The sequence below is a fragment of the Gavia stellata genome, chromosome Z (assembly GCF_030936135.1).
Source record: "Gavia stellata isolate bGavSte3 chromosome Z, bGavSte3.hap2, whole genome shotgun sequence".
NCBI lineage: Eukaryota > Metazoa > Chordata > Aves > Gaviiformes > Gaviidae > Gavia > Gavia stellata.
Genome location: NC_082637.1, coordinates 44,352,627 through 44,496,805, shown reverse-complemented (window position 1 = coordinate 44,496,805; position 144,179 = coordinate 44,352,627). Strand labels below are relative to the sequence as shown.

Below are 144,179 nucleotides of genomic sequence, written 5' to 3'. Positions count from 1 at the left end.
TTGGTGAAACGTTGTACATTCGGTTTTATACACAAGATCTGATAATTGTACTGCAGCTGCTCATTGTGAATACATTAATCTATTGTACTTTTCTTTCACCACATTTTTAAGTTCTGTTTTCTTGAGCCTGCCTGCCACAGAATACTAAGTGGATTTCAAAGTGGGATTAATTTGTAAGTTTAGTACCCAAATCTGTAGCAATCACCAATAATTCTTTCTCTACTGTGAACCACAAGGGTGGGGAACTTGTGACCCAGAGGTTGGATACAGCCCATGACTGTTATTTCCTCAGGCCCATTGCCATCTCGTTTTATGCACATTTATTGGCTATTACTAGAGCACGTGCTAGAGACTGTAAAATATTTTTGAAAGGCTTGCTTGGCCTTGAGCAGGGAGAGGGTTCCACCAACACCCCACCCACCCCACCCACCCCCCGGTAGTATAAAAATTAGTATCAAAGATTAAATGAGCAATTGAAAAAAAAAGAATTCAATGAGTGTAGGAGAATAATATTACAGTGAACTTCCCTCCTGGGTTCACTGCCCATAGTAATGACTTTATTTGGAACAAAATTATTGAAAAGTACCACTTTAAAATACGCCCTGTGTCTATTTCCATGTCAAGTTGAAGCAGATGCTTTGTGGAATGATGGGATGGTTGGAGTGGATGTATTTGAGAGTCAGAGATCTGTTTTTAAGATGAGCCTTGAGTGTTCTTATGAACTGTAAAATTTAACCAGTAAGGCAGCTTCCAGTCTGTTTGAACACATTCTAGAGTCTTACAACCTATTTTCAGGAGAAGCAGCAATCTCTCAGAGGGATGATACAGTCTGAGCCTCACCCAGACACTGTCTCTGAGGTGGGAAGCCAGGTATACTTTACAACCACTGCAAGCAACTTCACAGAGATGCTTCCTGTACCTACATGATTCTTTCCTACATGAACCTTTCTGTTTTCTTCTTAAAAGAAACCTGGTCTGCCAGCTGGGTTCCTCAGAACAATTTTGGCAATAAATCACGACTAGTGTGTGAGCGCTTTCCTTCACTAGTAGAACTACTTTGTGAGGCAAATACAACGCAAGTAGGCTGGCTGCAGATAAAGTTTGTGTTTTATTGCGAGAATTCTTTGAAATATCAATAAAATTATCTGTAAAAGACCACAGGCTGGCCTTCTTCCAGGCAGCATTTTGATCTAGTATAGAGCAAGCGAAATTTAAGAAAAGAAAAGAGAAATTCAGGCTTTTGTTATTTGCCTGGGCATCTAAGGAAGACTGGCCCCTTTTCCATCAGTCCTGTTAAAGGGTCACATCAATCTTTCCTACTTGCTCCTGGTTACTGATTTGTATCTGCTCCCTTGTGAAAATGTTAATAAATATCCATAATACAATAAAAGAAAAAGACATTAACCTCATAATTCCAAGAAAGACATGTACATTCCCCTTGATTTTTTTTTTAACATAGAAAAAACCAGAAGATAGTAGGGTGGATTATTTTTCTCTCAATTCCCCTGGAGTGCCTACATATCTAGTCTTGCATTAGAAAATGTGTAGTGAAATAAATTAATACTTGATTTTTACCCAGCATATAAAATAGACAGGTCTTCACTTCCACATAAATATTCCATGGAAACACTGAAAACAACCTGCATAATTCAGTGTTTGGTTGAGTCTTTACCATTTTCTTAATTTGTCTGCATGCTGGTTTACTAGCCAATGATCCTGAGAGAGACAAGAAAGGCTTAAGCCGTCTTTAACTTTTGTTTTTGGAAAGATCATAAAGATCAGTCAGATAATTGCTTGTCTGGAGTATAATTCATTGAGTTCAATTAAAAACAAGATTAAAAACAAGATTAAAAACTGTAAGAAAGAAGTGCAGTGCCATTTTTAATTATGTATCTCACTTGTGTGTATCTTTTCAGGAGTTTACAAATCTGAGATGAGATCTCTCTGCTGTGAGTCCCATTGTGTACATCAATTCAGAATAATAACCTTGGGTTGCACCAGGCCTTGGGCATTTAGAAAAATTAATAGACAGTTTGATAACTCTCTGCTTGAACATGCAGGTCCTAAAATTTAGCACACTTATTCCAGTAGGTCTACTAATGGTTCCTCTTCCATTATCCCACTGGGGACAATGGTCATATGGGTTTTTTCTGCTTTATTTCTGGATATTGCTAAGAATATGTTGCACCTCCTGAATGGACTCAAAGCTCTAACTTTAGCCCCAGTCACACTGTGATAAAGCCAAATTAAGTAGCGTTGTCAGATTTGGGGGACTGCCTTGTAGCATTAAGTTACAAGTGAGCTCTAAACCAGTGACAGCACTAACAGTCTGGCTAGAACAAAACATCACTCACAACAGGCAAATTGACTTACTTATCAAAGAAGTCGCCTTTGCTGTACTTAGCACTGAGACTTGAAAAATGCAACCAAGCTCTCATTTGTTAGCTGCTCTGTGGTAACTGTTTGCACACAGACAGTCCTTTGCAGCTGCAGAATAATTCAGTTCAGCTTGATTGGGCTAAATCAGCTTAGACCATGTCTTATTTGCATAGGCTGAGAGCAGGCAGAAAGGTGGCTGCCATGGCTTGGCTGACATGAGCTACACATTGTCTCACCCCTCAGTTATCAAAATATACTGAACGTTGCTGTATTTTTATGTGTTTTTCTATAGCTAGATTTTTTCCCCTACTATCTTTTTGAGTTGTATAAAGATATCTTCTAAAATAACTGCCTTGATGTAGCACTGCGCAAGATTTGACTAATTAAAATGCAATTACCAATTTTCTCACCTTGATGAGTGCATTCAGTTTTGATTAACTAATTGGAAAAAATGTACTGGAAAAATACAAAAGAGAAGATAAAAACATCGAGAGGAGAGGTACAGTGGAAGTAGAAATTTAAATAATTTTTTGTTGTTGTTTTAATTTGGAAATTAAACTTGTTAGTAAGAAAGACATTCAGATATGTTAAGTAGGATAAAGGAGATGAAGAGAACATCAATACAGGAACGATATTTTATTTTATCTAAATACAAAACTGAAGCACTTTCAGTAAATTAAAATGCGAACTATATATATATATAGTAGTATATTTTTAGGTGATACCTTTATATTCTATGGAACTCATTGCCACAGGAAGTTACTTATGCAAATAAGTATTTTCAGAAATGTGCATTGGATTTAGACTAGCTTTGACAAAATTACAGCAATTATTGTCTTAATGCTTTAAATCAGAATCTGAGCACCTCACCTCTGGAAAAAACTTCTTTCTGCGTTACACTACTGCAAAACTAGTTATCTTTTGTTACTGCATACCTTCCCCGCAGATATTTGTAATTAGTTTGAGACAACCAGATCACATGAACCACTGTTTTTTTAAGGTTGTTGGCAGATTCATTGTTCCTAAACTATTTAAATAACAAAGTCAGAGACAGCTAATGCTATGGGCCATGACAGCCAGTAAAATAATTGATTAAAATATTTAATAAGCTTGTGTGCAAGATGAAACTCTAGATGGAGCAGTTCCCTTTATTTGAACTTGCTTTGCTAGGCTGATAATGATTTCACTAAGCTATTAACCATTAGGCAAATCACTGGCAGAAATATGATAGCATAATTCTGTTGAAACATTCAAACTTAGATTGGATTTCCTAAATAAGAAGCTTAAAACCTGTAGTGAGTGTTCACCTTCCAAAATTTATTATTTGAAATAATGGCAAAAGGTATTGTATGAAATAACAAGATTGTATAGCGCAGCAAAAATTAATTCAATATTTCTCATCAACTTTCTTGAATATATGATTTGCTCTAATGGCAAAATAACATTTAGAAAAAAGAAATATGGAAGAGGTCTAGCTAAACACTAGAGTTATGGGAACTAAACTTGTGTGTCATGTGCCAGTGGTATATGTGTTACCAGGTTCATTTAAAGTGCCTCTTTAAGGCAACAAGCTCTGCTTGTTGCACTGTTTAGAGGGAAGCTACACGTGGTCAACTTTCAGTCACATTTTATGGGAGAAAGTTAGAGGGTTGCCAGTGGCCAGGCTTTCCCTTCTAAGTCCTTGTTCACAATCAAGATGGCCAGGAAAATATAACCAGTTATCTCAGAGCATTCTGCTCTGGCTTCTGGAACCACCATGAGGAGCATGCTTAGCTGCTTAGCACCATAAATACTACCTGTGTTCCCTCATCTGCACTTCTCTTTAGCTTTCTGGAACAATACACCTCCCTAGCATACTTCCAGAGAAGCAGTCCCATTCATTTAGTTTTCCTTCCCCCCCAATATTTGCAACAGTCAAATCACTGCAAAATTACAGATGCAAACTTCAAAAAACCAAGAGGAGTAACTTCCTTTGGTCTGATTGCCTCTGTTCTGCAAAGAAGTGAAAGAGTAGATTCCGCTTAAGTTCCTTTTCATAATAAAACTCCCCTCCCGGAAAATTAGACACAAAAGAAATGGCCTTTCATATCTGATCTCCCAAAACCAGAGTGGATGCTTGAAGTAAAGCTGTACACATTAGCTTAATTCTCCTTCCCTTCAGAATGAGACTTCAAGGAAAGCAGGCCTTGGTGTCCTCTCTTTTGTTAATGGCCACTCCTCCTTTTGAAACTAGCCTCAAGCTATGTGAGAAAAATAATATCTGATATGCACAAAGACTACATGATATGAAGTTAAAATAATTTGTTCCACAAGATATAAAATTCTTTGTACATATAGAATAATAAACACTACAAAAAGGAAGGTTTTTATGCCAATATGTAAATACCTGCAACTGAGAGAATGGCAATGGCAAGTTCTTTTCATTTTCTTCTCTGTCCTCAGCCCTTTACACTGTCAGTATCATGGGCCAAGCTTCATTAATGGAGGCTAAAAAAAGATTACTAAATTACAGGACTATATTTATGCATTTTTTAAACCTGTTTTAATAGTGACTTTCTGTACTCTCCCTAGATCTTCATCATCTACTACTAACAAAGTATTGTAAGGTTCTAATAAACCTGGAAGCAACTTCATGACTCACATATGCTATCAGAATTGTTTTCAATATTTCTCATGAAGCGCTGTAAATGGATATCTAATATAGCATTGACTTACTTCAACAAAAATGCCTCCCAACTTCTCAAGAAAAATATTTAATGTATTCCATCTTATATGCATTTTGCCTGCTATTTTTTCCCATATTTAACAGTTTCCCCTTTCCCTCTGTCCCATTCCATCCTGCCAATCAGATGATATATATTCTCTATATTCTGCCTTCTTCAGAATTTGTTTACACAAAAAATTACTTAAAAAGATGACTGTTTAAAAGGGAATAAAAACTTTCCAATGTGTTAAATGAGAAGGTACTCTAGGGTGAGGATTAATGACCTATTAATATTCCTCTTTGATGGTTTAAGCCAATTGGCTTTCATTCCATCCTGCCTGACAGCATACTACAGGCACGTATTCATAGCCTGTTAATAAATCCCCCTCCAAGACTGGAAGCCTTCAGTAAAGTACATATTCAGGGAAAGAATAGGACTTGCTGGGCCTCTGGCAAAAAAATGCCACATTAAATTTGGAGAGACAAGATGCTGAGCCACATTGCTAAATGTGATGCTTTGACAGAAACCAATCCATGGGATACTTCTGTTTGCCAGCGGTCGGAGGTCTGAGTCAACAGAAATATTCTCTACCTCTCTCCTGATCTAGATGAGTTGTGTCGTTAGAGATGAATAAATTATATGACCTGGCTTTATGATTTCAGCACATTAGTCACTCCACATTCATATGCAAGATAAAATAAAGTGGGACACACATTTTCTAATTGGGAATTTCTAAATCAATATTCATTCTACAAAAGGAGCTATGTTAACAAATTAATATGGGTGGTTGGCAGAAAGCAAAATTATGCCTGAAAGAGCTTACAAATCGCAAAGGAAAGCAATCACTTAATTTCTGTTGAGCGAGTAGCACGTAGGAAGACAAACACCACACTGTACCAATTTAGATGTGATCAGAACAAGACAAAAGATGAGAAAGATACATGTGGTTTAATGAAAGGTTATGAAATACTGGAACATTAACTCTAGGGTAAATAAATGGTGGATTTTTCTCAGAACACAGTACCTAACATCAGACCAATCACAATACATAGAGTAAAATTATTGGCCAGTTCCTTTGGAAATAAATCAGTCGCAGTTTTGCCATTAATTTCCATGGCAGTGAGAAGGGTGTCTTTACTGAATTTAAGTATACTGCACACTGTAGATTCAAATCCACAGCCATAAAGATCAGTCTAACTCTGCTAAATAAATTAAATCCAGTGAGGATCTAATCTGAGAGGTGACTGAAAATGTTGGTTCACAGACACAGATGTCTCTTGCACAGTTCGTACAGACAGAGCAGCCCATATTGAAGAATTAAATCTCCATTAATTGTCAAATTAACTATGAGCTGAAGTTTCAGAACTTCCACAGCTCTTTGTTGTAAAGCAATGTCTGTTGCCAAAGATACTTATTTGTTCCCTACACTCACACAGATACTCATTTGTACACATGGACTAATATAACTTTTCTTAATTCTGTAAGGTTTTTAACTAAAAGAGAAGTTACAAAAAGGAACACCTCACAATAGGATCAGGGTCCCAGAGCTGGGAAGAAAAACACATTTTCAGAACATGTCTAAATCGTGTTTAAGTATTGATTTAAGGTTTAGAATATTATTGTTATTTCACTGGAACAATATCCAGTTTTCTAGTGATGATCCCAATTTCACATTAAGTCATTGAGATTTAAAAAAATTTCCTGAAAAAGAATCTAGTTTCTGTCAATTCATTTCAGGGCTCCCAGAATCCTCTAAATAACTACTTCATGTAACACACTGTAGTACTCTTTAAAAATGAGGCCTGCCTCTTAAAAATAGGCTTATTTTTGTTGCAGTGGTGTTTCTGTGTGTCTTTATCTCTTACAGCAACAAAGTGTGTATAAGATTTCTCAAGGACAAATGATGTAAAGAACAGCAGCATTTTTAGTTTGAGGGTTATGGATAAGGATTCCTAAATTCAGGCAACCATCTAAAAGACCTCTCAGTCATTCTCTCACAAAATACTTTCAACACACAGAATATACTCTAAAAAAACCCTCTGAGCATTTAAGGCCATATTACAGTAGAAACAGAGTCTAGAAGTTTTCTCTAAGCAAGAGCAGGCATAGTTCAAAGCAAGAAGGTAAAACGCATCATACACAAGCCTCAGTTTTCATGCCTTCCTGAATCTGAATCGCTGATGAACAACTCCCTGTACTTTCAAGCTGTGGTGTTATAAAGGAAAGTGAAGTGATCTGGCTTTTGTGTTTCTCCTTTTACAGCAATAAAGGAATCTCACTCAGACAGATTTCTCATAAGGTAAGTGCACGAGCTATCCCATCAAAGCTATTCTATCTAATTGCATGTCCCAAAGCAAGGACTATGTCTACATAACTTTGCATAAGAATATGCACACTTGTCAACATATCAGTAGATATCTGAAGTCTCTCCTGAGACTTTTAAGCCCTACTTTCCTGTGTTGAACAGATTCTTCCATTGTCCCTCTTAAGAAATGTGACTGAAGGAAAAAATATGACATGGCAGTGGTCCTTACTTGACAGGAACTTATATGGAGAAATGGTGTAGCCCTATGATTTCTGCTAGCTTGAGCACTGATTATTTCCAAGCACTTACCTGGTTTTGGTCACATAACCCTAGTTTCTGCACAAGGAGAAGAAGAAACAGTTGGGTGCTACTGACAGCTGAGTAGTTAGTCTTTTCTCTGCTAGATGTCAGCAATGGTTGCTATCTGATCACTGCAAGCAATGTTTTCCAAACAGTAGGCAAAATCCTGCCTCTGCAGATTTCAATGGCAAAGCTCAGCTGACTTCACTGGGCTCAGGATTTCATTTAGTGCCTCTGTATTTTAAAACTCAGAATTTGCCAGAGGCATACAGTCCTTCAGAGATAAATAATTCTTAAAAAACAGAACAAGAGATAAAACCCCATTGCTTTCCTAGCAGCTAAAAATCTTTCATTGCAATGAGTACAAAAGCAAATAATCTTTCTCACTGTATCTTAGGGGGATTTATAGTGTATATGAAGTGTAATCTCTCATTGGATCACAACAACCTGTTTGTTGCATCCAGGCAAGAGCTGTTATTCTTATGTATGCAGCTGGGTGATCTGTAGTAAGTGTTGTCTTGGAGTTTGATGCTGCTGATAGCTCCACTTCCCACCAGTGAAGCTTCACCTAATCAGGGAGATGAAGGTTTTGTTTTGCTCTTAGAGAAAGTGCATTTGCCTTTAGTTAATATCTCCAATTTATCTACAAAAAGTATTAAAATAACCAATAATGATGTAAGAATAAATAAACCAGTTAAAAAATGCACCATGAAGTTTAACAGCTCATTGTGTAAATTCAATCCCACTGTCACTAACCCCATGTATTTGAGACCCAAGACACTGACAATCTCTAGCAAGTCCTATGGTGGTTCTTTAGACAGGTTATAGATCCTGCTAGTCTGGAGAAGGGAGTATGAACCTACATCCCAGCAAAATTTTTACTTTCAGATGATGCATAAAGGGTTGGCCAGCTGGACCTTTAGTGTCATTCTTCAATATTCATTTCTGGTATGCATATACAGTTCATTCAAAAGAAGACTAAATATTTCCTCCTCATTCATCTTGAAATATCAATATAACATCTGAAAAAAGCAAGGGGAAAGGGACCTCATTCTTCTAAAGATTCAAACTTCTTTGATAAAGATCAAAAGTACAGAATCAGATGAACTATATTACTCGTAAAGCCACTTCTGTCATGTATATATATACATATATACACACATTCATGTCTAATCAGAAAGTGTCTCTCTACAGCCCCATGACTTGTATGTATGTAAAAAGTGTCTGACTGTATATCTGGAGTGACAGAATTTGAATAGACAAAGGGTTGTACAAATTGGCAACATTGCTTAAATGCACGTGTATGTACATGCTGTATGAAGGGGAAAGAAGTGGAGCAGTCGCATCCCTTTCCTACTTTTTAATCTGTGATTAAAACAAGTTGATCCTGCAGCCCTCAAGTGGTTTTTATATTAATGACATAATGTCATTCATTACTTAGTTTTAAAATGTTCAATATACTTTATAACAGGTTAGAGTCTAAAACCAGCTCAGGTTATTACATCTTTTATCTACCAGGTTCTGCCTCTAAGGCAGAAAAAAACGTTAAAGTTTTTTCATTACTGTATGTTGGCTGTATTTTACATCATAGCTTTTGAGCCCACAGCAAGGTAAATACAATCAACTTGGCATGAAAACCATACTGTTTTCTGCAATACTGTGTCTTTTAATAGCCCAGTGTTGTCTTTGGCAAATAGTTTCATGCAAAGTGAGATGGGGAAGACAGAAAAAAATACATTTTGTTGCCCCCTTTGAACATGGTAGCATAGATTTTCCTTGATTTTTTAAAATAATTCTTATTTTCATGCAGTAAATATGAATTTGTCACTTGAAATGGTGTTGACTTTTAATTGTTTCCAAATTACTCTTTACTGTCATGCATAAAAATTCATCATTTAAAAAAAAATACAAAGAACAGTACATGTAAAAAACCTGTCAATTTTCACATGAATATTTCTGTTTCATTTCATGTTAAAATCTTCATGGCCTGCATGTATACTTATAGGCACATAACACAATAGGTTTCCTAACTAACTTTACACTGTATGTTGAGATGCGAGTCTTCTTTGTAGGAATTACAAGCCCTGCCCTTAACATTACTTGGTTCATTATTTTCCTCTCAAGAATTTCTGTTTATTCTAATTTCTGAGTTTATTTTATCAAAGAAAACTAGAAATAAACAAATGCATTCAATTTTTTTTTACGTGATGTACTATGATTCAACAAGTCAAAACAAAACAAAACAAAAAAGAAGGAAAATCTTCATCATTAAAAGACAGGGGAAAAAATGGAATCATATACATGGCTTTGGGTGAATATAACAGATGTTAGTTCCTCCAACCATAATCCACAACATCAACTAGTCCTTAAAGACTCTGTGAGGAAGTGGTTTCCAAAATGCCTGGATTGTCATGATACTGCGTTTGAATTCTAACTATTACTTATTTCAGTTAGGCTCAGTTTCAGGAAATCTGAGAAGCTTTGAAACATATGTGCCTACATTGCTAACTGTCTCCCCCTCTCCCCCCTGCAGCCCCCCGCCTCTTCCTTTCATTATCTTCTCCCCACAACCTTTTCTTCATTTCCCTTGACTTCATTCAGCTTTTTCATGCTGGCATCCATAATGAATAAATTCACTGGTACAGCTAGGAATATATTACTGTTGAATATTCCCTGCGGCAAAGTTCCATCAAAATTGCTTATCAGTGACAGATGCCCACTCAGAGATGCAAAACTGCCTAACTCAGTCCTCCCTTTCTTACTCAGTTTTGCGATATGTGAATGAAAGTGGAAGTGGGAGGATGACAACCTTTGCCTCTAAGCTACAAACCTTTCAAGTGTCCTAATTATTCTGATTCCCATCCAGGCTGCTGGAAGTTTACCTATTCCATGTGCACTGGAATCCACCAGCCAGCAAAAGTAAGGCCAGCTTGAATAACCTCATTGTTTGAACTGCTTTCCAAAATCAATACTCTCGGAACATTCTTTCAGAAAAAGGAAGGACATGGGAAATAACACTTTCAACGTGTATTAATAGTTCCTGGTTCACTCATGTTCACACACACACATGGTGCCATGCCAGCACTTTCTCTAATGATGTATTCGGTTCTTTGCCTCCTCTAGCTTTTCCTGTAAGACAGGAAAGTTCTCCTGTTTTAACACCACTAAATTACCTTATGAAAAATTTGGCCATCAATTCCACAGACACAGTGCTTCAAGAGTGATACTAATGTTAATAGACCTGTTGCCATTAACAGATAGCAAGGCACCTGGGATATGTACTAGTGAAGGCTTGCAAACGACTTCTGCCTCTGAGAAGGAAAGAGGGTGGAGGAACCTTTGTATTCTCGGCTCTTTTATGACTGCTGTTTGTGCTAGGATTTCTGCATTAGGCGTACAGGACATTCACCAAGTGAGCAGCAAACATGACTAGGATGGACTTCTTAACCAGTTCCTCATCCTAAAACACCCAATGACTGGAAAGAGTTTCAGGCACCAGCTTCCCAGTGTGCATCTACTAACGTAAGGCCTTTGACACAGTCCCCTACAACATCCTTCTCTCTAAATTGGAGAGATACAGATTTGATAGATGGACTGTTCAGTGGATGAAGAATTGGTTGGATGGTTGCATCCAGAGGGTGGTAGTCAAGGGCTCAATGTCCAGATGGTGATCAGTGACGAGTAGTGTCCCAGAAGGGTCGTATTGGGACCAGTACCATTTAGTATCTTCATCAATGACATAGACAGTGGGATCGAGTGCACCCTCAGCAGGTTTGCAGATGCCAGCAAGCTGAGTGCTGTGGTTGATATGCCTGAGGGACAGGATGCCCTCCTCAACAGGCTTGAAGAGTGGGCCTGTGTGAAGCTCATGAAGTTCAACAAGGCCAAGTGCAAGGTGCTCCACCTGGTTTGGGGAAAGCCCTGTTATCAATACAGGCTGGGGGATGAAGGGATTGAGAGCAACCATGCCAAGAAGGACCTGGGGGTACTGGTGGATGAAAAGCTGGAATGACCCAACAATGTGCTCCCACAGCCCACAAAGCCATTCGTATCCTGGGCTGCATCAAAAGAAGCATCACCAGCAGGTTGAGGGAGGTGATTCTGCCCCTCTACTCCACTCTGGTGAGACCCCACCTGGAGTACTGCCTCCAGCTCTGGAGTCCTCAGTACAGGAAAGACATGGACCTGTAGGAGCGGGTCCAGAGGAGGCCCACAAAAATGATCAGAGGGATGGAACACCTGTCTTGTGACAAAGGACTGAGAGAGTTGGGGTTGTTCAGCCTGGAGAAGAGAAGGCTCCGGGGAGGCCTTCTTGCAGCCTTTCAGTACTTAAAGGGGGCTTATGAGAAAGAGGGGGACAGACTTTTTAGTAGGGCCTGTTGCAATAGGACAAGGGGTAATGGTTTTAAACTAAAAGAGGGTAGATTCAGACTAGATATAAGGAAGATATTTTTTATGATGAGGGTGGTGAAACACTGGAACATGGAACCATGGAGAGGTGGTAGATGCCCCATCCCTGGAAACATTCAAGGTCAGGTTGGAGAGGGCTCTGAGCAACCTGATCACCTGGAAGATGTCCCTGCTTATTGCAGGGGGGTTGGACTAGGTGAACTTTGAAGGTCCCTTCCAACCCAAACTATTCTATGATTCTATGATTCTATATGTCATGGAAGGGCATAGCACATGCCTTATGCAAGGCACAACGTAGGCCCTGCTTAGAAATGGAGATAGAGGTATGAAAGCCTGGTTTATCAAAACTCACTGAAAGACATGCTCAAGCCTCCAAGTCTATCAATCAAATCTGTGCCACTACTTATAAAATCTGAGCTGCTTTGTATTTGTTGGGAGGGAGGGTAACAAAATGAGAAGTTTTGTCTGTTTTTGCTGTGCACAAACCACATGAAATCTGGTCATTTTTGATCCTCTTTTTTTCAGATATGAAAAGCAGCCACATACTTTATTATGTGTTTATTATATTATTTTATATCAAGACAGCAGAGCAAAGAGGCAATCTCCAGAGAAAGCGAAGTGCCAGTATGTCTTTCACTGTGCTACAGAGACTGTGTCGTAATAGAAAGAAGTATCCTCTTGCACTGAAGTAGCGCCTGCCTCTTTAATGAGGCATTTCCGGGAAAGTAGACAAGACTGCTGAAACATCTATACATGTCCACTGCAGAAGAGTTCCCCCCCCTTTTTTTTTTATTTTCCGATTTTACTCTCTATTCAAAGTCAAATATGGGCTGTAAACTGAAACAAAAAAAGCTATGTGTATTCTGCATACATCTTGTGGAAAGCTCTGCATTCTGCGCACTCATAATACTGTTGGTTGCAACATGCTACATACCTGGGTTCAAAGTGAAATTTGTGCCTTTGTTCTCTTGCCAGTATTTTTTCTGTATTCCAGAAGACTACTGCACCATTCTTTGCCACTGTAGATCTCCAGCATGCTTTGTAAATTTAAGCTCGGCAAAAATATATTTTAACACAAATACGGCAAAAGAAAGGAAGAGATTTTAAAGAGAATCGTTCTAGGCTTACAGTACTGAGGAGACAAAGAAAGTAATACATGAGCTTTTGTACTGGTTATAGTAAAGACAGTCTAAAATACAGTTCCCTAGACCGACTTTCTGCAAGCAGGAAATGTTGAAAGCTACTGAAAACAGCTTTCCTTTTCCCGCTCCATTTTTCTCCTTCTTCCCCCCTGCACCCTTATGACATTAATTCAACTCAAAGATATTTTGCACAGGTGTTTATGTAACTCTGATACACTGGGAAAATTCCAACTCAGATTGATTCAGCTCAAAGATCTCCTAACCACACTTCCATCAGCACAGTGGGGTGGTCTAGATCCATAGTAAATGGCCAGTTCAAGAAATTCTGCAGGCTTTCTCTAACCTCCGAAACCAGGCTCCTTTGCACTGGTGTGTATCAATGAATCCATTGCTAGGAATGAATTTCCTGTTAGGAAAAATATTGCACTCCTGATGCAAGCAGGACAAAAGTTTAAGTGACTGTCTTGCTTTTTCTTTTCCCTGTGGTTTGTGTGGAAAACACATCTCCAATTGTTTTACCATAGACTAAGTTGGTTCAACCAGTTCCCACTAGATAATTTAAAAGTGGTTGAGGAGATATTGAAGTCCCAGCTATTCCAAAACATTACCCTGCGAGGCTGCAAAAACCAGTGTTAAGAACTAAAACTAGCTTGTGTAGTAAAGGTATTTATTTAGCATTATAAAAGCTAAATGCTGAATCATTTTTTGATGCAAAATAAAAAATTATTTGGGGAAATTGCTCTCTTGGCAAAGTTACATACATTCATTTGAAACAAAGGATCATTTAAAAGCAAAATAAAGGAATCTGCAGTGCACATAGTCATTGAGAGTCTTTGGTTGTAAATTCTCCTCCCTTTTCTCTGTGGAAGCACATGTCTTCGCCTGCTGTTCATCAGCCTTGATTTTGATGGGGTGATTTTTAGTCAGCTGTCTCTATCATTTTGGCACAGACAAAAATCCTTTAAAAAATGTTACACTTCATCAAAGTGTATCATGAGACTTCACGGTCATTATCTCAATGGCCGCTCTGATGTGCTACAATTGGCAGGGCCACAGACGGTGGGGGGTGTATTAGAAGAAAGCCAGTGTTTCATGTGGAAAGCTGGCAAGCCTCTCCAAGCTTCTGTCAACAACTCAGCGGTCTGATCCGATGCACTGAGTGCTGATTATGCTCTTGTTTCTGTAGGAAGTAAACAAGAAAATGAATTCCACAGCACAACACAGCCTCTTTGTATCTTCAAAATGGTGTGGCTGGAAGCCGGCCAGCCTCATCGAAAGTTTGGCCATTTGTGTCATCAGGGCCCTGGTACTGATGGAGGCTTTGATTACAGCTTGGATCCAGCATGGAGACCTTTCATGGACAACCACTCAGCAAATAAAGGCATCGATAGGTTGTTGGGTCAATTTAACCATAAGGGTGCAGAGCAAGGTCCTTTTGAAAAGACTAATGGATTAGCTACACAACCAGTCCCACTGTAGGGCCTTATTTCTCAAGTAACTTCATGACTGCTTTCCAGCTTGGCAGGGACTCTCTTCCTCTAAAGCTAGTTCCAGCTCGTTCTTGTTATCAATAGTGCAGCTCAAAGGATGAGACACAAAGAGCTTTATAATTTAATGAAAACAGCTGTTGAAACAACAATTAAGGCAAACAATAGTTTGCATGAAAAACTATTAATTATGCAAAGTTATGCAGAAAGTAGAATACTCTTTTATTCATAACCACCTTATGTGACTGACAGGAAGTTAGACACCTTCTCCACTGTTGATTTAAAGGTGTCAGCAAGTGGTGTTGCTTATAATAATATTCACCATTTTTTGTTTTGTTAACATTTGTGCAGCTAGTGGTTTAAAGCCTGTGAATTCTCTGTGGTATGGCTGCAGCAGGAACAAGTAAAACAGTAATCTAATGAGCTAATATTTCATGTCGAGACAGTGCTGAGCTCTGAAGTTTACTGCGCTACTTCACTACGAACAATGCTTTACACCAGCAGTACGCCATATCGCTATTTAAATGTATTCTACCCTTTTTTACCTCCCCCCTTTATACAGTGTCTTCCATCATGTGCCTTTGTGGTGATGCCTTAAAGGCAGGCACTTGGCCAAATCACTCGCCACAGGTTGCTTCAACAGTATCCACTTGACGTCCCCTTCTCCTTTCATTGAATTGTTAGCCCCCTACCTTCTTGTCTCCCTTCTCACTGACTCTCAGAAATTCATTGCTTCTGTATTTGCAGTCTCCGTCCTTGACTAGCAGCGCCGAGAATTGACTTATGGTCTTTTGAATACAGTATGTTCCACATTTTGCCTCCTTACAGCACCTTGAGCCACCATACCAAGAAGTCCCATTTAAAATGTTATTAACTTTGCAGATATAAACACTGTCTTATGCCTCCAACCACTGTTTATTTCAGGCTGCCAGTTAATTGGCATGCTCTAACACCCTTATTAAGCCAACTTGAAAATATTGCTTCAGAATGCCTTGGGAATTTAACTAATTTCATGCTAGAACTTAATAAGTAGGATCTGACACTCTTTCATATCTTCAGTAATCCATTAAGTGACTGTAACTCCTCTCAGTGACTGGATGAAAGCTTTATTAGTCATAGGGTCTCTACTCTAAACATGTCACCAGGATTTAGTACAGTATCAGCACTAAAATGCAATTGACTTTCTGACTAAATAGACTTTCAATGATGTCCCAGAATGTAGTTTTGGATATCCACTTTAAAAGCTTTCTGCTAAACAGGATTATAATTTTATTCAAACATTCATTTTTGTTTCCTTGAGCAACTTTAATTTAGCAACAAATAAATAGTAGTGACATAAAATAAAGCAAAAGAAAATAAAATAACAAATCCATACAGGATCAGCTCCTCAAATGATGCGAACGGAGTTTTGCCAAATTGTGTTATTTAAGAATCTTACCCGATATTTAAATCAATGTCCTGTAAAGCTGCTTCTTTCTAAAGTCCACTGCATAAACTTGCCTCCCTCCCCCACTTCATCTGTTAAATATCATCCTTTTTCCTTCTTTTTTTTCACTCAGTTTCATAAAGTGAAGAGTTGTTTTATCCATGCTGGTTGATGGTTTAAGATTGGATCTTCTGTCAGTGTGACTCTAGCAGCCTGTGGAAGTTCATTAGCACATTTGCTGGCAATAACCCACTTAATGTATATTTGTTTAAAATCTCAAAAATAATTTTGTTATGAGAAAATGCAAACTCATTTTCCAATGCTAAGGTAGATCGAAAGCAAATGTCCTATACAGCAAGTTGCAATTTATATTTTTCACTAGAGACTTCTAAATAGCATCTGAAATTTGAAAGCAATTACGCCAGTTATCCAGATGTGATTTTTCAATCATTGTGGGTTATTTTAAATTTTTTTTTTTTTTTAGCAGTTCTTATTCAGTGGTACTTCTCATAGCTGTCACGCTGGCACAGCGCTCCCATCTCTTCATTAGTCATTCAGCTCATGGAGTTTAATTGGACAAGGCTAGAGCGAATTTGACAAACATCACAGCAGCAGAAAAAGCAATCACTCTTTCAAGATGAAAATTTGTTTGATGTCTTACTGTGTAACTCATTTACTCTCCTTGGGCATCATATGACCTGAATGTTAATCAGCCATTGATTGGCTTCTCTCCTTGGACAGTCACATGGCAAGAATATTAATGGGCTGGGACCAGTAGCAGCACTGGTAGGCAACCTTTGGATTGGCTGCCAGGTTGAGATAGGGAGATAAGTGGGTGCTTGATGAACACTTGACAGAACTTCACAGAAAATTAAGGCCCTAAAATAGCATGAGAAAGTCTTGTCAAATCAAGCATGATTATCATTGAATGCTTAAGGAATTCATCATCTGCATGAAATTGATACACTTCAGCACCAGCAAGCCCTGCAGTCAGCAGGGACTCATCAGACTTTTATTTATATGTGTTCACCAAATCACATTAATTCTGAGAACTAAAACATGCTAAGGATGAAGGTTATTTTCTGTTCAATCTAATTTATCTATGACAATAATCATCGCTAATAATATGTCAAATTACATTGCAGTCATTTTATGCATGCATGCTGATTTGGAAAATAGTGTTAAACTATCTCATAGTAATTAACAATTGGTAAAGGTGTGCAGGGCCTGAAGTCATCAGCCTATCTAGATGAAAAATTACATTTTAAAGAAGGGATTTATAGATATGTATCCTTATCTAACTCTGAATATAAATTATAACCTGTAAAAGCAGATGTACTTTTTTTTATTATGCTATTAGAGCTAATAATAATTGAAGGAAGTGTGTCCCTCTCTCCAAATTATTTTGAGCCAAATTCTGCTTCTCTAGAAATGGAAAGGAGTTATACCATAGCTTCAGAAGAAGCAACAATAGATTCTTTGTTCTTTGTATTTTCCTCTTTTTTCTTCTGTGGGTTAACTTTCTAATCATTTACCGACAGCTTCTAGCTTTTAGTACAGATTTAGCAAGGTTCTGTAAGTACTTCTACACACATCTATTCAATGTACAAGCATTAAAAGCAGCAGTGGCATTGTAATTACATGTATTATAACAATACACATTCCGTAACATCTGCCAGTGTTATTAATTTAATACATTCAGATCTTGATGCAATGTTGGTGGGTGGGAGGGGTTTTTTTTTGTTGTTTTTGGGTTTTGCTCTCATTTTTTCTTTTAGATGAAAGAAAGATTGGAAATTGTGCAGATTAACCCACCCAGAATCCCCTATTCTTAGGGAATCATTAAAGCAAAAACTGCTTCTGCTGAAACACTCTTAATAGGAGTTCTTTTTTTCACAGCAGGTATTTCATGGTACTTATTGCTTTAGTAATACTTTTACAGTCTCTTGATTTATAAAGTATTACTGTATTACAAAATACTTGGTTTTAAACTATCTGCTTGGTAATGAAGTTTTAAGGGACCGTTCTTATCCTTTTTGGCTGGTTTGGTTACAAAAATTTGCACACACAGACACACAGAGAAAATCATGCTTTGTCTTACAGAATTACATTTTTAAAATAAAAGGAAAATAATCTGTTGTTTCTTATTTTCCCTACTCTAATCTCTCGTGATCCTGGTACTGCTTCTCTCTCTCTTTGGAGGCCCTTTTTATTGATTAAATGAATCTGCTCGAAAGGCTGGTTCCCAGGCTCTTTGATCTAATCCGATCTGATCTTATCCGATCGCTTCAGCAGGACATTGGGGAATTAACAATAAGCAGCTTTACCACAAGTGTTTAATAACTCAACACAATCTCCTTATGGCTCCGAGCTGCTCATGTTCTCATCCAGTCAACAGCTCACGGTGTAACAGATTGGACATCCCTCTGAACCTGAGGAATTTTCATGCACTGTGAAACTAATCGCTTCAAGTTCCTTCATAAATCACACAAAGCAGATTTCAGCATCTTAACAAATTGAAAAAAAAAAAAAAAGAGGAATGGGCGGAGGAATTCATCCACTGAGCTAAAGACCGGGAAGGGGCACAAGGAGGGGAGGAGGTATAATCTAAATTCTGTCATCTTATTTAATGTATTTCTCATCTGCTTAACTTTCACAAGCATAAAATAATTCAGGCAGACTAAAGCTTTACAACCCTTCAAGCTCACACTGACCTTATTTTTTCCCTGTATGATAGAAAACATGTGGTTTCTACAGCAGTCATGTTATTTTTGTCCCTGTAACAGCCCTTGAGTTTGCTGGCGGCATGCAATTAGGCAGGTAACATGACATGGAGTGGCAAGGTATTTTAACTTCCCATTGCATGTACCTACTAACAGTGAATGAGCAGATGGGATGTCTTGATGCTGACAGGAGAATCCAGGTTATTTTTTTGGAATTTGAGAGCAGTAGCCTCTTCAGAATGGATCCAGTGTGAGATTTATTAAATTCTTAGACCTTTCCATGTCACAGCCCTCCAGAGAAATTGAGTTTATTCCCACTTTTCAAGCATCAGAAGATGAATCAAAGACGTTGACATTTAGGCTCTGTCTGATGATCCTGTCCAAACAACCAAACAGGTATCTGAGTAAGGAAAGAAAAGGGATGATTCAACAGAGAACATCACCCTTGAGAAAAGGTTCACTAAATGTTAGAGATGGGAGCCAGGCTTTTTAGACTCATGAGGAAGGCATTACAAAACCTGGTAGTTTTGCTGTATAGCCAGCTCATGTGGCCAATGCCTTTGGGATTCAACTGAACAAGTTTAAAATGTATCTAACATCTCAAAATTAAATTTACTCAGTCCTTTTACACAGTTGTGAAGACTCCTAGAGTGTCAAGAAATAGTATCCACAATGCAGATGTACCTATCAACATAGGTTCATCCAAAATATTTGCGAACCTGATTTTAACAAAGATTTGTTAGAGTTTTAAGGAAACATGAAAGATGTTTGATTATTGATTTTGCTGCCAACAAATTTGTCAAACTGTGAAGCCTGGCTTTGTAATATACGTTCTAAATAAATCAATTCTACATCTAGCTATTAATTTAGTGCTTGATTTGGAAAGCAGTTATCTGCTATCAGAAAGTTCCTCCTGGATTCCTTATACTCAGAAGTTACTCTATGGTGTGGCTTGTAACTGAGAATGGATGCCTAGCCAAGGTACTGTAAAGGTATATCATCTTGCTCAGATCTCAGATCAATGGGAACTTCTAAAATTATTGAAGTTGCAGTTCCTTTTCAAATACATTTTTGAAATTCAATTTTTAAATTCAAATACAGTTATGAAAATCAAATACAATTCAACGATTCTCTTACTACTCCTATATAAAGACTACTGAAAGTATCTCCATAAAGGATTTAAGGTCAATAGCAAATTCTTTTGATCTATAGTTCAATCAAGAAGCATTAAGAAAGTCTTGAAGGTTAGCTTGAAGGCTATGTATGTGTTGTTGAAGTTACCTGAATCTTTAAAACAATGGCAAGAAATGGCCAAATCTCCTGTAAATTGAGTCTTCTTCCACACCTAGGTTTGCTTTCCAATTATGAACAATGCTTTTTGCCTGGTTCATGTTATGGGGCCACCATGCAAGGGACCTTTAACTGCTCTTTCTTGATCAGTAGTTATCACCAGCCACCAGAGACTTCTTTATTCTGTATTTACTTGACTTTGATATTAACCAGTGATGATGGCAAAGCCATGGAAAACTTTGCTGAGAGTTATGATGTGTTGATCATTTGAAAACCAACCACAGAAACTCAAAAATATTGTGTGGTCATGGTGGATGATTACTAGAAACCAGTCCGAGCAAGACATTAAAGACAACATACCTTCTTAAATTAATTTAGCTGGAGATATTTTCCTAAGAATGAAGCAATATTTAGAGAATTGATATACTATGCAGATGCTCCAACAGGGGGATTAATTCTGTTGCTGTTGTGCTTGGAGTCCACTGGAATTTAATGTTGATTTATAGCATTTACACCTAAACATTTTCCAGAAATGTTCCATTTGGTGACTGCATTTTTTAAAAGTCACCAAATTAACAGGACTGACTTGTGTAAGTGGACATAAGAAAAACTTTTTTCACTATCCCTCCTTATCCAAATAGCCACAAAAAAGCCACTAAGCTTGGAAAACAATTCTGGAAAATATTGTTGTGTGACTGACAGTTTGGGGCTTTCATGACACTGGCTGAGAATTTTCCAACAAAACAGTTTTTTCAGAGCACTTATTTGGCTTTGTTGTGTCACAGGAGGTGCAAAAGTTCATTTTTATGAACTTTTGATGAAATACAATCAGCATTCCTTTGGAAAGCTATTTCTTCTCCTGACATCTCACCTGTTGTTGTCCTACCTGTTGTACAATATGCCCCTAAGGCGCTGGACTGTGGCTCCAGACAGCTTGATTTGTGAACCTCATAGCATTGTGAAACCAGAGTCTGGAAGCCTGAGAAAACACACCAGCTCAGCAGGAAGCTTGGAGACCTCAAGAATGAGGGCTTGAGCTGATGTTCACATGATTTCCATGCTTCCTCACAGAGCCGAACACCAAACCTCTTCTGCTTTCATGTTTTCTGCATGTAATATTTTGATTAATTCAGAACTAGTATAATTTTTATGGGTATCCATGTTTTGTTTTTTTTTAAACTTCTATTTAACACTCCAAAAATTTAACTCTGGGTGGTTGTTTTTTGGGGTTTAGTTTTTGGTTTTCCAAATTTTCCAGCAAAATAGAAACACTGATTTTTGACATTATGCTTATAGCTGTTGGATCCAGCATGACAGAATGATTATGTCATTTTGACGTCTTTCAGAATCATAGCACTCAGATCTTGTGTGGTATTCCCATGCAAGACAATAATGGGAATGGATGCTTGCCTATAGCTGGTTTCTCTCTTAGCTTATTACAAATGGGATAAAGGAAGATCCAGAATTTTGCCTTAGTGTGAGGGCCAGATGTCACTTGGAGCCTTCTACTTTGAAACTACAGCACGGCTAAAGATTTCTGTCTCTGGGGAAATCTGTCCTATAAAGCAAGCTGTACCAGTTTCCTTAGCTGCACAGGCTGACATAAAGATAACAAAAACACTGTACTCATAAAGCTGGTTTATCAGAGAATGTGGAGATAAGGTAAAGGTTTAGACCTTTATATTCATCATGCTCATTGCTCAGTCCCACTGTATCTAAAAGACATATGCCAGGATAAAGACCATGACTGACAGCCAGTACCTCTGGACCAATGCAACTTTAAAGCCTGTTAGTCATTATAGAAATGCTTTTTGTATGAAGTAGTGTAAGAATATGAAAGGAAACTAAAGGTCTTCACAATTTTTACCATTTTCTACTCCTGTTTCCAAGAACAAGTGCTTTGATTGCACTAACACAGCACATATTTATATGGGTATAGCAAAAATAAATAGAATCCTAACAAAATGAAGGACTGCATTTTGTATATAAGACAAAGGGTAAGAGCAAATCACATATGGCAGATATTGGTCACGGTTGTTTAATGACCAGCTGAAGGCAATTCAGGTATCTAAGGATGAGAAAGCTAGAAGAACTAAGTGCAGAAGTGTTAGGTCATTTATCCAGCTATACTGACTTTATCCAGAAGCTACATTTCTGCTCTTCACCTATGGCTGCACACTGGTGTATTGCAATGGGTAGGGCAAATCATATTTCATAGAAGTCTAATAATGACGTAGGTAATGAACATGCTTTCTTAGTGATGTACTGATTGAGTGGGCCTGCAAAGTACAAAGTGGTGACATGCAGAGATATTATAGCTGAAACAGAATTGAAGCAGTGCAGCCACTTCCTTGAAGCACAGCCTGTGGCTATGCAAGTATCTTGCAAGGTACCACATTGCGCTATGTTGGCACAACACATCTTTGGATACAGCACGGGTTCTCCTTGCATTCTTTACTGTTTAAGGATCGCAAGATACCAGAGAGTTTTTGCCTGAAAAGTATAAAACCAGTACTTATTTTTCTGTTTTTCTCTATACTTTACGTGTTTACGTTCCAATCACTGACATTTTGAGACTTCCTGTGAACTATACTGACTATTGTGTCTGAACTGCATACTTATCAAAGTTTTAACGGATAAATTACAAGGCAGGACATCTGATTCTTCCTCTTTCCTGTAAGTCTCCATATGAAAGTAATATGGTATAAAATCCAATAATGATTTCATGTTATGTAGTAGTAAAAATATATTTTTTTAACATAAAGTATCCTGAAAGCTTTGGAAAACAGCCTCTCTCTTCAAAACAGAATACCAGGCTTTGTCAATTGTTTTAGCTTTAAAAATACAGCACTAGCATTGTAAGAAACTTCCTCCTTTCAAGGTCACCAAATAGGCAGTTTCAAAGAGCACACATGGTAATTATGCAATGAGTAACTAAAACCTAAATTCAAAGCAAGCACCTCTGTTTATATCAGAAATGGTAGTGAGTTGTACTCAGGACTTAAAGCTGAGCAATTGAGAAAACCGTGAACTATGCTACTGTTTTTCAAGTATTTTTCTCCAGGTCAACCTTGAACACCCTGAGTTAGGTTAGGTTATATTTTCTTCTTTATTAACTATATTTCTGTTACTGAGGTCAATAAGCTCCAACGTTCCAAATTGAGGCACTTAAGTGATCAGTAAGTCCTAAGTTCTTTCGACTTTGCCAGGGCAGGAATCATGGTGCTTGGGTGCTAGATTAATGCCTGTGCAGTTATCTAAGCAAGTTCCTTGGGAGCTGTAGGCCAGTCTTTTTTAAAGGCATCTATATGTCTAAAAATATGATAGAAATAAAATAAATCTATATGGATCCTGCAGTCTTTGAAAATGAAACTAGATGGGATTACTCTGTCCAAATAGACAAGTCTACATATAAGCTAGTTTTCTGGGCTTTTCTTATAGTCAGCACAGAAAGGCAATTCTAGGTTGTCATTCCTCTCACCCTAAGGCAATTTTTTTGCAATAACTTAGATGAATCGTGTTCTAGAAGTGCCCATATTGCTCCATTGACCCTCAGAGGTTCCTGGCTAAGACATAGATGTAAGCCATCTAGGTGAACTGCATCTCACCCTTGGTGCCTGCTTGCATCTCTCAATGTAAAAGAAAATCTACAAATCACCCCACTGTGTTTACAGATTCTTAAATTCTGACTCTTCATGTACTTAGAAAAAATTGTTGCTACCCTCCATCTTCCCCAGTTAGATTACTATCTGAATCAGTACAGTGATATTCAAGGTTTAAAAATTATTACAGCAACATGTAAACACATTCTTTCCTAGCAGGCAGCTGCCATTCATATCTAAAAGGGCATACTGTGTTATTAAAAAAAATATTTCCCAAATGAAAGCCACAATTTGGAAAAGAAGCCTATAAAATAAAAGTGCATCATGTTTTGTCTGTTTTTGAAATATGGCCAGACTAAACCATTAAATGGGGATATTGTTGCACAAAGTCTGCAGAATTCAACCACGAAGCCACTACACCAAGAATATTGTGCCAAACAAAACATATCAAGACTAGTTATGCTCAATAAAATCTCTAAATCAAATGAATGTTCTTCATGCTTAGAATACTTCCTGATGTCAGGGTTTGAGATTGCTCAGATATGAGGAAATCTTTTGGTGTTGATCTATTCATTAAATAAAAAAAGTCCAAATTCAAGATAGAAAAAAAGAAAGGCCAGGTAATTCTTTATCCAGCTTAGTAGATTTTTAGTGGGTAAATCTGCATCAGCCAAGGTCCGCATGGGATTAAGGGTTACTGTAGTGGGCCCAGATTCTTCTTTGTTTCTGCTGAAACTTGGAAGCAGGGATGTAGGCATTATGAGCAATACGACTGAATAGTTTGTATGAATATACATATATATACATATATGTGTAAGGTTTGGGGAGAAGCCATATAGGCTCAGACTTGAGAAAGGAGTCAGGTATCACGTGCTATGACCTATAACAGAAGTACGTTGTATGTTTCCAAAAGACAAGCATTTGCTATTTCCCCAATACAAACACATGCAACTGAGAGTGCTAGAAAACTATATTATAGGTATAACATTGTAGTAGGTTGACCCTGGCCATCAGCCAAGCACCCACACAGTTGCTTGCTCACTCCCCCATGCCCAGCAGGACAGGGGAGACAACATGAAAAGCAAAAGCAAGAAAACTCATGGTTCGAGAAAAAGACAGTTTAGTAAAAGAAGGAAAGATAAAAAACTAGTGATGCAAAGGCAATCAATCACCACCTCCCACAAGCAGACTGATACTCAGCGAGTCTCTGAGCCACAGCCACCCTGGAAAACATAAACACCTCAAACAACACTTTCTCCTGCCACACCAGCTTTTTTGCTAAGCATGAATTTACATGGTATGGAATATCCCTTTAGCAAATTTAGGTCAGCCGTCGTGGCTGTGTTCCTTTCCAATTTCTTGCCTGACCTCAGCCTACTCACTGGAGGGGTGGACAGAGTGGGAAAAAGAGAAACCCTTGACACTGTGCAAGGACCATTTAGTGACAGACAAACCACTGGTGTGTATCAACACTATTTTAGTCACAAATCCAAAATACAGCACAATACTGCCCACTAAGAAGAAAGTTAGCTCCATCCCAGCCAGACCCAGCACAAACATTGAAACTGTTAAATGGCAGAATGTGTAATGCAGCCAAATAATTTCTCTCTACAATAATTGTATCCAGTTGCATTGATTTTATCAGCAATCATTACTATGTTTCATACAATATGCTTCACTCAAAAGGATCCTGTTTTTCTTTAGTGCATTCATGTTTCTCTACAGCTTCAATCCTAGAAAAAACTTACTCAAAATATTGCTTTGTGATACACAAGCCTTTATCAGTCTGGTTAAAGGACTTCTGTCAATTACCTAAACTATAATGAATAAAAAAAATGTATTACATTAAGTGCTGTATCCGTCTTTCCTTGATCTGCTTCAGAAACACATTAAGACAGTAACTTTGTCCTCATTTGGAGAGGAAACAGATCTCATTATTCACCCCTTTGTAAAATTCCTGTTCCCAGCAATCAGATATCTGACCTTCCTACCTAAGCAAGGTGTTAAAATGGTTAGCAGATTTGTTGAAAGTGACTGGTAACAGAGAGCCTATGCTTAATGTAATCCTCTTCAGAAACTTATTTGCTGTTCTAGTCACAGTAATCAAGGTTGTCATGTCAAATTAGGTTCTTGATTATCTTTGCATAGTTTTATGCATCATCACAGATCCAATAACAAACTGATGATAAAATAGCTTTGTTAAACAAAATTAATTTTATTAGACATTTCATGCTTCCCCCAACCCAACACACACATACTGTCTTTTTCTGTACTGACTTAACCATTTAGAAATCACAGACTTTGTGGGTGATTACATTTTTATTTTGGGGAAGAAATAATTAAAGACTGACCATACTTTTTAAATCATTGTGCTTGATTCTATAATCAGCCCTTTTAAACTTCTTCCCATAGGAGTATTCTTACTGAACCCAGTAAGCTTTCACAGGCAACGATTTGGAAGACCAGGCTTTACTAGGTGAATCGTGTTTACATGCACAGTACAAAGATGTATTAGCAATACTTAAAAATCTTCAAAGAGTTAGTGGTCAAAACGTACCAATTTTTACAAGCACCTATGAAATAAAGACTATTACCCTATTTTATGGATGAAACTGCTGACAAGCAAAGAGAACAAGCTGGTTTGGTTAAGATAAATTTAATGGTATGGTGAACCTTTTACCATCCCCAGCCAGACTATTATGAAAAAAAGCTGGTATAGCATTCTTGCATATGAAAACATGAAGAAATGTAATAGTCAATCCAAGGAACATCTCTCAAGTCTTTCTCAAGAAAAGTGATGAAAAGGCTTGTGGAGAATATTATAATTTCTGCATGATGCTGGGAAAAAATTCCCACAAGTATTTTAAAGTTTTGACTTTTTTTGCCTTCATTTTGGAATGAAAAAATAGAAATTATGTAACATTTATGAGCCAAAAATTTAAAGAAAAAAGATTAGGATCTGATGTGTTAAAACTTTCAAATTAGACTCTATTTCTCTGGTTATCTGTCCACGTGTTTATGTGTGTTGTATTTACAATGGTTTCTCATCAAATAGTCATTTTGACCTGAAAATCAGAATATTTTCTGAGGAAACCTGTGGTCAAGTTTGTATGAAAAATCTTCAGATTCAAAATCAAAATGATACATTGAGGGGGGAAAATCCTCTATTTTAATGTAAATCCGATTTTGTCCATCAGAGATTTGCAATGGACATTTCAACAATGGCATGATGAAGGCTGCTCCATTTCACCTGTATCTGCCTGCAACAAATTATTTTCTGTGAGCATAGATTATAAAAGTTCTTCAGCGTTTGGTAAAACGCATAAAGTTGTAGGCATATCTTATTATATCTGCACACCCCATAAATAAAACTGTTCTCTTGCAAGCACAGCTTCTGGGATTCATGAACTTAGTCATACACACAGTTTGCACAAGACACACAGAACCTTCACATAAACTAATGCAGCATATTTTAAAAATATGTTAAAATAGAGAAATTTAATTTGAAAATAATTTCTGTAAGCATACAATGCACAGTTAAGTAATGAAGTATATCAGATAATAGTTCTTCAGGGAAGATTCATGAGAAAAACTGATGGACATAACTGTCTTGAATGTCTCTGTTTCCAGAACATTACAAACTACAAACTTCCATAACTAGTTACTAATTCTATAAACAAGAGTCTATTTTAGATTGTCCATGTCAAATACTGGTTTGCTTTAATCCACAGAAAATATCATAGCTGAAGTTAAGGATTCATTTTGCAGTTGCCATTTTGAGAAAAAAAAATTATTCAGAAAGCAACAAGAATTAATGTTTTCCCTATGATCCTGAATTTATATTCTGGCATCTTAAGTTTGTCCTTGCCTCTACTCGCATTCAACCAAAGGAAAAAAATAGTCTGGAAAAGTTATTTCATTTTATTTGCTGCTTCTCAAAAAACAGGAGAGGTAAAGCAATATTGGTAATAAATTAATTTTTCCTGAAGTATACACATGCATTTAGTGGTTCTCATGTGGTCCTAGAAAACTAGAAAACCAGCAGAAACACTTGGACCTGTTGTTATCTCCCTTTTGTATGTGGAGGGGAAATGATTCAAAATACTTCCAGCAGGAAGGATTGCTCGCACATTTTCCTGCAAACTTCCATCACTCTGTATGAGGTGGTATTTTGATCTAATTCATCATCTGGTCATAACTTCACCATCTCTTGCCACCATATTCCAAACTTTAAATGGCTGCAATACTTCTTTTGATTCCTGAGTGAAGGCTATTTTGTGTAAATCATCCCTCTAAGGCATCCATAGACATTGCAGTGTTTTAAAACCCAGTTGTTGTCCCATTATTCCAAGGCAATAACTTCCCTACTGTTGCTTCAAACATTGTAAATAATTTCAGTTCTTTTATAGTAATTGGAAACATATGCAATCTTGTGGCTTAATATTGCATATGTAAATATAGGTTAATTGAAATTGCCAACTAATAAATGTTTCTAATATAATATTCATAAACCCAGGATATTTCATACAAATATTTGGTTGCATATGAGACATCTGAATTAAATTTTTCTTTGAATTAAATAAAAAAATAAAGGTGCTTTCATTTTATTGCATTAGGCTTAAAATGTCATACTAGACATTGGAAAAGTGAATGAATTTGCTCAGCAAGATTAAGGTAACTATGAATATCAGAACATGCATAATCATATTGCTCTTCTTCAGTCTTATTAACAATTTCTACTATTAAAAAAAAAATCTCTGGATAAGAAACTGCAGTGGTTGGTAGTTAGAGGCAAAACACAATCATGTTTTTCCTGCCAACATTCCTAATAAATGTCTCCATTTCAGTGTATATCTGCTCTGTTGAAAATTATGTCCTCAGCTTGCTCATGGTATATTGCTGCTTACAGCTTCTAAAAGGCAGCAGGTGTGACATGAGACTAGTAAATTTGCTAGTCAAAAAATAAGAATTATTTTAAAATAAGAATATAACCTCATGAAAATGTAAGCCCCCTGCACTCTTTTTTATGCTGTATGCTTTGTAAGAAACAATGTTGCACGACAACTATGAGGTAGCTTTACCACTGAGCTAAAAAAGCCACCAACAGTCTAAACACTAAATAGGCACTAACGCTTCAGGCAGCCTTTTCACCATTGCCTGCAGGCTGTGTCGTGGGTAACTGCCTGTGTCCTTCTTGGCACTGACGGCCGCAGGTGATGGAGCTCAGACAGACTTTACCCAAAAGTACTAGCTGAAACATCTGGACTAATAAGACATTAACCAGACTGCTGAAATGGTGAATTGGAGGGGGAGAGGAAAAAAAAAAAAAAGAAAAAAATGTATAAAGCGTATTAATATTTTGTCAATAGGGTGCTAACTCTAAAGCAGAATGACAGCTGTGATGTAGCTTTAGGTATTGTTCCCCCACTGTCGCTCACATCACAGTAGCCTGCTAATGTATAAAAGGGTGATGGAGTTTGTACAGTATTAATGTAATTATGAAAAAAAGTGAAAATTAGCTGCTACTGATCTTGAAAGTACACAGACATCTGTGAACCAAGAGCTCTTGGTTTTATAAAAACTCTTGGTGTCCTGTGAATGGGTCACAGCATTTGGTGGGTAGGTACTTTTGAGGAACTAGCCTTTGGTGTCCGCACTGGTAGGTGCAATGCGGTTTGTCTGTGAGTTTGCAATGGCACAATACTTCTTCTAGCCGTACACCCACCAGTGTTTCCTGTACATAGCCATCAACAAAGTGGCAAAGAAGTTGTATGTGATTTCTCTTTTCTTTGAGACACTTTCCATGACTGAATTCTCTGGATTCGAAACACTACTGGCTCTCAGGCCACAGAGAAAATTAGCCTTACATCTGTACAGACATGAGGGTTGTGTCTGCGTACACAAACCTTTTTCAAGTTCATCTTCCCAAATAGTCTGACTTTTTTCTTAATGCACATGGCTTTGAGATGTCAGCAATCTGCCAAAAGCTGATGACTTGGCCAGGGCAACTTTGGTTAGCAAATTGGTCAGCATGTGTTTCCAATATGTATTCTATTGGCTTAATTAGGTTTAATTAACAAGTGTTTATGTCTGTTGCAGGGGACAATGGCTATCTAGTGAAGACTTATTTATTGGCAACATATGGCATTCTGGTGAATGATTGCCAGAATAACTGTAATGAAGCATTTAAAAGAACTTGTTCAGTTTAGACTTTTGGAATACTGAAAATGTTTTTCAGATGTCTGCATAGTCCAGGAGGTGCCTCTTAGATCAGTTCTTTGAAAATGATGCTCCTTTCAGCACCTAATGACCTAAGGGAATGGGAGGTGGGAAGAAACTCTCAGAGTATTAAATGAATTAAGCAAAAATTTGCATATAAAACAAGAGAGCTGCCAGAAAGTGTAACTAATAGTATTATTTTTAAAAATTACTGGAATTCCTTCTCTATATTCTAACATGCCCTAGACTTACAGTGATAACCAAAAAAGTAGGATCTTCTTATCAAATGACCCTGAAATTTAGGGTTAACTTTAAGTAACTTGTAAAGTAAGTCACAATTAGAAATGTATACTGCTCATGAACTCATACAACCACAGATACTAACTCTAGTTAAAAAGATTTGCCTCTAAAACTGATCTTAGAAAAAAAAAATAGGCACATCCCACATAATAACAGATGTTGATTTAAGCAAATACAGATTTTGTAATATAATGCTTTTTAATGGGATTGGCCAGTAAAAGCACTGAATTCAGAACAATAGTTTCCCGTTAAAGTTAATCTTCTGATCCAGGGTCGATGCTGACTGCATTTCTATCTGAATTTTAGCTAGGAGCTCGTCGGCAGTTCAACTGCCTCAGAATAAAAATCTTTATTATTTCATGGAATTATCTTGAATTTTGCAGGAAACAATGAGGGTGCTAGCCTTCAGCAAAGCTTTTTTTATTATTATTACATCGTTGAATTTTTGCTCTGAGGCCTGTACTTGCAAACTAGCAATGGAAAAAGAGTCACACCAGTTCTGGCACCCCTGTGGCATAAAGTGGCATGCAAACTGAATTTACAGGCTTCTGAGGAGGTTGCCTTATAAATGGAAATTTCCAGGAGCAATTCTTCATTCTGGCTTAGTCTTCTCACTATCAGCCATATCCCTGATATTACTGAGAGGAATCTACACCATGGCCTTTCCCACCCCTCACAGAAAGAGAGATATATCTCTTGTCCACAGGCAGCTGCCACAGCTCCTCTCTCCCTGGGTTGGCAAAGTATGTGGTCTGTCTCCGTGGCTCTCAGGCAGAGGCAGATTTTTGCATGCAGTCCATAGGGTCAGGACCTTTGCCCACCCATGCACTACACAGCTAAATTTACTTGCCCTCCTTTTCACAAACTTCTGCAAGCTTTAGCTTGGCCACAGCTTAGGTAAGGGGCCAGCATCTTTCTCTCTTAAAGATTAAAACTTCCATATATCCTGTTTCCCTAAGGCCATGTTGGCAGTTCTGCACCTCAGCAGAAAGTATCATACTTCTGACCTTACTCCTAAGGGGTTTAGAGGGAATCTGACCTCATCCTCATGTGCACACCCAGCTTGTTTCATGCTGGTTGTGCTTTCAACTCTATCACCAAGGCTATTCTTATCTCTAATTTGAACAAGATTTAATGTGATGGTGCTAAATGAAACTGTAACTTCAGATTATATTTTACTATTGATTCACTCTCCTATACTTACAGTTTTTTCTTGTTTGTCCCCTTGAACAGTTCTTTTGGAGTTACTCTTTGACTTTGCTTCACAAATACAGAATTTTGCATTCATCTTTCCTAGAAATAAAGTCTTCAAGAAGTTCTTTAACAGAAAAATCTTTGCCCTTCATTGAGTCAACGCCATTTTACACATAAAAAGATGCAAGTGGCATAAACACTTGTCAGAATTTAAGAAAGTAGATACTTACAAAGACAGTTTTTGGTTGTAAGAGGAAGGAGGATGATTATTGCTGTTTTACCAGGTTAGCAATCAGATTCACTTCCCAGCTGTATTCATACAGTTGCCTATAATTTTTTCCTCTCAGATCAACATTGGTGTTCCCATATGTTTTCTACTTAATTACATTGGGCAGCTCCTATATACAAAAAGCAGCCTGTAACTGTGGAGTTTAACAAAGATACTGGAGTATAAAATAATAACACATATGATGAAGCACTTCAGATAGATAACCAGCAAGTATCCCTAGAAGGCAATTAATAAATACAAACTGGGGGGGGGGGGGAGTGCTATATTCTTAAATTGTAATCTCTTTCCTTTCTTTTTACAGAACATAGTAAGTGACAATCCTAAACTAGATGAACCTAGTACCAGGGTCTACTTCAAAGTGGATACTTATTATTTTTTTCTGCCCCCTCTTTACGTTTTTCTACTTCACAGATAATCCAACTAAAACTAGAGCAACTATTTAAAAATAATAGCTTCATTCAAGACAAAGGGAAACTAACTCAGTATATTTAATTATAGTCTACCATACTGTTACGCCATTGCCAAGAGCTAAACGTTATCAAATACTCTAATGTATTTACAAGTGACAAATAAGACATCTGAATTCTAAGGGACTGCATGGTTCAGGGGCTTGGCAGTAGGACACGTACACCACCAGTTTAAAGATCGCTGGTTCAAGTGCGGACAAAGATGGTCATGGGATCAGAAGATCTATGTGATTACTTCTGTGAAAGTATTTTATCAGTATATCATTTATAAAGAGATGTCACAAAACCTCTAAATCATTGAAATTTAGCCAAGACTGGCTAAAAACAGATGGCATTTCAGTTTCTTGTTCTGAGAAAAGACTATAAAATACTCAGAGGGGGTAAAAGCTCACAAAACTGTTTTTTATAACGCTGGCAATATGCTTTCAAGAGGAAAAGGGAGGAACTATTTTCCACTAATTGAAATGCTATTACTCATATGTAGTATGTAGGACAGAGTTGATTTTAAAACTATCACAGTCCTTCAGTGCCTTAGGAGCTAATGATTCATGTGAAGTTTACATATTCAGGGCAAATGCAGCGCTAATACAACCCCACAGAATTCAGTGACATTATACCTCTTACACCAGGTTTGATTTTAGTGTGTACCTGATTATTTTAATAAGTTGACCTGCTGCTTGATTGATACTACAGTAATAAAATAATAAAGAAGCACATTAAGAAAGTTAAAGGATTTTTTTTTAAGGAGAATATTTTTGTCATTACCTTTGTAATTGGGCCTCCACAGTTATTATTACTGAAATATGGGAAGGCTTGAGGCACCATTTTGTACCCAGAAAATGTGGACATTAGACAGGTTTCCTCATCAAAGTTTTATCTGGAGGCTCATAAAAAAATGCATTTTCAAAATAACTAGTAATGCGGTAGACAGGAACAGTTCAGCAGTTTTGTTACACCAGTTTGTTTGTTTGGTCAGATGCTATGCGAACTAGAAAAGTCCTCTGAAATATATACTTATTTGTGGAAGGGTAAGAGACATCTTCTGAGAAATGCTGTTGTGAAATAGTATTTCATCAGAAGATGCAGAAATACTTTGGGATGTTGAACTATAACTGGGATTTTTTTTTAATCCACTCCAAGGAAGGCAAGGTAAAATAAGATATGTATAAAAATTGTACTTGAAAGCAACATTATAGCAACATTAAAGTGGAAATTCTGGTTGTCCAAAGTCCAGAACTCCAAGCCAGGTTTTTCGTTGTAAGCCCAATGGTGTTCCTCATCACTTCTGAAGTTTGTGACTGTTTTCATTATTTATAATTGTCTAATATACACACTGAGTGAATTCTCATAACTTAACAGTTGACAAGGAAAAGAATGTGCTCCTTCCTAACCTATAACTTGCTGAACAATGTGTCACACAGGCCTTTTAGGTATGCTGGAGCAAAGTCAGAAAAAATGAAAGTATCCTCACACGAGAATGGCTTTGAATTCTTCACACTGAACCCTTTCCCAGGGGAGTACTCTGATGGCTGGTGCTCAACTGAAAACAGGGTGCTATGCTGGAAAAAAGGGATTGACATTTCCCTCTTTCTCTCTCCCCTCTGTTCCTTCAATGAGCTTAAGAGACCCTGCCTTGCCCAACTGTTAAAAGAAAAGACTAATGCCCTAGGCTGTGGGTGTAGGTGCTCCGTGTGAGAAATATTCCCCCATCATCCCAACCCTAAGCAATGGACTGAGATAGAAATTATGACATTGACTGTTCTGGCAGCTCTGTTTTCTATCCAGTGCTTTCATGGGACCTCGCCTTTCACATGCGTTGTACCAGTAGCCTGAATGCGTAACACGAAATGGTGCATTCACCATAGAATACGAGGGACAAGTGCCTAAAACCAAGGGGTGTCTAAAGCCCTAAATCCCCACATGGACCAGGGCCTCAGCTCATGGCCTGACCATGTCCCTACCCAAGTCAACAGAGGATCAAGCTGCACTACAAATAAGGGACCAGTTTTATTCAAAATGGGGGAAAGTGTAACTAAAAAATATTGGAATAATTTTTTAACTCAGAAGGCTCTTTCAATCATTCTCCTTCCTACATTCTTCAAAATCCCTATGATTGTGGCCTTCATCTTAATACCAAGCACAACATTGCACAGAACGAAGATCAGCCTTGTCCTAGTGAAAAATAACCATCTGGCAGTCCTCATACAGTGTAACAGTGTACTAGTTTGAAAAGAAACAGCTCATTTTAATTATGAACAATTAGTCTCATATGTAATACTGTTACTGTGTTTAAAAAGAACTTTAATTGTTGTCACTTTCCCTAGGAGGATCAATGACATTTTTCTATGACAAAGTGGGTGGTGACAAAGTTGGAGGCTTGTGTGCAATAAAATTTAAATTTTGTCCCTCTGTTCAAAAGTCTCCTTGCCTGCAGAAAATTATAAAAAATATCTAGTATCTGCCAGAAATTCAATCCCAGGTGTCAGCTTTCTGCCTCAGAGCAGTATTTCCATTTGCCACTCCTCTTCTGAACATGTCACGCAGCTAGGCAAGGACTCTTGCTGACATGACCCTGATAGGCTGACATACAAACAGAAATGAAAATTATGATGATGTTCTGTCTCCTGCTCATTGCCTGAATGCCCCTATAAAGATACTATCCAAAATGAGTGTTTACTATTGAAAGTGGATGTTTGCTCTGTATGCCTTGCATAAGACTACCATCACATTTTCCTTAATGTAAAGGAAGTTTCGAAAATTGTTTTAAACCCTGAAGAAGCAGGATTTAAATTAGGAAACTACTTCCCTTCTATATGTTGACTCAAATCAAAACTAAACAGAAGAAAAATCTCCTCAGCAGTCTTCAACTAGTTCTTGTAGGCCAAACAATGCAAGAGCATACCTATGCAGATAAAAAGGAGTGATAGAAATAACAACTTAGGATATTTTTCATTAGATAGTATACTATTCATCAGATGTTTGACTGTATAGGCCTTGAACTTCTGACACAGCATCTGCCACTGTAAAAGCTGCTGTTAAAAAGCAACAACCTTGAGATGGGCAAAGCTTTAGTCTCCATGCAGTAGCTGACCAACTTTGTAAAACCAGCAAAAGGCAAAGTCAGAACAGACATAAGAATAATTCAGAAGTGCTTTTCCTCTCCTACTTTTTTCCCATCTAGAAATAATTCTGCTCCTCCGTACGCTGGATTTCATAATATTGATTCATCTGGACATTAATTGTGTTGTCAATTCAGTTAAAGAACTTACTCAGCATTTATTCATTACGTGTATTTCTGAATTGTCCATGACAGCTGGATGCAGAACTTTGGCATTCATTTGTTTTGTGCAGTTCATCGCAAGACACTTAAGGAGAGCCCACCTTTCCCTTTTCTCTTCCTGCATTGTGTCTTTCATGATGACTCAGTCTGCAAAGAAGGTAGATCGGATTTTGTTTACCTGTTAGGAGAGAAAACATCTTCCAGGAGGGATGAATGTAAAGTGTAATCTCAGATTGTGAGTCTCTGAGGCAGGAAGTGTCTTGTATTTCCTTTGTGTTGTGTGTATCACAAAGGGATCCCAAGCCTCACCTGGGGTCACCACAATAAGGAGGCATTAATGATTTTCTGTGAAAGGCTCATAGAAGCACAATCATATGAGCATAGATTTTGCAGCATAAAATGTCTATCATCCATGTAAGAATGCATTTTTTACAGCATTAAGCAATTTCTATTTTTAGAAAACAACAAGAGACGCCAATAGTCCAGGAACATAGTAATGCCTAAAAAATTTTCACAACTTCTGTTATTAATTAATTAAAATATGAATAATTCCAGTATAAATTAATATAGGCAATTGCAAACCCATGAAAAATGGTTTCCATGTAATGGAAATGACAAATGTGATGTGTTAGTAATTATCTCCAAACAAAAGCCAAAACTGAGTTGCAATATTTTTAAAAGAAGTATTTAAAAGAATATAATTAGGAAAAATATTTAAGGTAAATACAAGGCTCATAAGAAATTTTTTAGTTATTAAATTTTTATTCTAAATTGAATCATCTTCCAGTCTCAAAGACCTTCTTTTTCTTTAAGTAAATTGAACTTACTTTAAGGACCACTCAAAACTCAATTGTAATATAGCATAGTGAAGTCCCGTACTAGAAGAATGATATTCAGAACTGAAAGATATATGTGGGCATTTTTGTTTGTTTAACTATTAAATACAGAATTCTCAAGACAGACAGTTTATTCTTACGAATCATGCAAGGATATTTTTATGATGTAGCACATGTGGAAACAGGGAACTGGACTCGATGATCCAGGTAGTCCTTTTCTGCCATATTCACTTACCAAACTCTTCCCCAACCTTCCCTCCCTTCCCTTCTCCTCCCCTCTCCCCTCACCCTTTCCACCCCTCTCCTTTGGGGTGAGTCTCAGCACAGTTGTTTTAGTGGTGGAGAGCACAGACAGAGAACAAACTTGCCCTTTTTCTTTTGTTCTGGCAGTCTGGTTACTAGCCTGCCAGACAGTCATACTTTAGGGAAATGTCATTAGCCACCTGCTTTCACAAACTCCAGAATATATATCTATATCTGTATTTTTCAGAAGCAAAAAGGTAACATAGATGCAAAGAATATAAACAGGGACGTGTTATTACTAATAAAAGGCTTTGAGCAGTAAGGAAGTTAATTCACTTTCTACAAAGGCGGGGTTTTTGAAAAACAGTGTTTACTCATACAAATGGATTACTGGAAAGGAGAGACAGGTAATTGTTTCTTTCAGTGGTAAACATGAATTACTACTTTGTTTCCAAAGGAGTTTCACATGCCCTCTAAAAGCTGAACAGCATGTAAGGTGAAATCCAAGATTGGAAAGATAGAAAAGTTCGTTGTTGATTTTAAGCTTAGTGGAGAAGACAAAGAGACAGTGGAGCCACGTGTTGGCATCAGACATGCACGACACAGGAACATTAGTCATGTAAACAAGGGAAACTGAGAGGATTAATAAGATAAATTATACCCTAGTTATCACTACCTGAAAATCTGAAAGAAAATACTCTATTTAAACAGTAAGCTACATGTTCCACAAATAAAGGATAAAAGGTGATAGTCTAACTAATAAAACAGATTATTACAGCTAAGTTACAGGTTAAAAAGGAATGGAGTCCATGCTCCTGGTTTTGCAGTGGCATACATCTGCCTGCTTGCCTACTGGTGTACATTTCTCTTTTAAGTGCAATATAATCACTTTCCTTGCAGTAACCAAGAATTTGGGCCAGAATTTTCAGGCACTAAACCTCCAAAGAAGCTATTTCGCAATTTAAACTCACCATGATATGATTTATTAATTGTTGAAATCAGTTGAATGAGGCTATCAGGAATTTGTAGTTGCTTTCTTATCAATCAAACTAGCACTGATATATAATATGGAATGTGTTAACATTAGTCCATAATATATACAATTAAAGTTTAATCTTTTTCATCTAAATAGCTTGTCTGTCAGTGTTTGAATACTACCTTACATGTACTGTATCTGCTTCAACCTATTGAAGGCCTGATTCCTCATCACTTCCTTAACACAATATTTTGTCATTAACTGTGGAAGGTATGGGATTAATCCATACAGGAAAATGGATAGGTTTTCTTTCCATGGAGATACCTACAAAAGCAGACCCTGAAAGAAGAAATTCCACTGGAAGCCTTTTGCAGAGGTTTTGTTAATCATTGACTGAGAGCCATCAATATTGCATAGAACATAAATCTTGTTCTCACATTTCTTTGTGTGTTTTAGGAAGTATTTTGTGGAATATTTTGGCACAAAGCATGCAACACACTTTTGTTTCAAGGGAAAGATGCACCTTAAGCTCCACAGATCAAGGCATCTTAGCCACAAAATGAAAATCCTGCTTTTCACCTAGCTTGAACCTCTGCATAACATTTTGCCCCGCCCAGTAGTAATCCTGAACTACCTGCCTTCCTGGTATGCACTCAGCCTTACAATAGAGGCAACAAGTTCTCACAGAATTTTTTATTTTGCAGAATCAGCATTTTGAGATGAAATACTGTTCCACTGGAAGATTTCTAGTGAGCTCTAAAGGCAGTAGTTCTAATCTCGCAGATCTACCACAAGAAACCAAAGCTATTTGTCTGCTGGCCATGTGCCTAAGCACAGGCTCTATGGCTTTATGCTGCTCCTAAATATTCCCCAGAAGTATGAGCAGTCTCTCCATTACTTTTTATTTTTATGTTGGACCAGAAATTTTCCTGTTGCATTTCTGCTTTTTGAGATCTGCCCACACAGTCTGTCTTTGGGACTTGCCTGCCCCCTCTGCACAAACCCTTCTAAGGCTTCTTAAGGGGCTGCTTCCAACTAACAGGCAAGGCCTACAGAAGTAGAAGCCACGTGCTTCACCTTGCCCAGTCATCAACCAAATACCTATGGATTTTCAGAATGCATTTTATTTTGCATACCCCCCTTTCTTGACAGCCTCTGCTTTGAAATTCTTACAGCGGTCTGCCTCCTAGGGGGCTGAGACAGGGAAGCACACTTACTCAAGAGTTCTGCAGACTGGGATCTGCAGAAGTAGAATCCTGCATAGGAGCACACAGATGTTGCTCTAGGTTCTCTATGGGTGAATAGTTTTACAGCATTTTTTATGGTCTTCTGGAATCCTATACATATTCGTTCTTTACAGGCAAAAACAACTGTTACAGAAAGAGACATAACACTATGGTAAAGTCCCTACTCCAGTGACTAGAGTCTAGACAGTCTACCAGTACAACACAAGATACATCTGGTGACATACTGGAACAAATTGGTATTTTCCACTTGCCAAAGTTATAAAACTCACCTTTAAATTTATAAAGAGTCCCAAGGGCATCTGTCATTCTCTGAGTCAGACTGCATACAGCGTGCTACAAAAGAAACATGGTGTGCTATCTTGTAAATAACTTACTTTACTCTTTCTTTTGTTGCTTCTTAATGCTTCACTCCTCTCATAATAATAATAAAAAAGACTTATTTTCAAGTTTAAAGCAAGTGGGTCTTCTTTTCAACTGGAAATCTTCAACAGTGGCAAAAAATCCTTCAAAGAGATATGGAAGATACGGAAATAACCAATGTTTCCAAACAAAATATTTTTTTCCAGAAGACGTAGCCCATGAAAAGCTATAGATCTTTCAACAGTTAATGCCCTTCTTGGGCTACTGCACACAAAAAGTTGTGACTTTTCAGTGCTGGTAAGTCCTTCCTGGGTATTTCTACATATTGATGTGTAGCAATGATGCTTGCACACAACAAACAGCAAATGACTCAAGGGAACATCAAAATTTCTGAAAAGTTTGCCAGATCATTTTAATAAAAAATTATTTCCTTTAGGAAAAGTGGTGTTCTTAAATATAACTTTTAAATTGTAAGTGCTTCCAACCCCATAACGTGCAACTCTGCTGATAGGTATAGTGGGGATACATTATCAAGAAGCATTGACATTACATTACAAGATGCAGAAATTGAATGTCTCTTCTTTCAAGAAATTTGGATGCACCCGCATTTCTATAACAAGCCATTGTTTTTTTATGAAAAGCACCAAAATAGTTGATTTCTGAAGGACAAACAAGTAAATTTAAGGTAATAGCAATAATATGCCAGGAAGTGCAGTCAAGGTCATTGAATACTGAAAGCTGTGACCATTTGTTGATTGATCTACTAATTCCATCTGAGAGTACTATGAAAATGTAGGTCTCAGTCCTGAGGAACTATCATCCATGATTGACAAAGAGGTATTTTTTCCCTTTAGAAAGAGTCAGACTTTCTTGGGGACAGACTAGCTCTTTGCTTTCCCTGACTATGCTGGATTTCAGATGTGAGAATCCAAACTAAGAAGGATGCCTTGTAGAGGTTCGAAACAGTGTCTTGGTAGACAGAGAACTGTAGAATTGAAACATAATTGAGTTTGACTTCTACTACATAATAGCAACTCACAGCCATGAGGTTTCTTTCTTATTTAAGCAAGGCTTATCAGTTCCCACTGAGCTTCATTCACAGGTTTGAGGAACCTGAGTCAATGCTTGTAAAATGGATAATATGAAAAAAAATATTCCAGAAGTTCCCTTTGTTAAATAATGCAGGACCTGAACAACAGCATAAAGAGAATCATACTCATATTAAATGAGCTTTATTATTTCAAACATACATAAAAACATGTAGGAATGCCTGTGACTTGCTGTTTATGAGCAAGTTCAACATATATTTGATTTTGTACTTTCCATAATTTTTAACATTTAAGTATACTTAGAAGAGAGCTTTTTAGTATAGATAAACCAAACCATGCACTCTGTATAGAAATGTCTGCTTACATTCCCCAAATTGCCATGACTTCCTACCAAAGATTTTTTTTAAATTTCTTTTTGGCTAAAGTTTGGGAGAAAATCCACTAGAAAGAGAACATGGCTTAAGACCACAGATTATCAATGCAGCATGGGGTTGCTAGCATGAAATCTGTGTGTCTGCTGATGTGGTTCCTTCCCTTTGCAGTTACTGCAGCTTTATAAGATCTAGACATATAAAATCACAAAGCTGTCATCCATGATGCCCGGAGTTCTTTCTTCTCATATTGGCTTTGTTGCTGTGTCTCTGGGTTCATCAGCTGTCTTTCAATATTTCTTCAGTTGCATCTTTTTTCAATCTTGAATTTCTGTCTAAAATGTCAAAACAAATATTTGATGAAAACAAACAAACAAATAAAAACCAAAAGGAAAAGAAGTGAGATAACGTTGTGATCGTACCTGACTATGCACCCAAAATTTTTCAAGAAAGAGAAGGAAATTGTGGCAGTACAGAGGGACCTGCACAGGACCTTTCCAAATCAGAAAGCACTGTTATGCAGCTATCAAGTTCAAGTATCTGATAATAGCACCCTCCATGACACATGGAGAAGGGAACCACCTGAAGTGTTCCTTGAAAAGGAACGTAAATGCTACTCTGTTTTGAAAAAGCAAGCTTCTCCTCTTGCTGTTATACCTGCTGGCTATTCTGATACTCTGTGGAAAGTAAGACAGGGTCCATGATGGCTGCTGTGGATCCTCTCTCATGTTGGCACATTATCATGTTGTGCTGGTGTCATTCCGGTAGTTTGCATTAATCAGTAAAGTAGGGTTGCTCTTTCTCTATGTCAGCAACTATCAATGCCAAACAAAAAAAATCAATGCTTCAACTGTTGGTTTTTCAAGTGGAGGCCTGAGTGTAATTTTTGGAAATTATTTTAATACATAACATTAGCACCTAGTCACATTTCTTCAGTTCTTCAAGGTGGTTTTGTGGTTATTCCAGCTAGATCCCCATTGCAATGGATTGAACTACCTCACCCTTACTCCACAAGGTAAGTCAGTGTACTGCAAAACTGCACCCCATCACAAAAGCTTTTTTCCTTGCAGAAAAGCTCCAAGGACTAGTTTCCACCAAACTACACAGTACATTGTTGATAATGAGCTCTAAGTGAGGTAGCACAGACACTGGAAGTGATCTAGCTGTGACCACTAATTGCAAAGCAGGTTCTGAACTGCGCCTCTTTACCGTATTTTAGCATGCTTCCTATTCCATTTTAAATTTTCTTTTCCACAGCTGCTATGAGCATAGGCCCATATATTTTGAAGCAGAATCTTAAATAGGGTTTGTGAAGAACAGTTTGGTCACATAAATCTTTGTTTCTGCCCGTTAAAACTCACCTCTGACCACATGAAAGAAAAAATTAGATATGCATTACTTATTTTTTAGTGTTCTCAACCCTATCCTGAGTTCCTACAAAGATGGCACAATAATGAGACAGGTGAAGCTGCAACCTAGGCACTTTGCAAAATACTCTAATGCAGTTATTAAAAAATACTTTAAAATAATTACTTACTTTTTTAGCCAGCATTTTAAATGTATCCTTGTTGCCATAGTTATAGCCCTAAACTTTAATTCTATGTGATTTCTTTCTGGTAAAAAGAAAAATCAAAAGGGATAATACCAGTCTTGGTTATGTGATTGCTTCCCTTTAATAACTTTGAACACCTACAGATGTTGTAACTGGAAACCTGGTACTTCATTTCCAAACTACAGTCTTCCTCCTTTTAAAGTAAAAGGAGAGGTCTTTTAGCAGTGGGCTGAAGTTGGACCTGTAAGTCCTTACTGAACTGAGAACAATCACTAGACACATAACCAGCCCTATCCTCAGCAACAAAAACCCCTCAGCCTTTCAGATACCTGTGGATAAAAGGCTGGGCTTACAACAAGCAGGGAAGTAACTGAGCCCAACCTTCTTGCAACAAAATTATTAATAACTCCACTTGACTAAATCATCTTTCTTAAATACCTCTGGCACATGAATATTCAGTATATTTATGCAAAAGATAAGTTTTAAGTGGTAACACGACAACAGACTCTTTGATCTAGACCAACAAAAAAAATTTTGAATTAGAATATTTTTAATATAATGAAAAAAAAAATTAACTATTTTTTTCTTGCTTCACAGAAGCTTTCTCACTTCCCTTTAAAGTAAATGGGTTAGACATCAAGCCAAACATTTTTTCCAATCTGGAATTACAAGACTGGATGAAACAGGGTTTCATAGCTGCATCTGTTTTTACCCTGAAACCTGGGGGTGTTACTTGGCATGTTAAAAAAAAAAAAAGCCACCTACTGGTGCTTTTGTGGGACCAAACCAACATGACTATATGCATCAAGTACCACAGGAATCTCTGAATTGACTGGTTCTAGTGTTCTTTCATAAAACCAGAGGAGTATGCCACAGTGGAAGTTGCTGGATTCCCCTAACAAACCACTGACTCTTTCATTTTGTTGTACAGCAGCAGGAGAGCAAGCATGTCCCATTGTAATGCTCTGCAGCCTTGCAAGACACCTCTTTTTCCCCCTCTCACCAGTAGGCAGCAGGAGTAATGCAAACAGGAGATGAGGGAATGGTGTCTGGAAGAGAAGAAGTGTCATCTCAGAAAAAGCATCATGTATTCTAAAAACAATATCTGAGTGTTTCAAAATAACAGAAGAAATACAGATGTATCACCATCCCATATGAGCTCTAATGTGTCATTCTTCACTATACTAAAATCTTACTCTGGCACTGAGTACAGCAGTCAGTCTCTTGCTGACCAGACCCAGTGTGAACCATACATAAGCTAGCTACGTGGTCTCAGAGTTTACCCTTTATATGCAGATGAAAGGTACATCTATTCTCATGCTCACCTTTAACCAGACTCAAGGATGAAGCAAAGTTTACAGCTTGTTTTCTTCCTGTCTATAAATGCAAAACATCATGTCAGCCTCCATAGAATCATAGAATTGTTTAGGTTGGGAAAGACCTTTAAGATCATCAAGTCCAACTGCAAACCTAACCCTGCTAAGTCCACCACTAAACCATGTCCCTAAGTGCCTCATCCACACATCTTTTAAATACCTCCAGGGATGACAATGCAAACCACCTCCCCAGGCAGCCTGTTCCAATGTCTGACACCCCTTTCAGTGAAGAAATTTTTCCTAATATCCAATCTAAACCTCCCCTGACACAACTTGAGGCCATTTGCTCTTGTCCTATCACTTGTCACCTGGCAGAAGAGATCAGTACCCACCTCGCTACAACCTCCTTTCAGGTAGTTGTACAGAGCGATGAGGTCTCCCCTGAGGTCTCCCCTCAGCCTCCTCTTCTGCAGGCTGAACACCCCCAGCTCTCTCAACTGCTCCTCAGAAGGCTTGTGCTCCAGACCCTTCAGCAGCCTCGTTGACCTTCTCTGGACACGCTCCAGCAACATAATGTCCTTCTTGTACTGAGGGGCCCAAAACTGAACACAGTATTCGAGGTGCGGCCTCACCAGTGCCGAATACAAGGGGACAATCACTTCCCTACTCCTGCTGGCCACACTGTTTCTGATACAGGCCAGGATGCCGTTGGCCTTCTTGGCCACCTGGGCACACTGCTGGCTCATATTTAGCCACTGTTGATCAACACCCCCAGGTCCTTTTCCACCAGGCAGCTTTCCAGCCACTCATCCCCAAGCCTGTAGCGTTGCCTGGGGTTGTTGTGACCAAACGGTAGGACCCCGCGCTTGGCCTTGTTGAACTGCATACAATTGGCCTTCGCCCATCCATCCAGCCTGTCCAAATCCCTCTTGAAGAGCCTTCTGACCCTTGAACAGATCAACACACCTGCCCAACTTGGTGTCATCTGCAAACTTACTGAGGATGCACTCAATCCCCTCGTCCAGATCATTGATAAAGATATTAAACAAAACTGGCCCCAATACTGAGCCCTGGGGGACTCCACTTGTGACCGGCCACCAACTGGATTTAACTCCATTCATCACAACCCTTTGGGCCCGGCCACCCAGACAGTTTTTTACCCAGCGAAGAGTTCACCCGTCCGAGACATGAGCAGTCAGTTTCTCCAGGAGAATGCTGTGGGAAACGGTGTCAAAGGCTTTACTAAAGTCTACGCAGACTATATCCACAGCCTTTCCCTCATCCACTAAGTGGGTCACTTTGTCGTAGAAGGAGATCAGGTTAGTCAGGCAGGACCTGCCTTTCATAAACCCATGCTGACTGGGCCTGATCGCCTGGTTGTCCGGTACATGCTGCATGATGGCACTCAAGATGATCTGGTCCATGAAGTTCCCTGGCACCGAGGTCAGGTTGACAGGCTTCCCTGGATCCTCCTTCCGGCCCTTCTTGTAGATGGGCATCACATTTGCTAACCTCCAGTCCACTGGGGCCTCCCCAGTTAGTCAGGACTAATGGTAGGTGATAGAAAGTGGCTTGGTGAGCACTTCCGCCAGCTAATAAGCTAAAGGACCAAGCATATATATCAGCTAGAATATAATTACACCCAGTACTCAATCAAATACTTTTTATGATTTATTCTAATCTTCATAAATTGATCCAAATCCCAGTGGCTTTCCATCTCCACAATCATGAAACATCTTTTGATTAGCATTGTATTTGCTTGTGTGAATATATGTGAGTGTGCACATGTGTGCATATGGAGGGAGAGAAAAAGTTGAACACATTTTTGTATTTAAAAATGTGAATGTTAAAACCCATCTGAATGAAGCATATTGCCCCAGAAAAGGACAGGCTGGCTTGAAAGGAAAATGCAACAATAAAACAAAGTAGTCTAAAGCACAACTTTGAATCAGTTAATATGGTGGCACATTTACAGATGAGTTTGCATTTAATAAAATCAGATTCTTTACTGAAAAGGAAGAAATATACTTTGTCTTATTTTTGTATAAAATTTTGGGAAAAAAATGGGAACTCTTACACTGCAAGAAGAATGTTTCACAATTTTTTATCATATGATAAAAAGTTAAGGTTTTTTGGACTCTTAATTACAGAATTATCTTAAGGAGCTTTTTTTCTTCTTAAGCTATCAACAGATATTTATTATTTCATTTAAATTATTCTCCAAGTACTGATTTAGTGGTAGAAGCTACGTTGGTATGTCTGTTTTCACAGATACACACATTTGAAAACAGATGATCTAAATGAAGGTGGTATTCCTTCAGGCAGGCTGTTTGCATTTATCAACATCACTCCAATACTTTGAGTGTGTTTTAACACTTTCTCAGGTGCCAGTTGCAGTTTGCCATTTATACTGAGGAACAGAAGGTATAAAGTCAACAGCATTCCCTGGCATCTGACGCTCTAACAGGGACATTTTTAAGCATTCTGTATTCATTCTGCGTAACTGTATGGAGCAGGGATAGGGAAAAAAAAAGTGAGGTTACTTTGGTTTGACTTTCAATTAATCATGGCACAAACTGGAAGTTCTACACCTCTGGATCAGGTTTTCTCTTCCCATCCTTTTGGATTCACTGAATGCCCTGCCTGGGAATTGAACGGATCAGTTGCTACCTCATAGTGTTGTATATGTATACATGTATGTGTACATGTATGTATATTACCAATATATATGTATGTACGCATAAATAAGTTCCTGATTTACTGAAGAACGTATCTCTTTTTTTCCAAAACAATCAAGAAACACAAAATTATACCCTGTATCATGCAAACTTTTGTATTATATCCATCATTTGGTATATATCACACTTGGTGCCCTAAATAGTGCCTGTGAGTCTCCCTTTCTCTTAGATGATGTAAGAGAAAAACAGGAATAATAAAATAAGAAAATTGGGGAAAGCATAACACTTTTTCATTCAAGTAACACTTTAAAGTGACACATCTTATTCATGAGTGGGCAACTAATAGTAACATACTATATAGAAAATGGAGTTCAATCAGAGGCTTAATGCAATACAGTCTGTCTTCTATAAAAGAATAATCTTTCTGGCTTGGGTCAGATGCTAGTAGTCTAGCTTTTTTGTAATAGTCTTCCAGTCATTAAGAAAATATCTAATTAGGCCCAAGACTTCATGTAATGGTTTCTCAAATGTTTTCAATGAAAAAAATAGTAATCCAGTAAAGCAAATATCTAAAGCAGCACTTTAAAATAAATTAAACTTTATTTTCCACTCTCTTATGCTTTTCAAATACTTATTATCCAGATAAATTGTTCTTTGCTTTTACTGGAGATTTACCACGGAGTTTCAACTTCTTGCAATGATATAACAATGTTCCAGGGGACTGCCAACATAATAAGCTGATTGATTTGAAGATTTCTATTTTTAAAGTTCCACTACATTCTCATTAGAAGTTAAAAATTCTGTAGAATTAAGAAAAAAAAAAATATAAAAGCAAGTGATAGAAGGCAATCTAGCAAAAGACTTTTTTTTCTGAACTCAACAGCCGCTGATAAAATATTTTCTAGTACTGTATTACAAATAAATTATATTCTAGCACTTCTCTGCGCAAGTGAGTAACAAGTCCCAGATGTCCTTTGCAGGCAAAAGAAGGCGGCATTCATGCAGGGAAGCAAAATTATGAAAGACCTTAAAATAAGAAAGAGTGGACAAAGAGGGACAAATATTCCCTACAGTAAAATTCTGCAAACTACACCCAGCAACGTTTCTGCAGTTGCACAGGTTTCTTGAGAAGAAAGCTATGCTTGATAATTAGGTAAAGGTAGGTGTTTCTGGATGGTTGCTTTTATCTCTCCTTACATATCCCAAGCAGGAAAACTCTCAGTGTACCTTAGGACATTCAATGTATTTTACTAGACATGTCAAGTACCTGGGATGAAATTCTACCCCAGCTGAAGTGAATGGGACCTGTTGAATGTATAGAGAAAGATATCTACACAGTTGGTATTCCTATAGTTAGCCCTGTACCTCATGCATTGAGAATCTCTCATGCTTTGTGACCCAGGAGACAGGGAAGCAGATCAGCTTGTTTTATGATATTAAACAAGGTAGAATGATGTCTGGGGCAGAGAAAAGGAGACCAGGTTTATTGCTGTGCTGCAACTGGCAGCCCACATTCAAGGGAAACCATTAGAAGACAATGATCCCGGTGCTACATGCCTTCTTCCATACATGACCTGTTCCCCTCCTAGGGCCTTCTGTGAGGTGTCTCACAGCTTGGGATAGAAGTAAGTCAGGAAATATGCTTCCCATTCCTATTGTTTTCAAACACAGGGGCAAAATATGCCAGGCTTTGTTGAGCAATTTGCTTGTGGGAGTTTTGCTCAATTGAGGATTCAGAAGTTGTCTTGTGGTTTGGCTGGCTAGTTCGGAGAGAACCAACCAATGTTCAAAAATGATTTAAAAACATGTGTGACCTTGTCTGCACCATCTGGCCAGTTCAGCAGGAGCCCTATGTGAACCACTTAAAGCAAACTGGTTTAGAACACACCCTTTTCTCTTTCCATAGTATCTTAGTCTATGACAGACCTAAACTTGAACAACGACCTGTGATATGTTTTTTCTCCCCACATTTATTTGGGTTTTTTTCCAGTGGATTGACAGTATAAGAAAAGAAACTACACAACCCTCTAATTCAAAGTATAGTATGTGGTTTCAAAATAAAAATGCCTGCTTACTTAAATGGCAAATTTTGATAGATGTTCTGGTGTCTATATACATTCAGACATACCACAATTTATAAGAAACACAGGCAAAATCAAGCTCCTAAGAAAAGGGTGTAAATAAAAACAAAATGGATGAAGCTTTACCAGATAATTAAATGAATTGCATTGAAATAACTGCCTTTAATGCAGGTAGTACATTTCTCTTGAAAATTAAATGCCATATTCTGAATTGTTCTGCAACACTGCAGAATTTGCCATGCAAAATGCATGTAGAAAATAACGCTAAATGCTTACCCAGCTCTTCCTTTTATTAGACAAATATTCCTCAGCATTGTTGAGCTAAAAGCAAAATCTGTGGGGAAAAAAAAAAAGGAAAAAAATAAGAAAAAAAAGTAAAGCATTGTTGGTATGTTATGGTGCAATAGAATGTTTTCAGAAAAGGTACCTGACTTCATAGGACCTCATTAATAACCGTCTACACAACCGGTGGTGTTCTTCAAATCCCCAAATACTGCTCTTGTCTTTTAAGGACATCTCACCTGCAGATGTGAAGAGCACTGGTAAAAGTACTCTTGTATTGAACTACCTTCAGAAGACTAATCATATATCTCTTTTCATTTAAGTGGAAGACCTTAATTCAAAAGCAAAATAGTGACACTTAACTGTTATTTGTCCATATGGGCAATATGAGAACATTTAATCCAATGTATAATTATGCTAAATGGTGTATATGCATATCTGCATGCCTTGTGCCGCTTAGTCCCTGCTTTTCATGGTTTGCATTGGTGAGATTTGCAAATATTTTATTGCAAAAATTAATGAAGATATAATGATTTCACTTACGTGATCCAGTCTGTTCCCAAAGTAGAACCTACTGCCAGTTTTAGGGCACAGGCATTCCCCTGAGCTATGCTCTGGGGTCATGTAACATCGAGATTTTCTCCTGCGTGGATGCTACTTAACTCAGACAGCTGAGCACCTGAGCATGCACAAGCATGTTAGCAGACAGTAAAGCTACAGCAGAAAATGTGAGAGGTTGGATAAAAAATATTTTACTACCAGCTGTTGAATTTATAATGGTTAATTATGGGTATATGCATACTTTTAATTGCTTTTGAGCTCAGATGGATAGATGGCAAATCATTCTAGTGCAAACCACACACACAAAAAAAAAAGAAAAATACCCCACCCAACCATCCCCTCCCCACCCAAGCAATTCCACGTACAACATCCCGTCTATACTGTACTCATTAAGCCTCTGTTTTCATAAAAAATGTCTTTTCAGTGATTTTGGCTGCTGTCTCCTCAACAACCAATATTAATCAACTCTTCATCGTGCTTCCTAACTGCTAAATATTCAGATATTTGGATTACTGGTGCACAGTTACTCTACTGTCTGTATAATCATATCATATGGTTTTCTGCGGTAGAAGGTTTATTGGTGTTTTAGAGGCAGTAATATATGAGTGGAATTGCACGGGGTGGATCTATTTTTCTTCTTCTTTGTACCAATTTTATACTAGGCAATGCCGCTGATTACAAGCACACCAGTGTATCAGAAAAGATCAATAGTTGCAAGACATGTCTTTTTGATGGGATGCTTCATTTGAGCATTCACTTAAGGGCTGAGTATATGATCCATATTAGTGATAGATCTATGTGTATGTCAAACCATGGAATTTATGATTTTATATTTTGGAGGATGGATATGCTCTATTAATAATCACAGTTGTCATTACATATTAGCCCTTCAGGATATAAACTGAGACACCTGCGTTGAAAGAAGTGGAAGGGCAGTAAGTTCAGAGTGAGAAGAAAAGCAGAGAAGTGGACAGTGCTGGATGACCGAGACATTTAATTATTTTCTTTTTATACTGCGAGCAACTGTAACTGTTTACAATCTTGCCTGAAGTTCAATTGTGTTTTTCTAAGGAAATTTCCACATTTGTTAAGAATTGCATCATTTTGGTACTGAAATTTTCCCTCCCTGTATAATTCCTTTCCCTCTCCCCAGTTCTCCTCCCCAACACTATCCCCGTCCAGCAACTTCTTTCTCGTAATCTCTCCACTTCCCCCTGGATCCTAAAAGACATATTGGTAAATCCATTGCCTCAAGAATACGGGAGCCCAGAGCTTTTACGGCATGGGGAAAGTTGGAAACAGACCTAGTGCCTCTGTGCCACCAGTGCTGGAAGAGCATCTCCACAGATGTTGCAGCCGTAGCATGCCAGCACATTACAGCATCCTCATTATGAAGAGACAGCAGGACAGCACAATCTGCTTTCATCTAGACTCCACCAGACTGAAATCTGATGTCTGGAGTAGAAGGTTGGTGTGAGAGCAGCTCATATGGGGTTTATAACCTTAGTGTAGGCAAGAACTCAAATTCTGAAAAATTGAGAGACAGAAGTATTAGAGAAACAGTTGCCAAATTCCAATCAACTTCCAGATGAACCTAATTCCTATTGGATGACAGAGAGTCATGAATTTGCACACAATATTTCTGTATCACATCTGCACTTAAAATATTCCTCAGGGCTGTTGCTTTCACACACGGAGAACAGATATTAGGGTAAAAGGACAGGGCTTCATGTACCTTTGCAGCAGCAAGCAGTTGTTGTTCCTAACCCCGAAATGCCAGTGCACTTGGAGTCATCTCTCCCTCTCAAATAATCCTCAGATAATCGGATGAATCTTCCTTCACTCATTTCAGCAAATGTTGTGGAAGCAATACTCCCACAAGACTGTTTGTCTCAATGCTATTTCCTCTGTGGTTTTAAGTCTATGGATCTTTGGTGATCTGTAGACTCTTTCTAAGATGTTATTGACAGTTTAGGAAAAAAAAAATAATCCACTATTAGTGTCAAAAGACAATATATAGGGAACAAAAACAGGCTGAAAAAGTTTTATGACTTTGCAAGTCAAGGAAAAATAGTGTACCATGACGAGTTCACTGAAGTGAAATGGTTAACTGTACTTCTGTGACACCCTTCTCTTTTAGGTAACTCCCAAAAAAGGAGATAAAACCCAGTCTTCTATACTTGCTGCAGCCTCCTTGGTGAAAACACATGTGTTTTGCATATGTGTGTCACACACAACCTAGGCATTCTGTATGCATGGCCCTGATCTGGTGAAGCCTGACACAGAGAGATCCTTTTTCATGCAAGTATTGTCATTGACTTCAAAGGGACTATTTCCAGGAGGCAACTTAGTCATGTGTGTGACGACAGGATCGGGGAGCTGGTATAAGCATGTGTCCCTGTTTACTGTACAAAATAGACCCACATTGCTCCTTTTGCTGTCATCTCCTGTGGTGGAGACCTCATCCTGCAACAGATTGAAGTGTGATATACTGGCAGGTGGTCTTTATTAGAAAGGTCATTGACATTGTCAAGTATCTTTTGAAAGGTGACATTGCACCTAGAAGGTTATCAGGCCAGAGCCACGAAGTCTACAACAAATTCTCTGACAATATTGTAAACAGGTAATATCTCTGACCCCTTTTTAGACTTGACAAAACACAGGAGATTAAAGTTCTTCTGCACCTCTTTCACCCCTCCCTCATCCATGTATACACTTCCCCAAAGCTTTGTCTTGAAGTACCCGGTAGAAGTAGAGAAGTTGTGAAAGAGCTACTTTAATTATAAGTACCACAGTAATGAATTCAAGTACACTCATTTATCATAAAGGGCTTCCCCATCTGTCTCTAAGTATGCTCAAAAATGCTGTGTATTTGATAACATGGAGGTTGAGAATTTAACACATTTTAGTTTTAAACACTCCATTTTGGTTAGCTTTTTGTAAGATTGTACAACTGCATTTTGACTGAAAGAGCAGATTGGGGTGGGGGGTGGGGGGTGCGGGCACGCGTGTGGTCTCTTCCTAATTTATTTGCACTTCAACCCATTGGGATCAAGCTGCAATCCCTGTAGGCAAAAGAAGATTAGGGAAAGCGACTGACTGTTTTTTCCCAGACACAGAAGGGAAAGCGACTTCTCAAGTACTGCAAGTTTTTCTGGCCACTGTACAAATTGTTCCTGAGGATGGAGAGTTTCCAAAAGACCTAATTAGCAACTCGCTGCAAACATTTCTTTGCATTAGCTAATGATCCGGCTACGCTTGTAAGCAAACAGTACCAACATATCTAATCAATGCAGAAAAACCAACAGAATGCCTATTAAACATCTGGATGTAATTTTCTAGTTAGACTTAGAACAAAATGAAAACACATGCAGGTTTCTTTGATCTATGCCTCAACAAAGAAATTGTCGATAAAAAAACACTGGCCAGTCAATGTGTCATTTTCATAAAGCCTGGTCATTTCTCTTCAAATGTTCCCAGTTCAATTTTGTTGGTTTCCTGAAATCTCTAATTTTACCATATTGTGTGAAACCACAAGGGATTCTTTGGATCTGATTTTATTTGAGGTTTTACTGCTGCACGATCTGCTACTGACTTTTTTTTTTAATTCAACTCGGGAATTTTTAAGGGTGAAAGAATGGGGGAAGGGAATACAGACATGATGGTAAAATGACCTAGTGCAACTTTTTGAACATTCTTGCCTACAAGGAAAGCTACTAATTAAAAAGAAATCAAATTACAAAAAGGGTATGCAATGGCTATTAGCCAAAAGATAGCAAATAATTAGAAATGTGATTGCTTTACCCTGCTCACATCATTTGCACTTCATAAATAAAGAAATATTTAAAAAGTGATATTGTTTTGCATGCCCTCATAATAATTGTTATTCTTGCAGCTGTATAGGTAGTCACTGCTATACCACAGGCACTGTATGACTCAGATGCTATTTTTTTCTCTATTCCACCTGTGCTGTCCTGCCATTAAAAAACCCCCAAAATAGAATAATCCCCTCCCCCCACGCATATATACATAATTTTAAACCTACTGTTTCTCTTGCAGTTGAAAATCCAATGAATCTAAAACTTTGAAAGCATAAAATCTATTGAATTCTATAATTGCATCCTCCACTGAATTGCTCTCACTACATAGGTAGTAGAACAGTGGGATAAATCATAAATTTGCTAAATTGCTTCCCGCCCACCTGCAGCAAACTCCTAGTGATTAACATCATCAACATTTTTATTGTATGTGCCAGTTTGTGGGAAGTTAAAAAACATTGCTTGTAAATAGTACTGTTAACTGTAAAGGGAAAAAATATAAACAGCGTGGTAAACAAATCATCATACAATACGTCATTTCCCTAAAGAACAGATGCTACATCTGAAACTCTTTCACTATACTCAAACTACATTTTGGACCCAATACTGCTTTTTTCAACTCAAAGCTCCCACTCTTTCCAGTGTGAGTTTTCAGTGCATAGTCAATGCAGGATTAGGCCCTTTGCTATACAAGGAAAGAACAGTACATTAAAATGCTTACAGTGAAAAACAATTGATTTCAAACAGCAGAGTTGAATGGATGATTAAACAGAATGGTTTGGGGGGGGTAATACTGAAGGCAATCTTTTTATTGTATTTCTAAAACATAAGACAAAGGTTTAAACACAATTATTTTTAATCCAGTTTGAGAATTGTGTAGAGTATGTACAGTACTGTGGCATAACTATTTGGTATAAAATACTAACTTGAGTTGAATACAGCTCTTTACAACATGCTTAGCCATATTTTGGCCTGTCTTTCAGTAGTGTAAGTAGGGAGTATTGCCAGGGAATAAGGATGGTCAGTTTTCTGGGATTAATCCAGATTTACACCCATCTAACAAAAAGGCATTTTTTTATGCTTGAACCAGCCAATAATGATGAAATATAAATTAGCTAAATTTCAGATCATGTGGTTATTGCTCATGCTATGTGATGTCAGTGGCTCTCATTTGAACTAAAAATAATTAAAATTATCACATTTTATTTCACTACTGCTTTTACAGCTCTTCTATCTTGATTATAATGGAGAGGATTCAAAATGCCTTTAAGTGTCTGATTCCAGAATCTAAGTAGGTTAAAAGCACTTGTTAAAAAAAGTCAAGAAAACAGAGTTTTTCTGTTAAAACATGCCTTGGACATTTGAATGATGACAAATAAAGGTTACAAGACATTTCAACTTTCAGGTAGGCAAGCAATTAAAAAAAAGCTTTTGTTTATGTTCCAAAACATAGTGTTGTTTTAATGTCAGATCTGTTAAGATCTCATTAACAACTTGTGCCAGCAGGTTAAGCAAAGTACAACCAAAGTTAGGTAAGTGTTATGTTATTACAGACTCCATAGCTACTAGGTATACACACAGAGTACATAATAATAGCTTGCATTTTTATGGCATCTTTCATCTGAAGATCTAAGTACTTTATAAACATTAATTAATTAAGCTTTCCAATACCATGAACAGAGCAATGAGTTGACCAGTCCAAGACTACACGGGAAGAGCTGGGAATAGAATGCAAGATTTTTTAGCCTTATGCATGCTTGTCTGGACCACCAGACAAGTTTACATTCCTGTCCTGGGAACCACAATCTACCAAAGGTCACTATCAAGGGCATTTTGCCTCATCTTTTAAAAACATTAAAAGTCATCAAATTTATTTATGTATTCACAAAGATGTATGCACATATATATTTTATATATAAATATGAACACACATATGTATGTATAGGTACAGACACCTATAGTTACAGACACTATTACATGTACACATATACATGCACGCAATCACAGGGACAGAGACATACATGCATCTGTTTTCAGTGTCAAAATTCTGTAGTCTTGAAATGAAGTCCAAACTTCCCTGCAGAAGGCTGAGGGAGTTTAATTTTCTTTTTCTTCGGTCATTTCTATGTAAAACTGGGAATAATGTAGCGTGGAAATTAGCACTCCGAATGCGTAAAGCTGTATCTTGATATTGCAACACATCGAATTTTAAAGAAAGACTGGTCTTTCTTTAGGATACAAGATGACATGTAATACAATCCTAAATAACTGTGTCGAGTAAATATTAATGGGGAATTGTAAGAAAATGCAAATTATAAAATTAACCTTACAGTGCTTAAATGATGCATACAACGTTTTAAGGCCTCTTTTTTTCGTAGTATACAGGTAAACTAACAGCATGAGTATGTCTTAAGGCATTGTTTTAAGTCCAAAGGTACCAGTATTTCACACTTGATCGCATAATTCTGCTATGAATAAGGTGTTTGTTAAGAGAGGATATGTTTTGAAGTTTGAGGATATGTTTTAAAGTTTGCTTCCCATTGCAAGCTGTGTTACCATTTGCGAACTCAATAGTCACACACAGAGTCCGTGGAAGTTGTTTGACCCTCATCTGCATCAAGTGGGCCAATAAACCAACAGCAAGGTTCTTGACAGCTTTCCTCTAGCAGACCCCTCTTAGGAAAAAGCCGATTTTCCCCAAAGGCCAACTTCCGTCTGGTCAGAGGGTCACTCTAACCAACATTTCAGCTGGCACATTTGAGTGATACAAGCAAGGGCGAGGTTTTATCCTTCTTTACGGTGCTTTCTGTGCAGCCGAGAGCACTGTCAGCAGGTGCTGTAGCGGGCACTGGTACCATTACATACGGGAGACGGGGAAAGGTGCCGTATCTGCCCGCCTGAGTTACAAAGCAGGTTCTCGGGACAGGGAAGTTTAGCCTCTTCCCTGAGCGCTCTGGGCCAGGTTCCGTGTGGGCACTGGCCGGGGTGCGGGGCCGGCTCGTGCATCCCCGCAGTGAATCGCCGGAGGCGGCGGATGCAGACCTGTGCGCGCTGAATACCCGGCGGCACACGCCGGCGAGGCGCGGAGCAGCTCCCCCACCGGCGGGTAAGCCGCCGCCCTCCACGGAGCCCCTTTGAGAAGAATCCTCTCGCGGGCTGAAGGCGCAGAGCCGGGCCGCCCCGCACCGCCGGCGCCGCGGCCCGCTCTGGGGCAGGTTCTCGCATCACGCCGCGCCTTAGCAGCCGCGCTAACAGCCGATGGGAAAAACCACCGCGCGCCTGGGGAAGCGGAGTGGGCTGCGCGGCCGCTCCGCGCCCCTCCGCTCCGCGCCGCTCCGCCCCGCCCCGCTCGGCTCGGCATCGCATCGCATCGCATCGCATCGCATCGCATCGCATCGCATCGCATCGCATCGCATCGCATCGCATCGCACCGCTGCGCCGCGCCGCGAGGCCGCCGGTACAGGCGAAGGGCGCGCGCAACCGCCGCGCCCACAGCTCGCCGGCAGCCCCGCCGCCCCGCCCCTCCACGCCTCCCCCCGCCCGCCCGCGAGCCCCACGTTACTTTGATTGACAGCTCAGCCCCTCCACTCTCCTTCCCACCGACCTTCCCCTCCTCCCCGCGGCTCTGCGCGCTCCGCGCCCTTCTATTGGCCAGCTCGGAGAGCTCCTGCCGCTCCGCAAGAAACGGTTCCCAGCGAAAGGCTGCGAGGCGGTGGGACTCGGGCTCTCGCCATTGGTCCGCGGGGCCGGGGCGCATCACGGCCCCACGTTGGTGCGGACGACAGCGATTGGGCGGCGGCGGCGGCGGCCCCCCCCGCGCGGCGGCGTGGGCGGGGCCGGGCGGCCGGTTAGCTGGCGGAGTGTGAAACCGCGTGCTAATGTAAGCGGCGCGGGCGAGCACGGCGTGTCCCGCTCGGCCACGGCCGCGCACCCGTCCCGCCGAGCGCCTCCCGCGGGGCCGCCCGAGCTTCCCCTTTCCCTCGGCCGGCGCGGAGGGGAGGGGGGAAGGAGGCCGGTGGCGTTTCCGGCCGCTCGGGTCCGGATTTCTCAGCCGGGAAGAACTTTATCCCGGGCCGGCGAGGAGCGGTGGGGCAGCGCGGAGGAGGGGGAGGATGAGGATGCTGCTGCGGATGCCGCCGCGATGTACCGCGCTCGGGGGGCCCTGGTGAGACGCGCAGCTCCCCGATGCGCACCCGCCCGGAGGAGGCTGCAGTGGTGCCGTTGCACGAAGGAGCTTCCCGTCTGATTTAGTCCCGATACGGACGCTTTTATTTTTTGTTTTCCTTTTTTTTCCTCTTTTTTTTTTTTTTCCCCCCCTCGACGGGGCGGGCGGCTTGGCCGGTCGGGCCAGCGGGCTTTTTGAGGGGTTTTGGTTTTCTTTTGTCCTAGGGACCTCTCTGCAACTAACGGAAGAGTCTCTGCTGCGTGTGTGGTTCCCCCTCCTCTGCCCTCCTGCGTTTCGTGCATGTGCTACTGGAGCTGCTCCGACCGGGGACGGCTGTGCAGAGCCCCCCCCCGCCCCCTTCCTCTTCCTCCCGCCTTCCTCCCTTGTTCATCGCTCCGCGTCTTGCCGATGACCTGGCCCCTCCGCCGACGCCCGGGAGCAGCGCGGCCCTCCCTGGAGACTTTCTCTCGCCCCCCCGGCGTGCGACGGTCCCGCCGCTGACACCGCGTCCCGCTTCCTCCGGCTGGATTTTCCCCTCTTGGCAAGAGGCAGAAGTGGGGAGAGGAGTCGCCGCCGCCCGGGGTTTCCAGCCTTACAATTGCATCGGCAACTTGCGAGCCTGAGAAGGGGATTATTCACCCCCGCGGCGGGGCGGCCGCGCCCCCCCACCCCCCCGCCCCCGTCGGGTCTTGTCCCGTCCCGCCGCGCCCGAGCGCTGTGGGCGCCGCCCGCCGGCCGGAGCGCCGCCGGAGGAGCGCGGAGCGGCGGTGACCGTCCCGAGCGCGGCCCGTCCGCCTACCCCGGGCACCCCCGGCCCTCCCCGGAACAACAGCAACAAAGGACGCCGCGGCCGCAGGATGTCCCCGCGGCGGGGGCACTGAGCGGCGCCTCGCCCCGCTCCTGCCCGCGGCGGCGGAGGGAAGGCGGCCGGCGGGTGTCGCCGCTCCTGCCCCCTCAGCGCCCCGGCTGCGAAGCCGGGGCAGGGCGAGGGGGTCGCCGCGAGAACCGCGCCGCGAGGGAGCTCCGCCGCGGCCGGAGCCATGTTCCCCCAGAGCCGGCACCCCGTAAGTACGGCCCGGGCCGCCGCTCCGCGGGGCCGGCGGGGAGCGGGGCGGGGGCTGGGTGGTCCGGGCGGCGCCCCGCTGCCGGCGCTGCCCTGCCGGGGCGCACCCCCGGCTCCCCCGCCCGGCTGAGGGGGGGCGGGCGCCCTCCCAAGTTTGTCCCCTCCTGGGAGGAGCGGCGCATCCTGCCTGCCCGCGCGGCCGTGGAGGGGACGCGCCCCTCCCCCGACCCCTTTTGTGTCGTGGGCAACTTATTTGCCTTGGGAATGACGGCGGGGGGTCGCCGGCGGGCCGGGCAGCATCCCCTTCCCCGCCAAGCGCGGCGCCCGGGCCGGGGCCGGCCGTGCCCCCGCGGCAGGGGTCGGCGGGGAGGAGCCGGCACGCCTCGCTTTCGGGCAGACGTCGGCGGCAGGAGCGGGTGGGTCGGGGCCGGAGCGGCTGCGGGAGCGCGGCTAGCCTCGCCCCCCGCAGATGAGGGACGGGAAGGTGGGTAACAAGTGCGCAGCGCCGGGGCGGGCGGGCCGGGCCGGGCTTTCTCTCCTTGCTTTCCCCCCTGCTTCCCTCCATCCCTCCGGCCCGGCCGCGGCGGGCAGCGCCGCCCCCCCGCCCCGCGGGGCGGCCGCGCTGCATCTGAACGTGCCTCTCTCTCCCGTGCCGGCCGCCGCCGCGCCAGACCCCGCACCAGGCTGCGGGCCAGCCTTTCAAATTCACCATCCCGGAGTCGCTGGACCGCATCAAGGAGGAGTTCCAGTTCCTCCAGGCGCAGTACCACAGGTGAGCGCCGGCGGGCCGCCTCGGGGTCGGGCTCCTTGCTCCGTCCCCGGCCGGGCGCGGGGGGCTGCGCTGAACGGCCGCGTCCAGGCGGTGGCGTGCGGCGTCATCGCTGAGCCCCGCCGCGGGAACCGGCCTCCCCGGCACCGCCGGCCTTTGCCGACCGGTTTGGGAAGGGGCGGCGCGGGAGCCCCGGTCCCCAGCGGTGGCGGGGTGTGCCCAGAGAACGGGGCGCTCAGCAGGAGGTAGCTCTGCCCTGCGCGGGTCCTCCTGCCGATGTGCTGTGCGCGCATCTGCGAAAGGGTGGTAATGTCGAGGCTGGAGCTTGTATGCGTTAAAAAAACCCCAACAAAACCCCCAAACCCACACATTTGTTAGGGATCCTTATGTGGAGGATTTTTTTTTAAGGACATCGAGGGAAGACCTGCGCCAATTCTGTGACACAGAGCATTAAAGAGGCTGATTCTCATGTTTGCTCATTTGTGCGCGGTGTTAATGCGAAGATTAGTAAAATGCCAACGTGCGGTCCTTAAAGAGCCAAGAAGTACTGTTAGAGCACACAAGTACTGGAGTACTGACACAAAGTTGACGTGAATCTACTGAAGCTGTGACAGGCGTTTTTGATTGCTGTGCTGTCCTTCAAATGTTCTTCTTGTGTCTGTGCTTGCTGCTGTGGTCCGCACAGAGATTTAGGGTATGGGTTCTTACGCACACAGGGCAATTGGCAGTAAGGGGCATTAATCTTGCTTAATTTTGTACTTATGTGCACCTGCAAGATCTGGACAGGAATAAAAGCTTTGCAGGTTTGCCAGCTAGAAAATTGCTTGGTTTTCATTAGGCTTCCTCTTTCTTACCTATGATACTGTAGTCTTAGTCTTATCTAAAATCATTAACTTCTTTAAGCCATTTATTACTTTAGAAATGCAGTGTAAACTATAAACATTTGGTATCGCAGCTGTAAGTGAAAAATGCTGGCTTACACATGAACTGTTCCCTAGGATGCTTACTAGTGTCATTAAAAAAAAAAAATCAGTTTCCCAGAGAACAAAGGGAATGTTGAGGCATTTGCTCTCTGTGGAAGTAGTCAGAATTATAGCGTTGCTAGTGATGAGATATGCAAGTGCCAAATGCAACTTCTTTTCGTTTATGAAAACAAAAATAGAAACCAAACTTTCTAGTAAATGACAGTGAAAGTTACTGGTTTTCAAGCTGTGGGCAAGACAACATTAGCTAGAGCGTATTTAAGGTTAAGAGTTAGAGACATACTCAAGTTGTAATTGTAAACGTGAGTGGTGTTACTTGGCAATAATTTACTCAATGTCGTATATAAAGAAATACCTCTATTTCACTACTAGAGATGTACTTCGGAGAAATCAGATCCTGTTATAGCTTGAAAGTTGTAGCACTTCTTAGTAACTCTTTGTCAAAGCATGAAGATTCGATACATTTGGGTCCTGGAGACAGTTTGGGTCTCATACAGCACCCATGAAATACCTTTTAAATTTCCTGTTCTCAGCCTTTGTGTTTAAAGAATAAATTAAGTATTTCTCTCTGTGTGTTAGTTTGAGTTTTGTTAAAATTAGCTGCTTCTGTCAAAATACAAATAAAGTGGGTAGATGTCAAAACAAATGACATAACAGTTACATTAAAGTGTGATCTATTTTGTAGCCTTAAATTGGAATGTGAGAAACTGGCAAGCGAAAAGACAGAAATGCAGAGGCACTATGTGATGGTAAGTATATTTGTTTTTTCTTTATTTCAGTAAATACCTCCTAATACAATGTAAGCCAGCATAAGAAAATAATGTATGCTCCTTTATTTGCAGTATTATGAGATGTCGTATGGATTAAACATTGAAATGCACAAACAGGTAAGGCATTTTGTTTTCTAAACCACAAAACTCTGCAGTCTGTCTAGTGCATTTAAACGTAGCCATTCTGTTTATGTTTGGATGGCTGTATCATGTGTCTGAATCAATAGGCTGATTTGTAGCTGTGATTAGTAAACCTTTGCCTACCTGCTGTCAAATGAGGTATAGATTAGGTTGAGTGACAAGGCTTTCTTGGTATCGGTCCTGAAAGATGTTGGCAAAAATAGGAAAGGTCTTGTGTCTGTGGTTTCAAAAATATAATTCAGTGCTTTACGTGATTTTATTTTGTTAGTGACAGAGCCTTTGATGTGGAGAACTGGTGTTATGCGTGTATAGCATATGTAGTGATAGTTGCTCAAATCCTTGCCATTTAAAGGCATGGAAAGATTAGTGACTTGGAAAGCTCTAGTTATGACTATGAGTTTGCAAGTTCCCATAAAATTCACACTTATGGCCACTATAATGGTGAATAAAGAGAGTATTGGACTGGAACAAGACACTAAGGACCTCATAAGAGAAGAAAAGCTAAATGATTGCTCAGCCCAGAGGACCCTCAATTGAGTAGTCATTGTCTGCCAAATAAAGCATTAATGGCAGGGTGTAAGTATTCTGTAGATATGCTGACATTCACTTTTTCATCAAGATGCTGGTACAATAAGTCTTTCAGAAATCGATGGCCTCTTAAAAAAAATTATCATTAGATGAAGTTGCACAGTTGGACACATTTCAAAGTGCAACAATACAATTCTTTCTTGATGTGTATGTGCTATTTCATCTAAAACTCTTGTTTCATTAAATTAAAGAGCATGGCTGACCGGCTAGGGCACAGCAAAGAAATTGATTAGTTCAGGCTTCAGATCTTTAGTATATTCAAAGACTTTCATTAAGCAAGTGAATTGCAGAGTTGAGTTTTGCTTTTGTAACTCTGAACTCTTTCAATTTTTTTGTTTTGTTTGCCCCTAAAAATATTATCTTTGATAAGGTGGTATGGTAATTCTGTTACAACTTTCTGTCTGCAAAGCTGGGTAGGTATTCTCTTGTTTTTTAGAGGTACACTTGTTTCAAAGCAAAATGCTGGTGAAAGAAGAAATATTATGACAACTTCATTTTTTTTTAAAGTAATGCATCAAATAGGTAGACACAACAACTAAAGTAGTGTTTGACTTGGTTCTGTGCTCTAGCTGCATTAGTTTTCTTGTGTCTTGTGTTTTAGCAGAACATCAGTTTTTCTGTAAGGTGACTTTTCCAGGCTTTCTGATTTGGAGATTTCTTTCTTAGATTTTTTTTTTCTTCTCCTAAACAACTTTTTTGTCACATTGTAACCTGCAAGGAAGCCAACATCTGTGTAGGAGCCTCATTTGGTGTGAAATGGATGTTGTTTTCAGAAGATCTTTGAAGAGAACGTGTGACTTCAGTAAATGTACTAGGAATTAACTTTAGATAAAATCAGTTGAGCCCACAAGATTAAAAAGTGTGAGAACTGAGGTTTCCACTTTGACCTTAACACATCTGTGTATTGCAAAGGTTTAATGTCCTGTATATATGGCAACTATAATTACATACCCAGTAGGCAGTGATACTTCGGAAGCTTTTAAGATTTGTGACAGAGCTTTATACCTATGTTGATTCTATCTGGGGAGAGTAGAGCACACTTGCTCTGTGTATGCTGTTAAGAAAAGAGTAAGTTTTTGAAGGCATAAATATAATTCCCTGGATATGTGTCTCAGATACTATATTTCTACATGTTTAAGTAATTCTAATTTCCGATAAAAGTAGCACCTTTATGTTAAAGACTCTTGACTTAAATGCCTGCAATGAGGATACCAAATGGTGTTATAGTTTAGTATGTAGGTGGTCTTAGATTACAGGAAACAAAAAAACCTACCAATGACATTCTTCTGAATTTCTACCGCTAACGATAAGTTCTGAGGAGGCTTTTGGCAGATAGTAATCATAATTCTTATTAAAACTGGTGACGTCTAGCCCCAAGGGTGTAGCCAGGCTCAAATTGATGCTCTTTGCTGGCTGATCACCAGCGTGGCCTAAGTGCTCATTATGTTGTAGAGAGAGGGCCTTTGGAGCTCTCATTACGTTTGACAGGAATTCTCTCTAGGGGGAAACTGGGCATTAGCTAGACTCCTGACAGGCTGAAATTATTCCTGCTTTATGGCTTATAACCAAATGCTAGCAAGGCATCATCAGGGGACACGAAAAATTGTCATTTCTGACAACATCTTTGTTACTGAAAAATGCAGTGATGAGGAATCTTTCCCCTGAACAAGCTTTAACGTTTTTAAGGCCTGCCTCCTACGTGGATGCTGCACTCGCTCTGTGTGAAGCCCTTCAGAGTGCTTGGGCTGCTGACTGAAAAACAAAAAATTACACTGCAGCAGTGTTTCTTTATGGAGTGTGGTGCATATATCACTGTTACAGTAGAGTCACTTCGATAAAATGAAGTAGTTGCAGTTTGCCTACGTATGAACAGGTTGGCTTCTTATACTGATACAGTTGCTTCAGCAGCTCCCTCTTCATTTAATTTGGTAATCTATTATAATTTGACTAAGGCAAAGTTAGTCAGGACTTGAATGTTGCTATAAACAGACTTGATGGAGGTGAACTTTCCATACACAAACAGCTGTACTGCAGAGCTTTCCACCTGAATATATTGCATTTGAGTCCAGAAATGGCCATGGCAGGGCTTCCTTCACAGCTTTAGCTTTGGCACTTTGCAGTGTTTAATTGCATAGCTGTGTGCTTAAATCGAGGTGCTGCTGCTGCGTTTCAACCAGCCGGCTGAACAGTGGTCAGGAAATAATGTTTTTGGCATATTTGTGGCTGGTTTGTGGGTTTGTTTTTTTGTCTTGTTTCTGTGTGGGTTTTTATTTTTTTTTAAGAGTTTCAAAGGTTAGTGCTTAAAAGGATGTTGCATGTGGATTCTTTTCCTGTTTTCAGAGAAATTATATTAAGGTGAATAGTTACTGACTAAGTTTTGTATACCTGTAACAGAAACAAGCACCTGAGGATTCATTTAGTATAGGTGCACTTGATTCAGATATTGTTTTCTTATGTGACGAGAAGACAGAATGAATAAGAACGTTTTGTGTGGTCTTAAGTTTCTTTTCTGTGTTATACTGTCCAAGTCAAATTTTCCCCCCTGCGACATCCATCGCTGGCAAAGCACATGCATCAACTGCTAGGGCCAAGAAGTAGAGTTGGTTGGGTGTTAAAAATCCTGCTGTACTTAAAGGGTTGCTGCCCTTGGCTATTAAGGCACTGCCTCTTTATTTTTCACCAGCTCTGTCTGTCATTTTTTGTCATAAGTCAAAAGATAAGGCTTCGTATGCGTTTAATGCCTAGATTGTTTAGGTGTGAGATTAGCTTTTGTTCAGTGGCAGGCAGCCAAAGAAAGAAAAAAAATTCATCACTGCTGAACGAACTGACAGATTATGTAAACTACTACAGTATGTGGGTTTCCGCTATCCCAACAGTGACAGCGAGGTTTACTTCTCTTTGGGTGGGTTATTGTGATCTCTGTGACCTCCCTGGAGGCAGACCTGTCATTCGGTACGTTGCCTCTTGTATAAAAGTATACACACTTCCAAACTGCATTATGTTAACCAGTTGTACAAAAGTTTAACGTCTGTTTTAGCCTGGACTGTTCTGTGGAATCATTTCTAATGCTTTGTGGCAAAGGACGGAGTCTTCTATGGATATCTCATTAGAATATCAGTCTTCAGGAATGGGTTAAATAGAAGGGAATTAGGGAGCTTAGTTAGCTCTCTACAGCTCCTGAGTAGGATGGCTGTGCTGTTGAAAGGGATTTAAAGATAAATTATTTTTTTCTTTTTTCCTACTTGCATTTTAATTACTGGAATGAAAAACTTCATGAATCTTTAAGGTTGTGGTCGTGTGCAGCGAGTGTTTCAAGAGCATTTTGCTGTTGGCACTACCACATAAGACGTGCAAAAGCTTTATTTTATTTAAAGAAAGAAAACGATAAGGTTGATTGGGACATAATATTTTTCACTCAAAGAACTGTACTTATTCTACAAATACTGGGTTTCTAAATGAGTACAGTTGTATCACAAGTGCAGCCATTTCAACCACAACTAGAGCTGCCAGTTTGAACAGGCAGGAAAGACTAGAGTAATGACATGAACTTTCTTGACTTTTGAACCCCATTCAAACTTGGGGCCAGTGTTATTGTGAAGGGAGTTACCTGACAGATTCAGGGCACTGTGTGAAATACGTCTCCATGCAGCTTTTAGATAACCATATTTGTCAGATACCATCTATGATGTCAACTCTGTATACAACTTAAACCTCAAGACTGTCACAGTGCAAACACTGTACACATGTTAAATACTGCCTGATCATCTCACATTTTAGATGATCATCTTACATTTTAGACTTGGTCCACCAGATTTCAGCTTCCTCACAGAACTGTGGAGGAGAGGAAATGTGTTCCTAGCAGCTACGTTGTTAAACTTCCCTTGCATTGCTGGAACTTAGGTTGCCAAATGTCTGTTAATGTACTTTAGGATTGATTCAAGTGGGCAAAAAAAATCTCCCAAGGCTCTTTGGGGCAGGGAGAAGAGTAAGAGGGAAGATGCTTTGTGAATGTGCATTACCTCTTCTGTCACAACAGATTCTGGGGAAAAAGCTTAACGCTCTTCCTTCTTCTGCTAGTTGTTATACCAAATCAAGCTGACCATTTCAATTGCCTTTCCTCCCACCCTATTCCAGCACTTAAGTGTTTGTAGCAAAGCAGTAACATTGCATTGTGTCTCCTGTGCAAAATGGAAGATAGGATCATCTGGTTTGATAGTAGGTCGTCATGGGCATACAGTAAAAGCCTTTATAAACAATTTTGGGTTAACTGGTGCTTATCAGAAGACTGCATGGTTATTTTAAAAATGGTAACAGCTCTGAGTAGAACTAATGAAGTTATCTTTCCACTTGAAGTAAAATTTAGGGATATCTGATGGCAATTATGTCAAACATTACTATTTTCATCTTTTGAATGACACTTCTTAGTTGGACTCTGGATGTAGCTATTTGAGCAATAGTAGTTGCTCACATAGTTCCTTTCAGAAAGGGGAAAAACAACAGCTGACAGGGACAATTCCCAATTTTTTCAGCATCTCTTTGTCAAAACAGCTAGTTTAATAGCTAGTTTTATCAGTCCGTATAATTACTCATAAGCCATGGCTTTTAAAGTACTTGCAAGTTGGTCCCACGTTCAATCTGAACTTGCAGCCTGTGCTTTTGCAAGTATCAAATTTCCATCTAAGTATTTTGTGGAGGCAATCTTGTGTGACATGTCTGGAAAACACTTTCCAGGGTTTGACCCACCTTTGTTGTGAAGAATTTTTTCCTTCACTAGCTGGGACTTTGCCTTTCTGCACTGGTGACCGTTGCCTTTTGTTCTTCTGCTGTGCACCTCTGAGAAGAGTCTGGCTTAGTCTTCTTCATAATCGCCTCTTTGTCAGCTGTCAGATCTCCTCTCCCATTAATCCTCCTCTTGAAACTAAACAAGTGTAACTTCTTCCTGGTACCTCGTGTGTTCCGATTCCCACATCTTACTGGTGTCACTTAGTGACTTGCTCCAATTTGGCAACATCCTCTTCCTTGCCAAACAAGTGGAAAAAAAAGGGGAACAATTTATTTTAATCAAACCGCTGGTTACAGTCACACTATTGCATCCTAGTATGAGGTGTAGCCTTCATCAACACAAGGATATGTGGCTGATGCGTATTCAACTTGTCCTCCAGCACACCCATGCCCTCTTCTGCAAAACTGCTTTCTAGTGTGTTTCTACCCTGGCTGTGCTGTTGTGGGGAGGAGGTTGTCCCAGGTGCAGGACAAAACCCAACCTTTGTTTGCTTTGAACGTTGTTTCCATTATCTTTATTTGATGTCCCCTAGTTCTCAGAATAGACAAGTGCTTGATGTCTAGCTGCTTTTTCAATGCACTCAAAAATTTCATGTCTCTGTTGTAACCCATCTGTGTTGACTCCTTTTCAGGTTGGGCAGTCCAACCTTACACAGTTGTGTAGCTTTCTTTGATCACCTTCCTTGCTTTTTCCTCAACCTTTTCCATTTTTAACAGCCTGTTGAAATGAGGGGACTAGAACTACATGCAGTTCTCAGGGTGCAGGTGAACCAGAGATTTGTATTATCACATAATTCTGTTTTCTGGATGTCTGTCTTTTTTTTGCTTTTTCTTCTGTATTAAAAGTTCCCAATATCGGATTTCTCTTTTGACTGCCATGCAATGCTGAACTGCTGGAGTCACCTTTCACATTTGAGTTCTTGCTCATAAACGATGATTGTAAGCTCAGGAGCCATCACTTTACCTTGAAGCTAGGGATGTCTGCATCCCTAGCTGATGTCTGCATCTGTGTATATACAATTCTTTTCATTGCCCTCTTAAACTTGTAAAGTCTCTTTGCAGTTCTTCAGCCATTGTTCTTACTTTGAGTGAATTCTCTTACGGAGCAAGCTTGCAGTCTTTTCCAGGCTGCACTGCTGAACATACTCATAAAACAGACTGCAGTAAAGACCCCTGTGAAACTCCACTGGTGACCTGTTTATGGCATAGTGCTGGGGATGATTGAAGAGTAGATTAGAACTTGCTGAAATTGCGTTTAATCTTATCTGAACTCTAGATAAATCTAAATAGGTTTAAAAATCAGTTATTTCCTGAGGTCTCTTTTAAAAGAAGGCCTAGTGATGCACTTTTTTGTACTTAAAAAAAACCAGCCTGCCCTGTTGCTGTGTCAAGATTCCTATAACCAAATGGAAACAATGTTGAATTTTCCTTCTTGGAACCATAATCACACTATGTTTAAGTGAAGTTGGAATGGAAAAAGGTTTATAGCATTATTTCATAGGGTAGTAGTATTTCAAATTTGTGACTGTTGAGGATTATTTCAGTTGTTAGCAAGACTAGTTGTTATAAAATACACTTTCTGGTATGGGGAAAGCCGTTTAGGAAATCAATCAGTTTGGTCGGTTTCACTGAACTTTTTATAATGATGAGAGTATTCTGTGGCTAATGATAAATTGCACAGTGTTTAAGATGTCTTTAATCTCTAATTGGGGATTGGCTGCATTGCTTTTACCTTTTCTTTATGTTCTTCAGAAATGTGAACAAATTAGCACAGGTGATTCAATTACAAATTAAAGTTCTTTGAGGGGTGTTGGGTAAGCTTTGCGTCAGGGCTGCTTATCTGGAAATACCTTGTACTTTTCAGGTGATCTGAAGAGCTAACTAGCCTTTTTGGCTATGTGATAACAAAACAGAAAACTGAGGTTAATTTGGTCTTGGTGTGGGGTTGTTCATTTTTTTGTTTTGTTTGTCTCCCTCCCCAGCAGTATGGATATTCTTTTTTTTCTGTTCAGTCTTTTTCATTCCTCTTGAAGCTTTTTGATGTTTGTGTAAACAGTCGGTCAAAGCAACTTACTTGTAAGGTGACCAGTCAGTGTATTGACAAGAACAGACACAACAGAAAACTGCATTAGGAGGCAAGCCGTTGGGATTTGCAGTAAATATATTACAGAACACAAGTGAATTGCCAATACTGCTTGTTTAGCAGTTTGCAAGGGCAATGGTAGTATGGATTTTTGAATTAGAAGGGAAGGACTGTTCTTTCTCTGTGCTGGAACATCTAGTTGATGGCTGAGGATAAAATTGATTTGGAGAACAAAATGCTGCCACCTCTATTTGTGCCATTTTAAAGGCTTCTGTGGATTAGCAAGTAAAACCAAAAGGATAGCTTTCAGTTTTGGAAAAGGGGAGCAAGAATGGGTATACTTCCTCAGCTGCATCTCGATTAGGTATTAAGTCTATGAGGAAACATGCTTTTGTTAGGTCAAGAAAAGGAAAGGATATCTGAAACTGGGTGGTTTTTATGATCTGTGGAAATATGTGTATTTATGAAATTGTTTTAAAGTGTTCTAAAGCCCTGTCTGCTTCATGGTATGATAAGCTCAGCTTTTTTAAATGGAGACGTTTGAATTAAATCCCTGGGGGCAGAGGATGAAAACCCCACAATTTCTTGGGAAAAATAAGTAATAAATCATTCTTTTGCAGTGTTGCCACAACAGATTCCATTTACAACAAAATTTTTTGTTTTGTTCTTCATATGTGAGTTTGGGTGTAAGGTCATTCTAAATTTCTATTTTTGTAACTGGTTATAAGGCTCCCAGCTGTTACTTTGCAGGCAGCTAGCTGTCTGTGGCCTCAAATGATGGGTGTAAATTGCCAGTTAAGCAAACACAAAATCTTTAATTGACAAGACCTATGGGAAGCTCTTAGGTTGTTTCTTTAAACTGAAATATGAACTGTAGAATCACAGCACTAGAAAGTACTGAGTGCCTTCCCGTGTCCTAGCAGGATCAGCTATACCAGTGTCATTCCTGATAGGGTGCTTGCCCTATCTGTTAGCAAAGGCTTAACAGCAGTGGCGACTTGCAAGCTCGCTGGGTAGCAAAGTGCTTTTATGTCCTTGCTGTTGAAGCACTTCTTCAGTTACAACTTCAGTCTTTTCTGTTGCAGCTTCAGCTCTTTACTATGCATTTTCTTCACCATGGATAGGGACAGCAGATCAATCCCCTGCCTTCTAGAAGCGTTTTGTATACCTCTTACAGTCTAATGTTCATTCTCTGAATGTTGTTGCTGAGCTGAAGTACAGCGCCTGAAATAAGTGCAGTACTCCAGGGGAGGAAATGCTGTGCTGAGTAGCATAGAAGGTTTACTTAGTGTATGGCTTACTGTGGTGGCAACCTTTTTTGCAACAGCATGCTATTGACTTATGTTCACCTTCTGATCTGGTGTGACCAAGAGATTCCTTCCTGGCCCCTTATTTCCTTTTCCTTTATGTTTCTGTCTAGGCATGGTATGGTCCTTTATCCCTATTTAGCCTGAACCTTCTTTTTCCTTTGTAGTTCATTTTTCCATTCACTGCAAAGTAAGTTCTGAAGCTATTCTCTGGCATATTCTGTCTTTCTCAGCTTGAAGCTCTCTGCAAATTAAGGATTAGGGCAAATGAAGAGATCTTACTGCTTGTTAGTGGGAAATACTGGGCCTATCATGCATGCAGACCTTCTTAATTTGCAGAAGAGAAGGGTGTATTCATACGTGGTTTAATCATCAAGCAGTTTTGTACTTGTTCCCGTGAAGTTTTAGCTGTGCTGTTTGTGTTGCTCCTAAGAGTGCTACGAGTGTCAAATTCTTAGTGAGGATGTTAACATCATCTGCCTTTCTTAACCGTAATTACTTTACCTTTTCGGACATTACATAATTCTGATGTTGTTTACTGCTGAAAAATACTTCCGAGTTGTGATATATATCTGTGTTTCATCTAGATGTTTATGGATAAGAGGCTTTTTAATGCCCCAAACTTAAGGAATAGTAATTAAGCTGCAGTGTATTTGCTCCTTCATTTGCTGTTTTCTGTCTGTTAGGCACTGTCCTTTCATAGTTTCCTATCCACTTGACATTTGCAGGTTCTGCAAAGTGTCCACTAGCTGCTCAGTCTTCACTAATGTGCTCTTTTTATTTCATCAGGCCTAGTCAAAACATTGTAGTTGGAATGCTCTGATCTGTTCCTTTCTTGTTTAAGTTGCAGTGTTGACCGTACGTAACTAGTAATTTATATTAATTGTGTGGTTGGTAATCATTCTTGTATAGTTAAGACAGATGCAAAAAAAGTATAGACTTTTTGGCTTTCTTGGTGTCCCTTGACCATATCTTTCCTTTTCTAAGTGAGAGGATCAAACCATTTTTTTGTTCTCCTCTGACTATTCCAGTCTATAGAGCACTAGCTTTACGTTAGCTGTTGCTTACTAGTGGCACATAGTTATAAAAACACGTGCTTGTACTGTTTGTTTACACTGCCTCACCTGGCCTACTTTCTACTTGCTGTATGCTTTCTTGTTTGTAAGAAGTCAGTTAAGAATTTGGGATTTTGTCTCTTGGCACAATTCCATCCCTCCCCTTTTTTCTCTGTACCTTCTTCCATTTTCAGGTGTATTAACTGTCATCCATGTCCTTAATACTGTTTCATAAAGAAAATGTCAGCTCACCGTAATGCCATGTTATCTCCCCCCTCCGTAACAGGTCCTATAAAGCTGATCTTACCAGTTGGCATTCTCTTTCCTGAAATCTTACTGGCTTTTTTATTCTTCCTTCATGTCCCGATAATTATAAACTCTGCAATGATTGTCAGTCTCAGTCAAATTAATTTCTATTTGGACCATTTCAATCAGTTCTTCTCTATTAGAATGTAATCTAGATGGTATATTAACTATTTTTTTCTGTTCTGTGAGCAACAGAATATATATATATATAAAAAATAAAATGGGGAAGAAACTTACTGACATATTCCCAAGGTTTTGCTGACAGGTTTCCGAACTTTTTTCCCCATGTAGTGAAAATCTCCATTATTTTCACCTTCCTTCCAAATCCTGTGTGGTGGATAATTCTGGTAGTTGTTAACAAAAGAATTGTCAATTGTCTTAACTTGTTACTCATTAGTAAGTCACCTGATGGCACCTGAAGCATTGATATGAACACCTTTTTAAGGCCTTAAATTGTTTCTCTGACTTGACAGATTTTTGAAACTGACCTGTGAATATACTAAGTATTGTAAAATGGTGACATTACATTTAAGACACAAAGTGCATGTGACTTACTTGGTAAGTTTAATTTGGTACTTATGTCTAAACTACCGGTGAATGTAGCATATTAAACTTCTTCCCCATATTTCATGCCCTTGTCTTGATGAGTCTTGTTTATTGTCAGATGACATGCTTATTGTTCTAGGCAAGTGCAGATTCTATGCTATCACCGTCTTACTTCAGTGTTTATAAGGACGGAATCCTGACTGGGAGTTTTGTTATCGACTTGTATACTGTAAAGACATATGCTTGGTTTGAGGAACTTTATGCTCTAATTTTTAGAAGCTGTGTGGTTCTATGCACTTCTGCAGCTATGCAAGAGCTGACTTTCTACTGCCATCCCAATGAAGTGGCTCAGTGTGGCAAGTGCTGCAAGGACGTATGCAGAAATTTGGGTGCGGCTTGTGGGAGTGAGAGCAAAATAGGAATTAGTTTTAAAATAATGTCCTAAACTAAATGAAAAGCCAAAAAGGCTCTTTTCTGATAGGGGTGTAGCAGTTACAGATAATACTGCTTTTCCATGCTTCCTTTCTTTCTCTCTTCTTTTTGTCTCCTGCTTGTTCTTGTATAGTATAGTGTTGCTCAGAGTAAATGACGTTCTTAATATCCTTAAGGGTAATAATGCAAAGCATGCTGGATAATTTTGGAGACCGTGCTTCTAGAGAACCGTAAGAACACGAGTGCAGCCCTGTGGGAAGAGGGGAGCTCATCTGGTAGTTTACTGTTCCCCCCAAAAACCTCTGCTCCCAGCTCGGTTCTCCTGGTACTTTGAGCTGCTCTGCTACCTGATGGATGCCTCCTGTGAGCCTATTTAACTCGCTAATATGGTGGTCTGCTAAGCTGGCCCTTTCCCTCCTCCTATAGTAACATTTTCTGCTTGACGAGTTAGTTGAGGTGTTGGACAAGACCAAATGTCTCCAGTGTGGTTTGAAGAAAGTGTGCCTCTGGAAGCAAAGGTAGCAAGACCTTCTCTTCTGGATTGGAGTCAGCTTCTGACTTACTCAGCATCTCATGGAATCTAAATAAAAGTGGGAACTGTGTGTTCTGGAAAACAGCTTGAAAGTAAAATAAAGCTGTGTGCTTACTTTGAGGTTTAAGTACTTTTGTGTGTATTGAAGGTTAGCTTATGCGTGGAAACTAAGCTGTGGAACTAAAATTTGGATAAACACACCTTTTGTAGTTATGAGTGCTTGAGCAAGAAGGGCTAAAGTTGGATTAAAGGAGAAATGTGATAACTGCTGTTTAGTCAAGTTTAAGAAGAGTCTTGACATAGTGAAGATGTGTGAAAGGAGCACTTTAAAATCCTGACAACAGCTTCTTTGTTGCCAGTTGGCTTGGGTTCAACAGGATTTACAGCTGCAATTGGGATGGGCAGTTGTGTACAGTGGTTCACTGAGAGCTACACAGCAGCCTTTATTATTATAGAAAGCATTGAAATTAGACATCTGAAATATATCCAGTCACTTCACTTTACAGTTGAACAAAGTCCAAAGCTGTAGTAGATATTTGGCAAGTGTAGCTGTTGACTTGTGCATCGTATATAGTTTATGTTTAAATTAACATGACATTTCTGTAATTTAAACTGGCATCTAAGAGGATTCAGATAAATGTAATTTAGGTACTGAATTAAAAAAAAACTCATTTCAGTTTGTAAACTATCTAGCATTCTGTAGCTTTATCATTTTGAGTTTTTATTCTGCTAATATTTCTGTTACTTCTTCCTCTCCCCACTCCCACTTGCAATATGGTGATGTTTTGGTTTTTTCATAGCTAAAGATTTTTCATGCTAGTCTTCTGGGTTTTAATATCATCATCTTGTGGGTGGCTGATCTTGCAATTAAAATGAGTAGTACAAATGTGGGGCAGAGGGAAAGCTGTATTTGTTAATGATATGTCATGTTAAACTGACAGCTTATGCCCAAAATACAGAGATTGCTCCTGTCGCTGAAATGAGTGCTACCCATTGCCGCTTGTCAGATTGAATTTCAAGTATCTGTTGAGAATAAACCTTCCCACCCCCTCCTATTGGTGAGAATATTAGTAATGACAGTGTTTATAATTTAAAATACAGTTTGAAGGCCAACTTCCACAGTTTGTCACAGGGTGGTTAATACGGTGGTAAAGGGGAGATGAATGTGGCTACTTGTGCGAGTCTATTACTCAGGAGGCCTGTAAATTTGATTGGCTGCTGCAGTTCTAGCAGAATCATTCGATTTGAGAGCAATAGAAAGATAAGATATCCAATTACCCAAATGATTTGCAGGGTTAGCCAACGTTGTCATGGAGACATGAGTTGGAACAAATTAAATTTTAAGCAATAAAATAATCTTAAAGCACGTCTGGGAACAAGAAAATTTGGCAGTGGCACTTACCTGAATTGAATCTTAGCTTGACACGCTGTTGTTTGACATTGATATACTATGGGGGCCTAAACTTTTAAATGGCATGTTGCTTTTTTTCCTTTTGCAGCCATTGCCAAAACAGATTGTAGTGTATTAGTTTTTAAATAAAAGGGCATTAATAATACACGCATATCTCAGTGCTCAACATGGATTCAATAACTCATGAACAGCAAAGTTCACAAAATGCTAGCCTTAATCATTTGAGGCTTTTGAATATTTAAGTTTTGAGATTTAATTATACCTCCAACATACCCACACCTCCCAAATTTTTAGCAACAAATTTTGGAAGTGCTTGAGTCTTTCTGTAGCAAAGTTCTAACAAAGCATGTGGAGAGCTAAGCACAGTGGAATGTTTCTTTTTTGTAATTGCTCTGTGAATATGTGTGCTTTTTGTCTTCGAAGATCTCAATCACAAAAAGAATAAAGGCTACATCGTTCAAGTGTACTTCTTGTTTCAATGATTCTACTGGAAAAATGAAAATACCAAATGGGTACTAAACTTTAGCTCAAGACTCAAATATACGCATGCAGTTTCTTACCCAAGGACTTTTGGAATGTAGTATTTAACTGATTTCTGGCTTGCAACAGGGATTAAAAAAATGGTCAAGCATGTCCCATAAAGAGGGCTTTTATCCACATGCCTGTTAGACAGATGGAGATGAAAACTGGGCTGAGGTCAAGCCATTTGCAGCATTCTCATAGCCTTCGATTTTCTTCTCATCCCCACCACAGATAATCTCAAATGATTCAGTAATGACCAAAAGTGCAACACTGACCTTTAGTCCCTAGTGGATTACTGTGTTACGTGCTGTAAATGGCAGGAAGTCCATTTTGTTATTCCAGAAGGAGTTCAGTATTGTACTTGGCTTTCTACGTATTGAAAGTGTAAGTACAGAGGCAGAGTACTTAAGAATTACCTTCTAAAGCTTTTGTGAATGTGATTTGACATGACAGTATATTCTTTTCTATGCAATAAAGACTGATTCTCTGATTCTTTTGCTTTAAAGGAATGGATTAGGACATGCTTTTTTTTTTTGTATCATCAGAACTTTGTGTTTTCTTGCTTTACTTTTAATCATGTTGTTCCTAAGCTGTGTTCTTTCCAATCTAACGACAAATGCGATTGTCAAAATTGGGTTGAAATAACTAAAGTAAATAAAAGTGTAATAAATGAGAATATATAAACCTGTCCTTAGGAAGTCCGTGATAGAGTACTTTCAAGTACTGATCTGACTTTGTGATATAGGAAGTGTAGTTTGCAGGAAAGAATAACAAGCTTCTGACACACAATGGACATTTTTAGCTGAGCGTGGTTTTGTAAAGATAGGTCTGGACAGCTTTAAGGTGTCTCGGCATTAATAATAGAGCAGTTGCCACAATACAACTGATTGTTAAAAATAACATATTGTAAGATTTAATTTTTGCTTTAGATCTCAGTGGATGCTATAGCTGAAGTCACTACTGGGACATATATGATAGACACTGATTGGAGCAAAGCCGAAATTTTTATTGTTGAAACCTCTGAAGCTGAAAGGTGATTAACTAATTCTCCTCAGAGGAAGATAGCGTTTTTCACTCAGAAGTGAGAGTGGTGGCTCTTGTAGGCTAGGGCTTCCAGCATTACTGATAAAATACACATGGGTGTTAGGTGTGGTGAGAAATACAGTTAGTCGGATACTTGTATTATACTTTTCATTCCAGTGCAAAAATCTGTAGTTGTTTAAGAAATCGTGTTTATTTAAGTAGGATATCTTACACGGTGCTTTGGAAAGTACAGGCTGTCAAAATGCAAAATTATCTGGAATAGACTACTGTAGAGGAAAACACTTCAATACTTTTTTTAACAATGCAGAAGGAAAAAAATTACAACTGCATATACAAGCTCTTTCTTAACTCCTTAGTAGAATGACTTATTTAAATGAATATTATATTTAGTAACTAGTCTGGCTGCTTTGTTCTTTGTCATTATGTTAAGAATTCACTTTAGCAAGAGACAAGTACAAACACTTGAGTTTGGCAATGGTTAGGTCAAAACATTTAAGTCCTTAATTAGATGGAACAGAGGCAAAAAATTACACGAGTGAAGAAAAATAATCCATCAGCTCAACTTAATTTTACAAAATGCAGCTGAATTCCTTTATGTTAATTTTTAATGATACTTCAGAAAGGAGGGTAGCACTTCAGTCAGGGGTCTGACAAGCTTGTCATTTGCAAATAAATCAAAAGACAATCATTACAACAGCAAGAACCAGTGAATGATGTAGTTTTGTCATTCTTTGATGGGCCCCACACTCAAGTCCTCTATTAAAAATGAATGTATTCAAGAGGCTCTGCATTAAGAACACAAACAATTAAGGGCACTTCAGATACTTTGCTAAGAGCTGCCATAGAGCTAGGAGTGCTTTCATGAGAGATGCAGGCTTCTGCAGTCTGCTTTACCAAGGAGCCTAAGAACATGGGCAATTAGTCATGTTTGTCTATGCTCGAGCAGCTTTCTGCAAAATTTTCTTTGTTTACTCATTCTTCTGACTGCCCTACATGTCTCAGGATCAGCAGTTAGGTAATAGCTATGTTACATTGGGAGGCCTCTAGAAGTAACTGATAAGTACCATTCTTTTAGGACTTTCAGATGCATGGGCCCCAAATCTGGAATATATAGCTTACTCTAATGCCACCAATTACTGATGTCTAGTCTTGATTAACAAAGCTCTCCTAGACTCCTTCAGAAAAGGTTTTTGCTTTCAAGAATGTGTATATATGCACATACATGCACGTACATACTCAAAGATACATCACGTTGAAAGGTGAATGTACATTGCCTTTTGAACAGTTAGATTTATATTTAATGAAAGTTCCTTTTTCTCAATTCTGAAAACAAACTCTTGTAACTCCTGATGGGCAAGATTAGGTGAATTGTGCATTAAAACCTAACTTTCACAACTCACTAGAGAACAAAAGTATTTTCTAACATGTTTGTGAATAAGAGTAGTTTTTACTACACATTTTAGGGCTGCAAACAGGAGATGTATGAAATCTTATAGTGGATAATTAAGTACTTTATGTAATTGTGTGTGGGAGATAGTGCTAGTAGGCAAACTGCCTTTTAAACGTAAGCAGACTTTTGTTAGGAAGTATAGAATAGTCTTTTCAGTTTCCTTTCAATGTAAATGTCTCTTAACTGGCACTTGCAACAGCAGCAAGAATTCTCAAAATAAATTTATTAAATGCACATGCCATAAAGTTTACCTAGCACTGTGGATGAATATTAAGGATGCTGTTAATATATGATCATCAATGATGCCCTGCTTTAGTAAAGACAAACTCAGAAGCATACATTTTTTTCAGTTCTGATATTAAGTCAGGTATGATAGTACTGAGACAATTTTAAAGTAAGATTGCCTGTGAAGGGGGGAAAGTTGATTATGCCCCCTTTTTTTAGAAAAGAAACAAAAATTTTAAATCTGATCAACCTGGATTGGGACTGGTAATTATCACATGGTGTTGCATTCTCTTGTCTTACTGTGTGCCATGCTATATACTATGTTACTACAGTGAAGCTCAGATATTTGGGACCTGTGCAGGAAAACCCAATAATGTGGACAACTTGAATGTTTTATAGAATCTACTGAAAATAGTTTTTTTCTTCTTACAGATACAATTATTAGTATTACAGAATAGGGAGACTTTTGTGCAGGCCATACAGGCCAAAGAATTTTTCAGTAGAAACCAAATTAGTTCCTTATTTTACTTTTTTCTTTCCCCTCTTATCACCTGCTATGATTGTTGCAGGGGGAAGAAAGGTTTGCTGTAAAGCAACTGTCACTTCATTGCCCTTATCTAAGGGGAACCTATTCGTCCTAGGAAGAAACCATCCCAGAACTGCTTTGGAGACTCTTGTCTCTGCAAAACTTTAGAGTGGATGTGTCAAATGCCAGGCTTAAGTCAGGTGGAATACCTCAGCTTAACTCAGAGACACATGTTGTTTTACAAGTCTCAGTGCTATCAACTATTTCCCCTGTGTCTGTCGGGGTGGGGAAAGAGGTGTTAAAGCTTGCCAGTTGTATTTAGATCCCAAATCACCTGTCTGCTGAGACATAAGCACAGGGTGGCTTTTTATCCTGATTACTGCTTGACTGATGAGTAAGGATCAGCATGTCGCAGTGCCATTCTAAGAAAACTCAGGATGCTGGGAAGGCTCAGGGAGAGGCGTGGCAGATGAGTTAGCAATGTTTTCATCTGACTTGTTTGAAATAGTTTATCTTTGCTCAGGTGTATGCATGTAATTTCATGGAAGGCCTAACGATTCTCAGCGGGGATCTCTTGTTTCTTCTGTCTTAAAACAAAACAAAAAACCCAAGAAATATCTATATGGATTAATGATATGACAGAGACTGGCAAGAGCTGTTCAGAGTGTCTTGTATGTAGGCTGTGTTCACATCTGGATGCTGATTTTGGTTTTGTGCAACTGTGATACAGTGACTGCAGGAGATTTCTTTAAGGAAAACTGTAGGAGTTGTGCAAAGTACCTTGAGGGTTAATTATAATGGCGGTTCTGAATGGTGGGCAGATGTATAGGTCTGAAGAGCTGTAAGCACAGGTAAGACTGGGTAATGAGAGAAAAAGATCCCTGTACCCCACCAGAAATCCTGTGTTCAAGCTGACATGCCAAAAGTGGGAGATACAAAAGTGGGAGATGCATAAAGCTGTCAAAGTGGAACTCAAACACTTCATCCTGCCGTCTTCTCTGCTGCTTTCAGTGAAGGATTGTTCTGTTCTCTGCTGGTTCCTAGCCTTATTGTTCTCCTGTTACTCATGGCTTCACTAATTTGCTATTACTGACTATCTCGTTTTTTGATCTGATTCTTTTTCTTGTCTGCATGATTTTAATTCTCTCTCAATATGGATGTTTTAGAAGTCTGTACCTTTTGTCTCCATTCTGCCTTGCTTCTGTTTTGGTATTTCTTTTGTACTCCTGACGGTGTGTTTCTGTCAGCAAAACTAATTTTACCTTCTAATAGGCAGATAAAATTGATCATGAAAGAAACATATTTCTTCCATGCCTGTCACCTTCATGTTATGCTGCATGATAATTTGAGTAACAATAAATTTACCTTTTAAAAGGCTTTATCTTGGACTTAATGGATTTCAAAAATGCTTTACTTGTTAATGAGCTATGTACAAGGACCAGATTTGTGCCTGAATGTGTGTACAGATTAGGTGCTTTAGACATGGCAGATGTCCTAGAGTAGCTAACTAAATCTCTGTCCTCATCTGGGCATATATATTAACTATTTATATTTGCAGTAGTATGAAGATATGGATTTTTTGTTATTTTCTTCACTGTGTGAGCTTAATATAATCCTGTACACTAGTTAATATAAGGCAACAAACCTAAACCACAGTTTTAATCAAAATACTTTTCCTCTATAGACAGAAATCGCCAAGAGATTGAATACAATTTGTGCACAAGTCATCCCATTTTTGTCTCAGGAAGTAAGTAAAACTGTTCAGCTGTTAAAGTGCAATTATGTTGCTTTTCTGTTTGCAAATTAGCTAGTTTTAAGATGTTAATTTTATCACAATACACAAGTGTAAGGAACATCTGTTATAGCTGAAGTGTGCAAACCCCCTGCTAATTTGATCTAACAAATCTGAGTTAAAACTAGTGACAATGGCTCAGTCTCATTCATTGCCTGAGGAGAGTGGGAGTCTGTAAAATATTACCGATGCAACAAAATGCTTTAATTTCTAATCACGGTGATTGCTTATTTGATATTCAGTTGTCAAATGTGAATCTAGTAGACAAGAAGCACACTTATTTCACATAATTTGTATCAAATTTTTGTGTAAAGGGTTAGTAGTTAGCTCAGATGCAAAACACTGTTTAAGTTTACAAACCTGCATCTGGTCTGAATGACTGTGATTGTAGCATATTGTGGGCAGCTGCTGTTATGTTTTTGAAGCCTGTTATTTTGGATATGCTTTTCAAACTCTACAGTTTACAAAGAGTATTTGTAATTCTTGTTGAGTTCAGCGAAGCACTTCTTTTCCCTGTTTGGAATTTCAGTAGGTTTTGCTGTGTGGGCACAGAGTATATAAATGTTAAAATTGACACTAGTGTGAAGTTGACATTACTGTTCTGTCAACTCAATTAGAAACTGATTATTCATTTGCCAGAAAATTAATATTGAAGTGGCATGGGGGAAGAGGTGAGCTGGCTGCCTTCAGGGTTCTTGTTTTGCTTTTGAACAGGTGAGAAATAGGGCACTGTTACCTTTTACCTACATAAGATGTCTTGCAATAGGTAGCTTTAGCTTCTGCAGACAAACTGGTTATTCAGGTGTTTATGATCCTGGTTTGATTTGGTGTGGTCAATACCTTAACACAAATTCCTCCCCATACCCCTTCTTCTTTTAATAGCATCAGCAGCAAGTGGCCCAAGCTGTAGAACGTGCCAAACAAGTGACCATGGCTGAACTGAATGCCATCATCGGGGTACGTGGCCTTCCAGGTCTACCTCCTACAGTGTGTATAACTTGCTTTCATATCTTACTGCTTTGCTAGTTTTAAAATAAGCTTAATATTTTGATGTCTAACACCATTTTGATGCCTGATGTTGCTGAAGTGTTTGCCTTGCTTCACACTGATTTTAGCAGGGATAAAGTTAATAGTTTATTTTGTCAGAACATAATTTTGTGCAGCAACACTGTGTGTAACAAAACTTTTTCTGCAAGAAATGTAATGATTAGGAGAGTTGCTTATTTATTTGTAGGTATTGTATGTCAGTTGATCTAGTTACCTTTGCCTCATGCTTTTTGTGACACTTGAGTTCTTGGAGCCTGTACAACTATTCATTCTTCTTTCTTTCCCTTTCTTGTGAATCTTTCATGAATTTTAAATTAGCAAGCTACTGAAAAGAAACTTCACTTGCTTTTGAAGTAGTATTAATTGTCTGACACAGTGTTCTAATAGCCTTTCACCAAGTATGCGCTTCTAAATATGCTGAAATAAGTTAATACTACTTGCTTGTGACTGGTTGTCAATCACCAGTCATTTGCTTTGCATTAATGAACTTTCTGAACCATACATTCCTTCCACTGCATGAGTTCATTTCCCCCACCACTAAGTCTAGAATATTTCTCAGGTTTTCTGCCCTTCCAGACTAAGTGAAAGAAGTAGCTGAAACAAGAACCTGTCCTTTCTGATTTTATTCATATGTGAGCGCCTTGAGCGGATTCAAATTACTCATTTATCAATTTATGTTAATTGCTTGTGAGAAGATGCCCTGCTGGTCTTTATAGTTCCCTCAGACACTTTGTAATGATAATTAGACATGCTGCTGTACGGATTAACAGTGCCATAGTCCAATGACGTCTACAGACAATGGAACCAGTTAATCCATCTGTGCTTAAAATTACATCCCAACTGGAGATGGAAAAAAAAAATAGGAGTGAGGGCAGATTAAAAGAATGAGCCTCAGCTTGAAAACTCTCTTTTCATCAGTTTCTCAATTGCAGATCTGCAGTTGGTTTGCCTGTGGTAAGCTATTGGCAGTCAATTAGGTGAAATAAACTGGGAGGGTGACCTTCATTTCCTTTTAATAGCTTTTCCTCCCTGAAATGGGGAGCTTCAGTGGATTTTCAGCTTAAATTTTATTCAAGCTGCTTTATTACACTTGACAGATTAGCTTTGCATAAACATACCCCTCCCCCCTTCAAATCTGCACTGATTTTTCCCTTCTTATCAAATTTTGACTGTTACTTAGTTGATTTGCTAGTCAAATCTTGGAAACCCACACAATTACATCTGTATTTGTCACAATCTCCTCTATGCTTTGCTTTTGTAGTGAATTACTTTATGAATACCTGATTTGATCTTTGATGTACATTTGTACATTTGTGGTATTTGATTAGCAGAGATTAGAGTAATGTACTTTCTTGCATTTTTTTAAAATGAGTTACTTCTTTAGGATAAAAATGGAATGGAAAACCCTCTTTAATGAATTAGTTTTAAAGAATATTTTGTGCAGTAAATAGAAGTATATATTAAAATATACTTAAAGACATTCTTGATAGACTTAGGATAGTGCTACTTAGTCAAATCAAATTTTGTTATCTCAAGTAAGTCATGTACCTCTTTTTAAAGTCTGCACAATATAGTCTTTTAAAAGCAGTAGGATCTACAAGTACCACATGCAATTAAGAACTTCTTTTTTTGAGGGGGAAGCTCTTTGAAAGCACGAGTAGAAGCCTCCATCTTTTTCATTTTCAAATTATCTAAGATTCACCAGAAGAGAGACTTCCCTGTGTCTTCTGAAAGACTTCTAAATGATGCCATTCAAATCCAAAACTGTGAATGAGGAAATGAACACATTGGACACAAAATTTCTTTGACCATGTAGATGCATGCATATATGTAATGCTAAAATTAGATATATGTCAGAGTGATCTTTTACAGTCTTACATGATCAATAATTATCTTGTGCCACACAAGTTTCATGCTCTGACATATGCTTGATTTTGTTTGAAAGGGACGGTGTACATCCTGGAAAATCTGAATAGCATAAAATTGGGTTGACAATTCAGTGGACCTTTGCTCCCCCTCACTGAGCATGCAGTGTGTCAAGCCCTCTCCCCAGAGGGGAGGACGCATCAGAAGCCTGTCTGTTCCTACAAGCGGCAGCTGCACTGAGAGTGAGCACGGCCCAGTTTGATAGCAGCTGTCAGTATTGTTCAGGGACCCGACTTAGTGTAAAGAACAATGGAAGGGCCATGCTGTTGAAGTGCACTGTCTTTCAAGATAAGAAAAGAAATAGTAATTTAACGGTTTAGACATCTATTATGATCATGAAAGATCTTGAAACTTCTTGTCAGAATGCAAATAGGATGGAGCAATCTGTAACAGTAGAAGATGCAATTGAGTAGCCTCTGGCATCATGCTACCAAGGATACTTACGTACAATAAATTTTGAGGATAGGAGGAAAGTATAATTTTCCTAGCTAATGTTCACTTGTGTAGTTTCTCTTGATTAGATAAAATCTGCATTTTTGTTGGGGTTTGACTTTTTCGCCTTCCTTCCTTTCTCTCTTTACGAGCCATTGTTTTCCTCACACTAGATGATGGAAGAGTTTACCAACTGGCTTGCCTGACTTAGAGCAATTCCTGTTTCTTCTGGGCCATATGTGAATTCTGGAAGGGAGCAAAGTCTTTAATTAGTGGGAACAGCTTTTTGAAATACAAGATGATTTTTGAACCATATTTTGTACTTTTTCTAATTTCCAGTTGAAAAAGTGGAAGCCTGTTAGAGGACACTGTGAGGATCAAGACCTCTAGTCTCATGGAACTGAGATTTTTCAGAGAATTTACCTACAAAGTCAAAAGCCAGGCTTTGAAATCAATGTGTATTAAGCACATACAAAAGAGAATGAATGAATTGACACTTTAAAAAAAAAAATATAGTTGGACGCAGTCAGCTTGTAAGCAGTGCTAATCCTTGTGGTGATTAAAAACTCTTACTTCAGGAAAGAACTGTGAATGATATTTGGTTATTAACAGTCATAGCTCTGGCCTTATACTTTTCCTGCATGTTCATGAAGGTTTTAACTTCCAGCCCTGCGGTAGCAGTGTGGCTAAACAACCTTCTTGCCTTTTTTTTTTAAATGGCACCATTTTTAATATTTGTTGTATTAAAGTTGAATGAAGTAGCAATTTTGCTAGGTAAGTAATAAAACAAACTTTTGACTTAAAAGGTAAGTGCACCTTGTCACTGCTGAAGCTGCACTCAGTGTCCACATTTGGGGTTAAGAAAGAATCCAAATCATGGTATGAAAGAATTAGGTACATTATCATGGTTTAACTTGAAGGTTTTTTTTATTGAGAGATGATCTGGCTGGAAGATCAAAGGTACTCAAAGTTCATGCTAGGAAGTATGAGGGACAGTTAAATTGGTCAATCTAGATGTAAAAAAAAAAAAAAGGCAAAAAATTTGCAAAATTCGGTAAATTTGCTTTCCAATTAATAAACTAGGTAGTTTTATGAGTAGAATATGCAAGTACGTGAATGGGAAATATAAGTAGCAAACTGGAATCTTTTTTAGCATTGCATTTTAGATGCATTATTTCAGCGTATCACTGTGTAGCCAGGTATGTCTTATTTTGCCTTTTGAGGTGGGTTGCTAATAGTTCTGTGAAATATGTATCTTTTGGATTGACAGTACTCTTGAGACAGATTGAGTTGTACGCCTCAGAGGCCTCTCCACTGTTGCATGAGGTGATTGGCTAAAGGATTAGCAAGATGTGGGATTATTTTTTCTCTCTTGGCTGTGGTTGCCAGCTATCTCTGGGATTGTAGTGTGTGAAGCTTAAGAGGATGAGGTTAACCTCTTGAGGGTTTATTCTTATGAGTGTGTAGTTAATCCTTAGAAAGCCTATAAATAACTAGGCTGTATGTTTCATTATAAAATAGAAATACAGACTAGAGTAGAAATGAATGCAGAACTTAGTGCAAGGGAAGAGCTAAGCATCTGTAGCATTACTTTAGATCCTCCTCAGCCATGATCTGTATTATGTGCTGAGGGAGGGGAAATTGCCTAGTTCTTTTAAATTGAATAAAATGAGATCTAGTGAGCACAAGACACTATGTCCTAACTTTTAACATAAACTAGCTAACCCCAAGTCTAAATTACTAAACTCTGGCAATAGGAACTCTATTGTGTGGCAACATCCTCGGTTATTCTTCATACTTTGCTTTTTTAAAATATGTAGAAACCTTAACTACATGCTAGGATTCTGTCATGGGTAGGTGCTTTTGAATGCAAAGGCTCCAGACTTGTAAACTAAGTTTAAAATAGGTAGCAAAGAAAGAAGGTATTTGTCAGCATGACAGCTGGTATTCTCAAAATACCATTCTCCAGACAATGGTCAGATTTTTATTATTAGTGCCACTAAGTTTTGAGGGAAAAATAAGAAAACGTTATTGATGTGTATTGGTAGTTTGTCCTGCTCAAACCAGAAAACTTGGGAGAAGGTGTGTAAAATGTGAATGAATAGATAGTGTTAACCAAACTTAGTTCCCACTTGACACCTTCCTGTCCCCTCCATGCACTGTGCACTGATGGGGAAACAGAGGACCTTGGAGCAGCAATATAGAGGGTGGTAGTGTCTAAACAAGACAATAATTTCCTGGAGAAGAAGATATTTTCAGTCATTCTGAAGAGGGGAAAATTGCATCCAAAAGTCAAATGTAATTGACTTGTAGGCCAGACCTCCCTTATCTTGCAAGGTTTCACACGTGGGTGGTTAGAAAAAGCTGCATCTTGGATCTTGTACAAAAAGAAAAACAGATTTTTAGGTGGCTCTCTCATCTAGATCTAATATCTAAGTCACAAGTCAAAGGTGAGACCAAGTGTATGGTTACAAATATGTGAAGCTAAACAGCTTTCAAGAAAGGAGTGGAAGGGAGATGGTTGGAAAAAAATGTGGTTAGCTAGAGCTCAAACCTGAAGATATGCAGCTGCAAATGCAGAGAGAGGTAGATTCTGATGAGATGAGCATGTGAGCCAACTCACTGTTGGTACCACTTGCTAGATTACTGTCTATTGAGTAGATCTTGGGGATATGGGATATACATGTTGAATGGTGTAGAGCTGTAAGTTGGTCTGTTTTGCAGCAGGAGATGGGTGCAGCAGGGACTGATAAGGTTAGAAAAACCTGTGTATGTGGCAATAGTAAACAGAAGACCAGAAAAGTCAATAGACAATGTGGTTTCAGGAAGAGTTAGGTAGATAGAAGCAGAGGAGATTGATATGCTAGAAGAGATTATTCCTTCTTTTTGTGAACTTGGCTCCAAATGGATCTGTTAAACAGACTGGTTTGGAAGGAATAGTTTTGGTGGAATGGAAAGGACTGAAGTTGGGTCAAAATGCTGGAATAGCACAGTTCAAGGCAAGGATTTACAGAAAATGTGTTCAGTGAGCTTTAATAAAGAGAATACAGAAGGTCTGCCGGAAAGACAAAATGGGGGTTAGGGATGGGTTTGCTTTTGAAGGTGGTTGAGGCAGAGGAGTGACACTGTATTTACATGTAAGTTATTGGCACAGAAGGGTAGGTTATTTAATCCCAAGTGTGGTTGGTTGACCCTGGCTGGATGCCAGGTGCCCACCAAAGCTGCTCTGTCACTTCCTTTCGTCAGCTGGACAGGGGAGAGAAAATATAACAAAATGCTTATGGGTTTAGATAAGGACAAGAAGATCCCTCACCATTACAGTCATGGGCAAACCAGACTCAATTTGGGGAAATCAAAATCAGAGTAGGATAATGAGAAATGAAACCAAATCTTAAAAAAAACCACCTTCCCCCCACCCATCCCTTCTTCCCAGGCTCAACTTCATTCCCAATTTCCTCTACCTCCTCCCCCCAAGTGGCACAGCGGGATGGGGAATGGGGGTTGCAGTTGTCTCTGCTCCTTCTTCCTCATACTCTTCCCCTGCTCCAGAGTGAGGTCGCTCCCATGGGAGACAGTTCTCCACGAACTTCTCCAACATGGGTCCTTCCCATGGGCTACAGTTCTTCACAAACTGCTCCAGCATGGGTCCTTTCCACGGGGTGCAGTCCTTCAGGAGCAGACTGCTCCAGCGTGGGTCCCCCACGGGGTCACAAGTCCTGCCAGCAAACCTGCTCTAGTGTAGGCTCTTCTCTCGATGGGTCAGCTGTCCTGCCAGAAGTCTGCTCCAGCGTGGGCTTCCCACAGGGTCACAGCCTCCTTCCAGCATCCACCTGCTCTGGCGTGTGGCCCTCCACAGGCTGCAGGTGGATATCTGCTCCACCGTGGACCTCCATGGGCTGCAGGGGCACAGCCTGCCTCACCATGGTCTTCTCCATGGGCTGCAGGGGAATCTCTGCTCTCGTACCTGGAGCACCTCCTCCCCCTCCTTCTTCCCTGACCTTGGTGTCTGTAGGTATGCTCCTCTCACATATTCTCACTCCTCTCTTCTCCAGCTGCTGTTGCACAGTTGTTTTTCCCCCCTTCCTAAATATCTTATCAGAGAGGTGCTACCACTGTCACTGATTGGCTTGGCCGTGACCAGTGGCAGGTCCATCTTGGAGCTGGCTGGCACTAGTTTTATCGGACATAGGGGAAGCTTTTAGCATCTTCTCACAGAAGCCACCCCTGTAGCTCACCCATTACCAAAACCTTGCCACGCAAACCCAATACATCAGAGAAAAGGATTACTTCCTCTGGTGATTCAAAGCACCCCTCTTGATTAAAGCATGTGCAGACAGAATAGCTCCATGTTTGAAGATAGTTTTTTGTGAATATTATCCAATTTTTCCCTAAGTTATCAAGGAAGTAAAAGGAGACAAACTGAAGAGATGAACCTACCTTCTCTCTTGCAAATGTTTGGTTTGCATTCATACTTGAAGTGAGATAAGTGGGGGAATTGGAGTAGGTGAAGAGTCAGTAGGCTGATATAAAAATGTGATGTGACCTTCAGTACTTCTCTTGAAAGAAGTCTGAGATATGGTAGGTTTGGAGGAGGAAGGAGTTGGATGGGAAGAATGAATCAGTTGACCCAGACAAAAAAGAAACTCAGCTGGGACTGCACATCAGGTGAAATCAAATGCAAAGAAGTTAGCTGAGTAAGGATGAAGCAAAGCATGGTCATGGAGTTGTCCTGCAACATGAGTAGGAATAGAGAAAGGTGTTGCGAGTTTACATGTTGAATGATGTAGGGCTGTAAGTTGGACTACTTTGTGGTAGGAGAGAGAGGTGCAAAGAATGAAGCATACAGATCCGAAAGGAACGAAGGTCTAGTTTTGAGAAGCAAACACTGATACACTGAGGTGAACGGTCAGTATGCTGATGGGCGTGGTGTGGACCACACAGGCAAAATATATGTAGCTGGGTGACTGTAACAAAGATGGAGTCAGTGGGAGTAGGGAAGTGCAGAGACATAGGTGCAGAGGGGCTGGAGGAAGATACAGGGGGACACAAGTACTGTAAATATTAAACATTGGCAATGTTCAAGAAAACAGCAACCTACTATGTTTTTCATGGGGGAAGAGCAAGGCAAACTGTCAATAGGGGGCTGTGTGGGAGAACTGGAAGAGACAGGACAGAAGCTTGCTTTCCTTGTTCTTGCACAGAGTGTGACTAGCATAGGCATTGAAGATAACTTCAGGAAATACAAAAGGCAGGACAAAGACATAGTTTGTACAGCGGTTTCCTGTAACTCTTCAGTATGCTGAAAAGTTTGTATCAACTGCAGGATTCCTTTATCTGGTAACTGCATTATTTTTTCTTTTTTCAGAGTACTTGCTGAACTACCAAGGCTGCTGTCTTGCCTAATACTTCACTTCCTGAGAATGTCCAGTACTGTTTTAAAAAGTGCTGGCTAACTGTAGCTCTTTAAATTGAATACTTACAAGCAGTAGTATTGAGATAGTAAAAGCAAGGATTAGCAGAAGTGGATCGCTTAAATGTGTGTTCAGAAGTGATTGCCATTTGGTAGGTAGAAGTCCTTATAGAATGCATAGGAAATTTCCAAGAATCTGGTCTGTGGCTTGGAACAGTAAATAAAAAATCAATGTAATGCTTTTCTCATGACTGTCATATTTTTTCGTTCTTTGATATTTCTGAAATGTTTTTGTAGTTAGTAGTAGCTGGGTCAAAAGGGTGATGAACATAATTTAAAATACTATATTTAACTTCAGGATTTTAATTTACCAGAAAGCCTTTCTACTCCATCATTTCTATCTTCATGTTCAGCAGGATCTAAATTTCTGGAGACTGAAAGAGCCTGGAAGGAAAATAAATACTTTTTAAGATAATCATACATCAGTAATAAAGCCCCCTAGAGTAATATCTTTAATTTCCAAACTGGTGCATGCTTGAACTAGTTGGTTTTGGCTGCTGTGGTAGTGTTGTTGGATGGTAGTGGCATGCTAACAGTAGCTAAAAAGGCAAATACATAGATTTGAGGTTAGAAGGTGAGTAATAGCAGGAATTTATGGTTGCCCCAGAAAAAAAAATATGCTGGCAGTTTCTGCAAACAAGAAGCAATGTGTGCTGACAGCTTCATTCTAGAGACTTAAGGCTTGCATCTGAGTCTTCAGAGAAAGCAATACGTACATGTCTAAAGAAAAGCTTTGTTCTTGAACTGACTTATAGTGACAGAGATCATAAAAATGTAACTGGTTTCAGAAAACCAGTCTTTTGTCTTGTCTCGACCAAGAGAATTTAAGGTTGTCTTCTGTGGTTTTTAGAATGTGGTTTTTAATTTGTTACTTTTATTTAGAGTCTGGGAAGTCCTTTGGTGAAGACATGTTTTCCTGTGCAAGGATCATTTTTTCCATTTTTGCTCTGACCGTACCCCTCCACTCCCTCCTGCCCTGTGGCATCTGTCCTTTATAAAGGTTTCTCTGGTTCCTCCATTGTTGCAGAGTCTTTTTCCTCCAATGCAACTTCAGCTTTGCTGTTTGTCCCTTATTTCCTTAGGCTAAATTCTAAAGGAAAAAACCTCAACAATATTTAACCTAAGGGGAAAAAAAAATCATTATTAATACAAGGACCCTTAGAACTTACTCTTCTGACTTACTTCTATTTCCTTTTTTTGCTATAAACTGTTTGACATAGGAACTGTTCTTAAGCCAGCCCTGTAAGACATATTTTTAGAATAATAGCTATCAATGAAAAAGCTATATATACAAACATCCATAAGAAATTTTATTAAAAACATAAAAGTATAAACAATCAATGTATATGTAATATATTCAGAATAGTATGTATAATATATAATGTATAGTATATGTAGTATATAACAATATATTAATGATATACTATATCAAGATATAAAATAATATCACTGTGTATATATGATATATAAAATGGTGTGTGTGTGTATATACATACAAGGTTATGCTAGCAAAAGGGCTGCTTTAGTTCGTGGGCTGCTTGTTGTGTTGCCAGCATAGCTGCTGGTACAAGCACTAGCCATGCTTCAATGAGTCTGCACTTGATACAAGCTACGAAGTTTTAGGTTGACTTAACAGTGGCTAAAAGCATGGAGGAGGGAAGAAAACCCTTCTTTTCTGTTGGCAAAAGCCCTTATGTGGATGCAGCTACACCAGTGGAGTGCTGATGTGCCTTGGGGAGAAGATGTCGCTGAACTGGAAGAATTCCATCTGCTGGCAGTACCCTGCATCCTCGCTGCAGGGCTCTGCTGGCGTGGGACAATCCACAGAGGCTCCACAGCGTAGCCAGGCTGCTACTGCAGATCTACTCTTGTGAAAGTGCCAGTCATGCTGGCAGTACTATGTAATTATTCCCTCTATGTCAATGGGATGTTATAAATCTTGCCATTTCACAATTATCACTAAACTTTTATTAAATAGTTAATTGCTGATCACTTTAGCAGAAAAACAGCTGATGTGCTTATTTGCTGGATGTGGTGACAAATCATTTGGGTGGGGTCACCCACATCTGTCATTACTGTTTACAAGATTGATCTTTTTGAAGAGCCCTGAAGTGTAGTATCTTTCTAATTCTGGTGCCTGGGCTTCCCTTCCAAAATGCCGGAAGGAAGGGCAGAGAAAGCTAGCTCTTTAAAGTGCGACCGACCGAGAGGCACAACAAAGATTAGAGTTGCTGCTCAGCATAGTGCTGAGAAAAAGATATAGTGCTTCTTTCTCCCTTGCAGTCTACATGTCTGAGCTAAAATGCTGGGAACTAATCAATGGTTAATAAGCTACCCTTGGAAATTATTTTTATGTTTGCTATTTGCATTATATTGGGAAGCATTGAAGACCTGTATCTCAGATCTGTAGGTGTGTAAAGCTAAAGGTCCTGGAGAACAGGTGAGGTGTCTGAGGACTGGAGGAAAGCCAATGTCACTCCAGCCTTCAAAAAGGGCAAGAAGGAAGACCCAGGAAACTACAGGCCAGTCAGCCTCACCTCCATCCCTGGAAAGATGATGGAACAGCTTGTTCTGAGTGTCATCTCAAAGCATCTGGAGGAAAAGAAGGTTATCAGAAGTAGTCAACATGGATTCACCATGGGGAAGTCGTGTCTGGCCAATCTGATAGCTTTCTACGATGGCGTGACTGGATGGAGAGATGAGGGGAGGGCAGTGGATGTTGTCTACCTTGACTTCAGCAAGGCTTACGACACTGTCTCCCACATCATCTTCATAGGGAAGCTTAGGAAGAGTGGGTTAGATGAATGGACAGTGGGGTGGATTGAAAACTGGCCGATAGATAGAGCTCAGAGGGTTGTGATGAGTGGCACAGAGTCTAGTTGGAGGTCTATACCAAGTGGTGTTCCCCAGGGGTCAGTACTGCGTCCAGTCCTGTTCAATATATTCCTCAATGACCTGGATGAAGGGATGGAGTGTGCCCTCAGCAAGTTTGCTGATGACACAAAACAGGGAGGAGTGGCAGACACACCAGAAGGCTGTGCTGCCATTCAGTGTGACCTGGACAGGCTGGAGGGTTGGGCGGAGAGGAACCTTATGAAATTCAACAAAGGCAAGTGTAGGGTACTGCACCTGGGGAGGAATAACCCCATGCCTCATACAGATTAGGGGCTGACCTGCTGGAGAGCAGCTCTGTGGAAAGGGTGCTGGGAGTCCTGGTGGACAACAGGATGGCCATGAGCCACCAATGTGCCCTTGTGGCCAAGAAGGCCAATGGCATCCTGGGGTGCATCAAGAAGAGTGTGGCTAGCAGGTCGAGTCGAGGGAGGTTATCCTCCCCGTCTACTCTGCCCCGGTGAGGCCCCATCTGGAGTACTGTGTCCGGTTCTGGGCTCCCGGGTTCAAGAAGGACAGGGAACTGCTGGAGGGGGTACAGCAAAGGGCTACAAAGATGATTGGGGGACAGGAACATCTTTCTTGTGAGGAAAGGCTGAGGGACTTGGGTCTTTTTAGTCTGGAGAAGAGAAGACTGAGGGGGGATCTTATCAAGGCTTCTAAATACTTAAGGGGTGGGTGCCAGGAGGATGGGGCCAGTCTTTTTTCAGTGGTGCCCAGTGACAGGACAACAGGTAACGGGCACAAACTTGATCATAGGAAGTTCCATCTAAGCATGAGGAGGAACTTCTTTACTTTGAGGGTGGCAGAGCACTGGAACAAGCTGCCCAGAGAGGTTGTGGAGTCTCCTTCTCTGGAGAAATTCAAAACTTGCCTGGAAGCATTCCTGTGCAACCTGCTCTAGGTGAACCTGCTCTGGTGGGGGGGTTGGACTAGATGATCTCAAGAGGTTCCTTCCAACCCCTATCATTCTGTGATTCTGTAAAAGCTAACTACAGTATTAAAATTTAAAAATGGGATCTTGTAATTCAACAAAAGTACTGTGTGTGTACTGGTAGGTGGGCTGGTACTGCCTATGTAACTCAAACTGTTAGCAACCCAAGCCTTTCTTGTGTTGAGAGACATTTGCCTTGTTTAAAAAAAATTCCTCATGAAATACAGAACGTATTCTAAAATGCAAGCTAAGGTATTTAGTATTTAAATGTCTTAAATAAGGATTTTAAGGAGCTCTAAAAAAATATTTTCCTGTTGTAGTAATAAAAAATTTCATTTAGAATTTTGCTAGGTAGATGCAGCTTCAGTACAACTGCTTTGACCCTTGTTGGCTCTCTCAGTTGCCTTCTGTGGGTTCTTAAGAGGTGACCCCCATTAGAATCTGTGTTCTCTTCCTGTGTTGTAATTTTTCTATGGAATTGTTTTTCTCTTGAACTACACTACCGATCAATAAATATGGGGTTTTTTCAGAGAATTTAATGTGGCACCTTCATGACTGCAACTAGTTTATATTTTCTTTCTTTAGAGAGAAGAACTTTTAGTGTTAGAGCAAGTATATGGGGAATTATGCTTGTAAGTGTTTATGCTAACTTTCCTTACTTTATCAAGATTAAAGAATGTAGTTTAAACTCTAATGCAAGGAAAAAACCCCCAGACTCTAGAGCTGGCCAGGTTTAGTATTCTATGGCAAAACCGTGTAGCATGAATCTGTAGAAGAAATACATTTTGCAGTGAAACAGGTATGCAGCAGTGTAAAAGTGTAGTGAGAGCACCAGAGCATGAAGTGATCTTTTTAATCTGTATAAGCTAGTTGAAATCAGCATTGCTTTTTCTATTTTGAGTTTTCTGAAGAGCGAAGAGGAGGCAAGAGTTGATTCCTAAAGGAGGATCCCATAGCAGAAGACTGAAAGTGAATTCTGAAAAGGAGGGAAATAACACAGGAAGGAAGGAATCAAGCGATCAAGTAGAAAAGGGGTTAAGAAAGGAAAACAGATAAAAGAGTCTAATTTACAACCATAAACTTCATGTTGTTTTGCAGTAGGTTCATGGATTATTTTGGACATGCTGATGGTCTTGTATCTGATTTTTTTTTTTAATAGATAAGGTGGCAGAAGGACTTAATTTTTTAGTGTTCTTATAATCACTGTATCAGTGGAGCAGTGAAATACCACTTCCCAGCCTTATTTCAGTTACTTTAGCTATGAAGTTAATTTGTGAGAAAAGGACTGCTTGGGGAGTGTGTGTGTGTGTGTAAGCTGCCTTTATCACAGAACAGCATCGGTTTTCTGGTTTATGTGAGGCAATTCCCGCAATGCCTTACTGCTTAAAAAAAGTTGATGTGCAATTGAGACTTGTTAGTATGGTTTGTGTTGTTTGAACAAGGGGAAAAAGGAACTGTTAAACTTCGAAGAGCCTTCTGTTCGGAAATGTAACGTTAGTTTAAAGCGGACTCCCATAGTAGAAAATAATAACAGAGAACAAACTTAAGATAACTTTTTCATCTTCTTTCTGACTTTGATACTTGCTTTCTGACATCAATTCTTTACACAGTAAATGATATTTTTTTTTTTTGTGTGCGAGTGGAAAATAAATGGTAAGACTCAAAGACGTTATCCTATGCATCTTCTGTAATAAAGTATGAAAAAGGAACAGGATTTTTACAATGAGACAGTTGGGTCTTTAAATAATCCACACAAATTTTATATGTATGAAATATATGGCTTTGGATAGCTTTTGCCAATACTGTCCTTTTGTAGAGTTAAATCTGTAGTATAATGACATTTCACATGGTTTATAGATGAAAGAGTCTTGCTGAAGACACTGTTTCTTTGTTCTGAAGTGACATGCTTTTCCTGCACCCAAGGCGCTATGGCTTGTTCACATAATGGATAGTTTTCAAATAACTTCTGTAAAACTACAAAGGCTCTGTTCTCTGCTCACTGGCTCTAGAGATGCAGTGGTGGGCACTTCCACGTTTGTTTACTGTGGTATAGGGTAGCTTCCTATCTGACAGAATAAAATCTGAGCATTTAGAAGAGGAAGTAAGGAAATCAAATGAACCAAAATAAACACGGATGTTTCAAAGGAATTAGGTAGAAAATTAGGAATGATAGTAGCTGCTGACTCTCATTTTTCTAAAACACGTTTAAACAGGGAGAAGACAGTAAGCAGAACTACAGAATGCCTGAGGTTAGAAGGGACCCCTGGATGTCATCTGGTCCACCCCCGCCCCCGCTCAAGCAGGACTACCTAGAGCCAGTTGCACAGGACTGTGTCCATATGGCTTTTGAGTATCTCCAACTATGGAGACTCCATAACCTCCCTGGGCAACCTGTGCCAGTGCTCAGTCAACATCACAGTAAAAAAAAAAAAAAGTGTTTTCTGATGTTCAGGAGGTACCTCCCATGTTCAGTTTGTGCCCATTGCCTCTTGCCCTGTCATTGGGCCATCCAATGATGGGCCACAAAGATGATTAAGAGACTGGAGTATCTTGCATATGAGGACAGGCTCAGAGACCTGGGACTGTTTAGCCTTCTCTAGGCCCGTTATTGGATGCTCTCCACTATGTCCATGTCTCTCTTGTACTGGGAAGCCCAGAACTGGACACAGTATTCCAGGTGTGGCCTCAGCAGTGATGAGTAGAGGGGAAGGATCACCTCCCTCAACCAGCTGGCAATACTTTGTCTAATGCAGTCCAGGATGCCATTCACCTGCTCCACAAAGACACATTGCTGGCTCATGTTCAACTTCGTGTCTGCCAGGACTCCCAGGCCCTTTTCTGCAAAGCTGCTTTCCAGCTGGGTGGCCCCCAGCATGTATTGGTGCATGGGATTGTTCCTCCTGGTGCAGGACTTTGCCCTTCCCCTTGCTGAACTTAATGGGATTCCTGTCAGCCCATTTTTCCAGCCTGTTGAGGTCCCTGTGAATAGTAACACAGCCATCTGGTGTATCAGCCACTCCTCCCAGTTTTGTGTTATCAGCAAATGAAAGCAAACTCAGAGCCTAGTTTTGCAGATTGCTGCTATGGTACTGAAGATTAGGGTTCAAATAGGTCAGAATGAAGTGTCTTGCAGGGACTGCTAACACACTTTGTGATTAGCTAGTCTACTGGTGATATTATCAAGGAAAAAGAAACACCCAAAAGCAATGAAGAAGAAATACAGCAAAGTTAGTAAGCAATCCATATTGGGTAGCTCATATGTCAGTCTATTAACCTATCATAGAATGGTTTGGATTGGAAGATACCTTCAAAGATCAAGTCCAACCTCCCTGTCACGGCAGGGACATCTTTCACTAGATCAGGTTGCTCACAGCCCCGTCCAACCTGACCTTGAACACTTCCAGTGATGGGGCATCCACAGCTTCTCTGGGCAACCTGTCCCAGTGTCTCACCACCCGCACTGTAAAAAAATTCTTCCTTATGTCCAATCTAAACCTACCCTCTTTCAGTTTAAAAACATTACCCCTTGTCTTGTTATTACAGGCCCTGGTAGAAAGTCTCTCTCCATCTTTCTTATAGGCCCACTTTATATATTGAAAGGCTGCAGTAAGGTGTCCCTGGAGCTTTCTCTTCTCCAGGCTGAACAACCCCAATTCTTTCAGCCTTTCTTCACAGGAGAGGTGTTCCAGCCCTCTCTGATCATTTTTGTGGCCCTCCTCTGGACCTGCTCTAACAGGTCTATGTCTTTCTTGCACTGTGCACCCCAGAACTGCATGCAGTATTCCAGGTGGGCTCTCATGGGAGTGGAGTAGAGGGGAAGAATCATGCTTCTTTTGATGCAGCCCAGGAAATGATTTGCTTTCTGGGCTACAAGTGTACATTGCTGGCTCATGTACAATTTTTAGTCCACCAGTATCCCCAAATCCTTCTCCACAGGGTTGCTGTCAATCCATTCATCCTCCATTCTGTGCAGATACTGGTGATTGCCCTAACCTAGATGTAGGACCTTGCACTTGGCCTTGTTCAACCTCATGAGGTTTGCATGGGCCCACTTCTCAAGCCTGTTAAAGTCCATCTGGATGGCATCCCTTCCCTCAAGTGAATCAACTGCACCACTTAGCTTGCTATTATCTGCAAACTTGCTGAAGGTGCACCCAATTCCATTAGCTATGTCATTGATGAAGATACTGAATAGTGCTGGTCCCATTATGGACCCTTGAGGGACACTGCTAGTTACTGGTTTCCACAGGGATGTTGAGCCATTGACCCTTTGGATTGAGTCTCGTTGACTTTTTGGATGCGGTCATCCAGCCAGTTCCTCATCCATCTACCAATCCATCCATCAACCCCATATCTCTCCAACTGAGTGGCAAGAATGTTGTGAGGGACCGTATCAAAGGTATTCCAGAAGCTTAGGCAGATGATATCTGTAGCTCTTCCCTTGTCCACTGATGCAGTCACCCATTGTAGAAGAATGTGGATATATTCTTAAGAAAGGTTGTTTGTTATCCTGCAATATGTTCTTCCCTGTAGCTGAAATACTCTTTTGAAAGTATGTACAGAAACTTAAGTGCAAGTATTAATTAATGGCTTAGACTGTCTGATGAGTTTAGTCCTGCTAGATTTGACTGTTGGTAGTGTGGGTGGTGTGTGCAGGGTTTTGGGTTTTTTTTAGAATGAGGGAGAAGACTGGATCTGACAGGAGCATAATCTTGTTGTTTCCTTTTTTGGAAGGTTACATTTGCAATGTTGATTTTAAGAATTTTTCTAAACAGTGAGGGAGAAGGTTATCACTTGGTTGGCTAGATGTATGTGCTCAGGCAGCGGTCCTCATATGTTCATGGGCCATAGATATCTGATACAGTCTCTCACTTCCTTCTGCTGCTTAAGCAAGCAAATAAAAAACCTGGAGATTTCCCTTTGGGAAGGGAGAGAATATGGCAATGAAGTTCAACACAGTAATACATGTTTTTCTCTCATGTCTTTCTGCCTGTTTGAGTTTAACATCACAGTTCTTCAGTTTTACAGAAGTTGACGTGAAATAGTGCCCTTTACATTTTAGGTCTCTAAATGACTTTTGTGCTTGCCAGATATTTTTTCATAACACCTCTATATGGAGCTTGGGGGCATCTGTTGATAGTATTACTGGTGCTAGTAGCGATAAGGTTTTTCAAAACTTTTTCTACTCTCAGGTGTTTATTTAGAACAGCACATAAGAAGACAGCTGTTGTAGTTTGGGACCAGGTATCACCTTTTTTCCACTGTTCACGTACAATCACATCTGAATTTTTACTTCAGTGGTTTTCAACAGATACTGAATAGTACATTACACATCTGTTTAAGAACAGAGGAATGCTCGAACTATTTAAAGCTAGGAATTCAAAACTAGATTTTTAAGTAAGCCATAGGTGTTTGTGACCTCAACAGAGCTACATTAAGATGGCAAGTGGGATTGTGTGAGCTCATGCTCTGTCTTGATAAGCAAGGAGCCTGAAGGAGGCGTGTCATTGTTTATGTATAGGAAATCTGTTTCACGAAGACTTACTAACTGTGTCTCTGGAAGTCTCTGGCAAAGATTGAAAATTAATTCCAAATTTTAAGTTGTAGCTAAAGAGCTCTTCATAGCTGGAACTTGCCTAGGATGTTACAGGTGAAAAACTGTACTGTCTTTAAAATTGTTAGGAGGTGCTTGCTCAGAGAAGCAAGTGCTGTGTTTTTCATATGTTGATTTTTGTGTCTTTGCGGCTTGGTTAGGCAGATACTGGGAAAAAAAATTGAGGCAATAAAACGTACATCTAGACAGTATAGTAAGCTGAATTTGCCATTCCTTTTCTCCCTTTGCAAATACGAGGAATTTTTGCTTTTGCAACAAAATGGTGGGTGAACTACTAATGCTTTTAAAGTCACTGCTATGGCTAATTATCTCAGTGCAGTCACTTATGTATGCATCATTGCACTCTTCTCTACCTTCCCACTTCCCTCTGAAAGTGGACACAGCCCTCGCTCTGCAAGTAATGATAATAATTGGTAGTAAGACAGTCCTGTTACTCATCCTTTTTTGAGCACATTTCTTATGGCAGGTATCTAGTTTTTAATTAACTGCTAATGAACACGCCTAGTAGACCATGATACTGCTGCCAACTTACTCCGTTTTATATCTCACTGTTGCTAAGCTCTTAAAAGGTGACAGAGCAGGCATTAGTGTCTTTGAAATGACGGGAAAGTGATTATATGCATAACATAATTGTTTCTAGGATATACTATGGCAAATGTCTAGTTACTAAATACATCTGGTGAGCGCTTCGGTTATCTATCTCCCTGGTCTTTGGTTTCTTCCTTTGTGTGCAGCACATACTCCCTTTTCCCCTTCTAGAAAGAGAATACGATATACTTTTAACAATTCAAGTTTTTTATATAAAAAGAGCATGAACTTCTGGAAAGGATCATCTTTATCTGTGTGTTAGGGAGAACTTTAAACCTATTATGAGTAGGTAATATATAAAAATAGATCAATATACTTCCGTCTTAAACAGCAGTGAGCCTCAGATAATAAACATTAAATCACAGTATATCTTTGTTGGCTTAAAAGACCATGATCAGGTTTTCAGTCTTAAGTCTGTTTAATGTAGTTGAATATTTAAGCATCTTTGGGTACCATTTTCCTCTGCTACCCTCAGTAACCGTTTTGCAAAGCTGTTAAGATGTTATGCAGAATGATGCGTTTCCATTTACAGCTCTCATATTCTCTTCTGCACCTTACACTGGGCATTGTTGCCCACTGTTCGTATGCAGTCCCATCAGAGAAACAGGACATAGCCCTTCTCACCTCATGCTTTCAGCTTCAGAACCTATTAAAGGTGATTAATCTGTTCCTCATTTCTGGGACTTTCGAAATACCCTGTGTGTAGGCTACAAAGCAGAGCCAGGGAAATTGCAGGTAATGTGTCCCTAACAGTTTGACTTCTAAAGACATTAAGCTCTGCTTCCTGAAATCATGTGGGTTAACTTGTTTGCTAATTAAACCAAGCAAGAAAGGCGTGAATAAAGGGAATCTTCACAGGCTTCCTGAAGGGATAGGGACAAGAATGGAAACAATTTAACTTCATTTCCCTCTTTTGACCTTCCCATGCCCACACTAAAAAAGAAGATGATTTGAGCTCACTGTTGGAGAAAGGAGGAGGTTTTTCTCCACAAAACCAATTTGGAAGGGATAAATCATTTTTTGTTCTTAGCCAATTGCACACCACAACTAGGTAATCCAGTGTGATAGTGCAGCTGGGGACAAGTAAGACCAATGCCATGAATGCAGTACAGTACTGCTGATGCATGTTGTCTCCTGGCTAGAGTGCAGATGACTGACCTGGCTTAAGTGGTCAATGAGGAAGGGAACAACTAAGATACCATCTCTCTGAGAAAGCCTGCCAAAACATGTGGTTATCTGATTTGAGGAAATATGCTGGAAACTGATGGTCTGTGAGAAGACAGATGTCCTCTTACTCTTTAGAAGCTGGATCAAACAAAACCCCAAAACCCTGCAGTCTGTCAGACTTTACAGTGCTCTTTACTGATACTTCTTCAGTTAAATGAAGTTTCGCTAGCAATAGCTGCTTGATTTTGTAGAAGGTGTTCTACTGCTTTAACTACTTCAAATAAAAATAATTCTTAATACTTCCTTCAAAATGTTACTTTTTGGGTTGTTATAAACACATTAAAATCGAAGAATAAGAACTACCTCTCTCTTACTTTGCTTTTTAAACATACTGAAAAGTTGGGAAGGATAGTGATCAGATGTATGTATTACAGTGAGGACTAGAAAGGCTTTTTATGCAGCGTATGAAAAGAAATTCCTGGTACATGGTGTGAGAAGGATTTGGTAAACTTGTGGCTTTATAGAATTGACTAAAGGGACTGTGGTAAATTTTAAGATTTGTCTTGTATATCAAAAATAAGTAAATAATGGCTGTATTACCTTTTGGACAGCAGAAAAGTGAAAGATTAGCACATCCAGTCCAGAGTTCTTCAGTGTCAGTCACTTGTGTCTACATAAATTTATAAACAGCTCAAGGCATGTCTTGGGATGTGGTTATGAGAAATGAAAGTGTAGGGGTGCAGTAATTATCTATATTGTAATAAATTAAGTCATACATATTCCAGTAGATGTTATGCAGGTATTTGTTGACAGTTTGTCTTGAAGAGTCTTGGGACCTATGGAAGCAGGTAAAATATTTTTGTATTATTTTGAAATATTGTGAAATTTTGTGAAATATTGTGAGCTTTAGTTTAGGTATGATTTCAGCAGCTGTCAGCAGTACTGTAACGATTTTGCCTGCTCTTTCAGGACCACTAGCATTCACCAGGTCAAACTCTCATGTCTAGCTGAGCTCATCCTGTTCAGACATTTGCTTAGCTGTCCTCTCTTTGATCCCATGAATTGGGAGGTACTCTAGCTTTTGTCATGGTATCTACCTTCAGCAGAGGGATGGTGGAGCATGGCCAAGGTGGAGAGGTTTGTTCTGTCTTCTGTTCATATGCCCAGGTATAAGGAAGCAGGAAAGAGGCAGAATCTCTGTTTACCTGTGGCAGACTAAAGGGGAGCTATGACTAAACTAAAGGTGGTTTTGAAGCTTAATTTTCTAATAAACCTGTGCTGAGCATTTTGGACAAATTAAATGGTTAGCTGAACTTGGAAAATATTAATAAAACCATAACAGCTTTAACTATAAAATACTGTAATATTTAAACTATGGGAAGTCATTCCGTTATGAGGACTCTGATTCTAAAATTGCTTACAGTTTATTTTTATTTTGCCAGATTGGTTACAGGGCTGTATGTCCACTTATTATGATATTGATCTTGCAAGCTGCTTTTGAAACAGATGCAGGTGTTTTAATCCATAAATACCATGTTTCTTGTAGGGAAATCCATGACCTTATTGATGCTATCTGGAACACCTGGAATTTAAACTCAGATTTTGTTCCTCAACACAGAGTTAGTTCATGAATAATTTTTTTTTTCTCAAAAGCTTGGCTAGAATAAAATACAGATTTAACTACAGTAAATATGAAATTGAGCAATGTCTTTTAGGTTTTTTAATATTCAAAATAGAAACCTACTTACTGTTTTCAAAGTGGGGGAAGAGAGGGGCATGGGTTTAAATCAGTCTCGCCAGTGAAACTTGTTTTTTTCCCAGAGCAGTGGTACTCCTTTCTATAAAAAGGGAAAGGTATTCAGGCCTTCTGCTGCTGCTGTTTGTCACCTGTGATGCTGTGGCAGGCAGTAGCTGTCCATAACAACCTACAGTAATTGAACCTATTCCTTGGGCTGCAGAACAAGTATCCAGCTAGCCTTTTTTGGTTTATGGGACATGAGCAGAGCTGTCCACAGACAGCATGATATAATGGAGTATGTATAGTGTGGTGGGACAAAGAGGAGAGGCTAGATTTAAAACAAACAAACAAATGAAAAAATCCATTGTTGATTCTCAATAATTAACCAAACGTCTCTGTTCTCCTTCCCAAACTATGTGCTGTGCGTTGTTCTTCTGGGGATGATGATACCACTGGGAACAGCAGCAGCAGTTGCAGGCTCAACATCTCTCCCATGGCCATGGACCTCCAGTGCCTCTAACACCACATCCATCAGGACTTCAGCCTCCAGGAATCCCTCCACTCGGAAGCAGTGCTGGCCTTCTTGCCCTTTCTAGTGCTCTGGGTGGGCAGTCTCACTTGGCAATAAAAGATGACAAGAAGCATCACGATGCAGAACACCACAGAGGTGAGAGGCATGGCAGGCCTGATTAGGACATTGTCAAATTTGCGCATTGCTGCAAGTTATGTGCATCTCTAAAGAATTCAAGTTATATAGAATGAGAAAAAACTGTTGGCAAACTTAAAAATGTCTGCATATATACCACTGAAGCAAAATTCAGCTTGGAAGTTTTCAGTATTTTAAAAGGGGATCACTAGGTGTCACCTGCTCTATAGTTTGCAGGGCATTTTGACATCCTGGTAAATGTTTAGTTGTAACACCAGTGGCCTGCACCATATTGTGGAAAACTGTTAAAATGCATAATGGGTAATTTTTTCAAAGAAAATAATGTTGTTAAATGGGTGGGTGGGAAGGTAGGGGGAATGAGGAGTTAAATTTTGAAGTGAATGTGTTTAAACAAAAGATTTAGATAATTGCATCTGCTACTTTAGTTTCATAGACTTAAATTCTAGTACACAATTAAATATTTGGCAAAATTGCACTTGACTAATTTTTGAAAAGAAAATAATTTATTCTGTCATGAAATAAAACTAGGCTTTGTGTATGGTTAAACTGTAAATCGTGTTTACAAAATACTGTAATTTTCAGGAAATCGCTGTATTAGGAATGTGCAATGACTTATATAAATAAAAGCCATTTAAAAACTGTTCGGGGCGTGTGTTCTAATTTTTTCCCCCCTTTTTTATTTCTGTTCTTGCCTCTGTGTCTGAACGGGCATGTCTGTGCATTTCTCGGTTACTGCGGGAGCAGAGAGAGAGCCGGGCACAGTAAGTACCAACATTCCTGCTAATGTTTCCACTTCTAGGTAATGTAGTAATCAGGCATTGCACTGTTAGTCTGTTTTGTCTTCCTTTTAGTCAGTTTCATGATACTAGGCATATGTGTTTGCTGTTAAGGTATCTCTTGGTTTATGCAGAACACCAAGTAATTTGTTTGGAGGACTGTATGAATCAGGTTTGTTTCTGAGCAGAATGACTTTGGGGAATCTTGAACTTTAGTTTGCTTACTGGGGATGGGGAGGGAAGCTGCAAATCAAACATGATGAGTTGATGGTGTCTTGATGGTGTTTGGCCCTAGGAGTTTCTTTAACTGAATCTGCTTAAGCCGTACTAATGTCTTTATTGCTTAATTTGTGCTTCAGGTATAACTTCCATAGCAATACTTTTTTCCCCTTTAGACATAAACTGTAATAGAATTGGTCTAAGACAATTTTATCCGAAAACCAGCTGTACTTTGTTACAGCTTTTTATACTGTTGTGTTTTGAGTGACATTGCTATATTAATCTGTTGGAGATGGGCATGTGCAACTTTCGTGCCATCTCAAGTAAAAAAGCTAATTCTGATTGTTGATGTCATAGGTGAATTTGGGCTCTATTTTGTTTCTTTTTCTCAGTTAGAAAAGACAAGAACTAGAAAGTTACTTGACAGATATCTTTACAGTACTAAACTTCTGATTTTAATTGCTGCTTTTTCTTTTAATACTAGGGCTTGACAATTATTTACTGGAAACTATTTGCATATCTTTTGCGGCAATCTTTTTTATTTCTAGATTATTAAGCAAGAAGCATTCATTTCAGCTTGCTTAATGTTATTAATGACAGTGTAACTGTGGAAATAATTTTAAGCTGCGTTCTGCTGAAGCCTGAGACTTATTAAGCATGTATTTCTTTGAGTGGGACATATTTCTTTGAGTGATGTTAGTCACTAAAGGAAGGAGTTTTGCAGTGTGTGTCTGTGTCCATGTGCACACGCACGTGCACATGTGGAAGTGATGGCTTTGTGTTTTGCTTTGGTTGTTAAGTTTCCTGTTCTTTCTCTCTTCCCATCCTCCCCTGCCATGTCCATCATGTACTTTGCTAAAGGGTTTTTGAATTTAAAATCAGATGCTTCACAGTGTTGTGAATTAGGACTCTGAATTCATCTTGTAGCTGAGAATAGTTCTTGCCTATGGAAGGAGAACTGTCAAAAATTAAACCCAGCTTTTGTGTTGTGGGAGATTTGCAATAGCACTTGCTTAGTTTACTATATATGTCAATTTAATGAAAGTACATAAAATTGTCGCTGCAGTTACTTCTGTCTCCATATGTGTAACTCATGATTGCTTGGTTATTACCTGTAGTAGGCTTTTTTATGCTGGGTTTACCACCAAGTAACCTTTAAACAATCTGAGGCTTTATTTCATGAAAGAACTTTGCCATATGGATATATTGAGTTCAGGTTACTACACTATGGTGGCCATAGTTTCTTTTTGGTCCCAGTGGAGAATAATACTTCATAATGAAAATAAAATTTAATAGCTGAATACAGGTGAACTTAAACTTGAACTTAAAATTGTTTAAATAGAGTGTTGCATTAGAATCTTGGCTTAACAGTAAATGGTATCTTCAATGAAAGAATCATAATTCAAGTTATAGTCAAGTTCAAATCTGTGGCTAAAATGATCAGCTGGGAATGATTTGCTCTTTTAACTTTTCTAATTCTCTTCTATTTTTAATGGATTTCTTTTAAATTTAAAATATATTTTTAAGGATAATATAAAATTGGTCACAAGTACACAAGGCATACCAACAGGTCTGTTTAATTATTACATGTGGTTCCAACTGAGCAGTAGGCTCTTATTTTGCAAATTAGTTAATAACATCTAGGTCACCAAGGTAAGATCAATTTGATTTTCAGAGTAACATTTTAAGTGTAATGGTGCTGCCAGAAATCCTGACAAAGGCTTGCTTTCATCATCCAAGACACCAAAACCCATACTGTCTCTTAGTTACCTAAATTAACCATGATATTTAGTATTACTGTGCAGTTCTACAGTATGATTTCCATCAAATATGTCTAGTGTGACCTTCCAGTATCATCAGTAGAGGCTGGCAGCTTTAAATGTGCAAGTTTGAAAGATTACAATTTACTGCTTGTCTATTTGGTTTTACATAGAGTTTTTTTGACATAACTTTGAGTTAAAGCATATTGTGGTGTACTGTTTGAGCATACTCATTTTTAAATGACATCTGGTTTTATTTTTTTAAAGTGTCCTTAGGCAAATAAGCAGTCATGAGCTTTTATGTATTGTATGTTTAGAAATCCTTCATAATGCAGTGAGATTCATGTATTTATAAAGGAATATAAAGACGTAGTGATTTAATTATTCTTGATTGTGATCAGGGTCCATTTTACCTACTTTTGCTACATCTAAATGGCAAGGGCTACATTTTTCTTTTTTATATTACTTAAAGTTGCAGGAAGTAAAATGAAAGGAAGTTATTTGTAAATGCATGTTTGTGAAATATATAACATTTCAGTTAGTAATAATAGGATACTTCATACATGAACTGCTACAATTATTTGGTCAAAATTAAATTATAGGACTGCATGGATAACGGCAGGTGGGTTTTGGCTGATGTAGCTGTAACCATCCCAAACTGGGTCATGTTATTGTGGGAATGCAGGCATCCCTACTATTGTAACACAGTCTGGCTGCAGGTAATGAAGCCAGGTAAAGTAAGGAAGTTTTGCAACTGAAGCTTAATAAAGTTTTGGGAGACACCAATATGAAAGAACTTTGATGTCCACATTTTTTTCTCTAGGGAACATATTGGCAACTTTTTTCAAACTCATTTTAGGCGTTCATTTATCACTTGTCTTCCCACTGTTCTAGTATCCTGTTTGGACAGCATAGAAATGCAAATGTCCTGAAGTGCTTTACTGTGTCAGCAATAATTTGTAGGCAGTGAAATCTGACTTCATTATGTGTTTGGGATTTACATTAAGGTTGTTTTTTATGTTTTGTCCTCATGAAAAACATTGAGCTTGTTTTCTAAGACTTAGGAATTACTCATAAATTTTCCATGAAATTTTTTTGCCTTCATTGTTAAGCATAAATGTTGCTATTGTTTTGTAAAGCAAATGCTCTTTTCTTACAGCAGAAAAATATTCTGTGTCCTTAGCTCTCTGTCCTATTCTTCCCTTCCCAGTCTTGGAGGAAGGGGACATTCACAATTGACTGCTACTTTTTGGTTGATACTATATGCAAGCTGTTTTTGTTTTGTGTTTTAATTCTTTTAAATAAGGGGGAAAAATCATAAAAGGAGTTATACGAAAATGTAGGGTACTCTTCAGTGTAGCACATGTATGCTTCTTGGCCTTTGGGAAGAAAGTGTTATTTTCCATTATATAGCTTGTAATCGAAAAACTTGAATTTCTTCAATCAGTTATATCTTTTATTTTTATTGGCTCTGTCAACTTACAAATAAGTCAATCTTACAGTCTTTATGGGTGCAAACCACAAATTAGCTTCAGCAGGAGTTGCTCACACAGAGAGGTGTGGGATGCTGCATTGCAGTTTAGTTTGTAGCTGATAAAAAGCAGCATAAGGCTGATGACAAAGGACAAGAGGATTAGGGTGATCTGGTACAAATTTTTATGGATACCCTGCTTCTGACAAACATTAGCTAGAAAATGCTGAAATCAACAGAAGCCTTATTCTCTGTTACTGTCTCCTGATTATTGAATCAACGTGGAGAGTGATTAAAGTCGATTTAGGCTTCTAGATTTTCTTGTTCCTAATATGAACATAATAGTCTAAATAAAACTTAAAATGGTAGGCAAAAAGAGGGCAAAGTCAGTAGCTTTCCATCACCAGTAATTTAAAACAAAACCTACTGACTTTTAAGTCATCTTTTGGGTTGTTGACATGTGTGTTTGCAAGAAGCATATTCAACAAATCGAAGTTAATGATTCTTGACTTGAATAACTTCGAGTGAAATCTTCCTGTGCCTTGCTGCGGGATGGCTGAGTGCTAGTCCTTCTTCCAACATCCACTGTATTCCTATCAGTGAGTCCTGACAATGAGCAGTAGGACTGCTGAGCAGATGATGTTTTGGCTGTAGATGTTAGACTTGATCCCGTTTTGCCTACTCAAGAAGGGATTGCATTTGCTCCTGTCCACATATGGATATCTGCAGATAGCACTTGTGTGTGGTGCAGCGGCACATGTCCAGTGTAGTGGTTAAATAAACACAGTGGCTCTGCTTAGTGATATGGGCAAGCACGAGTTGTCAGCTGTAATAACTGGCTGTAATGGCAGGGTGCAGTTGGTTTAGATATACAGTAAGTCAGTGAATGGCCAAGCACAAAGCAACTGTGTGTGTGTGTGCTTTGGGGGAAAGGGGAGTGTGAGGCATAAGGAGCCCAGCACTACAGAAGATCTTAACTGGGACGAGGTGTAGTTGAACCATGAGTACAGATGTGATGTAAATACTGTTATTTAACATTATGCTGTAATGATCAGCATAAAGTTAATTGTCAGTTCTATATGTTCTAGTGAGTTGTCTGTGCTGTACTGTAACTGGGGTTAAATGAGATACTGTGGGCTCTCAGGCTGTACCTCTGGCACACATACTTGTGGTTTGGAAGTAGTTCTTACAGGGAACAGCATGGCAGTCAAAGAAGTATGTTTGAATAATGTGCATTGTATTCCTGATAGGGAACCTGCCTTCTCTCTGTGCATCATGACTAGGTTTTTGTTTCACTTTTGGTGCTGGTGGTTTCAGTGTTTAACTTTTGCTGGCAGCAAAGTTGCTTTAGGATCCCAAGTTGCCTGTTATACAGCCATTATGCAGTATGGTAACTCAAGACAGGAAGCGGTGCTACATTAGGCTTTTTTTTGTCTTTTGGGAAATGTATCTTTTTGCCCTTTTCTACAGACTGGTTCTTATTGAAGATCAATTCCACCTGAAAATTTCTGTAGCATTATTAAAAAAATAGATAAAAATTATAGCTAAAATAAAAAATGTTTGTCCTACTTTTGAAAATAAGTCAGATGTTAGTAGGCCTGGCAGAAGAACTAAACAGATTATTTTTATTTAAAAAGAAGATAAGGAGGACTTATCATAGTGAAGCTGTTGCTGGCTGGCCCTGTGTTTGATAGTGAACATACAGCAAATATAAACTCTACCAGAGCTGAAATGAGGAAAGGTGGCTTTTAGTAGTCTGTCCTTACTGTTCCCTGAACCTTAACATTATGTCAGTAAGAGGTGTCAATAGCCCAAGGCTTATATGATCATCTGTTTCCCAGTTCTTGTTTGTATTTTTATTTATTTCCGTTGTTACTTTAGCGTTCTGAATCTGCCATATGCACTACTTAAAAAGATGCGAATTTTCGTATAGTTGAATGAAATCTTACACAATTGGTGGTTTGAATTATGGTAGTGGGTTACATTAGCAAGCTGTTTTTTCATCAAAAGTTATACTTTACCTGATTTTAGTCACAACTGTTAGAACTTCCTTGTACTTCTGAGGGAAACAAAACAGTAACTTTTAAATTATTGAGTTTACTGGTAAATTTTGCCAGAGTAGCAGCATGATTTTATTTGCAACTGCCATTATAGCTATTACGAAATAAGCTGTTCTACAACAGCTTCCAGCATGGATGCTCTGATTCCAGAGAACAGTGCTTTAAATGAACGTGGTAAGCTAGAGAAAGGCAGTGCAAATACGACCATAAAGAAGATGTTTTGCAAAATAAGCTTGTGAAGACAGTAGATTATTGTTATAATTATATGTTTATGTGATAAGTAAGCCATCAGTCTTTTGAGGAAAAATATAATCTAATAATCTTTGTTTGGCATTTAGGACACAGTGGGAGCTAGGTATACCTAGGAGTTCCTAGATATGTTTCACAGTATTGAAATTCGACAAGACAAACTGTACAGAATTTTGTCAGCATTGTCAAGGTAGACTTTACATTAAACCAGAAAAAAAATCAGCTGTTGTAGTTACACATATTTGATGCCAAAATTTGCAAGCTGTTCCCTACACCTCTGTGTAGTAACTTCAAATAGCAGGCTTGCTAAATTTTTCCCAGCTGCTGCCCCTTTGTGACCTTTCCATTATTCATGCTTAATTTTGGCAATTTAAAATGAGAAACTGCATTTATTCATTTTACTACATTTGCCTTCATTGTTTTATTCTAAGCTTTTCAGTAGTAAAATAGATTTTTGTTTATGATTTTTGTTAAGGGAAGTATCTTAACTAAAAGACTTCCCTCCTTAAGAAAAGACATTTGCACTACTCAATTCTGTGGTCAAGTCTCAATTGACAGCTTGCTTCTTAAGATGTTTCTACTGCTACAGACATGATAGATTCAATATTAAAATGTTGAAGATTAGTTTTAATGTTTTTCAAACTAGTGAATCCTTGAGTTTTTGTGCATCTGGGAGGATATGAGGGGTTAAATTCTGCCTGTATTTGTCAAGGCAATTAGTTCAGTGATCCAACAAGCCCACCTTATAGCTGCAAAACATTGCAGTAAAGACATTATTTTGAGCTTCTTTTTAGTGAATTTCATTAGACTTTCCTATATGCTTTATGTAAGCCCCTTGGCATTTGTTTAGCTTGAATAGTCATGAATAAAAGAGCTTAGAGTTGGCTTTAAAGTGCAGCTTCTGAAATAAGAAAAAGAGGATTCAGATTGCCTTATGTACCCTGTTTTGTTTTCCTTCTCCTTGGGACTAAACATTAATGTCTGAGCAAAACTACCATGGTGTTCTCAGGTTTTAAAGAGGAAGCCATTCAGTTCACAGTTCACTGGCTATTAGTATATGTTTGCAATATATTAAGAGTAAATATCTCTGGCTCTTGAGTAGATCTAAGTATTTCCTTTGAAGGCTTACACTTACATCATACTATGTATGTCAGTATTAGGCTTTTCTCTTGTGAAAGATACGTGTATGCATGTAAATGCATATTTTCTTATACATTTATGTGAGTATATATTTATTTATGTAGGCATGTACTTGGCTTTTAGGAACTAGGCTTACCAGGTCTTTGTGAAAGGAGATTTTTTTCTCAGCTCATTCAGTATTGTTCACAGCATTAACACATCACTGAACAAATTGCCCTCTTGCATATGCTAATCCTGCACTTAAAAGAACTCATTGTAACACGTTTTAATGCTTTAGCTGGAACAGAGAGGGAGATGGGAATCGCAGGCATGTCAGATTGTCATGTGACTGAAAAATGTCTAAAATGCCTTTCTCTTCGGGTCAACAGTTTGTACTTAGCATAACTTAGCATGAATGAAAGCAGTCCATGTAGTTTGAGGAAAAGATTAGTCTTTGCTTTTGTCTTTTGTGTGTGTGTGTTGGCCTCAGTTTTTCAGATCAAGTCTGATTAAACAACGCTTTAGCCTTAATTTCACACCAGTGGTGAATGTTATGCTGGAAGTAAAAATATTTGATCTTTGTTTGCAATACATTTGTTGAAGGCATCCAATTGCAGTTTACCGCAGCTAACAAATGATTACTGCATAACCTCATTTGGTAAATATCTGTTATTTTAAGAGTTAAAGGCAAGTTGCCATGTATCTATCCAAGCCTGCAGTTGTAGACATACCAAAGCCTTATCTATTTATGATGGTCTAGAAGTGAGGAATCAATCAGGTTATATTTATTAAGTCTATTTTATTACATGAGCTATGTATATTAAAAAAATAAATTAAAAAAAATCATTGTTACCTGCTCATGAATAAACAGCAAGCCTGCTTCTCCTAAACAATAAATTCAGTTGAATTAATTAGTTAAATAGATGGTGACTGACAAGTGAACTAAACTTTTGATAAGTTGAACAATGAAAAGCCAAGCTTCTTAGAATGCATGAAGCTGTAAATGTGTGCCTGGAGGACTGTGAATTGAATTAAATGGAATGAAAGATTATGTAGGTATCACATTTCTAAAGCATCTATCACATCCAGTTTGAGTTTTTAAACATATATGAAGGAATCTTGAAAGGAATTTTTGATTGACCTTGTTTTTTGTCTTTACAGAGTAATTCTCTGTTGGTCCCGGACAGTCTGCGAAGCACAGATAAACGAAGGAATGGCCCTGAATATACCAATGACATCAAAAAGAGAAAGGTGGATGATAAGGATTCCAGCCACTATGTAAGCAAATCTGTGTCAAAGAAATGATTAATTTATTTGCACATACTGTGCTTGTATGAGGAGTGAAAGAGCTGTGAAGAACAAGGCAATGTGTTTCCTGTGGCTGATGTAGTACATAAATGTATGTGCCAGAGAGACATTCATGTTGTGGGAAGAGTAGTGACTCAATAGTTTGGGCTGTTGTCAGGTAATACTCCTCAACAGGGAATAATGAGCCAGGAGTAGCTGTTTGGGATTCGCAAGTGTTCTGGGACATTTCTCAGAGTTTGAGCAAGAGATCCTTTCTGGACTGCTCTAAAACCTGCAGGTTTGTTTTAAATGAAGGATTTTCCTGATTTGGGGGGTTTTAGTACATTTTTTTCTGATATTGGCTATTACCATGTTGAGTAATAATTGCCATTGCAAATTGCTTATGTTATGAGGCTACACCAACTTACTGAAGTTTGCTTTTGGTTGATATGGCAGTTTCAGCAGAAGGCAAATGGAAATATAAAAAGTTCACAGTTTGTGTTTGCGTTTTTAACTAGCTTGCTTGTTGCTTGAAGAGACACTTCAGTACAACAGTGTGGCATACGTGAACCTCAAAAGGTTCACACAGGCTTTCAACTTCAAGTCTAAATGCTCAGCCAAATCACAGGATGATACTTGAACAGGCTTTAGAGAGTAGGACTGGTGTGAATGAGTACTGAAAAGCAGAACTTAAATCTAACAGAAGATATTAATCTTTGACATAGCAATAATGTGGCAAATTGTCTGGTTTAAATGAATCCAATCACTAATTACTTCCTCATTACTGAAACCCAAGAGAAAATCAGTTCCCACATTATTTCCTCAGTATTTGATAGGGTAATTTCTCTTCACTTGGCCCCAGAACATCTCTGAGCAGCTATTGGATATCCCTGGAGCTACTAACAGTAGGTGGGGTTACTTCCCCCTTTCCCTACATTGTGGTGTTGTAGTACTGTTGTGGTTTTGCAAGTTTTATTTCCACCATTTTCTAATAATCTTGGTTTGATTACAGAAGAGTTTGGCAAACTTCCCCATGTTACTCTTTCAACTTCGAGGGTTTGGTATTCTAAAGGCATTTTTAATTTTAAATATTTGAAGATTAAGCATTTTTAAGCTACATTTGATATAAAAAGAAGGAAGAAAAAGCTTAACTTGCTTGTTTTTGTTGCATTTCTACTGGAATGAAATGGAAATGATATTATTGCATTATAGAAGCAGTTTGTTTTAATCCATATTTTAAATGTGTGGTTCTGTTTGCTGTTCATTTGAAATGAATTTTACAGATAAAGGCAGCATCAAAATAAAGAACTGAGTAAAACAAGGATATTTGAAAGTTCCAGATGTATTCTAATCTGGAAGCAGATCTTTCTTTTTAAAGGTTCCCCAGTTCTGCAAACACAGAGCTGCTGATTTCAAGTTCATTTTAGATGAAGCCCTTGTAGGGAAAAGGAAGTACTGCTTTTGTTAGAAGGGAGAGCAATGAGTTGTAGGAATTGTTGCTTTTGGAAGTAAGATGCAAAATATTTTTTTTTTCCGACTTCTAACTAATTTTCATGTTAGCACCTGTATAGTTTCAACCTGTGGGTTTGTTAGTGAGGAGAAGCTTTTGTTATTAATAATACCTATGGGAGATGTCTTTGAAAGTCCCAGTAAATTTCTATTTCTCAAGATGACAAAGTCAGTGGAGTGCACTTAATCATTGCTTGGCAGCTATTTTTACCCACCTCAGGGGCAGTATTTCTGGTAAACAAGTGTCCCACCTATTGTGCTCCCACATGCTCAAATGTTTTCTAACCTATTCTTACCTTCTGGGTGCTTCATACTTTCCAAGAGGTAGCAGATAACCGGGGCTGAAGCTTTCCTGTTCCTTCTCCTTTTGAACCCTTTGGTTGGACAGCTTCCTGAGTGGCAAATCACAGAATGATAGGGGTTGGAAGGAACCTCTTGAGATCATCTAGTCCAACCCCCCCACCAGAGCAGGTTCACCTAGAGCAGGTTGCACAGGAATGCTTCCAGGCAAGTTTTGAATTTCTCCAGAGAAGGAGACTCCACAACCTCTCTGGGCAGCTTGTTCCAGTGCTCTGCCACCCTCAAAGTAAAGAAGTTCCTCCTCATGTTTAGATGGAACTTCCTATGATCAAGTTTGTGCCCGTTACCTGTTGTCCTGTCACTGGGCACCACTGAAAAAAGACTGGCCCCATCCTCCTGGCACCCACCCCTTAAGTATTTAGAAGCCTTGATAAGATCCCCCCTCAGTCTTCTCTTCTCCAGACTAAAAAGACCCAAGTCCCTCAGCCTTTCCTCACAAGAAAGATGTTCCTGTCCCCCAATCATCTTTGTAGCCCTTTGCTGTACCCCCTCCAGCAGTTCCCTGTCCTTCTTGAACCTGGGAGCCCAGAACCGGACACAGTACTCCAGATGGGGCCTCACCGGGGCAGAGTAGACGGGGAGGATAACCTCCCTCGACTCGACCTGCTAGCCACACTCTTCTTGATGCACCCCAGGATGCCATTGGCCTTCTTGGCCACAAGGGCACATTGGTGGCTCATGGCCATCCTGTTGTCCACCAGGACTCCCAGCACCCTTTCCACAGAGCTGCTCTCCAGCAGGTCAGCCCCTAATCTGTATGAGGCATGGGGTTATTCCTCCCCAGGTGCAGTACCCTACACTTGCCTTTGTTGAATTTCATAAGGTTCCTCTCCGCCCAACCCTCCAGCCTGTCCAGGTCACACTGAATGGCAGCACAGCCTTCTGGTGTGTCTGCCACTCCTCCCTGTTTTGTGTCATCAGCAAACTTGCTGAGGGCACACTCCATCCCTTCATCCAGGTCATTGAGGAATATATTGAACAGGACTGGACGCAGTACTGACCCCTGGGGAACACCACTTGGTATAGACCTCCAACTAGACTCTGTGCCACTCATCACAACCCTCTGAGCTCTATCTATCGGCCAGTTTTCAATCCACCCCACTGTCCATTCATCTAACCCACTCTTCCTAAGCTTCCCTATGAAGATGATGTGGGAGACAGTGTCGTAAGCCTTGCTGAAGTCAAGGTAGACAACATCCACTGCCCTCCCCTCATCTCTCCATCCAGTCACGCCATCGTAGAAAGCTATCAGATTGGCCAGACACGACTTCCCCATGGTGAATCCATGTTGACTACTTCTGATAACCTTCTTTTCCTCCAGATGCTTTGAGATGACACTCAGAACAAGCTTTCCAGGGATGGAGGTGAGGCTGACTGGCCTGTAGTTTCCTGGGTCTTCCTTCTTGCCCTTTTTGAAGGCTGGAGTGACATTGGCTTTCCTGCAGTCCTCAGGCACCTCACCTGTTCTCCAGGACCTGTCAAAGATGATGGAGAGTGGCCCAGCAATGACTTGTGCCAGCTCCCTCAGTACTCCTGGGTGCATCCCATCAGGACCCATGCATCAGGACTTGGGCATGTCCAGTTTACTTAATTGGTCTCCAACTTGACCCTCCTCAACCAAGGGAAAGTCTTCCTCCAGATTTTCTCTGTTACCTCCAAAGTCTGGGACTCCTGAGGGCTGGCTGGAGCAGTAAAGACTGAAGCAAAGAAGGCATTCAGGAACTAAATATAGCCACCATTCTGTCTTTAGTGGCACTCTCGGGTCCTTAATATGTTTTCTTGGAGAAATATTCAGCTGCTACTGCAGAAGGGAAGGGTTTAAACTACCTGTTGGGTTTTTTTGGGTTTTGGTTTGTTTTTTCAATCGCCTGAAGTGAGAGGAAGGAACTGGTGTTTTACTTTCTGTCTGCCAGTGTTAAGTGTGATAGCCCAGACACTTTGAAAGCAAGAGACGAGGGACAGTTTGAGCAATCTTGTATGTCTGTTTTGTTTGCCTAGAAACTTTTTAGTTAAAAGTATTGTTATTGGAAATGTCAATATTTGCCCACACAAAAATTTTAAGTTTTGCCATTCACTTGATTTTTTGTTTGTTTGTTTGGCTTTGGGTCAAGACTCACCTTCTAGTTGAACCACCATGGTACACTGTGGAAATCACTAGACTACTCTGCATCATAGAATATGTCTACTGGGGCATCCCAGCCCATTTTGGAGATAGGCACCAGGAGGAACTTGAGTAATAGCTATCGTGAGGCACTAGAGCAGCTCAGGTGAACACAGATTTATGTGAAACAGTCAAAATGCAGCTTCACAAGCCACAATAAAACACTTCTGTTTAGGAATGTCAAAGTATTTTGGTTTTGTTAGGCAGAAATGTTGAAATGCCTTGGCATTTCTGAAGCTTTCTCTTCCCCAGAACTTTCCATTTCAAAACTTTCCTTTCTGGTAAAGGAGAAGAATTGTCCTCTCACTTTGAGGAAGTTGATTCATCAAACAAATGTCAAAAAGCTCCAGTTTTCTGAGATCTGTTGGTTTTTTTAGGTATGCACAAGCAGTAATTTTCATAAGATTAACACGCAAGATTAGCATACAAACAGAATGAGTTTCTCTTCTAGGAGCAGTGATAACACTGTTTATGATGGTAATAAGGAGGGGTTTGGGACCATCTTGCACAGATGGTGAGACCACCACCTTTCAACTAGTTCTGCCTTACTTGGGTTTTGTTATTGAAGCAGAAATAAGGTGTTGTGTTCCTGTTTTCATTGTTTTCCCTATTGCTAATAAGTTAATGAAAGGCTGTTTTTTTTTTTTTTTAGGAAAACCAAAAAATGTCTGAGTAGATGCGTAGTCTTTCTCTCTGGGCTCTTAATGTACTAATTGAAATGAACACTATATTTATTTATTTTTAATAGGACAGTGATGGGGACAAGAGTGACGATAACTTGGTTGTAGATGTATCCAATGAGGTAACTTTTTTCATTTTTGTAGTCTTGACATTTGCCCACAGGTTAAAGAAAAAGTGCATTTAGATGTTAGAAGAAGAAGAATCCTCTGTGTGGATATGTTAAAATATTCACAACTTCTCCTTTTTGTTAGTACTGCAGTTACTATGTCTTACTCTGAGCTTTATCTGGTTGCCCTCTCAGCTTTTCCTTCTGTTGCTTTGTCCAGGTTTGTTCCTTCGCAGTTAAGTTCTCATGCTTCACAGCTGCTCTGCAGTGGAGAGAGTTGTGGTGAGAGGCAGGTGGAGGGCTGAGGTTTTCAAACTACTGTCTTAAAATGAAAAAGGAAGACAATATCTAACCTGATATTTAATAGTAGGAGTATTATTAAAAACATTTTTGTAACCTTAAAAATTACTAGTATTTTAATGTCCGTTAAAGACAGCGTTCTCTAGAAATATTTGTTTTTCAGAATGAAGTCAGCTGAAGTCAGAATGAAGTCAGTCAGTTCACAACATTTTCTAGAGGTTGTAGCCACTTTTTTTCTCCAGGGCAGAGATTTGGCAGTGGCATCAAAGTGAAGGGATCTTTTATTTCATACAACAAAGAGATTTAGGAAGCCTGAATGTGGTAGCGAGGTTCTGCTCTGTGAAAAGCACAGGGAGAGAAGCTGACAGAGAAGTGTTTTCAGCAGCTCCAAGTGCCCAAATGATGTCAGCCAAGTAGAAAAATGGGTATCCAACTAGGGATTTTAGTAAGCCTTTCAGAAGCCCTACTTAGAATGAAACTGCTCAATAATCAATCAGTAAACTTAGTGCCCTCTTCTGAGGACTGCTTCCTCCCTGCTGCTGTTCTCATGAGCCAAAGGAGCGTGGAGAACCTGCAGAGCTCTGATGGCATTGTAACTTGCTGGGCTGGCTATTTCAGGTTAAAGTAAATGCAGAGAGTGCCTCTGGAAGAGAGAAAGGTAACCACCTGAGAGATGATTTCAGTTTTTCCTGCAGATTTAAGTAGTGAGGCGATTGCAGATGGTATTTAGAAAGAAATTACAGATATTATGGCATATAAAGCATGCGTCTTTATCTCTTCTTCTGAAGACAGAGATGAGCAAGGTTTGTATGGCCTAAAATAGGTTATTGAAATACTTGTTGTTACTAGCAACATGTCAAGAACATACATGGAAAAAACAGTGTAAACTTACTGCAATTACTGTTGATCTCTTTTGCTCTTATTACATGTCATGTGCGCATGCCTTAGTTTGTACTTAAGTATACTTAGATTGCAAACACTATGCTTGGAAACAGTTTATGATTGATTACATGTAGTATAACATAAAACCAGATTGCTTACTATATGACCTTACTTAGGTCTCTAAATTGATGAAGGGGTTTCGGCTTTTTTTCTATAGTGATAACAAAATGTCTTGTCATTTGAACTGACTGCTTAAATTCTTCTAGTTTTTTCCCCATAGACTTCTTAGTGGTGTTTGTGTACCAACCGATGACATGGTTCTGTGCTGTTCTTCCCTTCCCATTGTTTTAGGATCCTTCTTCCCCAAGGGCAAGTCCCACTCATTCACCACGTGAAAACGGTATAGATAAAAGCCGCCTGCTGAAGAAAGATGCCTCTAGCAGTCCAGCATCTACGGCCTCTTCAGGAAGTTCCACTTCCCTCAAATCCAAAGAAATGAGTCTGGTGGGTAGTAGTCTGTTGTTCAGATAAATGTTATTCTTTCTTGTAAAGTCTAACTTTCCATTCTCCTGCAACTACTTGTGGAAGAAAGTACATGGCTTTAAACATTTGAAGCCGAAATAGACTACTGTTTTTCCAGACCTTTATAATATTACTCAGCAATCCTCCTCAGCAATATTTTCTGCTACATTTTGATTTCTTGTATTTCCTGCATTTCTGTCAAATGAGTTGCAAATTTATTACGAAGTACAAGAGTCGCTTAAGCATTGTTTACTTTTTCTTCAGCAATAGCTTATGGTTTAACGTAGTCTGTATATAGTCCTTAAGAAGTTCTCCAGGTTTTTGTTAAACCCTTCTAAATAAGCTGTTACTCTTTGAAAACTTTTCCTGCAGTATCACTAGTAATTTGATCAGATTCTCTCTGGCTTTTGTGTCACAGTTTTTTGATACTATCAACTATGGTGGTATTTTGTTTTTGTACTTGGATTTGCTGTGTCCAGTAATAATTGAGACAGTAATGATTTCAAGCTAAAATAATTTGGTGATGCATACTGTATTGTCCTGAAAAAAAATTAGCTCAAGCTTTTTTTTTTTCCCCATGCCAATGGAAGAAGGAAAAATAACTTTCTATGTTTCTTTTCTTATTTTAATTTTGGCAGCAATCAAAAAGATCAGCATTTCTTTCTCACAAGTTAATGTTGTCAGCATTGTGTGGATTTATGAAAATTGGCTGAGGGACTAGGTAGTAGGTGCCCAGCATCCCAGCTGCTGTTGTGATAAATTGTGTAATATGGCCTGGATTAAAAATAATACTCATTTAATTTGTTTAATGATACCAGCATGAAAAAGCCAGCACGCCTGTTCTGAAATCCAGCACACCAACTCCTCGAAGTGATGTGCCAACCCCAGGCACTAGTGCAACTCCAGGACTTCGTCCAGGCCTTGGCAAGCCTCCAACAATGGACCCTCTGGTTAACCAAGCTGGTAATGCATTACTTCATGTGTTTTTATGATTCCAAAATTAATCTTTTTTTATGTACGTAGTTCTGTACGAATGTTAACTAAATGTATTGCTTTGTTCTTAATATCAAGAGAGGCTTGATGAGAAGCAGATGTTTGGATTATCAAGAGTTTGAATATCTTTCTATCTCTTACCCTTCTTTGTTTACTTTTGTCTTTATCTTTTTTGCAAATAATCCAGAGACTGAATGCAATCTAAAAAGACTTCTCAGAAGTTTCTGGTACTTACTCTGAAAGCAATCTCTTCTCCAGCTCTTTGTTGGAGTCTACTAATATTTGCTGCAGTGTAAATCTTGACAAATGCAGGGGGAGGTTTACTTTTGCTATTCAGCCTGGTACAGTACAGTTGCTTCAGACATGAGCTGTGTAAACCATGTCTGTCAGCTTTACTGCTTAATTTGGCAAAGGAGAGATTAATGTAAACAGGAAAATATTACAGTAATGGAAATAGGTAATGCTAGAAGAGATTGTTAGAAGTAATCAGCAAGTTCAGACTTCAATAGATCTTATTTACACTGACTGAAAAGAGGTGGTTGTACTGATAAATTATGGCAATGTTTCTTGGCAGTGTGTGTATGTGAGAGGGGAAGGTTAGGTATTGTACAGGGAAAAAAAGGGCTGTTTTCTTCCCTGTATGCAGGAATATATAAATAAAACTACTTGATTTCATTATCCTGTAGCTGCAGGTTTGCGGACACCGTTGGCAGTACCAGGACCGTACCCTGCTCCATTTGGAATGGTACCTCATGCTGGCATGAATGGAGAGTTAACCAGTCCAGGGGCAGCCTATGCCAGTCTGCACAATATGTCACCCCAGATGAGTGCTGCTGCTGCTGCAGCTGCTGTGGTTGCCTATGGAAGATCTCCTATGGTAGGCCATAACGTTGCATGCAACCTCAGTCATGTGAATTGTGGTTCACTGAGAAGAGCTACGTGCTTCATTTAGCATTGTCGAATTCCCAAGTAACAACAGCGCCAGAGGCTTAACAGCTTCACTGTGTGTTTCACTTTGCTGCGTGGCTGGAGAAACAGATTTGTGCCTTGAAAACAAAGAATCTCGGTGTATTTATGTATGTTTCCTTTTTTCTTCACCGTCATCAGTGCTTTGACAGATTAATAAGTGCCAAAAAATTATTTTATGCTTTAAATGAAGAGGTGGTTTGGGTAGCTACAAAATAGTTCATTGGTGCTGTAGACATCTGCTTTTCTCTTGCTGAACCAGGTTTGTGTTCCGTACAAACATACCAAATTAATCTTGAAGCATGTAGGAGTCTTTTTATCTATGTCTCTGTCCTTGTATTTTGGTTTTTGGGGAAGTCAACATGAGAAGTTGGTTGGTACATATCTTGGAGCTCTGTGAAAAGGTGTGTTAACATTAGTTGCTGTTATGGGTGTGGTAAGTAAATAGAGCCTAGTAGTTACAGCTGTGTGGAGCAGAATAACCTAGGGGCCTGATTCTGCAAACATGAGCTTGAAAGCAGCTTTATGCATAGACAAACTAACCTACTTGTAAATTTGCAAGGTTGGACTTAAGCTGGTCATCGTCTCATTATTGTAAATATGGCTACTTTTTTCAAACTGGTAAACAGGACCTTTATGTGAAAATGTGGAAACTCTAAATAGCGTATGTGCTTCTTAAAGCAATAAGAATTTTAACTCAGTTGTAGTGTTCAGGAAAACTGAGTCTGTTTTGTCCAGAATTTCTGTTTGGATTATTTGATGTACATATTTGTTCAGGATATAAAAGTTTAGTGGAATTGCAGTATGTAAAGAGAGCATAGTATATTTAAGCCGTAGACAAATTTGTCTGCACGCTGCGGTGTAGCTCTGTGAGAGATCTCTCAGCTGATGTGCCCACACAGTGCAGTGTGGAGCCATGCAGAGATTCTAGCTGGCACCTGCAGCTGCTTTCCAGCACTGCACTGTGCCTGCATGGGTATGAGCTAGCTGTCGCAGAGCTAAAGACCACTGGCATGGCTACATGCTGACACACCACAGACTCTTAATTCCAAGGCTAGCTCTGTGCTGACACGGGGGTATTTGTGTTAGGCTCAGTGGTGTGAATGCATGATACACATTTTTGGGTTTCTGTTCATATACGAATACTTCTAGCAGAAGCATGCCTAGGGAAAACGTCTTGTTTTTCCCCCCTATGAAGGGACATGCACTTATCTAATGCGGCAGGTAAAAGCCACCTTTTGGTTAAATGTGTAATATCTTGGGTGTGATGAAAAGGGGCTTGCTGAACGAGAAATTGCAAGTGTGAGATTGATTCATTTTTTGTTGCCAGGTTGGGTTTGATCCTCCTCCTCACATGAGAGTACCTGGAATCCCTCCAAATCTAGCAGGGATTCCTGGGGGAAAACCGTAAGTAACTTTTAACATTTTGGTAACATCTGCAATATCTAGAGAGAATAAAGTTTATCTTGTGTCAGTGAACAAGAATTCCAAGGGGGTAGCGTCTGGTTGTTCCCAAGAGATTGTTTTAGACTTCTGGTAAAAGGTGCAGCATATAAATTCTCAAATGGTAGTTGTTATATCCCAAAACAGGGATGCATATACCTATTTCCAAGGAAAAGCTGTTGAAGGTATACTTTTAAGGTTTTTTATTTCCTCCTTTCTGGGGGAAGTTAAGGGGACTACAAACTGGTAGACAGCGGTAAAAGATGTATGATAAAAACATACTGATACTAAACTTCCTACTATACTGAGCATAAATGTGTTGTGCAAACTCACAGACTCCTTGCCTGGCACCTGTTTTATCAGGCATGAGAGTCTGCAACTGTTGATCACAGTGGGTATCTGAAGCAGGTACTTAATGCAAGGTGTGCATCAGTTGCTAATGGAGCAAGCTCTTTAAAAGGTTTGTGTAAGTGTGCAGCTGGAGAGCAAAAAGATGATGAAGCAGTTATGCAGCAAGTGGTGCATAGATGTAGGATAACTTTCACAACAGGTTCTTTTTATTTAAAAGTTTTAATTATTGATGAAGAGGTGGTTAAAAAATACTTCTGTGATGCTGTGGCTTATTGATGTTACAATAAAATGAATTCACCAAAACAGCATACATCAAATTTTTCAGTAATTTGGCTTTGGTAAACTGTTGAGACTGAGCTTGTCCATGTGCAGTAGAGTCATGAGCATGTATGACCTCTTAAAAACTGTGGTTGTTTTTTAAGTATTTCTGAACAAGTAGTCTATGCAGGTACAAACAGAGCATAGACTGCAAATTTGACTAGTCTGTTTTGCTGGAGAGAGTGGGGCAGAGAGAATTATAACAGGTTTTTTGACACTCTGTTAGAATCTGTTCTTTGTCCCTTCATGCTTGGCATTCAGTCCTGTCTTCTCTTTCAACAGAAAGCTGCCATTAGAGTAGTTTCTCTCTGTCTAGGTACATAATTTTGAAACTCTCTTAAAGCTTTGTACTTCCTATGCTGGATGTTCCTGTTACATACTCTCTTCTTTACCAATCTATCATGGTTTAATTTTTCCTTTTGCAGCTTCAGAAAAAATTCAGAAACTGTTACTTCTAGGATACTGTCTAAGTTGTAAGACACGCTGTGGTGACAGTTATTTACGCACTCTGTTTGCCTTCATTTTGAACTCCTGTTAATAGCTAGTGATACGTCGAAATGTCAGTCATGCAAACATCCTTAAAAGTGCACCAGATTACAGGCAAAAAAGTGTGTATTCTCTTCTACTCTTTTTCCATAACAGTAGCAAAGCAGCAGACTTAGATTAGGAAGGCCATTATGAATGTCGTTTTGTTGTTATCCACCATGCTTCTGAGAACACACTTATCTATCTGTTGGCAGTGTGAGAAACCTGTTAAATCTTGGGATTTATTTAAAGAAAAGTCCGTGGTATGTTGACAAGATGACTGAAGTGAGGGCTCAGTGAGTTGGTGTTGTGTATCAGATGGTGGTGTATTTAAATTTAGTACAGTAAGGAACAGGCTTTGTTCTCAAAACATTCTTTTATTAAGGGTCAGACTCATTCTTGCTGACTTCAGTAGAATTTAGCATACTTATATAAAATATTTTCGGAGATCGCATAATCCAGGGGCTGTAAGTTTTTACTTTTGATATACTTTTAAACAAGTATATTCATAAGTGTTCAATGACTTATTCCGTTAGTAACACCTGGCAATATTTTATACTGTAAGTTAAGAAAACCTATTTTCGTTCAGTCAGAAACTTTCTGTGGCTGAGTTCTAGTTGTTGCACTATTCAAGGCACAAAAGCAGTGGTATGCTGCTATACTGTGTATCCTGGTATTTCATAGATAAATTATAGTCTGTCTGGGTTTTTTTTAATAAATATGTTATTTAGTGTTTTCAGCACTTTATTCACACTGCTTTGCAGATCGCCTACTTTGATACATACTCCTACTCTCCACTTGATTTGATGTGTCCTGTAGTGTTTTTTTGTGGTCGTGTTACTTGGACTGAGTCACTCACTTCCTCTAAAGTGACTTCTTTGCTTAGCTTTATTGTAAGTGAGGCAAACCTAAAATTCTGTAAACTGATCTGTTGTCTTTCCATTGACAGCTTTAGAACAATCTCTTGTTTTAGTCTTGATTGGCTGCAGCTAGCTAGATGCTGCCTGCTACCTGCAGCATCTTTGAATTATCTCTTAGCTACATTAGGCAAGTCTCCTGTATTTTCTGTACAAAGTACATTGTTTATATAATCATGCAAACTAGTGGAATACTCCTGGTTTATTTTCAAAATCTTCCTTTTCCTAGAGTGCAATTAAGGTGCCACATTGAATTTGTTTCATGAGCTGTGGAGTTTCAGTCTGAGTCTTGTTGCAAGTGCTACAGAGAATTTTCAAATTGAACTATTGAATCCCCAGACATATGTATATGCTCACGGCTGCACATTTTTGTTGGTGGTTATGCTGGGACTGTTTTTTCACTCAGCCCTGCTTCTAGGAGAAAATTAAGTTCCTTTATTTCCAAAGGAATGACATTTCTGATAGCACGTAGTTTTCTTTAACCCCTGTGTATTCTGAGATCTGTTAATGACTAGCTTGTTAGAAAAATTAGTAGCCTCTTACGAACCCACTCTTACATGTCTATCTGCTTTTATCAAGGGTACTGTTGTCTGGAAAGCTCGTCTTTTGCTTGCCTTCTTTTCTAACTTGATTATATGTCAGTCTTTACTACCATCTTTTTATATTCCTGAATGTGAAACTTTCAGTTTTGCTCTTTGCTGAGTCTACCCTTGTTAGCAGTGGTACAGATGTACTTGGGAAATAGCATAGCAATCTAGAAATTCAAAGTGTCATCAGTGATTTCTTAATTATACAAATGAGCTAGTCTTTGCATTTGGTAGCATGTTGTGGGGTTTTTTAAAAACTTATTTCCTATGAGGCTTTTCAGGTTCTTCGTATTCCTTTGATACTTCAGTGTACACACGTGGTCTCATACTAGTTTCCTCTCTTCAGCTGTTCAGTAATAAATTTTATGGACAAGGACTTGATATCTATATGTGTGTATGAATGTGCATAAATTAAGTTTTCATATTCTTGTTTTCAAAGTTGATTCCCATCAGTAGATTATTCTTTTCTTAGCAGCTCTTCTGGTTTTGGTTTGCGTTTTATGGGGGGTGGGGTGGGGATGGGCGTGGGGAGGGGGGAGGGGGGGTTCCTTCCAGATTGCCTTGAGCAATCATCTAACCAGTAATTATCTTTGTCTTAGGTTGGGGGCAGGAAATCAGTACTAGTTTTGGACATGGACATGTGATGTCTGAATCTTGCACTCTGTTGTTTTGATACATTTAACTATGCCCTGGCCTGTAAGTTCTTGGTGTGTTGCTGTAATCACGTTTTTTGCTTTGCATAGCTAGAAAAGCAAAGTACTTAGCTTTTAGTCTTCCACAGCTGCTAAATTAATGTTCTTGTGGATTTCTCCTAGATGTGAAACATACTTTCTAACAGTTAGATTATGCACTGAACACAGATTTTCAAGCTTAGTGGTAAGATTTATGTCCACAGTATTGCTTCCCTGGTGTCTGAAATTGTGTATTAATGGTAGCATTGAGGACAAATGTATTTCTCAGTATTTTTTTCAAATGTGGTTTTAATTGAAGCACGAGGTGTTATACACAGACACCAGAAAGAGCTGAAAATACACATTTCTCATTTTAGTAGGAAAGGGAAATTTCGTGTGGAAAACGTTAACTCTTTCAACTTCTAGTTATAAGCCGACTTTTCTTTGTGTTTTTGGAAAGGAATAGTATACTGTTCTGGAATTGCTCAAGGCAAAAATTAAAAATATTTCAGTACTGATCTTCACGGTTGTTCAGTGAATGTACAATGAGGAATATTTTAAAGGAAGGCTAATTTTATTATATTCTGGAATAACAGGTTGTTTTTTCCCCCCTTGTATCTCTGCATAGAATTATTTGATGACATTATGAAATTAAAGATTTTGTTATTTCTGTACAAATACCTTTATCCTTATTTCTTGGTGTTTTGCCCTATATAATGAAACACCATACTCAGATATTCACTGTTTGTTGTGATAACTACAATTAAAAATATAGCTGGAGTGCAAAGAAGAGCTGAAAGTAAAATGCGCTGACCAGTAGAAGGAATTGTATGCTTTTGTGTTTTGCAGGAAAAGAGTATTTTTCCTTTAACTAGGAATTCTGTTTAAATTGAAGGGATGAAGTGGAAGCTTTTTTTTTTTTTTTTTTTTTTAAATTAAGTCATGGTACTTTAAGTAGGCAGGAAATGAGTGCATTATATCAATCTGAATACTTAGAATAGCTGGCAGTTAGGTAGTTTGGTTGATTTGCCATGTTCTTGAGCAGTGAGTTAATTATTCTGAACTCTACTCAGCAAGTCAGATGATACTTACTTATTATATACCTATTTGATACTTATTTGGAAATTGGAGGGCCATAGTTACCAGCTTTAAGCTGAGAAACTGGGTCGTAATGTATCGGAACTCTGCAGGTTCTCAGTGCTGCTTTGACACAGATGATGAGAAGTCTTTGGATGCAACAGATCAAAAGAATATTTCTATTATTCAGAAATAATATAATCATAAGTGACAGTATACTGTTTCTCAGAACTCTTTCCTAAATAAAAGGCATGTAAATTTGTCTTGTAACTGTTCTTTTCATAATATACAATTAATTACAAGTGGTTATTTACATATTAATTGATATGTATTTAAGTTATTTTATGTTAAATTGTAATTGCATTGTTTAAGAACTTTTTCTTTGTTTGCTGTGGTTGTTAGCCCAACATGAGGAAGGGCTGTCTTAATACTAACAGTCATTTGGCCAAAAATGGATAATCATGTAACCCAGTCATTTCACAGAGACAGAATGCTGTGAGTGAGACAGAAATCTGTGATTGTCATGAAGCTGAACAGCAGTTTCTGGTGTACACTGTCAGGTCTAACAGATCATCATAAAAGGATAAAAATGCACATTACATTTTTACAATGTTATGGAATTCAGATCTCAATGGCAATTTGTTGAGGGGAAAGATGAGTGGGCAAGGGGTTCCTGTCAAGAAATACCTTGAGCTTTAGAGAACTCAAGAATTTACCAAATTTGACTAAATATTGACTCTTTTAAAGTTGGACAACCAAAATGCTTCTCAGTTTTGAGAATTCAGGCCTATGATTATATCTAGTGCATTCAAAATTGAGTCGTTTCTTAATTGTATGGAAGTACACCTACAGCTTTGTACGTGTAGCACTGGAAGTACTCCCCAGAAGTAGCAAAGTAGGCCCTCTGTCATGGTGACCTGATGGAGAGGTAGCCAAGGACAACAGCGATTGAGCTGCAAATAGTTGTTTGCACTACTTTCTCCAGTACTGTGTTCTTCTGGAGACAGCAGCTTTCCTTGTCTAGGGAGTGTCAGTCTTGCAAATGTTGCAAGTTTTTTCAAAGTGAAAGGTAGGTGTAATGAAAAGTTATACTGTAATACCTAGTAGATACAAGTTACTAGACCACGTAAGTATGCTGACAGTTGTGATGTTAGCTTGACATCTTCAAGCAAACAGGTACATTGACTATTTTGTGTGCTTGTCTTGGCAGGGGCAGAGGGATTTGGTAATGTGTAGCCATTTCTTTACACAGTGGATTGCTGATAACTTGCACTGTAGGAAAAGCTGTCTTGTCTTGTAAGAAACTATCGCTGGTCTGTTTGTCAGGCCCTAAAACTCGGCCATCCTTAGTCCCAACCAACCAGTCTTGAAAGCAAATGTGCTCATGATGATAAAAATGAGACTACTCGTATGATCTATATAACCACACTTTAACCATGAGCATACTGGTAAAATTCTAGATGATTAAAAGTACACTGGGTAAGTCTCTGGTGTTTCAGGGCAGAAGAGTCATTGTAATTCTACAGTATGCATGAAACACTTGAAAAATGTTCCTGTTGTCTTCCTCCCACCCCATGTCAGCCAGAACTAAGAAGCTGTGTGTATGCACAGAGGCATTTCAAAACAGCAATTATTTAGGTATTTTGAATTGAACAGAACATTCACAGTGTAACCTTCCATTAAAAAAAACCGATCGTGTATAAGTGGATTATTCATCTTAAACATGCTGGAAAAAATTGCTTAATACTTGCCTAATTGTTTTTCTTCTGTCCATGATAAAAGCAAGGGCAGGCTGAGACTTCAAAGTTGTGCAGTTTTGTGTACTCTTACTGCTAACAAATATTCTGCAACTGACTTTGATCTGGAGCCCAGGATGGGGCCCAGCCTTTCGGCCTCTTAAGTGCTATGACTCTTTAGTTGGATTCTATGACTCTTTAGTTGGATTCTGTACCTGGACCTGAGCAGTTGTTCAGCCTCGAGCAGTCTTGTTGCCACTCCTCTTCTGCTTCCTCTCCCATCCTCTGTCTCATCTGGTTGGTGAATAACTACTTCAGGACAGTGCTGTCTCTACTCCTCTTCACAGAAATGATACAGATTTCTAGTTAAGCCTTTATCATTACTGTAATTCTTCATACAAAAAAAGAGAAAGGGTCCCATGGGAAGAAATATATTTGATACGCTGTGCACCTTGTATACATACAAAGGAGGGAACTTTGCACTTCCTTTCTTCTCTTGCATTTCCCATTCCTAATATTTCCACGACAAAAAAGATTTGTCATTGTTTGCACTTGCTCATCCTCCATTTCTGTGTATTCTCCGAGCAGGCTTTCAACTCACATGGCCAACCATGAAACATGAATGAGGTACAGGAATTGCATGTATATGCACTATTAATTTCTTCTTTGTTTAATAGCAGTTACTGTTAACTAGTATTTACCCTTCCCTTCTGAGAAAACTGTGATATTGCATGGGATGACTGTTTCCACTGTTACCTTCTGTATGAAAGAACTGTAGAGTTCTTTCACCTCTCCACTTCTCACTCTTTTTTAAAAGAATATCTTCTGCTCTGCTCCTGGGCATATTCAGTTGCTTTGTGATGTCTTGTTACCAATCCAGGCATCTTGCTTGTTCCTTCCTTTCAAACTGTGCAATACTTGGAAACATGCAGTAAAATACTTTGAAAATACTAGCTCAGAGCTCAGAACAGATGATTAAATTGAATTATCTATTGTTAGGTCCTTGGAAGAGGGATGCAATACTAATACTTGAGCTACAGTGACCAAAGATTTCTGAGGAGGAACGTACATTTGGAAAAGAAAGGGCAATTCTGAACACAAGAATATATTAGAAAAATAAAAGTATCACTAGGGAGATGGTAGCTCATTAATAGAAAAGAAGGATACTCATTTCTCACCGTTTTTTATCCACTTTGGCCTCTTGAAGAATGCTGTTAATGTAACAGCAGCATCAAATACATGAGCTATGGATGTGTTTAAAACAGAAGAAGCAAAAAAGGAGCTCAATAGCATAACAAAAAGCAGTCTTTTGCAGTAGTATTTTCATTATTATTTAAAACAAACAAACAAAGAAAACCCCCTGCACCGGAAACCTGTATTAGCTGCTCTCTGTGCCCTGCTCCTTGAGTAGAGCTGACTTTAAACTTAACGGTTAACATGAAGAAATACTTTTGTGTACTTTCCCCAGGGAGGAGTGTTTTTATTCAGTGCTGGGATTCACTTCCTCAGCCTTTGGTTTCCATATACTTGAAATCATGCACTGAGTACAAATAAAAGGTGTTACAGAAGTGCCAAAACTACCTGGGAAACTGAGCCTTTTAGCTTTTCCAAAATACTTATTCAAGAAAACACAATTATGAGAAGATGGTATCAGCTTTCTGATGAAAGGTGTGTGCAACCACTCTGCATGTTTCTATTTTCTGTTTAAAGCACTAGTTACCAGCTGGAAAGAGAGGCATGTGAGCATAGCTGGTGCTGATGTTAAAGATGAGGTGCACAAACAGAGCAAAAGTTGAACTTTGGCTAGTGCTACTGCAAGGCAACAGGTGCAAGCGTCATGGAAGAAGGCTGAAAGAGTGGTGAGGAATTGCTGCTGCAGGACTTGTGGTGCTGAGATTGTGGTGCTGGCTAGAAACTAGTGGCTGAAAGATCTTTTGATTATCCAGGTGGCTGAGGAATAGCAGCCGTGACCTTGGTCCGTAGAGTTAAGGGTAGAATTTAAAGTGGTTCCTCACTGCATGAGTACTTCAGGTAAGGCAAGCTGAAAATATTGCAAATCCTTGTCTCCCTCTGAGGTTTCATGTGCCTGTATACTTGGCACTGTAGCTCTGGTTTTCATGAGAAGACGACTGGCAAAGAAGTAAAATTTAAAAATACTGTGTTTTTCTGCATTATAGCACTGTAATTGGCTGATTTTTTTTGTCTTCTCTCTTCTTTCCCTTCCCCGAAAGAGCCTACTCCTTTCACGTTACTGCAGATGGTCAGATGCAGCCGGTTCCTTTCCCTCCTGATGCCCTCATTGGTCCAGGAATCCCTCGCCATGCCCGTCAGATCAACACTCTGAACCACGGGGAAGTTGTGTGTGCAGTTACCATCAGCAACCCCACAAGACATGTGTACACGGGTGGGAAGGGGTGCGTCAAAGTCTGGGACATCAGCCAGCCTGGCAACAAGAGCCCTGTCTCTCAGCTGGATTGCCTGGTAGGTGAACAGGAACTTGTTCACAAGGGTAGCTTCTCCTTGGAGACTCAATAAGGAAGAAGCTGTCCCTGTCTGGATTTTGCTCATATTACAAGGAAATAGCAGGCAATTCTGTTTCCTGCTTTATGTATTTAGCTGTCTTTTTTTTAACACATAACAGGTGGAGTTACAGAGAAGAGTGCTGGTTTGTTTAGGGATAAATTTCATCACTAAGGGTCAAATAACAGATTAGGTAAGATTTCTGAGTAGAGAGTGTGCCTGATTTTGTTTTCTCTTTTTTTTTCCCTTCTAGTCATGCTGATGATTTCTGTGCATGACTTTAAAAGGAATGTAGCCTGGCTTATGCAGGGCTGCACAGAGCCTTCCTAGGCGTTAAACTCACACCAGGAGTGACAACCCCTTTTTTTGTGAGAGGGTAGCAACCATATAATGAAATAATGTGACAAGGTACCAAGGTCACTTTAAGTCTCACTATGCTCTTGTTGGTGAGCCACAAGTTATACATTGTGCTTGGTTGTTTTCGCATCTGCAGGATGCAAAAGGGACTGAATGCTGTAGTATAGGTAACTGGAAAGCTAACTCAAAAAAGTTAACATCTCAATAAAAGATACTTCTCATATTAGAAGCAGCATAGACATTTGTGAAATGTTAACTGAGAAGACAATGTTGTAAAGTACAGTAATATGTATTCTGAATGAAAATAATTGTAGCTTCAGTGTTGATCCAATTAAATGTGGTGGGTTTTTTGGTTTGGTTTGGGTTTTTTAGCCTTAACCCTTTATTTACTGCTACCCTTATTTTATTTCTCTAGTAGTAAAACTATGGTTGAATATGTATTCTGTTCTGTGGCAGGTATGTGTCTGGATGCACAGTCCTAGCTGCCTTCATATTAGTTATGGAGCAGTAATGGCTGACTAACTAAGCCAACACTTCCACTGCACATTACTGCTCCTTTGCTGTGAATAATAAAAAAAAGAAGTAGTGGTAGGAATGCTGTTGACTATTTCTTGCAGTGTTCTTTTGTATGTTCTGAGTTACAGATCTTAACCCTCCATTTCCTAAAGAACTGTTACCATGTTAATTTGGCAGCTATTACAGAGAAGTGGACATCCAGTACACTTAAGGAGTCAAGCTTGTAATAAGTAAAGATTGAAATGCTTGCCACCTCTAAATCCCCTGTAGTACCTCTCATTCAGCAGTAGTATCACAAATGTGAAACTAATAATTTAAGTGTGGTAAGAACCGTGTTGAACAACAAAGGACCAATGTAAATCCAGGACAAGTATGGGAATACTTAATATTTTAACTTTAAAATGGTGAATGCAAAATAGTATTTGAAAGAAAACTCCAAAAAGTGAAAGGAATGAGACTTGGTATTTGAAAGAAAACTCCAAAACCTGAAAGGCCTGAGACTTGAACTGCATTTTCATATAGGATCTCCTAAATGCCAAATGAAAGGTCATTTGCTTTAATATTTCTGTTGGTGGTGACCTTAGCTGATGGAGTGCACTTGCAGAAATGCAAGCTTACTTTCACTCTGTTTTTGTGTAATGAGATGGAAGACTTGTCATTCGTCAGGTTTAAAACAGAGTAGTAGACTGTGGCAACAGGAGTCTGCAGTTTAATTTCTGCAGCTGCGGTCTCTGGTTAGTGATGAGAAGTAGGCGTTTGAAACCTTTTAGGATCTGCTAGTTCCTCTTCAGTGCTTTGGTAATGGAAAAAAATAGCGTACTGTTTAAAACGTGGGTGCAGTCAGAATCATATTAGCGGTCATTATTGGCAGGCATGTATTAACATAACTGAGGTGATTTGTGTTGTACAGAACAGAGATAACTACATCCGCTCTTGTAAGTTACTACCTGATGGATGCACCCTAATAGTTGGCGGGGAAGCCAGCACATTATCCATATGGGACCTGGCAGCACCAACTCCTCGTATAAAAGCAGAGCTGACATCCTCAGCCCCTGCCTGCTATGCTCTGGCTATCAGCCCTGATTCCAAGGTGTGCTTTTCCTGCTGCAGTGATGGGAACATTGCAGTGTGGGATCTGCACAATCAGACGTTGGTCAGGTGAGTCATTACTTGTTTACAGAAAACTTTACTAGAAGTTACTCTTGGACAACTACATAAATATTTATCTCCCTGAATAGTGACAGCAAAGTAAATAGTATTTGTTATCCAAAGAATGCGGTTTGCACCCAAGTTGGGCAGAAACTAGTTTTGGTAGCTTCAGCCTAGTCTCGGAAGATGCACTTTCAGGGCCTAAAGGGTTGGTCCATAACCTACAGCAGTCAGTGTGAAAGTTCCTGTTGGTTTCGGTTAGTTGGGATTTGTCTGCAGGTTTCTACAAGCAGCATTTCTGCTGGTTTGTGATTGATGTAGACTGAACATGCTTTTTAGGGAACTCTTGGAGATTCATTCTTTTCCTTTGTCTTAAGGCTTGTTAAGTAACAAAGAGAATTTTCAGGTCTTACTTAGTGATGATAAATAGTAAAATTAATCTTACAAAAGCGGTTGAAAGTGTGGATCCCTCAGTTCTTTAGGAAGGCATAAAGGACTGATTTTTGGTCATTCATGAGAGAAAGATATTTGAGTTTTTGGGGGGAATTTGATCTCTAAAATGTTTAAAATGGGTTGCAAAGAATATAATAAATGGATTGCCATGTAAATTACTTTCGAAATCTTTTGTGAGACCTTTGATTAAAGAATATATTAGTAGAAGATTAAAGTGTCTGGGAGGTCAATATTCAGCATTAGTGCTATGACAGAGAAAGAAAGATAGGGCCATGTGTGAAATTGCTCTTAGCAACTAGCTGTGTGGTTTACTAGAAGATAAATTTTGATTTATGCTTACCAAAGTAGCGGTGGCTTACAATATTATGAGAGGAGAGAGCCTAAATTGGGAAAGGCTGTGATATTTAAAAGTTCCAAACACAAACACTGAAGAATCTGCTTCGTCTGCTGTCTTTCAATTAAATTTCCTGTGTATCAGTAATTAGCCCAAACTTATGTGCAGAGAGTCATATTAATTTGCATGCAAATTTTACTTTCTGTTGAACTTTTAGATAAACAAAGAAGATTTTAGGTGTATAAAGTCTTCGGTTTGCCCTATGCATGCTTAGTCTCTGTAAAGGGGCACTCTCCATCTACGGCAGCCTTTCCTTTTGAGTGTTTGCTGTCGGTGTTCCCACCACTTACTGGCTGATGTTGCTAACTGATAACACGTGGAATTTTAAGACCAGAGCTACAAAACAAAATGTGCCACATAACCTTTCTGTGGCAGCCTTTAGTGATTCATATCCTTCATTCCCAAGCTAGCTGTCTTTTCGCCCCACCCTCCACCTTTCACATTGAGGCATAGGACTTTCCTGAAGCTAATTGCTGTTGAAAAATGCAGGATCCTCAGAAGACTTTAGCCAAAGGATTAAGGAAAACTTGAGGTGACCTTCTGGCTGCTGAAAGCTGAGAATTACTAATGAGAAGATTTTAAACTGCACCATTTAGATTTTTGTGATCTCCTGCCACAGAGAGTGCAAGTTTGCTGACTCAGCAATGCTTGTGTTTGACTATCTGGATCTCTATCTGGATCCCTTCCTATTAATATCTCTGCTTATTATTTAACATCTTGACTTGCAGCCAAAGAAAAACACAGAAGCTGTTTTCTGAAACTGGAGGAGTTTTGTTCTCTCAGCACTTGTTTTAATCTGAGTTGTCTGTAGTGCTTTTAATTATAGTTACTGTACTTCAACGTTCTCAGAAGCTTTTTTTTTTTCTTTTCAAAACCTGATAGGAAATATTTGACTTTTTTCAGCTAGTCATGATGCAAGGCATTTCTCTAGCACCTGAAAAATGTTTCTGCAATACTGTTGTATTTCATGCTTATTAAGAGGGAGGGGCTGATTTTTGCCCATCAGCAGACACAGAAGAGATGACACACACGTACAGGGTCCAAAACTAACACCACAACAGTGTTTCCCTGGAGCTCTGGCAGGAAATCATTATTCAATTTGTTTTATCAGGCAATTCCAGGGCCACACAGATGGAGCCAGCTGTATTGACATTTCCAATGATGGTACCAAGCTCTGGACAGGAGGTTTGGATAACACTGTCAGATCCTGGGACTTGAGAGAGGGGAGACAGCTACAACAGCATGACTTCACATCACAGGTAACTGGATTTTCCTACAGCTTGGAGGGAGGGGGTGGTGGTGGTGGGGAGGGGAGTGTTGCAGTGGGAGGGAAACATTTAGGATGAAAGCTGAGACTGAGCCCAGTGCAACTGGTAGACTGTTCCCTCTCTTCCTTTTGGCTGCTCACAACACAATATTTTGGAGCTTTTGTATGTGTATCTTCCAGAACAAAATGATAGCCTGACACTACTCTCGTTTCCTATTTTTCCAAGTTAATAGGTAAGAACAGGGGTTATTATGTCACTTGAATTTTGAACGGCAGTTTTGCTATTGAACTATGTGAATTTTATTTGGTCCTTCTCTCTCTCTCTCCCTCTCCCAATTAATTTAACCACTGTAGAAAAAAGTAAAAAATGTATCTGTAGGAAAAAATAAAAAGTGCAAATGTGGTTTAATTTTCAGATATTTTCCCTTGGTTATTGTCCTACTGGTGAATGGCTAGCTGTGGGAATGGAGAGCAGCAACGTAGAAGTGCTACATGTAAATAAACCAGACAAATATCAACTGCACCTTCATGAGAGTTGTGTATTGTCACTCAAGTTTGCTTACTGTGGTAAGTTGCCCTGAACACAGAACTGGATGTCAGGGCTCTAATTCATGCTTTGCTGATTATTTATTAAATTGTCATAGCTCATTTGATAATCAAAAGTTATTTAGTATCTCAGTTTCTTAAGTTACGAATAAATACCTCTGCTTTATGAATTAAAACGTACTTATCTACAAACAACCATCTGTTTGTCTAAAGGCTGCTGTGGGGGTTGATTTGTCTGTAAAAAGCTATTTCTACTTACAGAGTCTAGGGAATTCCTAGTATGTAACACTGCAAAATTATGCATGTCCTCATTGTTTGTAAGCAAAGTACTATGTTGATTAGTGGTGAGAGCTTTTATAAAGGTAATTAGTTAACAGATTTCATAGATGTGAGTTGAAAACACAAAATCTGTCAGATGTCTGTTTCATAGGTTTTCATAGTCTTTCTGTTTTGTATTCTAGGTAAATGGTTTGTGAGTACTGGGAAAGATAATCTTCTTAATGCATGGAGAACTCCTTATGGAGCCAGTATCTTCCAGGTGAGGATGATGATGCTTTTAAAGAAAAAACTAGAACACCCAGAGACCCAAGAAGGGAATCAGTTATCTTCACCTATGTGATCTACCCAAAATGGGATGCTGAGATGAGCGTCACAGACTTTTTTTTTAATGATGTAATATATTTCTATTTTTCTTCTAGTCCAAAGAATCTTCGTCAGTGCTTAGCTGTGACATCTCTGTGGATGATAAGTACATAGTCACTGGCTCTGGAGACAAAAAGGCTACAGTCTATGAAGTTATCTACTGAAAAATATGCTGGGGATATAACTTTTAGAAGTTGAACTGGGCCAAAATTGTTCTTAATTGTAGAAGTAGAAAGGTTTTGCCTTTTAAAAAGGAACAAAAGTATTAAGGTTCCAGACCTTGCCATGAAACTGCTTCGATTTTTCAAAATAGAAGGCAACATCCATCAACTAAATATGGGCTACGTGGACCAAACGGAACACAGAGGCAAGATGGACAGATGTAGCCTGGGTTTTTGACATAGTTTTTAAAAGCCAAGTCTACTGAAGAATGTTGGAGTCTTTTATTTTTTTTCTTTCTTTGTGACCTCATGCAAATTGTTCTCATTGCCTGAATATGGGGGATAAATACCTTTCGGTTCCTTGCAGTTCAAGTTGCATTCTGTCCTGTGTAGAGCAGTGGTGTCTCAGATGAACATGTTTCCTGGTTTTGCATCTTGTGATATGTTTTTGTATTTTTGTTGAAGGTCAAACATTTGTATAAATTGTAAATAGATTTAGTTTATTACAGTAAAGGCTTTAGTACCAACAACCAGTCTTCCCCCCCTGCCCCCTCCCTGCCCACCCTGCTTATTTAAAATTAAAAACCTTTTGGGGATATAAATACCTTTTTAGAAGCAAAAGCAAACACTATGTATAGTTTGAAAATGGTGTCTTATTCTTTATAATTCTTCCTAGATTCCTTTATCATACTTCAAAGTAGTTGTTTTGACATATTAGGGTATCAAGTCCAGTAGATACTGTCTTGTGCTACGAAAAACTTAAAAGGCAATTTTGTACTAATTATAGTGTAAATATAAAAATCGAACATTTCATAAAGTTGTGCAGTTTATTTTAAGTTTATTCTGATGTCCCACGTATACGTTCTTTGGCAGATACAGTAATATGTGCCTGATCATAACTCATTTGGTCATTTCTCTAGAAGAAGAGGTGACTTCCCTCTCCTTTCTCCCCCAGCTGAACAGAATTCATGCGAGACTACATTTCAACTAAGTACATCAGAGCCTTTATTCATTAACTGAGGATGTCTATGATTATACAAAGCTAGATAAGTTGCATCCTTTGTATTTTGCAGAGAAGTGGTAGTTAATGACCATTTCCTTTTTAATGTCTTGTCTATACTTAGATACTCAGGTAAATTTAATTAAATTACCAAAAGTGTGAGTTTTACAGGGGATCACTTAATGTCACTTGCAGGGCTGCAAGTGAAGTGAATTGACCTAAACTAAGTTAAACTCGCTTCTTAATTTCTTGTGAGAATATTGACAAAGGAATATTTTGATTTTTAACTAATCCACTGTACAATTAATTAGAATTGATTTTCCTGAGTGTCCCATGTTACACAGACCTGTAGGCTCTAGGTATTCATACTGAGCAATCTTTGAGTCCTTTCTACTGTCGCATCAGTGTGTGACATCTGTTAAGAGCCATGCTAAGCAGCCAGTTACCAAAGCTATGCATCTTCAAATCAAGTTTTCTTAGCGTACTCAAGAGGAAAGGATGAGGAGAGAATGTGTACATTTTATTCTAACTATGTTTTTTTAGATTAACAAGTTCTACCACCGTGTACTAGACAAACTTAGCTATTGCACCAATGAGGGCCATACATTTCCTATGTTTTGTAATTTAATTAGAATTTCTGTTGGTAATGGAGTGTAAAGATGAACAGAAGAATATCTTTGAACAAATAATTCAGATTACACAAACTGGCAGATGGGTTAAGACTCATCTGTGAAGACCTGCTTTCTTATTTTGCTAGCATTTGACAATGACCTATATACCTGCTCTTTCAAAGACATGTAACTACGAAGAAAGAAGTTTGACTGACAGATGGATTAACTGGATAGGGAATTTCTTATCTGGGGGCAAAATTTCTCTCAGTTTCTAGTCTGAAGAGACATCAGTTTGCTTTTCGATTTACATGATCATCCTACTGAAACCATTTTATAGCATCTAGAATTGCAATAGCCTTAATACATTAACTTTGCATTTGGAATGTAAAATGTTGACCATTCAGGGTAATCTGGTTTCATAGACATTTAAAATTAGTGTTCTATCCATATGTATCTATATCTTTGTCTATTGCTGTGTTGTGAATATCTATCTGTATGAAAATGACAGACCAGTTTAGGTGGTGGTGATGTTCCTTTCACACACAGTAAGGGAAAAAGCAGAACCATCAGGCTTTTCAAAGAAATAATTATATTTGCTATGTTTAAATAGTGTGAAGTGCTATGCCATTTTAAAAAGGGAAAGTCTAAAAGAAGAGTATATACTAGGTTACTTGATTTTTATTCTGACCCTGTTTTCATATTGAAGTTTTTCCGAATGTCTGACTCTGCCAATGATCATTGACTTTGTTTAGCAGCACTGGCCAATTTGCTGTAGTTAGGGACATTTGGTTTTCTTCCGAACTACTACGATCACCTTGGCTTTTACTTTATAGGTGTTCTTTCGCCTTTCTTAAAAGTTGATACTGGATGAACCAAGAATGCAAGTATTCTAAAACATTCATGTAACTTTTAAAAAAATATACACACATATATAATGGATCTGCTATAAGTTGCAACATAGTGGTTGTTAGTAAGACCGCATTTTTGGCAATCAGGAGGTTCAAAATCATAGTGTCAGGAAAATCATGAAATACCTTGTCTTCTCTTGTTAGCTTCTAGAATGCACAGTGAGTCAGAGCAGTTATGGAATTGGACATTTTTTATGCATGTGAATTAATTTGATCATATTTGTATAATATGTTTCTAGGTTGTAATTAAGAAATTACTTCTTTTTTTCCCCGATCAGATCTACTTTAAGCCTTGGGTCTGAAAACTTTAGGATGCATCACACAATAGTCCTCTCAGTTTTTCGTTTCAGGTTTCACTTATAGTTTATGAAACGTTTTTTTTCATTTGTCAAACAGTAAAGCCTTTTCCACTGGCAGATGTAATTTTTAATGAAAAGATACATTTGGTGAAATCTTGGCATGTCTGTCTATGCTATTACCTAGAAGATTTAAAACTTCTAGAACTTAAAACTTCTCTAAGTTCTTATAGCCCTGTGAAAAGTAATGGGTGGAAATAATTGCATATTGAATGAAGAAACAGACCAACCCAGACCAGCAGTAACAGAAAAGGCACTGGGAAAAAGCACATGAAAAAAAGAGGTACAGCAGTAACTACGGTGTAGGTAACTAATATTTTTTTGTCAATTTAATTACAATCCTAGAAGATTCCTTTGATTAGCCCCTTTGTGGGACAGTCTTTGTTTGCTGGGTGGCCCTCAGTATTCAGAGATGTCTGAATGCCACTCTGGCAACCACTAGTGCCAGACAGAAGCAGGGGGTCCTTGCAAATGACATATTGGATACCAGTGCAAACAGTAACTGATGAAGAGGAGATTTGTGGTAATACCAATTCAACTGAATAAAATCCTTTGCCAGCTCTAATATGTATATTTTGTATATGTGCAGTAGGCATAACCTTTTATAAATCAATTGTGCAGAAAATCATTATATTATTCCACACAATGCATTTGTCAGTGTGTCAGGGTACCTCTTTTTGATTATAGTTCCAAGCAAAGATAGTTCCCCTCATCAACACACAAGCCGCTGGTCCTTGAGAGAATTTTCATCCGCATTAATTCTTTTAAACTCCCTTAACATTTCAAAAGCTTTTGTTCCTTTAAAGGGAAGAGAGCACCAAATGAGCATGAAGTTCATCAACTGTTAAAATAATAGTGTTGTTTTTAATACAATCATCAAAGTAGAATTTGTCATCTAGTCACGTGAATACTTTTGTATATAAACAATTGACCATAATTTTTCTGTCACATTTTTGCATTGGAGATGCAGGTAGAATTTTCAGAAGCATCTAAGTTACTTAAGTAACTTAAACTCAGATTGATAAATTGATTTTATGTTTCTTTTTTTGGGGAAAGACTACCCCACTTATGAACCTGTGGGATCATGTAATCTAGTTAGAGTAGTCCTTCATATTTGCTTCCTTCATATTGGTGCAATTTTGAGTTGATGGGGACGTTCCACCATTCTAGTGATTAAGAAAGGTGGATTTTAATGTTTTCAGGCTAAGGAAGAGTACTGAATTCTGATTTTGCACTACTGATAAAAGCGTTTACCCCTTAAGCCACTTCACTGGATAAGCTGGACTGGCTCCAACTGTGCTGTCTCTTTGAAGGATTTTATTTTTTTTCCTACCACAAGTGTACAGAAAAAGTGTGAGAATGTAGGTCTATACAAGACTTGAGTCATATTTGACTCTCCTGCCAGAGAGAGGTCTTTTATTACAGAATAGGAGAGATGAAGCAGCTCAGAGTAGGACCTGATGAACACCAGAATGAAAGAAAGAGTTCATAGCAGGGAATAGATGGAGGGACGAGGGAGAATGGGAACGTACACATGCATACATTTTAGTGGTAGTCTAACATGTAATCTAAAAAGTTCATCTAGAATGAGATTCCAGTATGCAATTTCACTGACTTCTGTTTCTCCATAAAGTTGTTCAGGTGTTTCTGCATAGTAATTCAAGGACACCTGAGCTGTGTATTGGAACTGGAAGTGGGCATTTCTTTGATGTCCATAAGCAGTCATCTAATCCTAAGATGAAAGAGTGTTAAATCACAGCCAGTTCTCAACATTTCCCATTACCTAATATTTCTGTAGCTCAAGATCAGCTTTCCAGCAATTGATAATCCCATTTTCAGCAGCATGCTCCCAGATGTCCCACTGCAGCTTAAGTGCTTAGTGCAGCGTGGTAGATTTTGCTAGGGAAACGAAACCTGTAGGAACTGGGTGCTTTAAAAATTTGCCCTGTGGGTATAGTTTACTGACATTTCTGAGAAGTTTACTCAGAACTTCTCTTCAACTATATAAGATAGTTCAAACACTCGCTTAAACATTTTCTAAACGAGCAAAAAACTGTGCTTTGAACACACTTTAAACACGTGGGTGTGGGGGTTTTTTTTTCTTTTTTGTGTTGATTTTATTTCATTTTTTTCTTCTTACATAACTTTGAAGAAATCTATAAATTGAATACAACAAGATAACACAAAGGGAAATAAGAAAAATGAATGAATAACTGCAGAGGGCAGAATGTTCTTAAAGATGCTGTATCTCAAAACAAAAGAACCTATTGCTTCTATGATATATTAATTCTTGAGAGAGCTGGATTTGTGTTTCCTTGGAGCTAAAGTCCTATTCTCAGAAAACTCCATAGCAAAAAAATGGTGGTGTGGGGACCAATGTTAGTTATCGTTTTCAAATCTGAGCAGAGTTTTGTGATTTTTTTCCCCATATTCCTTATTGCCAGGCCCCACAGTTCACTCCTAGAAGCTGAAGAACAGTCTGTGCCCTTTCTGGCTCATGCATTAGTAAGAATTTTGTTGCTAACAAGTCTGTTGGTGATATGTAGACTACAGGAAAATCTGATTGAATCTTTTAGTGGATAGCTGCATAGATAGTATCAGCCAATGTATGTTGTAATAATTTCCCTTACTAAAGCAAGCACCCAGAGATAAGATAGTGTCATTGTTCCATACTCATGCTTCTATTGTTTGTGGAATTGCTGGTCGGTGTAGTTGACTCGCCCTAGAAAAAATCTGTGCTGGCTTCTGAAGTAAAACTTAAATTTTGAGATCCTTCCTCTCCTAAAATTTCACATGTGATTTTGCCCACAGTAAGGTTATGTTGGTTCATAGAAGAGATGCTGCAAGGAGCACTAGACAGTTGCTATTTCATAGAGCTTGGCAAGGATTGCCTTTGCTGTGTTCATAGTACAAAGGTATAGTATCTCTTGAACCTTGTTTCTATCTTTGTTTTCTGCCAAAAATGACTTAGAGGGGAAGATAACACATAGTTTGGAGATTAAGTAATCAAACATACTGTTATCATTATCCCTTTTGTATACTCAGTTATTAGCATAGAAAGTGGAGATGATAGCTTGTAACTGCAAATAATAAATGCTGGGTTTCCTTCAAGGACTGGTTTTAATGGCAGTTTAAAAAAGTTAAACAGGCAGAATGAAGGGGTCATAAATAGAAGTTAACCCATAGCATTGGGAAACTTAGATATCACTTGTTACTTTCCTGGTAGGGAGCCTCATTTCTTTAAAATAAAATCCATCTGTTCATTTCACAGTCTTTGTCCCACTTCCTTACAGCAATCCACAGTGGATTGCCCCATTACTTTAAAAATTGGCTGCAATTATGATAAGCTAATAACTCTTATTTTGTGGTTTGCTGTAGCAAGATATTTTGGAGAACAACAAAGGTTCCCTTTATTCTTGAAAAATAATCAACTATTGTTATTTTTTGCAGTTGGACCTGAGTATTTTCTTAATTAGGTTTCAAGTAAATATACAATCTGATGGCTTTGCAAATTCAAAATATTTTTGATTGTTGATGAATCAGCCAAACATTGCTGTTAAGTATGTAAATGACCTTAATGTCAGTTTGGTATTTGCTTAGCATGCCATGCATGCAACAAAAACTTTGGAGTGATTCAACTTTTGTAGCCACATTAAATTTACTTCCTGGAATAAGTTTCCTTTTCATACAGGGACCAGTTTACTACTGTGCTCCCTTGTGTTTCCTCCTGAATATGTATTAGTCCGCTAGAGATGTTTTAATGCGTTAAACATACATAATGCTTCTACCTTTCTCTGTCTTTCTGATTGTTAATTATGTGAGATGTGTATTTCTGACAGCAGTTGAGTGAATATTTGCTAATCTATGATATAATTGAGGTTTTGAATGTGTACTTCAAGAACTTTATAGACTTGTATAGAGAAATCATTAGTTTTCATTTGTTAAATTCAAGATTCTCAAGTCCTGCTACTCTTTTGTGTTTTTGTCAGTGAATCTGTTTAACGAAGTACTCCTGGTTTTTGAATGGTTTTCATAGCTTTTTTTATTTGTTTATGTAGACACTCTTCTTTGTTGAGTGCAAGTTATTGACCTGGTACTCTATTTATAATTCTGCCTGGTTCTTCAGTATTTTATCTAGCTGTAACTTATTAAAAACCACAAATATGAAATGGGGATATTAATGACAAGTGGTTTAAATGTGAGAGTTTCAAAATGCATGTTAGAATATTTCAACACTTTGTTCACTGTAATTTTACATTTTTTCATTACTTAAATAATTAAAAAAAATCCTTAGGGTTGAATTATAGTAAAATTTTATACTTCTCAGTACTAATTTTGTCTCCCAATGGACAGCAATAATTTAGATGGGATTGTTTTTACTCTACCTAATTTATTCTTATGGGGGGGAGGGGAAAATATTAACCTTGCAAATTTTGCTAATTATAATAATTTCATGAATATTGTTGGTCGTTTTTAATAATCTCCATGCCTTCAGAAACTTGTTCTTCTATATTTTGAAGAAAAACATACAGATATACAGGGTTCTGTAATAGAATGTGTTTACAGTATTTATCCCCTGGGTTTGCTGTAATAGTAAGGGGAAGTACAGTGACAGATAGAACTTGCAATAGTTGCTAGCGTTACGTGCCTTTGAATCATTTTCTTTAATTCATGTTTTTTTTTTAATCTTAGGTGAGGGTTAGCAGCTTTAAATCAGTTTCATTTCTATTAAAGTGGATATGGTGATACATTCTTAGAGCTTTTCTAGTTTTACTAACTTTAAATAATTTTATATCTGTAAGGTAAATGGTTGTATGGATGGTTTTGAACTGATTGTAGGCTGTTCAGTTTAACTTTTTAGGTTTCAAACACTGCTAGAGTAGAAGGAGAACTTACTGGTCATATCTGGCTTTTTTTATGCTTTCATTTTGTACTATATATGATCAGTGGGACTTTCTTACCACAATAGGTGTGCTCACTGTAGTGGCTTTTTTAACTGTTCCAGTAGTTTGCACTGTGTGATTCATTTGCATTTAGCTTACAAATCAATCCCTTTCTGTAGGCATCTGCTTTGTACTTTGACAAGTATGAAAATAATCAAAAATATCACTGCATTTGACAGTGAGACTGTATATTTCTCTGAGTGTGAATAGCATTTAGCAAGGCTTGTCTAGTTAAAAGGCAGTTAAACTAGTAATCATACATGATCTGTGTTTTAACTGTCGTTTGTAGAAAAAGTACTACAAAGTGATACGTGGTGATAACAAATTCAGAAGGAAGAGAATATGAAATTCAGATAGCAGCTTGAATGATTTGCTGTTAGCATGGGGCCCAATAACACTACAACGCTATAAACTCTGTCTTTCTAGATTGCCCAGTTAGGTGGCAGAGATGCAATTTGTCTTTTCTGAAGCCGCCTGCTGCTTGCTAGCTCCATCTCCTGTCACAGCCTATTAGCTCCCCAAGAAAATTGGTGGGAAATTGCCTGCAGATTGTAGGAAATTGCATCTCCAGGCCCTGGAAAAAATGTAGGATAGCACAACACTGATCCTCCCAGAGCAGCTATTAATACAGCAAAAGCTGACCTTTGGCATGGTGTGAAATGACTTTGCTATTTGCTGAATAAAGACTGTATTATGTGTGGTTGAAGGAAGGTACAAATTTTTATCCTAGCTTTTAGCCAGCCTGCTCCAGGAAGCTTGAGCATTAGTGATAGGTTTTGCTGCCCCCCACTCCTTCCTATTGGAAGATGGGCAATGAGATGTTAGAGCCTTATCCAGAAATTTCATTGTACAGATGGACAAAAGCCACCATGTATTTAGATGATGTTAATACATAAGAAATTCAAAGGTTTAGTGACAAAACTGAAAGATAATTTATGAAGCCCATCTCAAAAAAATTGACAATTGGGTCTGCTTGGTCTAGCCCTGGTCAGAGTAGGAATAACTTTTTGGCTATTTTGTTCTATGTGTATATGGATAATAAACATAATAAACATTTGATTTTGGAGCAGTTACAGTGAAATGGAGCTGATTTATACTGTAACTGCTGAGTGTAAAAGTCATGGGATACATATTAGTTCTGATAGATTCTAACATTAAATTCCTTGCCGCTAGGAAACTCACCTCTGTCTTGTTTAAACAAATTCCCATGTGTTCTTTCTGGTGTGATATGCAATGAGTTTCATCCTCTGTCATTTCTACTAGAGCTACCTTTCTAATCTTGTACTTTACCTCAGTTTTATAGGGCTTTTCAATAAAAGAGTCGACTTTTCCATGAATCCTGAGAGAGGGGATATGTAGAATTAGTTTGCAACATGAAAAATAAATGCCAACATTTTCTTTGAGCTTGCAGTTGTACTTAGTTGGTTCAAAGCCTCCTGAGGAAGATGTATGTGT

At 39.1% G+C, this 144,179-nt stretch overlaps 1 protein-coding gene across 3 annotated transcripts; it reads left to right on the top strand.

The window, feature by feature from the left end:
- The first annotated feature begins 58,093 nt into the window (after positions 1-58,093).
- LOC104251279 (TLE family member 1, transcriptional corepressor) lies at positions 58,094-134,969 on the top strand. Of its 3 annotated transcripts, XM_059834113.1 has the most exons (20): positions 58,094-58,117; positions 58,788-58,888; positions 60,554-60,617; positions 60,711-60,755; positions 79,273-79,335; positions 80,263-80,367; positions 101,651-101,855; positions 102,600-102,616; positions 110,671-110,787; positions 115,575-115,628; positions 117,147-117,299; positions 118,136-118,280; positions 118,997-119,187; positions 120,607-120,683; positions 129,133-129,382; positions 131,205-131,452; positions 133,402-133,549; positions 133,974-134,124; positions 134,565-134,641; positions 134,802-134,969. In XM_059834113.1, exons 1-20 carry the CDS (start codon positions 58,094-58,096, stop codon positions 134,907-134,909), a joined length of 2,343 nt encoding a protein of 780 aa, XP_059690096.1. In that variant the 3' UTR covers positions 134,910-134,969. The 3 variants fall into 3 exon arrangements, with proteins under 3 accessions (XP_059690096.1, XP_059690097.1, XP_059690098.1); XM_059834114.1 differs by lacking the exons at positions 101,651-101,855; positions 102,600-102,616 and having other exon boundaries at positions 80,263-80,337; XM_059834115.1 differs by lacking the exons at positions 79,273-79,335; positions 80,263-80,367; positions 101,651-101,855; positions 102,600-102,616.
- Positions 134,970-144,179: the final 9,210 nt, after the last annotated feature.

Bases quoted from the DNA above. Each gene is read 5' to 3' on its own strand.
- LOC104251279 (XM_059834113.1), top strand. From the start codon at position 58,094: ATGTTCCCCCAGAGCCGGCACCCC. The intron at 60,618-60,710 runs GTAAGTATATTT...CTTTATTTGCAG, and splicing joins TGCAGAGGCACTATGTGATG to TATTATGAGATGTCGTATGG. The intron at 110,788-115,574 runs GTAAGCAAATCT...TATTTTTAATAG, and splicing joins ATAAGGATTCCAGCCACTAT to GACAGTGATGGGGACAAGAG.